A 144,179-nucleotide genomic window follows, 5' to 3' on the forward strand; every position below is an offset into this window, starting at 1 on the left:
TATTATTCTAGGACTTTGTATATTATTCTAGGACTTCATATATGATTCTAAGACTCAGTAACTTGTATTTTTTTGGACTTCGTGTATTATTCTAGGACTCAGTAACTTGTATAATATTCTAGGACTCAATAACTTCTATATTATTCTAGGACTTTGTATATTATTCTAGGACTCAGTAACTTCTATATTATTCTGGGACTCAGTAACTTCTATATTATTCTAAAACTCAGTAACTCGTATATTATTCTAGGGCTTCGTATATTATTATAGGACTTCGTATATTAGTCTAGGACTCAGTAACTTCTATATTATTCTATCACTTTTTATTTTATTCTAGGACTCAGTATCTTGTATATTATTCTAGGATTCAGTAACTTGTATATTATTCTAGGGCTTCGTATATTATTCTAAGACTCAGTAACTCATATCACATTCTAGGACTCTGTAACTTGTATATTCTTCTAGGACTTCATATAGTATTCTAGCACTTAGTAACTCCAATATTATTCTACGACTTTGTATATTACCCTAGCTGTCACGATCAGGTTTCGGGCTTGAAGATCAATTGATATATCAGTTGCAGGAAAACCACCGAACAGCAGGATAGGTGCACAGGCAGTCTCTCTGGCAGATGACACAGGCTCACCTGAGGTGCGGATTCTAAGTAGTAGCCGGTGTTCACCAGAGCTCCTGATGGTGGAGATGGATTTAGCTGCATGCTAGTACCAGGTCGCATTACTCAGGTTTACCCTACCAGGGTGTGAGCAAGCTTGATTCCAGTAGCGGATGAGCAGATAAGGATTAAACAGCAGCTTGGTCAGTAAACAAGCCAAAAGGTCGGTAACGAGTAGTTGCAGGTTGGGATTAGGCAGTAGAGTTGTCAAGGAACAAGCCAAAGGTCAATCAGTTCTAGGACTCCTTAACTCCTATATTAGTCTGGGACTTTGTATATTATTCTAGGACTCAGTAACTCATATATTTTTCTTGGACTTCGTATATTATTATAGGACTCGGTAACCTCTATATTATTCTAGAACATTGCATATTATTCTAGGACTTCATATATTATTCTAGGACTCAGTAACTTGTATATTATTCTAGGACTGTTTTTTTTTCTAGGACTTCGTATATTATTCTAGGAGTCAGTAACTCCTATATTATACTCGGACTCAGTAACGTGTACATTATTCTAGGACTTTGTATTTAATTCAAAGAGTAAGTAACTCGGATATTATTCCTGGACTCAGTAAATCGTACATTTTTTCTAGGACACAGTAATTCTTATATTATTACAGGATTTTGTATATTATTCTAAGACTCAATAACAAGTATATTAGTCTAGGACTCAGTAACTCATATATTATTCTGGGACTTTGCATATTATTCTAGAACTCAGTAAATCATATATTATTCTAGGACTTTGTATATTATTATAGGACTCAGTAACTTGTATATTATTCTAGGACTTTGTATTTTATTCTAGGACTCAGTATCTTGTATATTATTCTACGATTCAGTAACTTGTATATTATTCTAGGGCTTCGTATATTATTCTAAGACTCAGTAACTCATATAACATTCTAGGACTCTGTAACTTATATATTCTTCTAGGACTTCATATAGTATTCTAGGACTCAGTAACTCCAATATTATTCTATGACTTTGTATATTACCCTAGCTGTCACGATCAGGTGTCGGGCTTGAAGATCAATTGATATAGCAGTTGCAGGAAAACCACCGAACAGCAGGATAGGTGCACAGGCAGTCTCTCTGGCAGATGACACAGGCTCACCTGAGGTGCGGATTCTAAGTAGTAGCCGGTGTTTACCAGAGCTCCTTATGGTGGAGATGGATTTAGCTGCATGCTAGTACCAGGTCGTATTACTCAGGTTTACCCTACCAGGGTGTGAGCAAGCTTGATTCCAGTAGCGGATGAGCAGATAAGGATTAAACAGCAGCTTGGTCAGTAAACAAGCCAAAAGGTCGGTAACGAGTAGTTGCAGGTTGGGATTAGGCAGTAGAGTTGTCAAGGAACAAGCCAAGGGTCAATCAGTTCTAGGACTCCTTAACTCCTATATTATTCTGGGACTTTGTATATTATTCTAGGACTCAGTAACTCGTATATTATTCTAGGATTCAGTAACTCTTATATTATTGTAGGACTTTGTATATTATTCTAAAACTCAGTCACTCATATATTATTCTTGGACTTCGTATATTATTATAGGACTCGGTAACTTCTATATTATTCTAGAACATTGCATATTATTCTAGGACTTCATATATTATTCTAGGACTCAGTAACATGTATATTATTCTAGGACTGTTTTTTTTTCTAGGACTTCGTATATTATTCTAGGAGTCAGTAACTCCTATATTATACTCGGACTCAGTAACGTGTACATTATTCTAGGACTTTGTATTTAATTCAAAGAGTAAGTAACTCGGATATTTTTCCTGGACTCAGTAAATCGTAAATTTTTTCTAGGACACAGTAATTCTTATATTATTACAGGACTTTGTATATTATTCTAAGACTCAATAACAAGTATATTAGTCTAGGACTCAGTAACTCATATATTATTCTGGGACTTTGCATATTATTCTAGAACTCAGTAAATCGTATATTATTCTAGGACTTTGTATATTATTCTAGGACTCAGTAACTTGTATATTATTCTAGGACTTTGTATTTTATTCTAGGACTCGGTATCTTGTATATTATTCTAGGATTCAGTAACTTGTATATTATTCTAGGGCTTCGTATATTATTCTAAGACTCAGTAACTCATATAACATTCTAGGACTCTGTAACTTATATATTCTTCTAGGACTTCATATAGTATTCTAGGACTCAGTAACTCCAATATTATTCTACGACTTTGTATATTACCCTAGCTGTCACGATCAGGTGTCGGGCTTGAAGATCAATTGATATAGCAGTTGCAGGAAAACCACCGAACAGCAGGATAGGTGCACAGGCAGTCTCTCTGGCAGATGACACAGGCTCACCTGAGGTGCGGATTCTAAGTAGTAGCCGGTGTTCACCAGAGCTCCTGATGGTGGAGATGGATTTAGCTGCATGCTAGTACCAGGTCGTATTACTCAGGTTTACCCTACCAGGGTGTGAGCAAGCTTGATTCCAGTAGCGGATGAGCAGATAAGGATTAAACAGCAGCTTGGTCAGTAAACAAGCCAAAAGGTCGGTAACGAGTAGTTGCAGGTTGGGATTAGGCAGTAGAGTTGTCAAGGAACAAGCCAAGGGTCAATCAGTTCTAGGACTCCTTAACTCTTATATTATTCTGGGACTTTGTATATTATTCTAGGACTCAGTAACTCGTATATTATTCTAGGATTCAGTAACTCTTATATTATTGTAGGACTTTGTATATTATTCTAAAACTCAGAAACTCATATATTATTCTTGGACTTCGTATATTATTCTAGGACTCGGTAACTTCTATATTATTCTAGAACATTGCATATTATTCTAGGACTTCATATATTATTCTAGGACTCAGTAACTTGTATATTATTCTAGGACTGTTTCTTTTTCTAGGACTTCGTATATTATTCTAGGAATCAGTAACTCCTATATTATACTCGGACTCAGTAACGTGTACATTATTCTAGGACTTTGTATTTAATTCAAAGACTAAGTAACTCGGATATTATTCCTGGACTCAGTAAATCGTACATTTTTTCTAGGACACAGTAATTCTTATATTATTACAGGACTTTGTATATTATTCTAAGACTCAATAACAAGTATATTAGTCTAGGACTCAGTAACTCATATATTATTCTGGGACTTTGTATATTATTCTAAAACTCAGTAACTCATATATTATTCTTGGACTTCGAATATTATTATAGGACTTGGTAACTTCTATATTATTCTAGAACATTGCATATTATTCTAGGACTTCATATATTATTCTAGGACTCAGTAACTTGTATATTATTCTAGGACTGTTTTTTTTCTAGGACTTCGTATATTATTCTAGGAGTCAGTAACTCCTATATTATACTCGGACTCAGTAACGTGTACATTATTCTAGGACTTTGTATTTAATTCAAAGACTAAGTAACTCGGATATTATTCCTGGACTCAGTAAATCGTACATTTTATCTAGGACACAGTAATTCTTATATTATTACAGGACTTTGTATATTATTCTAACACTCAATAACAAGTATATTAGTCTAGGACTCAGTAACTCATATATTATTCTGGGACTTTGCATATTATTCTAGAACTCAGTAAATCGTATATTATTCTAGGACTTTGTATATTATTCTAGGACTCAGTAACTTGTATATTATTCTAGGACTTTGTATTTTATTCTAGGACTCAGTATCTTGTATATTATTCTAGGATTCAGTAACTTGTATATTATTCTAGGGCTTTGTATATTATTCTAAGACTCAGTAACTCATATAACATTCTAGGACTCTGTAACTTATATATTCTTCTAGGACTTCATATAGTATTCTAGGACTCAGTAACTCCAATATTATTCTACGACTTTGTATATTACTCTAGCTGTCACGATCAGGTGTCGGGCTTGAAGATCAATTGATATAGCAGTTGCAGGAAAACCACCGAACAGCAGGATAGGTGCACAGGCAGTCTCTCTGGCAGATGACACAGGCTCACCTGAGGTGCGGATTCTAAGTAGTAGCCGGTGTTTACCAGAGCTCCTGATGGTGGAGATGGATTTAGCTGCATGCTAGTACCAGGTCGTATTACTCAGGTTTACCCTACCAGGGTGTGAGCAAGCTTGATTCCAGTAGCGGATGAGCAGATAAGGATTAAACAGCAGCTTGGTCAGTAAACAAGCCAAAAGGTCGGTAACGAGTAGTTGCAGGTTGGGATTAGGCAGTAGAGTTGTCAAGGAACAAGCCAAGGGTCAATCAGTTCTAGGACTCCTTAACTCCTATATTATTCTGGGACTTTGTATATTATTCTAGGACTCAGTAACTCGTATATTATTCTAGGATTCAGTAACTCTTATATTATTGTAGGACTTTGTATATTATTCTAAAACTCAGTAACTCATATATTATTCTTGGACTTCGTATATTATTATAGGACTCGGTAACTTCTATATTATTCTAGAACAATGCATATTATTCTAGGACTTCATATAATATTCTAGGACTCAGTAACTTGTATATTATTCTAGGACTGTTTTTTTTTTCTAGGACTTCATATATTATTCTAGGAGTCAGTAACTCCTATATTATACTCGGACTCAGTAACGTGTACATTATTCTAGGACTTTGTATTTAATTCAAAGACTAAGTAACTCGGATATTATTCCTGGACTCAGTAAATCGTACATTTTTTCTAGGACACAGTAATTCTTATATTATTACAGGACTTTGTATATTATTCTAAGACTCAATAACAAGTATATTAGTCTAGGACTCAGTAACTCATATATTATTCTGGGACTTTGCATATTATTCTAGAACTCAGTAAATTATATATTATTCTAGGACTTTGTATATTATTCTAGGACTCAGTAACTTGTATATTATTCTAGGACTTTGTATTTTATTCTAGGACTCAGTATCTTGTATATTATTCTAGGATTCAGTAACTTGTATATTATTCTAGGGCTTCGTATATTATTCTAAGACTCAGTAACTCATATAACATTCTAGGACTCTGTAACTTATATATTCTTCTAGGACTTCATATAGTATTCTAGGACTCAGTAACTCCAATATTATTCTACGACTTTGTATATTACCCTAGCTGTCACGATCAGGTGTCGGGCTTGAAGATCAATTGATATAGCAGTTGCAGGAAAACCACCGAACAGCAGGATAGGTGCACAGGCAGTCTCTCTGGCAGATGACACAGGCTCACCTGAGGTGCGGATTCTAAGTAGTAGCCGGTGTTTACCAGAGCTCCTTATGGTGGAGATGGATTTAGCTGCATGCTAGTACCAGATCGTATTACTCAGGTTTACCCTACCAGGGTGTGAGCAAGCTTGATTCCAGTAGCGGATGAGCAGATAAGGATTAAACAGCAGCTTGGTCAGTAAACAAGCCAAAAGGTCGGTAACGAGTAGTTGCAGGTTGGGATTAGGCAGTAGAGTTGTCAAGGAACAAGCCAAAGGTCAATCAGTTCTAGGACTCCTTAACTCCTATATTATTCTGGGACTTTGTATATTATTCTAGGACTCAGTAACTCGTATATTATTCTAGGATTCAGTAACTCTTATATTATTGTAGGACTTTGTATATTATTCTAAAACTCAGAAACTCATATATTATTCTTGGACTTCGTATATTATTCTAGGACTCGGTAACTTCTATATTATTCTAGAACATTGCATATTATTCTAGGACTTCATATATTATTCTAGGACTCAGTAACTTGTATATTATTCTAGGACTGTTTCTTTTTCTAGGACTTCGTATATTATTCTAGGAATCAGTAACTCCTATATTATACTCGGACTCAGTAACGTGTACATTATTCTAGGACTTTGTATTTAATTCAAAGACTAAGTAACTCGGATATTATTCCTGGACTCAGTAAATCGTACATTTTTTCTAGGACACAGTAATTCTTATATTATTACAGGACTTTGTATATTATTCTAAGACTCAATAACAGGTATATTAGTCTAGGACTCAGTAACTCATATATTATTGTAGGACTTTGTATATTATTCTAAAACTCAGTAACTCATATATTATTCTTGGACTTCGAATATTATTATAGGACTCGGTAACTTCTATATTATTCTAGAACATTGCATATTATTCTAGGACTTCATATATTATTCTAGGACTCAGTAACATGTATATTATTCTAGGACTGTTTTTTTTTCTAGGACTTCGTATATTATTCTAGGAGTCAGTAACTCCTATATTATACTCGGACTCAGTAACGTGTACATTATTCTAGGACTTTGTATTTAATTCAAAGAGTAAGTAACTCGGATATTTTTCCTGGACTCAGTAAATCGTAAATTTTTTCTAGGACACAGTAATTCTTATATTATTACAGGACTTTGTATATTATTCTAAGACTCAATAACAAGTATATTAGTCTAGGACTCAGTAACTCATATATTATTCTGGGACTTTGCATATTATTCTAGAACTCAGTAAATCGTATATTATTCTAGGACTTTGTATATTATTCTAGGACTCAGTAACTTGTATATTATTCTAGGACTTTGTATTTTATTCTAGGACTCGGTATCTTGTATATTATTCTAGGATTCAGTAACTTGTATATTATTCTAGGGCTTCGTATATTATTCTAAGACTCAGTAACTCATATAACATTCTAGGACTCTGTAACTTATATATTCTTGTAGGACTTCATATAGTATTCTAGGACTCAGTAACTCTAATATTATTCTACGACTTTGTATATTACCCTAGCTGTCACGATCAGGTGTCGGGCTTGAAGATCAATTGATATAGCAGTTGCAGGAAAACCACCGAACAGCAGGATAGGTGCACAGGCAGTCTCTCTGGCAGATGACACAGGCTCACCTGAGGTGCGGATTCTAAGTAGTAGCCGGTGTTTACCAGAGCTCCTTATGGTGGAGATGGATTTAGCTGCATGCTAGTACCAGATCGTATTACTCAGGTTTACCCTACCAGGGTGTGAGCAAGCTTGATTCCAGTAGCGGATGAGCAGATAAGGATTAAACAGCAGCTTGGTCAGTAAACAAGCCAAAAGGTCGGTAACGAGTAGTTGCAGGTTGGGATTAGGCAGTAGAGTTGTCAAGGAACAAGCCAAAGGTCAATCAGTTCTAGGACTCCTTAACTCCTATATTATTCTGGGACTTTGTATATTATTCTAGGACTCAGTAACTCGTATATTATTCTAGGATTCAGTAACTCTTATATTATTGTAGGACTTTGTATATTATTCTAAAACTCAGAAACTCATATATTATTCTTGGACTTCGTATATTATTCTAGGACTCGGTAACTTCTATATTATTCTAGAACATTGCATATTATTCTAGGACTTCATATATTATTCTAGGACTCAGTAACTTGTATATTATTCTAGGACTGTTTCTTTTTCTAGGACTTCGTATATTATTCTAGGAATCAGTAACTCCTATATTATACTCGGACTCAGTAACGTGTACATTATTCTAGGACTTTGTATTTAATTCAAAGACTAAGTAACTCGGATATTATTCCTGGACTCAGTAAATCGTACATTTTTTCTAGGACACAGTAATTCTTATATTATTACAGGACTTTGTATATTATTCTAAGACTCAATAACAAGTATATTAGTCTAGGACTCAGTAACTCATATATTATTCTGGGACTTTGCATATTATTCTAGAACTCAGTAAATTATATATTATTCTAGGACTTTGTATATTATTCTAGGACTCAGTAACTTGTATATTATTCTAGGACTTTGTATTTTATTCTAGGACTCAGTATCTTGTATAATATTCTAGGATTCAGTAACTTGTATATTATTCTAGGGCTTCGTATATTATTCTAAGACTCAGTAACTCATATAACATTCTAGGACTCTGTAACTTATATATTCTTCTAGGACTTCATATAGTATTCTAGGACTCAGTAACTCCAATATTATTCTACGACTTTGTATATTACTCTAGCTGTCACGATCAGGTGTCGGGCTTGAAGATCAATTGATATAGCAGTTGCAGGAAAACCACCGAACAGCAGGATAGGTGCACAGGCAGTCTCTCTGGCAGATGACACAGGCTCACCTGAGGTGCGGATTCTAAGTAGTAGCCGGTGTTTACCAGAGCTCCTGATGGTGGAGATGGATTTAGCTGCATGCTAGTACCAGGTCGTATTACTCAGGTTTACCCTACCAGGGTGTGAGTAAGCTTGATTCCAGTAGCGGATGAGCAGATAAGGATTAAACAGCAGCTTGGTCAGTAAACAAGCCAAAAGGTCGGTAGCGAGTAGTTGCAGGTTGGGATTAGGCAGTAGAGTTGTCAAGGAACAAGCCAAGGGTCAATCAGTTCTAGGACTCCTTAACTCCTATATTATTCTGGGACTTTGTATATTATTCTAGGACTCAGTAACTCGTATATTATTCTAGGATTCAGTAACTCTTATATTATTGTAGGACTTTGTATATTATTCTAAAACTCAGTAACTCATATATTATTCTTGGACTTCGTATATTATTATAGGACTCGGTAACTTCTATATTATTCTAGAACAATGCATATTATTCTAGGACTTCATATAATATTCTAGGACTCAGTAACTTGTATATTATTCTAGGACTGTTTTTTTTTTCTAGGACTTCATATATTATTCTAGGAGTCAGTAACTCCTATATTATACTCGGACTCAGTAACGTGTACATTATTCTAGGACTTTGTATTTAATTCAAAGACGAAGTAACTCGGATATTATTCCTGGACTCAGTAAATCGTACATTTTTTCTAGGACACAGTAATTCTTATATTATTACAGGACTTTGTATATTATTCTAAGACTCAATAACAAGTATATTAGTCTAGGACTCAGTAACTCATATATTATTCTGGGACTTTGCATATTATTCTAGAACTCAGTAAATCGTATATTATTCTAGGACTTTGTATATTATTCTAGGACTCAGTAACTTGTATATTATTCTAGGACTTTGTATTTTATTCTAGGACTCGGTATCTTGTATATTATTCTAGGATTCAGTAACTTGTATATTATTCTAGGGCTTCGTATATTATTCTAAGACTCAGTAACTCATATAACATTCTAGGACTCTGTAACTTATATATTCTTGTAGGACTTCATATAGTATTCTAGGACTCAGTAACTCTAATATTATTCTACGACTTTGTATATTACCCTAGCTGTCACGATCAGGTGTCGGGCTTGAAGATCAATTGATATAGCAGTTGCAGGAAAACCACCGAACAGCAGGATAGGTGCACAGGCAGTCTCTCTGGCAGATGACACAGGCTCACCTGAGGTGCGGATTCTAAGTAGTAGCCGGTGTTTACCAGAGCTCCTTATGGTGGAGATGGATTTAGCTGCATGCTAGTACCAGATCGTATTACTCAGGTTTACCCTACCAGGGTGTGAGCAAGCTTGATTCCAGTAGCGGATGAGCAGATAAGGATTAAACAGCAGCTTGGTCAGTAAACAAGCCAAAAGGTCGTTAACGAGTAGTTGCAGGTTGGGATTAGGCAGTAGAGTTGTCAAGGAACAAGCCAAAGGTCAATCAGTTCTAGGACTCCTTAACTCCTATATTATTCTGGGACTTTGTATATTATTCTAGGACTCAGTAACTCGTATATTATTCTAGGATTCAGTAACTCTTATATTATTGTAGGACTTTGTATATTATTCTAAAACTCAGAAACTCATATATTATTCTTGGACTTCGTATATTATTCTAGGACTCGGTAACTTCTATATTATTCTAGAACATTGCATATTATTCTAGGACTTCATATATTATTCTAGGACTCAGTAACTTGTATATTATTCTAGGACTGTTTCTTTTTCTAGGACTTCGTATATTATTCTAGGAATCAGTAACTCCTATATTATACTCGGACTCAGTAACGTGTACATTATTCTAGGACTTTGTATTTAATTCAAAGACTAAGTAACTCGGATATTATTCCTGGACTCAGTAAATCGTACATTTTTTCTAGGACACAGTAATTCTTATATTATTACAGGACTTTGTATATTATTCTAAGACTCAATAACAAGTATATTAGTCTAGGACTCAGTAACTCATATATTATTCTGGGACTTTGCATATTATTCTAGAACTCAGTAAATTATATATTATTCTAGGACTTTGTATATTATTCTAGGACTCAGTAACTTGTATATTATTCTAGGACTTTGTATTTTATTCTAGGACTCAGTATCTTGTATAATATTCTAGGATTCAGTAACTTGTATATTATTCTAGGGCTTCGTATATTATTCTAAGACTCAGTAACTCATATAACATTCTAGGACTCTGTAACTTATATATTCTTCTAGGACTTCATATAGTATTCTAGGACTCAGTAACTCCAATATTATTCTACGACTTTGTATATTACTCTAGCTGTCACGATCAGGTGTCGGGCTTGAAGATCAATTGATATAGCAGTTGCAGGAAAACCACCGAACAGCAGGATAGGTGCACAGGCAGTCTCTCTGGCAGATGACACAGGCTCACCTGAGGTGCGGATTCTAAGTAGTAGCCGGTGTTTACCAGAGCTCCTGATGGTGGAGATGGATTTAGCTGCATGCTAGTACCAGGTCGTATTACTCAGGTTTACCCTACCAGGGTGTGAGCAAGCTTGATTCCAGTAGCGGATGAGCAGATAAGGATTAAACAGCAGCTTGGTCAGTAAACAAGCCAAAAGGTCGGTAGCGAGTAGTTGCAGGTTGGGATTAGGCAGTAGAGTTGTCAAGGAACAAGCCAAGGGTCAATCAGTTCTAGGACTCCTTAACTCCTATATTATTCTGGGACTTTGTATATTATTCTAGGACTCAGTAACTCGTATATTATTCTAGGATTCAGTAACTCTTATATTATTGTAGGACTTTGTATATTATTCTAAAACTCAGTAACTCATATATTATTCTTGGACTTCGTATATTATTATAGGACTCGGTAACTTCTATATTATTCTAGAACAATGCATATTATTCTAGGACTTCATATAATATTCTAGGACTCAGTAACTTGTATATTATTCTAGGACTGTTTTTTTTTTCTAGGACTTCATATATTATTCTAGGAGTCAGTAACTCCTATATTATACTCGGACTCAGTAACGTGTACATTATTCTAGGACTTTGTATTTAATTCAAAGACGAAGTAACTCGGATATTATTCCTGGACTCAGTAAATCGTACATTTTTTCTAGGACACAGTAATTCTTATATTATTACAGGACTTTGTATATTATTCTAAGACTCAATAACAAGTATATTAGTCTAGGACTCAATAACTCATATATTATTCTGGGACTTTGCATATTATTCTAGAACTCAGTAAATTGTATATTATTCTAGGACTTTGTATATTATTCTAGGACTCAGTAACTTGTATATTATTCTAGGACTTTGTATTTTATTCTAGGACTCAGTATCTTGTATATTATTCTAGGATTCAGTAACTTGTATATTATTCTAGGGCTTCGTATATTATTCTAAGACTCAGTAACTCATATAACATTCTAGGACTCTGTAACTTATATATTCTTGTAGGACTTCATATAGTATTCTAGGACTCAGTAACTCCAATATTATTCTACGACTTTGTATATTACCCTAGCTGTCACGATCAGGTGTCGGGCTTGAAGATCAATTGATATAGCAGTTGCAGGAAAACCACCGAACAGCAGGATAGGTGCACAGGCAGTCTCTCTGGCAGATGACACAGGCTCACCTGAGGTGCGGATTCTAAGTAGTAGCCGGTGTTTACCAGAGCTCCTTATGGTGGAGATGGATTTAGCTGCATGCTAGTACCAGGTCGTATTACTCAGGTTTACCCTACCAGGGTGTGAGCAAGCTTGATTCCAGTAGCGGATGAGCAGATAAGGATTAAACAGCAGCTTGGTCAGTAAACAAGCCAAAAGGTCGGTAACGAGTAGTTGCAGGTTGGGATTAGGCAGTAGAGTTGTCAAGGAACAAGCCAAGGGTCAATCAGTTCTAGGACTCCTTAACTCCTATATTATTCTGGGACTTTGTATATTATTCTAGGACTCAGTAACTCGTATATTATTCTAGGATTCAGTAACTCTTATATTATTGTAGGACTTTGTATATTATTCTAAAACTCAGTCACTCATATATTATTCTTGGACTTCGTATATTATTATAGGACTCGGTAACTTCTATATTATTCTAGAACATTGCATATTATTCTAGGACTTCATATATTATTCTAGGACTCAGTAACATGTATATTATTCTAGGACTGTTTTTTTTTCTAGGACTTCGTATATTATTCTAGGAGTCAGTAACTCCTATATTATACTCGGACTCAGTAACGTGTACATTATTCTAGGACTTTGTATTTAATTCAAAGAGTAAGTAACTCGGATATTTTTCCTGGACTCAGTAAATCGTAAATTTTTTCTAGGACACAGTAATTCTTATATTATTACAGGACTTTGTATATTATTCTAAGACTCAATAACAAGTATATTAGTCTAGGACTCAGTAACTCATATATTATTCTGGGACTTTGCATATTATTCTAGAACTCAGTAAATCGTATATTATTCTAGGACTTTGTATATTATTCTAGGACTCAGTAACTTGTATATTATTCTAGGACTTTGTATTTTATTCTAGGACTCGGTATCTTGTATATTATTCTAGGATTCAGTAACTTGTATATTATTCTAGGGCTTCGTATATTATTCTAAGACTCAGTAACTCATATAACATTCTAGGACTCTGTAACTTATATATTCTTGTAGGACTTCATATAGTATTCTAGGACTCAGTAACTCCAATATTATTCTACGACTTTGTATATTACCCTAGCTGTCACGATCAGGTGTCGGGCTTGAAGATCAATTGATATAGCAGTTGCAGGAAAACCACCGAACAGCAGGATAGGTGCACAGGCAGTCTCTCTGGCAGATGACACAGGCTCACCTGAGGTGCGGATTCTAAGTAGTAGCCGGTGTTTACCAGAGCTCCTTATGGTGGAGATGGATTTAGCTGCATGCTAGTACCAGATCGTATTACTCAGGTTTACCCTACCAGGGTGTGAGCAAGCTTGATTCCAGTAGCGGATGAGCAGATAAGGATTAAACAGCAGCTTGGTCAGTAAACAAGCCAAAAGGTCGTTAACGAGTAGTTGCAGGTTGGGATTAGGCAGTAGAGTTGTCAAGGAACAAGCCAAAGGTCAATCAGTTCTAGGACTCCTTAACTCCTATATTATTCTGGGACTTTGTATATTATTCTAGGACTCAGTAACTCGTATATTATTCTAGGATTCAGTAACTCTTATATTATTGTAGGACTTTGTATATTATTCTAAAACTCAGAAACTCATATATTATTCTTGGACTTCGTATATTATTCTAGGACTCGGTAACTTCTATATTATTCTAGAACATTGCATATTATTCTAGGACTTCATATATTATTCTAGGACTCAGTAACTTGTATATTATTCTAGGACTGTTTCTTTTTCTAGGACTTCGTATATTATTCTAGGAATCAGTAACTCCTATATTATACTCGGACTCAGTAACGTGTACATTATTCTAGGACTTTGTATTTAATTCAAAGACTAAGTAACTCGGATATTATTCCTGGACTCAGTAAATCGTACATTTTTTCTAGGACACAGTAATTCTTATATTATTACAGGACTTTGTATATTATTCTAAGACTCAATAACAAGTATATTAGTCTAGGACTCAGTAACTCATATATTATTCTGGGACTTTGTATATTATTCTAAAACTCAGTAACTCATATATTATTCTTGGACTTCGAATATTATTATAGGACTTGGTAACTTCTATATTATTCTAGAACATTGCATATTATTCTAGGACTTCATATATTATTCTAGGACTCAGTAACTTGTATATTATTCTAGGACTGTTTTTTTTCTAGGACTTCGTATATTATTCTAGGAGTCAGTAACTCCTATATTATACTCGGACTCAGTAACGTGTACATTATTCTAGGACTTTGTATTTAATTCAAAGACTAAGTAACTCGGATATTATTCCTGGACTCAGTAAATCGTACATTTTATCTAGGACACAGTAATTCTTATATTATTACAGGACTTTGTATATTATTCTAAGACTCAATAACAAGTATATTAGTCTAGGACTCAGTAACTCATATATTATTCTGGGACTTTGCATATTATTCTAGAACTCAGTAAATCGTATATTATTCTAGGACTTTGTATATTATTCTAGGACTCAGTAACTTGTATATTATTCTAGGACTTTGTATTTTATTCTAGGACTCAGTATCTTGTATAATATTCTAGGATTCAGTAACTTGTATATTATTCTAGGGCTTCGTATATTATTCTAAGACTCAGTAACTTATATAACATTCTAGGACTCTGTAACTTATATATTCTTCTAGGACTTCATATAGTATTCTAGGACTCAGTAACTCCAATATTATTCTACGACTTTGTATATTACTCTAGCTGTCACGATCAGGTGTCGGGCTTGAAGATCAATTGATATAGCAGTTGCAGGAAAACCACCGAACAGCAGGATAGGTGCACAGGCAGTCTCTCTGGCAGATGACACAGGCTCACCTGAGGTGCGGATTCTAAGTAGTAGCCGGTGTTTACCAGAGCTCCTGATGGTGGAGATGGATTTAGCTGCATGCTAGTACCAGGTCGTATTACTCAGGTTTACCCTACCAGGGTGTGAGCAAGCTTGATTCCAGTAGCGGATGAGCAGATAAGGATTAAACAGCAGCTTGGTCAGTAAACAAGCCAAAAGGTCGGTAGCGAGTAGTTGCAGGTTGGGATTAGGCAGTAGAGTTGTCAAGGAACAAGCCAAGGGTCAATCAGTTCTAGGACTCCTTAACTCCTATATTATTCTGGGACTTTGTATATTATTCTAGGACTCAGTAACTCGTATATTATTCTAGGATTCAGTAACTCTTATATTATTGTAGGACTTTGTATATTATTCTAAAACTCAGTAACTCATATATTATTCTTGGACTTCGTATATTATTATAGGACTCGGTAACTTCTATATTATTCTAGAACAATGCATATTATTCTAGGACTTCATATAATATTCTAGGACTCAGTAACTTGTATATTATTCTAGGACTGTTTTTTTTTTCTAGGACTTCATATATTATTCTAGGAGTCAGTAACTCCTATATTATACTCGGACTCAGTAACGTGTACATTATTCTAGGACTTTGTATTTAATTCAAAGACGAAGTAACTCGGATATTATTCCTGGACTCAGTAAATCGTACATTTTTTCTAGGACACAGTAATTCTTATATTATTACAGGACTTTGTATATTATTCTAAGACTCAATAACAAGTATATTAGTCTAGGACTCAATAACTCATATATTATTCTGGGACTTTGCATATTATTCTAGAACTCAGTAAATTGTATATTATTCTAGGACTTTGTATATTATTCTAGGACTCAGTAACTTGTATATTATTCTAGGACTTTGTATTTTATTCTAGGACTCAGTATCTTGTATATTATTCTAGGATTCAGTAACTTGTATATTATTCTAGGGCTTCGTATATTATTCTAAGACTCAGTAACTCATATAACATTCTAGGACTCTGTAACTTATATATTCTTGTAGGACTTCATATAGTATTCTAGGACTCAGTAACTCCAATATTATTCTACGACTTTGTATATTACCCTAGCTGTCACGATCAGGTGTCGGGCTTGAAGATCAATTGATATAGCAGTTGCAGGAAAACCACCGAACAGCAGGATAGGTGCACAGGCAGTCTCTCTGGCAGATGACACAGGCTCACCTGAGGTGCGGATTCTAAGTAGTAGCCGGTGTTCACCAGAGCTCCTGATGGTGGAGATGGATTTAGCTGCATGCTAGTACCAGGTCGTATTACTCAGGTTTACCCTACCAGGGTGTGAGCAAGCTTGATTCCAGTAGCGGATGAGCAGATAAGGATTAAACAGCAGCTTGGTCAGTAAAGAAGCCAAAAGGTCGGTAACGAGTAGTTGCAGGTTGGGATTAGGCAGTAGAGTTGTCAAGGAACAAGCCAAGGGTCAATCAGTTCTAGGACTCCTTAACTCCTATATTATTCTAGGACTCAGTAACTCGTATATTATTCTAGGATTCAGTAACTCTAATATTATGGTAGGACTTTGTATATTATTCTAAAACTCAGTAACTTATATATTATTCTTGGACTTCGTATATTATTATAGGGCTCGGTAACTTCTATATTATTCTAGAACATTGCATATTATTCTAGGACTTCATATATTATTCTAGGACTCAGTAACTTGTATATTATTCTAGGACTGTTTTTTTTCTAGGACTTCGTATATTATTCTAGGAGTCAGTAACTCCTATATTATACTCTGACTCAGTAACGTGTACATTATTCTAGGACTTTGTGTTTAATTCAAAGACTAAGTAACTCGGATATTATTCCTGGACTCAGTAAATCGTACATTTTTTTCTAGGACACAGCAATTCTTATATTATTACAGGACTTTGTATATTATTCTAAGACTCAATAACAAGTATATTAGTCTAGGACTCAGTAACTCATATATTATTCTGGGACTTTGCATATTATTCTAGAACTCAGTAAATCATATATTATTCTAGGACTTTGTATATTATTCTAGGACTCAGTAACTTGTATATTATTCTAGGACTTTGTATTTTATTCTAGGACTCAGTATCTTGTATATTATTCTAGGATTCAGTAACTTGTATATTATTCTAGGGCTTCGTATATTATTCTAAGACTCAGTAACTCATATAACATTCTAGGACTCTGTAACTTATATATTCTTCTAGGACTTCATATAGTATTCTAGGACTCAGTAACTCCAATATTATTCTACGACTTTGTATATTACCCTAGCTGTCACGATCAGGTGTCGGGCTTGAAGATCAATTGATATAGCAGTTGCAGGAAAACCACCGAACAGCAGGATAGGTGCACAGGCAGTCTCTCTGGCAGATGACACAGGCTCACCTGAGGTGCGGATTCTAAGTAGTAGCCGGTGTTCACCAGAGCTCCTGATGGTGGAGATGGATTTAGCTGCATGCTAGTACCAGGTCGTATTACTCAGGTTTACCCTACCAGGGTGTGAGCAAGCTTGATTCCAGTAGCGGATGAGAAGATAAGGATTAAACAGCAGCTTGGTCAGTAAACAAGCCAAAAGGTCGGTAACGAGTAGTTGCAGGTTGGGATTAGGCAGTAGAGTTGTCAAGGAACAAGCCAAGGGTCAATCAGTTCTAGGACTCCTTAACTCCTATATTATTCTGGGACTTTGTATATTATTCTAGGACTCAGTAACTCGTATATTATTCTAGGATTCAGTAACTCTTATATTATTGTAGGACTTTGTATATTATTCTAAAACTCAGTAACTCATATATTATTCTTGGACTTCATATATTATTATAGGACTCGGTAACTTCTATATTATTCTAGAACATTGCATATTATTCTAGAACTTCATATATTATTCTAGGACTCAGTAACTTGTATATTATTCTAGGACTGTTTTCTTTTCTAGGACTTCGTATATTATTCTAGGAGTCAGTAACTCCTATATTATACTCGGACTCAGTAACGTGTACATTATTCTAGGACTTTGTATTTAATTCAAAGACTAAGTAACTCCGATATTATTCCTGGACTCAGTAAATCGTACATTTTTTCTAGGACACAGTAATTCTTATATTATTACAGGACGTTGTATATTATTCTAAGACTCAATAACAAGTATATTAGTCTAGGACTCAGTAACTCATATATTATTCTGGGACTTTGCATATTATTCTAGAACTCAGTAAATCGTATATTATTCTAGGACTTTGTATATTATTCTAGGACTCAGTAACTTGTATATTATTCTAGGACTTTGTATTTTATTCTAGGACTCAGTATCTTGTATATTATTCTAGGATTCAGTAACTTGTATATTATTCTAGGGCTTCGTATATTATTCTAAGACTCAGTAACTCATATAACATTCTAGGACTCTGTAACTTATATATTCTTCTAGGACTTCATATAGTATTCTAGGACTCAGTAACTCCAATATTATTCTACGACTTTGTATATTACCCTAGCTGTCACGATCAGGTGTCGGGCTTGAAGATCAATTGATATAGCAGTTGCAGGAAAACCACCGAACAGCAGGATAGGTGCACAGGCAGTCTCTCTGGCCGATGACAGAGGCTCACCTGAGGTGAGAATTCTAAGTAGTAGCCGATGTTCACCAGAGCTCCTGATGGTGGAGATGGATTTAGCTGCATGCTAGTACCAGGTCGTATTACTCAGGTTTACCCTACCAGGGTGTGAGCAAGCTTGATTCCAGTAGCGGATGAGCAGATAAGGATTAAACAGCAGCTTGGTCAGTAAACAAGCCAAAAGGTCGGTAACGAGTAGTTGCAGGTTGGGATTAGGCAGTAGAGTTGTCAAGGAACAAGCCAAGGGTCAATCAGTTCTAGGACTCCTTAACTCCTATATTATTCTGGGACTTTGTATATTATTCTAGGACTCAGTAACTCGTATATTATTCTAGGATTCAGTAACTCTTATATTATTGTAGGACTTTGTATATTATTCTAAAACTCAGTAACTCATATATTATTCTTGGACTTCGTATATTATTATAGGACTCGGTAACTTCTATATTATTCTAGAACATTGCATATTATACTAGAACTTCATATATTATTCTAGGACTCAGTAACTTGTATATTATTCTAGGACTGTTTTCTTTTCTAGGACTTCGTATATTATTCTAGGAGTCAGTAACTCCTATATTATACTCGGACTCAGTAACGTGTACATTATTCTAGGACTTTGTATTTAATTCAAAGACTAAGTAACTCGGATATTATTCCTGGACTCAGTAAATCGTACATTTTTTCTAGGACACAGTAATTCTTATATTATTACAGGACGTTGTATATTATTCTAAGACTCAATAACAAGTATATTAGTCTAGGACTCAGTAGCTCATATATTATTCTGGGACTTTGCATATTATTCTAGAACTCAGTAAATCGTATATTATTCTAGGACTTTGTATATTATTCTAGGACTCAGTAACTTGTATATTATTCTAGGACTTTGTATTTTATACTAGGACTCAGTATCTTGTATATTATTCTAGGACTTTGTATATTATTCTAGGACTCAGTAACTTCTATATTATTGTAGGACGCAGTAACGTCTACATTATTCTAAGACTCAGTAACTCGTATATTATTCTAGGGCTTCGTATATTATTATAGGACTTTGTATATTGGTCTAGGACTCAGTAACTTCTATATTATTCTATCACTTTGTATTTTATTCTGGGACTCAGTATCTTGTATATTATTCTAGGATTCAGTAACTTGTATATTATTCTAGGGCTTCGTATATTATTCTAAGACTCAGTAACTCATATAACATTCTAGGACTCTGTAACTTATATATTCTTCTAGGACTTCATATAGTATTCTAGGACTCAGTAACTCCAATATTATTCTACGACTTTGTATATTACCCTAGCTGTCACGATCAGGTGTCGGGCTTGAAGATCAATTGATATAGCAGTTGCAGGAAAACCACTGAACAGCAGGATAGGTGCACAGGCAGTCTCTCTGGCAGATGACACAGGCTCACCTGAGGTGCGGATTCTAAGTAGTAGCCGGTGTTCACCAGAGCTCCTGATGGTGGAGATGGATTTAGCTGCATGCTAGTACCAGGTCGCATTACTTAGGTTTACCCTACCAGGGTGTGAGCAAGCTTGATTCCAGTAGCGGATGAGCAGATAAGGATTAAACAGCAGCTTGGTCAGTAAACAAGCCAAAAGGTCGGTAACGAGTAGTTGCAGGTTGGGATTAGGCAGTATAGTTGTCAAGGAACAAGCCAAGGGTCAATCAGTTCTAGGACTCCTTAACTCCTATATTATTCAGGGACTTTGTATATTATTCTAGGACTCAGTAACTCGTATATTATTCTAGGATTCAGTAACTCTTATATTATTGTAGGACATTGAATATTATTCTAAAACTCAGTAACTCATATATTATTCTTGGACTTCGTATATTATTATAGGACTCGGTAACTTCTATATTATTCTAGAACATTGCATATTATTCTAGGACTTCATATATTATTCTAGGACTCAGTAACTTGTATATAATTCTAAGACAGTTTTTTTTTCTAGGACTTCGTATATTATTCTAGGAGTCAGCAACTCCTATATTATACTCGGACTCAGTAACGTGTACATTATTCTAGGACTTTGTATTTAATTCAAAGACTAAGTAACTCGGATATTATTCCTGGACTCAGTAAATCGTACATTTTTTCTAGGACACAGTAATTCTTATATTATTACAGGACTTTGTATATTATTCTAAGACTCAATAACAAGTATATTAGTCTAGGACTCAGTAGCTCATATATTATTCTGGGACTTTGCATATTATTCTAGAACTCAGTAAATCGTATATTATTCTAGGACTTTGTATATTATTCTAGGACTCAGTAACTTGTATATTATTCTAGGACTTTGTATTTTATTCTAGGACTCAGTATCTTGTATATTATTCTAGGACTTTGTATATTATTCTAGGACTCAGTAACTTCTATATTATTGTAGGACGCAGTAACGTCTACATTATTCTAAGACTCAGTAACTCGTATATTATTCTAGGGCTTCGTATATTATTATAGGACTTTGTATATTGGTCTAGGACTCAGTAACTTCTATATTATTCTATCACTTTGTATTTTATTCTGGGACTCAGTATCTTGTATATTATTCTAGGATTCAGTAACTTGTATATTATTCTAGGGCTTCGTATATTATTCTAAGACTCAGTAACTCATATAACATTCTAGGACTCTGTAACTTATATATTCTTCTAGGACTTCATATAGTATTCTAGGACTCAGTAACTCCAATATTATTCTACGACTTTGTATATTACCCTAGCTGTCACGATCAGGTGTCGGGCTTGAAGATCAATTGATATAGCAGTTGCAGGAAAACCACTGAACAGCAGGATAGGTGCACAGGCAGTCTCTCTGGCAGATGACACAGGCTCACCTGAGGTGCGGATTCTAAGTAGTAGCCGGTGTTCACCAGAGCTCCTGATGGTGGAGATGGATTTAGCTGCATGCTAGTACCAGGTCGCATTACTTAGGTTTACCCTACCAGAGTGTGAGCAAGCTTGATTCCAATAGCGGATGAGCAGATAAGGATTAAACAGCAGCTTGGTCAGTAAACAAGCCAAAAGGTCGGTAACGAGTAGTTGCAGGTTGGGATTAGGCAGTAGAGTTGTCAAGGAACAAGCCAAGGGTCAATCAGTTCTAGGACTCCTTAACTCCTATATTATTCTGGGACTTTGTATATTATTCTAGGACTCAGTAACTCGTATATTATTCTAGGATTCAGTAACTCTTATATTATTGTAGGACTTTGTATATTATTCTAAAACTCAGTAACTCATATATTATTCTTGGACTTCGTATATTATTATAGGACTCGGTAACTTCTATATTATTCTAGAACATTGCATATTATTCTAGGACTTCATATATTATTCTAGGACTCAGTAACTTGTATATAATTCTAAGACAGTTTTTTTTTCTAGGACTTCGTATATTATTCTAGGAGTCAGCAACTCCTATATTATACTCGGACTCAGTAACGTGTACATTATTCTAGGACTTTGTATTTAATTCAAAGACTAAGTAACTCGGATATTATTCCTGGACTCAGTAAATCGTACATTTTTTCTAGGACACAGTAATTCTTATATTATTACAGGACTTTGTATATTATTCTAAGACTCAATAACAAGTATATTAGTCTAGGACTCAGTAGCTCATATATTATTCTGGGACTTTGCATATTATTCTAGAACTCAGTAAATCGTATATTATTCTTGGACTTTGTATATTATTCTAGGACTCAGTAACTTGTATATTATTCTAGGACTTTGTATTTTATTCTAGGACTCAGTAACTTGTATATTATTCTAGGACTTTGTATATTATTCTAGGACTCAGTAACTTCTATATTATTGTAGGACGCAGTAACGTCTACATTATTCTAAGACTCAGTAACTCGTATATTATTCTAGGGCTTCGTATATTATTATAGGACTTTGTATATTGGTCTAGGACTCAGTAACTTCTATATTATTCTATCACTTTGTATTTTATTCTGGGACTCAGTATCTTGTATATTATTCTAGGTTTCAGTAACTTGTATATTATTCTAGGGCTTCGTATATTATTCTAAGACTCAGTAACTCATATAACATTCTAGGACTCTGTAACTTATATATTCTTCTAGGACTTCATATAGTATTCTAGGACTCAGTAACTCCAATATTATTCTACGACTTTGTATATTACCCTAGCTGTCACGATCAGGTGTCGGGCTTGAAGATCAATTGATATAGCAGTTGCAGGAAAACCACTGAACAGCAGGATAGGTGCACAGGCAGTCTCTCTGGCAGATGACACAGGCTCACCTGAGGTGCGGATTCTAAGTAGTAGCCGGTGTTCACCAGAGCTCCTGATGGTGGAGATGGATTTAGCTGCATGCTAGTACCAGGTCGCATTACTTAGGTTTACCCTACCAGGGTGTGAGCAAGCTTGATTCCAGTAGCGGATGAGCAGATAAGGATTAAACAGCAGCTTGGTCAGTAAACAAGCCAAAAGGTCGGTAACGAGTAGTTGCAGGTTGGGATTAGGCAGTATAGTTGTCAAGGAACAAGCCAAGGGTCAATCAGTTCTAGGACTCCTTAACTCCTATATTATTCAGGGACTTTGTATATTATTCTAGGACTCAGTAACTCGTATATTATTCTAGGATTCAGTAACTCTTATATTATTGTAGGACATTGAATATTATTCTAAAACTCAGTAACTCATATATTATTCTTGGACTTCGTATATTATTATAGGACTCGGTAACTTCTATATTATTCTAGAACATTGCATATTATTCTAGGACTTCATATATTATTCTAGGACTCAGTAACTTGTATATAATTCTAAGACAGTTTTTTTTTCTAGGACTTCGTATATTATTCTAGGAGTCAGCAACTCCTATATTATACTCGGACTCAGTAACGTGTACATTATTCTAGGACTTTGTATTTAATTCAAAGACTAAGTAACTCGGATATTATTCCTGGACTCAGTAAATCGTACATTTTTTCTAGGACACAGTAATTCTTATATTATTACAGGACTTTGTATATTATTCTAAGACTCAATAACAAGTATATTAGTCTAGGACTCAGTAGCTCATATATTATTCTGGGACTTTGCATATTATTCTAGAACTCAGTAAATCGTATATTATTCTAGGACTTTGTATATTATTCTAGGACTCAGTAACTTGTATATTATTCTAGGACTTTGTATTTTATTCTAGGACTCAGTATCTTGTATATTATTCTAGGACTTTGTATATTATTCTAGGACTCAGTAACTTCTATATTATTGTAGGACGCAGTAACGTCTACATTATTCTAAGACTCAGTAACTCGTATATTATTCTAGGGCTTCGTATATTATTATAGGACTTTGTATATTGGTCTAGGACTCAGTAACTTCTATATTATTCTATCACTTTGTATTTTATTCTGGGACTCAGTATCTTGTATATTATTCTAGGATTCAGTAACTTGTATATTATTCTAGGGCTTCGTATATTATTCTAAGACTCAGTAACTCATATAACATTCTAGGACTCTGTAACTTATATATTCTTCTAGGACTTCATATAGTATTCTAGGACTCAGTAACTCCAATATTATTCTACGACTTTGTATATTACCCTAGCTGTCACGATCAGGTGTCGGGCTTGAAGATCAATTGATATAGCAGTTGCAGGAAAACCACTGAACAGCAGGATAGGTGCACAGGCAGTCTCTCTGGCAGATGACACAGGCTCACCTGAGGTGCGGATTCTAAGTAGTAGCCGGTGTTCACCAGAGCTCCTGATGGTGGAGATGGATTTAGCTGCATGCTAGTACCAGGTCGCATTACTTAGGTTTACCCTACCAGAGTGTGAGCAAGCTTGATTCCAATAGCGGATGAGCAGATAAGGATTAAACAGCAGCTTGGTCAGTAAACAAGCCAAAAGGTCGGTAACGAGTAGTTGCAGGTTGGGATTAGGCAGTAGAGTTGTCAAGGAACAAGCCAAGGGTCAATCAGTTCTAGGACTCCTTAACTCCTATATTATTCTGGGACTTTGTATATTATTCTAGGACTCAGTAACTCGTATATTATTCTAGGATTCAGTAACTCTTATATTATTGTAGGACTTTGTATATTATTCTAAAACTCAGTAACTCATATATTATTCTTGGACTTCGTATATTATTATAGGACTCGGTAACTTCTATATTATTCTAGAACATTGCATATTATTCTAGGACTTCATATATTATTCTAGGACTCAGTAACTTGTATATAATTCTAAGACAGTTTTTTTTTCTAGGACTTCGTATATTATTCTAGGAGTCAGCAACTCCTATATTATACTCGGACTCAGTAACGTGTACATTATTCTAGGACTTTGTATTTAATTCAAAGACTAAGTAACTCGGATATTATTCCTGGACTCAGTAAATCGTACATTTTTTCTAGGACACAGTAATTCTTATATTATTACAGGACTTTGTATATTATTCTAAGACTCAATAACAAGTATATTAGTCTAGGACTCAGTAGCTCATATATTATTCTGGGACTTTGCATATTATTCTAGAACTCAGTAAATCGTATATTATTCTTGGACTTTGTATATTATTCTAGGACTCAGTAACTTGTATATTATTCTAGGACTTTGTATTTTATTCTAGGACTCAGTAACTTGTATATTATTCTAGGACTTTGTATATTATTCTAGGACTCAGTAACTTCTATATTATTGTAGGACGCAGTAACGTCTACATTATTCTAAGACTCAGTAACTCGTATATTATTCTAGGGCTTCGTATATTATTATAGGACTTTGTATATTGGTCTAGGACTCAGTAACTTCTATATTATTCTATCACTTTGTATTTTATTCTGGGACTCAGTATCTTGTATATTATTCTAGGTTTCAGTAACTTGTATATTATTCTAGGGCTTCGTATATTATTCTAAGACTCAGTAACTCATATAACATTCTAGGACTCTGTAACTTATATATTCTTCTAGGACTTCATATAGTATTCTAGGACTCAGTAACTCCAATATTATTCTACGACTTTGTATATTACCCTAGCTGTCACGATCAGGTGTCGGGCTTGAAGATCAATTGATATAGCAGTTGCAGGAAAACCACTGAACAGCAGGATAGGTGCACAGGCCGTCTCTCTGGCAGATGACACAGGCTCACCTGAGGTGCGGATTCTAAGTAGTAGCCGGTGTTCACCAGAGCTCCTGATGGTGGAGATGGATTTAGCTGCATGCTAGTACCAGGTCGCATTACTTAGGTTTACCCTACCAGGGTGTGAGCAAGCTTGATTCCAGTAGCGGATGAGCAGATAAGGATTAAACAGCAGTTTGGTCAGTAAACAAGCCAAAAGGTCGGTAACGAGTAGTTGCAGGTTGGGATTAGGCAGTAGAGTTGTCAAGGAACAAGCCAAGGGTCAATCAGTTCTAGGACTCCTTAACTCCTATATTATTCAGGGACTTTGTATATTATTCTAGGACTCAGTAACTCGTATATTATTCTAGGATTCAGTAACTCTTATATTATTGTAGGACATTGAATATTATTCTAAAACTCAGTAACTCATATATTATTCTTGGACTTCGTATATTATTATAGGACTCGGTAACTTCTATATTATTCTAGAACATTGCATATTATTCTAGGACTTCATATATTATTCTAGGACTCAGTAACTTGTATATAATTCTAAGACAGTTTTTTTTTCTAGGACTTCGTATATTATTCTAGGAGTCAGCAACTCCTATATTATACTCGGACTCAGTAACGTGTACATTATTCTAGGACTTTGTATTTAATTCAAAGACTAAGTAACTCGGATATTATTCCTGGACTCAGTAAATCGTACATTTTTTCTAGGACACAGTAATTCTTATATTATTACAGGACTTTGTATATTATTCTAAGACTCAATAACAAGTATATTAGTCTAGGACTCAGTAGCTCATATATTATTCTGGGACTTTGCATATTATTCTAGAACTCAGTAAATCGTATATTATTCTAGGACTTTGTATATTATTCTAGGACTCAGTAACTTGTATATTATTCTAGGACTTTGTATTTTATTCTAGGACTCAGTATCTTGTATATTATTCTAGGACTTTGTATATTATTCTAGGACTCAGTAACTTCTATATTATTGTAGGACGCAGTAACGTCTACATTATTCTAAGACTCAGTAACTCGTATATTATTCTAGGGCTTCGTATATTATTATAGGACTTTGTATATTGGTCTAGGACTCAGTAACTTCTATATTATTCTATCACTTTGTATTTTATTCTGGGACTCAGTATCTTGTATATTATTCTAGGATTCAGTAACTTGTATATTATTCTAGGGCTTCGTATATTATTCTAAGACTCAGTAACTCATATAACATTCTAGGACTCTGTAACTTATATATTCTTCTAGGACTTCATATAGTATTCTAGGACTCAGTAACTCCAATATTATTCTACGACTTTGTATATTACCCTAGCTGTCACGATCAGGTGTCGGGCTTGAAGATCAATTGATATAGCAGTTGCAGGAAAACCACTGAACAGCAGGATAGGTGCACAGGCAGTCTCTCTGGCAGATGACACAGGCTCACCTGAGGTGCGGATTCTAAGTAGTAGCCGGTGTTCACCAGAGCCCCTGATGGTGGAGATGGATTTAGCTGCATGCTAGTACCAGGTCGCATTACTTAGGTTTACCCTACCAGGGTGTGAGCAAGCTTGATTCCAGTAGCGGATGAGCAGATAAGGATTAAACAGCAGCTTGGTCAGTAAACAAGCCAAAAGGTCGGTAACGAGTAGTTGGAGGTTGGGATTAGGCAGTAGAGTTGTCAAGGAACAAGCCAAGGGTCAATCAGTTCTAGGACTCCTTAACTCCTATATTATTCAGGGACTTTGTATATTATTCTAGGACTCAGTAACTCGTATATTATTCTAGGATTACGTAACTCTTATATTATTGTAGGAAATTGAATATTATTCTAAAACTCAGTAACTCATATATTATTCTTGGACTTCGTATATTATTATAGGACTCGGTAACTTCTATATTATTCTAGAACATTGCATATTATTCTAGGACTTCATATATTATTCTAGGACTCAGTAACTTGTATATAATTCTAAGACAGTTTTTTTTTTCTAGGACTTCGTATATTATTCTAGGAGTCAGCAACTCCTATATTATACTCGGACTCAGTAACGTGTACATTATTCTAGGACTTTGTATTTAATTCAAAGACTAAGTAACTCGGATATTATTCCTGGACTCAGTAAATCGTACATTTTTTCTAGGACACAGTAATTCTTATATTATTACAGGACTTTGTATAATATTCTAAGACTCAATAACAAGTATATTAGTCTAGGACTCAGTAGCTCATATATTATTCTGGGACTTTGCATATTATTCTAGAACTCAGTAAATCGTATATTATTCTAGGACTTTGTATATTATTCTAGGACTCAGTAACTTGTATATTATTCTAGGACTTTGTATTTTATTCTAGGACTCAGTATCTTGTATATTATTCTAGGATTCAGTAACTTGTATATTATTCTAGGGCTTCGTATATTATTCTAAGACTCAGTAACTCATATAACATTCTAGGACTCTGTAACTTATATATTCTTCTAGGATTTCATATAGTATTCTAGGACTCAGTAACTCCAATATTATTCTACGACTTTGTATATTACCCTAAATGTCACGATCAGGTGTCGGGATTGAAGATCAGTTGATATAGCAGTTGCAGGAAAACCACTGAAGAGCAGGATAGGTGCACAGGCAGTCTCTCTGGCATATGGCACAGGCTCACCTGAGGTGCGGATTCTAAGTAGTAGCCGGTGTTCACCAGAGCTCCTGATGGTGGAGATGGATTTAGCTGCATGCTAGTACCAGGTCGCATTACTTAGGTTTACCCTACCAGGGTGTGAGCAAGCTTGATTCCAGTAGCGGATGAGCAGATAAGGATTAAACAGCAGCTTGGTCAGTAAACAAGCCAAAAGGTCGGTAACAAGTAGTTGCAGGTTGGGATTAGGCAGTAGAGTTGTCAAGGAACAAGCCAAGGGTCAATCAGTTCTAGGACTCCTTAACTCCTATATTATTCAGGGACTTTGTATATTATTCTAGGACTCAGTAACTCGTATATTATTCTAGGATTCAGTAACTCTTATATTATTGTAGGACATTGAATATTATTCTAAAACTCAGTAACTCATATATTATTCTTGGACTTCGTATATTATTATAGGACTCGGTAACTTCTATATTATTCTAGAACATTGCATATTATTCTAGGACTTCATATATTATTCTAGGACTCAGTAACTTGTATATAATTCTAAGACAGTTTTTTTTTCTAGGACTTCGTATATTATTCTAGGAGTCAGCAACTCCTATATTATACTCGGACTCAGTAACGTGTACATTATTCTAGGACTTTTTATTTAATTCAAAGACTAAGTAACTTGGATATTATTCCTGGACTCAGTAAATCGTACATTTTTTCTAGGACACAGTAATTCTTATATTATTACAGGACTTTGTATATTATTCTAAGACTCAATAACAAGTATATTAGTCTAGGACTCAGTAGCTCATATATTATTCTGGGACTTTGCATATTATTCTAGAACTCAGTAAATCGTATATTATTCTAGGACTTTGTATATTATTCTAGGACTCAGTAACTTGTATATTATTCTAGGACTTTGTATTTTATTCTAGGACTCAGTATCTTGTATATTATTCTAGGACTTTGTATATTATTCTAGGACTCAGTAACTTCTATATTATTGTAGGACGCAGTAACGTCTACATTATTCTAAGACTCAGTAACTCGTATATTATTCTAGGGCTTCGTATATTATTATAGGACTTTGTATATTGGTCTAGGACTCAGTAACTTCTATATTATTCTATCACTTTGTATTTTATTCTGGGACTCAGTATCTTGTATATTATTCTAGGATTCAGTAACTTGTATATTATTCTAGGGCTTCGTATATTATTCTAAGACTCAGTAACTCATATAACATTCTAGGACTCTGTAACTTATATATTCTTCTAGGACTTCATATAGTATTCTAGGACTCAGTAACTCCAATATTATTCTACGACTTTGTATATTACCCTAGCTGTCACGATCAGGTGTCGGGCTTGAAGATCAATTGATATAGCAGTTGCAGGAAAACCACTGAACAGCAGGATAGGTGCACAGGCAGTCTCTCTGGCAGATGACACAGGCTCACCTGAGGTGCGGATTCTAAGTAGTAGCTGGTGTTCACCAGAGCTCCTGATGGTGGAGATGGATTTAGCTGCATGCTAGTACCAGGTCGCATTACTTAGGTTTACCCTACCAGGGTGTGAGCAAGCTTGATTCCAGTAGCGGATGAGCAGATAAGGATTAAACAGCAGCTTGGTCAGTAAACAAGCCAAAAGGTCGGTAACGAGTAGTTGCAGGTTGGGATTAGGCAGTAGAGTTGTCAAGGAACAAGCCAAGGGTCAATCAGTTCTAGGACTCCTTAACTCCTATATTATTCAGGGACTTTGTATATTATTCTAGGACTCAGTAACTCGTATATTATTCTAGGATTCAGTAACTCTTATATTATTGTAGGACATTGAATATTATTCTAAAACTCAGTAACTCATATATTATTCTTGGACTTCGTATATTATTATAGGACTCGGTAACTTCTATATTATTCTAGAACATTGCATATTATTCTAGGACTTCATATATTATTCTAGGACTCAGTAACTTGTATATAATTCTAAGACAGTTTTTTTTTCTAGGACTTCGTATATTATTCTAGGAGTCAGCAACTCCTATATTATACTCGGACTCAGTAACGTGTACATTATTCTAGGACTTTGTATTTAATTCAAAGACTAAGTAACTCGGATATTATTCCTGGACTCAGTAAATCGTACATTTTTTCTAGGACACAGTAATTCTTATATCATTACAGGACTTTGTATATTATTCTAAGACTCAATAACAAGTATATTAGTCTAGGACTCAGTAGCTCATATATTATTCTGGGACTTTGCATATTATTCTAGAACTCAGTAAATCGTATATTATTCTAGGACTTTGTATATTATTCTAGGACTCAGTAACTTCTATATTATTATAGGACTTTGTATTTTATTCTAGGACTCAGTATCTTGTATATTATTCTAGGATTCAGTAACTTGTATATTATTCTAGGGCTTCGTATATTATTCTAAGACTCAGTAACTCATATAACATTCTAGGACTCTGTAACTTATATATTCTTCTAGGATTTCATATAGTATTCTAGGACTCAGTAACTCCAATATTATTCTACGACTTTGTATATTACCCTAAATGTCACGATCAGGTGTCGGGATTGAAGATCAGTTGATATAGCAGTTGCAGGAAAACCACTGAAGAGCAGGATAGGTGCACAGGCAGTCTCTCTGGCATATGGCACAGGCTCACCTGAGGTGCGGATTCTAAGTAGTAGCCGGTGTTCACCAGAGCTCCTGATGGTGGAGATGGATTTAGCTGCATGCTAGTACCAGGTCGCATTACTTAGGTTTACCCTACCAGGGTGTGAGCAAGCTTGATTCCAGTAGCGGATGAGCAGATAAGGATTAAACAGCAGCTTGGTCAGTAAACAAGCCAAAAGGTCGGTAACAAGTAGTTGCAGGTTGGGATTAGGCAGTAGAGTTGTCAAGGAACAAGCCAAGGGTCAATCAGTTCTAGGACTCCTTAACTCCTATATTATTCAGGGACTTTGTATATTATTCTAGGACTCAGTAACTCGTATATTATTCTAGGATTCAGTAACTCTTATATTATTGTAGGACATTGAATATTATTCTAAAACTCAGTAACTCATATATTATTCTTGGACTTCGTATATTATTATAGGACTCGGTAACTTCTATATTATTCTAGAACATTGCATATTATTCTAGGACTTCATATATTATTCTAGGACTCAGTAACTTGTATATAATTCTAAGACAGTTTTTTTTTCTAGGACTTCGTATATTATTCTAGGAGTCAGCAACTCCTATATTATACTCGGACTCAGTAACGTGTACATTATTCTAGGACTTTTTATTTAATTCAAAGACTAAGTAACTTGGATATTATTCCTGGACTCAGTAAATCGTACATTTTTTCTAGGACACAGTAATTCTTATATTATTACAGGACTTTGTATATTATTCTAAGACTCAATAACAAGTATATTAGTCTAGGACTCAGTAGCTCATATATTATTCTGGGACTTTGCATATTATTCTAGAACTCAGTAAATCGTATATTATTCTAGGACTTTGTATATTATTCTAGGACTCAGTAACTTGTATATTATTCTAGGACTTTGTATTTTATTCTAGGACTCAGTATCTTGTATATTATTCTAGGACTTTGTATATTATTCTAGGACTCAGTAACTTCTATATTATTGTAGGACGCAGTAACGTCTACATTATTCTAAGACTCAGTAACTCGTATATTATTCTAGGGCTTCGTATATTATTATAGGACTTTGTATATTGGTCTAGGACTCAGTAACTTCTATATTATTCTATCACTTTGTATTTTATTCTGGGACTCAGTATCTTGTATATTATTCTAGGATTCAGTAACTTGTATATTATTCTAGGGCTTCGTATATTATTCTAAGACTCAGTAACTCATATAACATTCTAGGACTCTGTAACTTATATATTCTTCTAGGACTTCATATAGTATTCTAGGACTCAGTAACTCCAATATTATTCTACGACTTTGTATATTACCCTAGCTGTCACGATCAGGTGTCGGGCTTGAAGATCAATTGATATAGCAGTTGCAGGAAAACCACTGAACAGCAGGATAGGTGCACAGGCAGTCTCTCTGGCAGATGACACAGGCTCACCTGAGGTGCGGATTCTAAGTAGTAGCTGGTGTTCACCAGAGCTCCTGATGGTGGAGATGGATTTAGCTGCATGCTAGTACCAGGTCGCATTACTTAGGTTTACCCTACCAGGGTGTGAGCAAGCTTGATTCCAGTAGCGGATGAGCAGATAAGGATTAAACAGCAGCTTGGTCAGTAAACAAGCCAAAAGGTCGGTAACGAGTAGTTGCAGGTTGGGATTAGGCAGTAGAGTTGTCAAGGAACAAGCCAAGGGTCAATCAGTTCTAGGACTCCTTAACTCCTATATTATTCAGGGACTTTGTATATTATTCTAGGACTCAGTAACTCGTATATTATTCTAGGATTCAGTAACTCTTATATTATTGTAGGACATTGAATATTATTCTAAAACTCAGTAACTCATATATTATTCTTGGACTTCGTATATTATTATAGGACTCGGTAACTTCTATATTATTCTAGAACATTGCATATTATTCTAGGACTTCATATATTATTCTAGGACTCAGTAACTTGTATATAATTCTAAGACAGTTTTTTTTTCTAGGACTTCGTATATTATTCTAGGAGTCAGCAACTCCTATATTATACTCGGACTCAGTAACGTGTACATTATTCTAGGACTTTGTATTTAATTCAAAGACTAAGTAACTCGGATATTATTCCTGGACTCAGTAAATCGTACATTTTTTCTAGGACACAGTAATTCTTATATCATTACAGGACTTTGTATATTATTCTAAGACTCAATAACAAGTATATTAGTCTAGGACTCAGTAGCTCATATATTATTCTGGGACTTTGCATATTATTCTAGAACTCAGTAAATCGTATATTATTCTAGGACTTTGTATATTATTCTAGGACTCAGTAACTTCTATATTATTATAGGACTTTGTATTTTATTCTAGGACTCAGTATCTTGTATATTATTCTAGGACTCAGTAACTTCTATATTATTGTAGGACGCAGTAACGTCTACATTATTCTAAGACTCAGTAACTCGTATATTATTCTAGGGCTTCGTATATTATTATAGGACTTTGTATATTGGTCTAGGACTCAGTAACTTCTATATTATTCTATCACTTTGTATTTTATTCTGGGACTCAGTATCTTGTATATTATTCTAGGATTCAGTAACTTGTATATTATTCTAGGGCTTCGTATATTATTCTAAGACTCAGTAACTCATATAACATTCTAGGACTCTGTAACTTATATATTCTTCTAGGACTTCATATAGTATTCTAGGACTCAGTAACTCCAATATTATTCTACGACTTTGTATATTACCCTAGCTGTCACGATCAGGTGTCGGGCTTGAAGATCAATTGATATAGCAGTTGCAGGAAAACCACCGAACAGCAGGATAGGTGCACAGGCAGTCTCTCTGGCAGATGACACAGGCTCACCTGAGGTGCGGATTCTAAGTAGTAGCCGGTGTTCACCAGAGCTCCTGATGGTGGCGATGGATTTAGCTGCATGCTAGTACCAGGTCGTATTACTCAGGTTTACCCTACCAGGGTGTGAGCAAGCTTGATTCCAGTAGCGGATGAGCAGATAAGGATTAAACAGCAGCTTGGTCAGTAAACAAGCCAAAAGGTCGGTAACGAGTAGTTTCAGGTGGGGATTAGGCAGTAGAGTTGTCAAGGAACAAGCCAAGGGTCAATCAGTTCTAGGACTCCTTAACTCCTATATTATTCTGGGACTTTGTATATTATTCTAGGACTCAGTAACTCGTATATTATTCTAGGATTCAGTAACTCTTATATTATTGTAGGACTTTGTATATTATTCTAAAACTCAGTAACTCATATATTATTCTTGGACTTCGTATATTATTATAGGACTCGGTAACTTCTATATTATTCTAGAACATTGCATATTATTCTAGGACTTCATATATTATTCTAGGACTCAGTAACTTGTATATTATTCTAGGACAGTTTTCTTTTCTAGGACTTCGTATATTATTCTAGGAGTCAGTAACTCCTATATTATACTCGGACTCAGTAACGTGTACATTATTCTAGGACTTTGTATTTAATTCAAAGACTAAGTAACTCGGATATTATTCCTGGACTCAGTAAATCGTACATTTTTTCCAGGACACAGTAATTCTTATATTATTACAGGACTTGTTTATATTATTCTAAGACTCAATAACAAGTATATTAGTCTAGGACTCAGTAACTCATATATTATTCTGGGACTTTGCATATTATTCTAGAACTCAGTAAATCATATATTATTCTAGGACTTTGTATATTATTCTAGGACTCAGTAACTTGTATATTATTCTAGGACTTTGTATTTTATTCTAGGACTCAGTATCTTGTATATTATTCTAGGATTCAGTAACTTGTATATTATTCTAGGGCTTCGTATATTATTCTAAGACTCAGTAACTCATATAACATTCTAGGACTCTGTAACTTATATATTCTTCTAGGATTTCATATAGTATTCTAGGACTCAGTAACTCCAATATTATTCTACGACTTTGTATATTACCCTAAATGTCACGATCAGGTGTCGGGATTGAAGATCAGTTGATATAGCAGTTGCAGGAAAACCACTGAAGAGCAGGATAGGTGCACAGGCAGTCTCTCTGGCAGATGACACAGGCTCACCTGAGGTGCGGATTCTAAGTAGTAGCCGGTGTTCACCAGAGCTCCTGATGGTGGAGATGGATTTAGCTGCATGCTAGTACCAGGTCGCATTACTTAGGTTTACCCTACCAGGGTGTGAGCAAGCTTGATTCCAGTAGCGGATGAGCAGATAAGGATTAAACAGCAGCTTGGTCAGTAAACAAGCCAAAAGGTCGGTAACGAGTAGTTGGAGGTTGGGATTAGGCAGTAGAGTTGTCAAGGAACAAGCCACGGGTCAATCAGTTCTAGGACTCCTTAACTCCTATATTATTCAGGGACTTTGTATATTATTCTAGGACTCAGTAACTCGTATATTATTCTAGGATTCAGTAACTCTTATATTATTGTAGGACATTGAATATTATTCTAAAACTCAGTAACTCATATATTATTCTTGGACTTCGTATATTATTATAGGACTCGGTAACTTCTATATTATTCTAGAACATTGCATATTATTCTAGGACTTCATATATTATTCTAGGACTCAGTAACTTGTATATAATTCTAAGGCCGCGTACACACGCGCGGACTGTTTGCCCAACCTTGTTCGTCAAACAGTTTGGGCAAACAGTCCGCTCAAAATTTGCATGAGCGGACTTGCCCACACACGAGCGGACTGTTTGACGAACAAGGTTGGGCAAACAGTTCGCTCAACTTTTGAAATGAACGGACTCGCCCACGTAAGGAGGAGGCAAATCCGCCCATTTCGAGCGCGTGTACAGGTAGGCGGGGCCCGCGAAGGAGACGTCGCGGGCTCCGCCGCCTGGAATGGGCTTAAATGGGAACCCCAACGCCGAAAAAAATCGGCGTGGGGGTTCCCCCCAAGTCCACACCAGACCCTTGTCCGAGCACGCTACCCGGCCGGCCAGGAAAGGGGGGCGAGCGAGCGCGCCCCCCCTCCTGAGCCGTACCAGGCCGCGTGCCCTCAACATGGGGGGGTGCCTTGGGGAAGGGGGGGCCGCCCGGCCCCCCCACCCCAAAGCACCTTGTCCCCATGTTGATGAGGACAAGGGCCTCTTCCCGACAACCCTGGCCGTTGGTTGTCGGGGTCTGCGGGCGGGGGGCTTATCGGAATCCGGGAGCCCCCTTTAAGAAGGGGGCCCCCGGATACCGGCCCCCCACCCTATGTGAATGAGTATGGGGTACAATGTACCCCTACCCATTCACCTGTGAAATAAAGTACAAAAAAAAACACAACACATGGAAAAAGTATTTTATTGCACAGCTCCGGGGGTCTTCCGTCTTCGGGGGTCTTCTCGCCGGACTCCTCCGCTATCTGTGTGTAGCTCTTTTACTAGCGGAGGAGTCCGGCTTTCTTCCTCCCCGCCGCCGGCCTCTTCTCCCGACTTCGGGGGTCTTGTCCCCCTCTTCGGTTCTTCTGCAGGGCCACCGCGCCTTCTTGTAGCTCTTTTGCAGGCGGTGGCCCGGTCTTCTGTCGCCGCTGCCTTCCGTTCTTCTGTCGCCGCCTTCGGTTCTTCTGCCGGGCCACTGCGCCTTCTTGTAGCTCTTTTACAGGCGGTGGCCCGGTCTTCTGTCGCCGCTGTCGTCGCCGCCGCCGCCGCCTTCCGTTCTTGTTCTTCTTGTTCTTCTTCTTGTTCTTCTCCTGGAGATGTTGACTCGACGATCTCTCCGGCCGGAATGCCAGAGCCGCGCTGTGCGGTCACTTATATAGTGACAATGGGGCGGTGTCACATGGTATATGTCACATGGGTTGGTCACATGGTGACCCCGCCCCCTTACGATGTCATAGTCCCCATGTGACATCAACCCATGTGACCAACCCATGTGACATATACCATGTGACACCGCCCCATTGTCACTATATAAGTGGCAGCGGAGCGTGTCCCTGGCATTCCGGCCGGAGAGATCGTCGAGTCAACATCTCCAGGAGAAGAAGAAGAAGAACAAGAACGGAAGGCGGCGGCGGCGGCGACGGCGACAGAAGACCGGGCCACCGCCTGTAAAAGAGCTACAAGAAGGCGCGGTGGCCCGGCAGAAGAACCGAAGGCGGCGACAGAAGAACGGAAGACGGCGACAGAAGACCGGGCCACCGGACCAGGCGCGGTGGCCCGGCAGAAGAACCGAAGAGGGGGACAAGACCCCCGAAGTCGGGAGAAGAGGCCGGCGGCGGGGAGGAAGAAAGCCGGACTCCTCCGCTAGTAAAAGAGCTACACACACATAGCGGAGGAGTCCGGCGAGAAGACCCCCGAAGACGGAAGACCCCCGGAGCTGTGCAATAAAATACTTTTTCCATGTGTTGTGTTTTTTTTGTACTTTATTCCACAGGTGAATGGGTAGGGGTACATTGTACCCCATACTCATTCACATAGGGTGGGGGGCCGGTATCCGGGGGCCCCCTTCTTAAAGGGGGCTCCCGGATTCCGATAAGCCCCCCGCCCGCAGACCCCGACAACCAACGGCCAGGGTTGTCGGGAAGAGGCCCTTGTCCTCATCAACATGGGGACAAGGTGCTTTGGGGTGGGGGGGCCGCGCGGCCCCCCCTTCCCCAAGGAACCCCCCCATGTTGAGGGCACGCGGCCTGGTACGGCTCAGGAGGGGGGGCGCGCTCGCTCGCCCCCCTTTCCTGGCCGGCCGGGTAGCGTGCTCGGACAAGGGTCTGGTGTGGACTTGGGGGGAACCCCCACGCCGATTTTTTTCGGCGTTGGGGTTCCCCTTTAAGCCCATTCCAGGCGGCGGAGCCCGCGACGTCTCCCTCGCGGGCCCCGCCTACCTGTACACGCGCTCGAAATGGGCGGACTTTCCGAGCGGGAACAGTCCGCTCATTTCGAAAGTACAGCGGACAGGCCCACACACGGGCGGACTGTTCGCTCAAACACAGTTTCAGCGGACAGTTTTTCGGAATTTCCGAAAGACTTTGTCCGTCCAACTGTCCGCTGAAACTGTCCGCTGAAAGCCCACACACGAGCGGACTGTCCGCCCAAACACTGTTCAGCGGACAAGGTTGGGCGAACAGTCCGCCCGTGTGTACGCGGCCTAAGACAGTTTTTTTTTTCTAGGACTTCGTATATTATTCTAGGAGTCAGCAACTCCTATATTATACTCGGACTCAGTAACGTGTACATTATTCTAGGACTTTGTATTTAATTCAAAGACTAAGTAACTCGGATATTATTCCTGGACTCAGTAAATCGTACATTTTTTCTAGGACACAGTAATTCTTATATTATTACAGGACTTTGTATATTATTCTAAGACTCAATAACAAGTATATTAGTCTAGGACTCAGTAGCTCATATATTATTCTGGGACTTTGCATATTATTCTAGAACTCAGTAAATCGTATATTATTCTAGGACTTTGTATATTATTCTAGGACTCAGTAACTTGTATATTATTCTAGGACTTTGTATTTTATTCTAGGACTCAGTATCTTGTATATTATTCTAGGATTCAGTAACTTGTATATTATTCTAGGGCTTCGTATATTATTCTAAGACTCAGTAACTCATATAACATTCTAGGACTCTGTAACTTATATATTCTTCTAGGATTTCATATAGTATTCTAGGACTCAGTAACTCCAATATTATTCTACGACTTTGTATATTACCTTAAATGTCACGATCAGGTGTCGGGATTGAAGATCAGTTGATATAGCAGTTGCAGGAAAACCACTGAAGAGCAGGATAGGTGCACAGGCAGTCTCTCTGGCAGATGACACAGGCTCACCTGAGGTGCGGATTCTAAGTAGTAGCCGGTGTTCACCAGAGCTCCTGATGGTGGAGATGGATTTAGCTGCATGCTAGTACCAGGTCGCATTACTTAGGTTTACCCTACCAGGGTGTGAGCAAGCTTGATTCCAGTAGCGGATGAGCAGATAAGGATTAAACAGCAGCTTGGTCAGTAAACAAGCCAAAAGGTCGGTAACGAGTAGTTGCAGGTTGGGATTAGGCAGTAGAGTTGTCAAGGAACAAGCCAAGGGTCAATCAGTTCTAGGACTCCTTAACTCCTATATTATTCAGGGACTTTGTATATTATTCTAGGACTCAGTAACTCGTATATTATTCTAGGATTCAGTAACTCTTATATTATTGTAGGACATTGAATATTATTCTAAAACTCAGTAACTCATATATTATTCTTGGACTTTGTATATTATTATAGGACTCGGTAACTTCTATATTATTCTTGAACATTGCATATTATTCTAGGACTTCATATATTATTCTAGGACTCAGTAACTTGTATATAATTCTAAGGCCGCGTACACACGGGCGGACTGTTCGCCCAACCTTGTCCGCTGAACAGTGTTTGGGCGGACAGTCCGCTCGTGTGTGGGCTTTCAGCGGACAGTTTCAGCGGACAGTTGGACGGACAAAGTCTTTCGGAAATTCCGAAAAACTGTCCGCTGAAACTGTGTTTGAGCGAACAGTCCGCCCGTGTGTGGGCCTGTCCGCTGTACTTTCGAAATGAGCGGACTGTTCCCGCTCGGAAAGTCCGCCCATTTCGAGCGCGTGTACAGGTAGGCGGGGCCCGCGAAGGAGACGTCGCGGGCTCCGCCGCCTGGAATGGGCTTAAAGGGGAACCCCAACGCCGAAAAAAATCGGCGTGGGGGTTCCCCCAAAGTCCACACCAGACCCTTGTCCGAGCACGCTACCCGGCCGGCCAGGAAAGGGGGGCGAGCGAGCGCGCCCCCCCTCCTGAGCCGTACCAGGCCGCGTGCCCTCAACATGGGGGGGTACCTTGGGGAAGGGGGGGCCGCGCGGCCCCCCCACCCCAAAGCACCTTGTCCCCATGTTGATGAGGACAAGGGCCTCTTCCCGACAACCCTGGCCGTTGGTTGTCGGGGTCTGCGGGCGAGGGGCTTATCGGAATCCGGGAGCCCCCTTTAAGAAGGGGGCCCCCGGATACCGGCCCCCCACCCTATGTGAATGAGTATGGGGTACAATGTACCCCTACCCATTCACCTGTGAAATAAAGTACAAAAAAAAACACAACACAGGGAAAAAATATTTTATTGCACAGCTCCGGGGGTCTTCCGTCTTCGGGGGTCTTCTCGCCGGACTCCTCCGCTATCTGTGTGTAGCTCTTTTACTAGCGGAGGAGTCCGGCTTTCTTCCTCCCCGCCGCCGGCCTCTTCTCCCGACTTCGGGGGTCTTGTCCCCCTCTTCGGTTCTTCTGCCGGGCCACCGCGCCTTCTTGTAGCTCTTTTGCAGGCGGTGGCCCGGTCTTCTGTCGCCGCTGCCTTCCGTTCTTCTGTCGCCGCCTTCGGTTCTTCTGCCGGGCCACCGCGCCTTCTTGTAGCTCTTTTACAGGCGGTGGCCCGGTCTTCTGTCGTCGTCGCCGCCGCCGCCGCCTTCCGTTCTTGTTCTTCTTCTTGTTCTTCTTCTTCTTCTTCTCCTGGAGATGTTGACTCGACGAGCTCTCCGGCCGGAATGCCAGAGCCGCGCTGTGCGGTCACTTATATAGTGACAATGGGGCGGTGCCACATGGTATATGTCACATGGGTTGGTCACATGGTGACCCCGCCCCCTTACGATGTCATAGTCCCCATGTGACATCAACCCATGTGACCAACCCATGTGACATATACCATGTGACACCGCCCCATTGTCACTATATAAGTGACCGCACAGCGCGGCTCTGGCATTCCGGCCGGAGAGCTCGTCGAGTCAACATCTCCAGGAGAAGAAGAAGAAGAAGAACAAGAAGAAGAACAAGAACGGAAGGCGGCGGTGGCGGCGACGACGACAGAAGACCGGGCCACCGCCTGTAAAAGAGCTACAAGAAGGCGCGGTGGCCCGGCAGAAGAACCGAAGGCGGCGACAGAAGAACGGAAGGCAGCGGCGACAGAAGACCGGGCCACCGCCTGCAAAAGAGCTACAAGAAGGCGCGGTGGCCCTGCAGAAGAACCGAAGAGGGGGACAAGACCCCCGAAGTCGGGAGAAGAGGCCGGCGGCGGGGAGGAAGAAAGCCGGACTCCTCCGCTAGTAAAAGAGCTACACACAGATAGCGGAGGAGTCCGGCGAGAAGACCCCCGAAGACGGAAGACCCCCGGAGCTGTGCAATAAAATATTTTTTCCCTGTGTTGTGTTTTTTTTTGTACTTTATTTCACAGGTGAATGGGTAGGGGTACATTGTACCCCATACTCATTCACATAGGGTGGGGGGCCGGTATCCGGCGGCCCCCTTCTTAAAGGGGGCTCCCGGATTCCGATAAGCCCCCCGCCCGCAGACCCCGACAACCAACGGCCAGGGTTGTCGGGAAGAGGCCCTTGTCCTCATCAACATGGGGACAAGGTGCTTTGGGGTGGGGGGGCCGCGCGGCCCCCCCTTCCCCAAGGCACCCCCCCATGTTGAGGGCACGCGGCCTGGTACGGCTCAGGAGGGGGGGCGCGCTCGCTCGCCCCCCTTTCCTGGCCGGCCGGGTAGCGTGCTCGGACAAGGGTCTGGTGTGGACTTTGGGGGAACCCCCACGCCGATTTTTTTCGGCGTTGGGGTTCCCCTTTAAGCCCATTCCAGGCGGCGGAGCCCGCGACGTCTCCCTCGCGGGCCCCGCCTACCTGTACACGCGCTCGAAATGGGCGGATTTGCCTCCTCCTTACGTGGGCGAGTCCGTTCATTTCAAAAGTTGAGCGAACTGTTTGCCCAACCTTGTTCGTCAAACAGTCCGCTCGTGTGTGGGCAAGTCCGCTCATGCAAATTTTGAGCGGACTGTTTGCCGAAACTGTTTGACGAACAAGGTTGGGCAAACAGTCCGCGCGTGTGTACGCGGCCTAAGACAGTTTTTTTTTCTAGGACTTCGTATATTATTCTAGGAGTCAGCAACTCCTATATTATACTCGGACTCAGTAACGTGTACATTATTCTAGGACTTTGTATTTAATTCAAAGACTAAGTAACTCGGATATTATTCCTGGACTCAGTAAATCGTACATTTTTTCTAGGACACAGTAATTCTTATATCATTACAGGACTTTGTATATTATTCTAAGACTCAATAACAAGTATATTAGTCTAGGACTCAGTAGCTCATATATTATTCTGGGACTTTGCATATTATTCTAGAACTCAGTAAATCGTATATTATTCTAGGACTTTGTATATTATTCTAGGACTCAGTAACTTGTATATTATTCTAGGACTTTGTATTTTATACTAGGACTCAGTATCTTGTATATTATTCTAGGACTTTGTATATTATTCTAGGACTCAGTAACTTCTATATTATTGTAGGACGCAGTAACGTCTACATTATTCTAAGACTCAGTAACTCGTATATTATTCTAGGGCTTCGTATATTATTATAGGACTTTGTATATTGGTCTAGGACTCAGTAACTTCTATATTATTCTATCACTTTGTATTTTATTCTGGGACTCAGTATCTTGTATATTATTCTAGGATTCAGTAACTTGTATATTATTCTAGGGCTTCGTATATTATTCTAAGACTCAGTAACTCATATAACATTCTAGGACTCTGTAACTTATATATTCTTCTAGGACTTCATATAGTATTCTAGGACTCAGTAACTCCAATATTATTCTACGACTTTGTATATTACCCTAGCTGTCACGATCAGGTGTCGGGCTTGAAGATCAATTGATATAGCAGTTGCAGGAAAACCACTGAACAGCAGGATAGGTGCACAGGCAGTCTCTCTGGCAGATGACACAGGCTCACCTGAGGTGCGGATTCTAAGTAGTAGCCGGTGTTCACCAGAGCTCCTGATGGTGGAGATGGATTTAGCTGCATGCTAGTACCAGGTCGCATTACTTAGGTTTACCCTACCAGGGTGTGAGCAAGCTTGATTCCAGTAGCGGATGAGCAGATAAGGATTAAACAGCAGCTTGGTCAGTAAACAAGCCAAAAGGTCGGTAACGAGTAGTTGCAGGTTGGGATTAGGCAGTAGAGTTGTCAAGGAACAAGCCAAGGGTCAATCAGTTCTAGGACTCCTTAACTCCTATATTATTCAGGGACTTTGTATATTATTCTAGGACTCAGTAACTCGTATATTATTCTAGGATTCAGTAACTCTTATATTATTGTAGGACATTGAATATTATTCTAAAACTCAGTAACTCATATATTATTCTTGGACTTCGTATATTATTATAGGACTCGGTAACTTCTATATTATTCTAGAACATTGCATATTATTCTAGGACTTCATATATTATTCTAGGACTCAGTAACTTGTATATAATTCTAAGACAGTTTTTTTTTCTAGGACTTCGTATATTATTCTAGGAGTCAGCAACTCCTATATTATACTCGGACTCAGTAACGTGTACATTATTCTAGGACTTTGTATTTAATTCAAAGACTAAGTAACTCGGATATTATTCCTGGACTCAGTAAATCGTACATTTTTTCTAGGACACAGTAATTCTTATATTATTACAGGACTTTGTATATTATTCTAAGACTCAATAACAAGTATATTAGTCTAGGACTCAGTAGCTCATATATTATTCTGGGACTTTGCATATTATTCTAGAACTCAGTAAATCGTATATTATTCTAGGACTTTGTATATTATTCTAGGACTCAGTAACTTGTATATTATTCTAGGACTTTGTATTTTATTCTAGGACTCAGTATCTTGTATATTATTCTAGGACTTTGTATATTATTCTAGGACTCAGTAACTTCTATATTATTGTAGGACGCAGTAACGTCTACATTATTCTAAGACTCAGTAACTCGTATATTATTCTAGGGCTTCGTATATTATTATAGGACTTTGTATATTGGTCTAGGACTCAGTAACTTCTATATTATTCTATCACTTTGTATTTTATTCTGGGACTCAGTATCTTGTATATTATTCTAGGATTCAGTAACTTGTATATTATTCTAGGGCTTCGTATATTATTCTAAGACTCAGTAACTCATATAACATTCTAGGACTCTGTAACTTATATATTCTTCTAGGACTTCATATAGTATTCTAGGACTCAGTAACTCCAATATTATTCTACGACTTTGTATATTACCCTAGCTGTCACGATCAGGTGTCGGGCTTGAAGATCAATTGATATAGCAGTTGCAGGAAAACCACTGAACAGCAGGATAGGTGCACAGGCAGTCTCTCTGGCAGATGACACAGGCTCACCTGAGGTGCGGATTCTAAGTAGTAGCCGGTGTTCACCAGAGCTCCTGATGGTGGAGATGGATTTAGCTGCATGCTAGTACCAGGTCGCATTACTTAGGTTTACCCTACCAGGGTGTGAGCAAGCTTGATTCCAGTAGCGGATGAGCAGATAAGGATTAAACAGCAGCTTGGTCAGTAAACAAGCCAAAAGGTCGGTAACGAGTAGTTGCAGGTTGGGATTAGGCAGTAGAGTTGTCAAGGAACAAGCCAAGGGTCAATCAGTTCTAGGACTCCTTAACTCCTATATTATTCAGGGACTTTGTATATTATTCTAGGACTCAGTAACTCGTATATTATTCTAGGATTCAGTAACTCTTATATTATTGTAGGACATTGAATATTATTCTAAAACTCAGTAACTCATATATTATTCTTGGACTTCGTATATTATTATAGGACTCGGTAACTTCTATATTATTCTAGAACATTGCATATTATTCTAGGACTTCATATATTATTCTAGGACTCAGTAACTTGTATATAATTCTAAGACAGTTTTTTTTTCTAGGACTTCGTATATTATTCTAGGAGTCAGCAACTCCTATATTATACTCGGACTCAGTAACGTGTACATTATTCTAGGACTTTGTATTTAATTCAAAGACTAAGTAACTCGGATATTATTCCTGGACTCAGTAAATCGTACATTTTTTCTAGGACACAGTAATTCTTATATTATTACAGGACTTTGTATATTATTCTAAGACTCAATAACAAGTATATTAGTCTAGGACTCAGTAGCTCATATATTATTCTGGGACTTTGCATATTATTCTAGAACTCAGTAAATCGTATATTATTCTAGGACTTTGTATATTATTCTAGGACTCAGTAACTTGTATATTATTCTAGGACTTTGTATTTTATTCTAGGACTCAGTATCTTGTATATTATTCTAGGACTTTGTATATTATTCTAGGACTCAGTAACTTCTATATTATTGTAGGACGCAGTAACGTCTACATTATTCTAAGACTCAGTAACTCGTATATTATTCTAGGGCTTCGTATATTATTATAGGACTTTGTATATTGGTCTAGGACTCAGTAACTTCTATATTATTCTATCACTTTGTATTTTATTCTGGGACTCAGTATCTTGTATATTATTCTAGGATTCAGTAACTTGTATATTATTCTAGGGCTTCGTATATTATTCTAAGACTCAGTAACTCATATAACATTCTAGGACTCTGTAACTTATATATTCTTCTAGGACTTCATATAGTATTCTAGGACTCAGTAACTCCAATATTATTCTACGACTTTGTATATTACCCTAGCTGTCACGATCAGGTGTCGGGCTTGAAGATCAATTGATATAGCAGTTGCAGGAAAACCACTGAACAGCAGGATAGGTGCACAGGCAGTCTCTCTGGCAGATGACACAGGCTCACCTGAGGTGCGGATTCTAAGTAGTAGCCGGTGTTCACCAGAGCTCCTGATGGTGGAGATGGATTTAGCTGCATGCTAGTACCAGGTCGCATTACTTAGGTTTACCCTACCAGGGTGTGAGCAAGCTTGATTCCAGTAGCGGATGAGCAGATAAGGATTAACCACTTTCAGACCGGACCATTTTGCTGGTAAATGACCAGAGGTCTTTTTACACTTTGGCACTGCGCTGCTTTAACTGGTAATTGCGCGGTCATGCAATGTTGTACCCAAACAAAATTTGCGTCCTTTTCTTCCCACAAATAGAGCTTTCTTTTGATGGTATTTGATTGCCTCTGCGATTTTTATTTTTTGCGATATAAACGTAAAAAGACCGCAAATTTTGAAAAAAAATGATATTTTCTACTTTTTGTTATTAGAAAAATCCAATAAACTCAATTTTAGTCATACATTTAGGCCAAAATGTATTCAGCCACATGTCTTTGGTAAAAAAAAAGTCAATAATTGTATATTTATTGGTTTGCGCAAAAGTTGTCACATCTACAAACTAAGGTACGTTTTCTGGAATTTACGCAGCTTTTAGTTTACGACTGCCTATCTCATTTCTTGAGGTGCTAAAATGGCAGGGCAGTACAAAACCCCCCCAAATGACCCCATTTTGGAAAGTAGACCCCCTAAGGAAATTGATAAGAGGCATGTTGAGCCCATTGAATATTTTATTTTTTTGCCTCAAGCGATTGAATAATGACAAAAAAAAAAATTTTTTTTTTTTTTTACACAAAGTTGTCACTAAATGATATATTGCTCACACATGCTATGGGCGTATGTGAAATGACACCCCAAAATAAATTCTGCTGCTTCTCCTGAGTACGGGGATACCACATATGTGGGACTTTTTGGGAGCCTAGCCGCGTACGGGGCCCCGAAAACCAAGCACCGCCTTCAGGCTTTCTAAGGGCGTAAATTTTTGAGTTCACTTCTCACTACCTATTACAGTTTTGAAGGCCATAAAATGCCAAGATGGCACAAAACCCCCACAAATGACCCCATTTTAGAAAGTAGACACCCCAAGCTATTTGCTGAGAGGCATGTTGAGTTCATGGAATATTTTATATTTTGCCACAAGTTGCGGGAAAATTACAAACTTTTTTTTTTTTTTTTTTTTTTTCACAAAGTTGTCACTAAATGATATATTGCTCACGCATGCCATGGGCATATGTGAAATGACACCCCAAAATAAATTCTGCTGCTTCTCCTGAGTACGGGGATACCACATATGTGGGACTTTTTGGGAGCCTAGCCGCGTACGGGGCCCCGAAAACCAAGCACCGCCTTCAGGCTTTCTAAGGGCGTAATTTTTTGATTTCACTCCTCACTACCTATTACAGTTTTGAAGGCCATAAAATGCCAAGATGGCACAAAACCCCCACAAATGACCCCATTTTAGAAAGTAGACACCCCAAGCTATTTGCTGAGAGGCATGTTCAGTCCATGGAATATTTTATATTTTGCCACAAGTTGCGGGAAAATTACAAACTTTTTTTTTTTTTTATTTTTTTTCACAAAGTTGTCACTAAATGATATATTGCTCACGCATGCCATGGGCATATGTGAAATGACACCCCAAAATAAATTCTGCTGCTTCTCCTGAGTACGGGGATACCACATATGTGGGACTTTTTGGGAGCCTAGCCGCGTACGGGGCCCCGAAAACCAAGCACCGCCTTCAGGCTTTCTAAGGGCGTTACAGTTTTGAAGGCCATAAAATGCCAAGATGGCACAAACCCCCCCCAAATGACCCCATTTTGGAAAGTAGACACCCCTAAATTTAGGGGTACACTAGTGAGACTAGGTAATAAATGGCGGGTGCCCTGAAACTATAAAAAAAATAACTAACCAACCAGCGTCACCTGTAACAGTTATATGGTGATCACTGGTGAAAGGGTTAACTAGGGGGCAATTAGGGGGCTTTATGCGGTAGTATATGGGGGTCCCTGGCGCTATAAAAAGCTGCAGCGAACCTAAATACCTACCTGCCTAACTAGCGTCACCTGTGACACTAATACAGCGATCAGAAAAACGATCGCTTATTAGGCTGGGTTCACACTGGAGCGATGCGGGAACGCCACGAATGCGCGGCGGGTTCCCGCATCGCATGCCTCCCGGCGGCAGTTCACACTGCCCTATGCGAACTGCTGGGAGTATCAGTGAAATGTTACTGACACCCCCAGATCAGTTCGCATATCGCAGTGCGATCTGCAAACTCGGATCGCATGGTGTGAACACCCATGCGATCCGATTCTGCTGCGGGCCAAAAAAAGGGTCCCGTGCGAATTTGCGGCGGGTGCGGCGGGTGCGGCGAATGGCTGAACTCGAATCGCACAGAGATCGGATGTGATTTGCACTGCAGTGCGGTGCGAATCACATCCGTTCTCATAAACCGCTGCAATGTGAACCCAGCCTTAGTGACACTGGCGACGGGGGGTGATCACGGGGTTAAACCTTTATTGGGGGGGTTAGGGGGGTACATTAGAACTAAAGGGGGCTAACTCTAACTGCCCTAACAGTTATTACAGTCACAAATGACACCAATGCAAAAAAAAAAAAAAAAAAAAAAAAAAATGACATTGGTGTCACTGTGACTGGGGGGCAGGGGTAATTGGGGGGGTGATCGGGGGGTAAAGGGGGGGTGTGAGTGTGCCTGGCATGTTCTACTGTGTGTGTGAGTGTTGGTGCAACTTACTGATCCGCTCTCCTCCGTGTCGGAACGAAAAATACCGACACGGAGGAGAGAATACATCACTTCCTCTCCTGTGTTTACATTACAGGAGAGGAAGTGATGTCACCGGGGATTTCTATTCGTCGGGAGCGATCGCGAGGGGGTGGCCATGAATGAATGGCCGTCCCCTCGTCCGGGATCGCTCCCGAACGAATACCGACCGCCGCAGGCACCGGGCGGGGGCCCGATCGGGCCCCCGACCCGCGGGAGGCAAGGGACGTACATGTATGTCCTTATGCCTGCCCGTGCCATTGTACCGACGTACATCGGCGTGCGGCGGTCGGCAACTGGTTAAACAGCAGCTTGGTCAGTAAACAAGCCAAAAGGTCGGTAACGAGTAGTTGCAGGTTGGGATTAGGCAGTAGAGTTGTCAAGGAACAAGCCAAGGGTCAATCAGTTCTAGGACTCCTTAACTCCTATATTATTCAGGGACTTTGTATATTATTCTAGGACTCAGTAACTCGTATATTATTCTAGGATTCAGTAACTCTTATATTATTGTAGGACATTGAATATTATTCTAAAACTCAGTAACTCATATATTATTCTTGGACTTCGTATATTATTATAGGACTCGGTAACTTCTATATTATTCTAGAACATTGCATATTATTCTAGGACTTCATATATTATTCTAGGACTCAGTAACTTGTATATAATTCTAAGACAGTTTTTTTTTCTAGGACTTCGTATATTATTCTAGGAGTCAGCAACTCCTATATTATACTCGGACTCAGTAACGTGTACATTATTCTAGGACTTTGTATTTAATTCAAAGACTAAGTAACTCGGATATTATTCCTGGACTCAGTAAATCGTACATTTTTTCTAGGACACAGTAATTCTTATATTATTACAGGACTTTGTATATTATTCTAAGACTCAATAACAAGTATATTAGTCTAGGACTCAGTAGCTCATATATTATTCTGGGACTTTGCATATTATTCTAGAACTCAGTAAATCGTATATTATTCTAGGACTTTGTATATTATTCTAGGACTCAGTAACTTGTATATTATTCTAGGACTTTGTATTTTATTCTAGGACTCAGTATCTTGTATATTATTCTAGGACTTTGTATATTATTCTAGGACTCAGTAACTTCTATATTATTGTAGGATGCAGTAACGTCTACATTATTCTAAGACTCAGTAACTCGTATATTATTCTAGGGCTTCGTATATTATTATAGGACTTTGTATATTGGTCTAGGACTCAGTAACTTCTATATTATTCTATCACTTTGTATTTTATTCTGGGACTCAGTATCTTGTATATTATTCTAGGATTCAGTAACTTGTATATTATTCTAGGGCTTCGTATATTATTCTAAGACTCAGTAACTCATATAACATTCTAGGACTCTGTAACTTATATATTCTTCTAGGACTTCATATAGTATTCTAGGACTCAGTAACTCCAATATTATTCTACGACTTTGTATATTACCCTAGCTGTCACGATCAGGTGTCGGGCTTGAAGATCAATTGATATAGCAGTTGCAGGAAAACCACTGAACAGCAGGATAGGTGCACAGGCAGTCTCTCTGGCAGATGACACAGGCTCACCTGAGGTGCGGATTCTAAGTAGTAGCCGGTGTTCACCAGAGCTCCTGATGGTGGAGATGGATTTAGCTGCATGCTAGTACCAGGTCGCATTACTTAGGTTTACCCTACCAGAGTGTGAGCAAGCTTGATTCCAATAGCGGATGAGCAGATAAGGATTAAACAGCAGCTTGGTCAGTAAACAAGCCAAAAGGTCGGTAACGAGTAGTTGCAGGTTGGGATTAGGCAGTAGAGTTGTCAAGGAACAAGCCAAGGGTCAATCAGTTCTAGGACTCCTTAACTCCTATATTATTCTGGGACTTTGTATATTATTCTAGGACTCAGTAACTCGTATATTATTCTAGGATTCAGTAACTCTTATATTATTGTAGGACTTTGTATATTATTCTAAAACTCAGTAACTCATATATTATTCTTGGACTTCGTATATTATTATAGGACTCGGTAACTTCTATATTATTCTAGAACATTGCATATTATTCTAGGACTTCATATATTATTCTAGGACTCAGTAACTTGTATATAATTCTAAGACAGTTTTTTTTTCTAGGACTTCGTATATTATTCTAGGAGTCAGCAACTCCTATATTATACTCGGACTCAGTAACGTGTACATTATTCTAGGACTTTGTATTTAATTCAAAGACTAAGTAACTCGGATATTATTCCTGGACTCAGTAAATCGTACATTTTTTCTAGGACACAGTAATTCTTATATCATTACAGGACTTTGTATATTATTCTAAGACTCAATAACAAGTATATTAGTCTAGGACTCAGTAGCTCATATATTATTCTGGGACTTTGCATATTATTCTAGAACTCAGTAAATCGTATATTATTCTTGGACTTTGTATATTATTCTAGGACTCAGTAACTTGTATATTATTCTAGGACTTTGTATTTTATTCTAGGACTCAGTAACTTGTATATTATTCTAGGACTTTGTATATTATTCTAGGACTCAGTAACTTCTATATTATTGTAGGACGCAGTAACGTCTACATTATTCTAAGACTCAGTAACTCGTATATTATTCTAGGGCTTCGTATATTATTATAGGACTTTGTATATTGGTCTAGGACTCAGTAACTTCTATATTATTCTATCACTTTGTATTTTATTCTGGGACTCAGTATCTTGTATATTATTCTAGGTTTCAGTAACTTGTATATTATTCTAGGGCTTCGTATATTATTCTAAGACTCAGTAACTCATATAACATTCTAGGACTCTGTAACTTATATATTCTTCTAGGACTTCATATAGTATTCTAGGACTCAGTAACTCCAATATTATTCTACGACTTTGTATATTACCCTAGCTGTCACGATCAGGTGTCGGGCTTGAAGATCAATTGATATAGCAGTTGCAGGAAAACCACTGAACAGCAGGATAGGTGCACAGGCCGTCTCTCTGGCAGATGACACAGGCTCACCTGAGGTGCGGATTCTAAGTAGTAGCCGGTGTTCACCAGAGCTCCTGATGGTGGAGATGGATTTAGCTGCATGCTAGTACCAGGTCGCATTACTTAGGTTTACCCTACCAGGGTGTGAGCAAGCTTGATTCCAGTAGCGGATGAGCAGATAAGGATTAAACAGCAGTTTGGTCAGTAAACAAGCCAAAAGGTCGGTAACGAGTAGTTGCAGGTTGGGATTAGGCAGTAGAGTTGTCAAGGAACAAGCCAAGGGTCAATCAGTTCTAGGACTCCTTAACTCCTATATTATTCAGGGACTTTGTATATTATTCTAGGACTCAGTAACTCGTATATTATTCTAGGATTCAGTAACTCTTATATTATTGTAGGACATTGAATATTATTCTAAAACTCAGTAACTCATATATTATTCTTGGACTTCGTATATTATTATAGGACTCGGTAACTTCTATATTATTCTAGAACATTGCATATTATTCTAGGACTTCATATATTATTCTAGGACTCAGTAACTTGTATATAATTCTAAGACAGTTTTTTTTTCTAGGACTTCGTATATTATTCTAGGAGTCAGCAACTCCTATATTATACTCGGACTCAGTAACGTGTACATTATTCTAGGACTTTGTATTTAATTCAAAGACTAAGTAACTCGGATATTATTCCTGGACTCAGTAAATCGTACATTTTTTCTAGGACACAGTAATTCTTATATTATTACAGGACTTTGTATATTATTCTAAGACTCAATAACAAGTATATTAGTCTAGGACTCAGTAGCTCATATATTATTCTGGGACTTTGCATATTATTCTAGAACTCAGTAAATCGTATATTATTCTAGGACTTTGTATATTATTCTAGGACTCAGTAACTTGTATATTATTCTAGGACTTTGTATTTTATTCTAGGACTCAGTATCTTGTATATTATTCTAGGACTTTGTATATTATTCTAGGACTCAGTAACTTCTATATTATTGTAGGACGCAGTAACGTCTACATTATTCTAAGACTCAGTAACTCGTATATTATTCTAGGGCTTCATATATTATTATAGGACTTTGTATATTGGTCTAGGACTCAGTAACTTCTATATTATTCTATCACTTTGTATTTTATTCTGGGACTCAGTATCTTGTATATTATTCTAGGATTCAGTAACTTGTATATTATTCTAGGGCTTCGTATATTATTCTAAGACTCAGTAACTCATATAACATTCTAGGACTCTGTAACTTATATATTCTTCTAGGACTTCATATAGTATTCTAGGACTCAGTAACTCCAATATTATTCTACGACTTTGTATATTACCCTAGCTGTCACGATCAGGTGTCGGGCTTGAAGATCAATTGATATAGCAGTTGCAGGAAAACCACTGAACAGCAGGATAGGTGCACAGGCAGTCTCTCTGGCAGATGACACAGGCTCACCTGAGGTGCGGATTCTAAGTAGTAGCCGGTGTTCACCAGAGCCCCTGATGGTGGAGATGGATTTAGCTGCATGCTAGTACCAGGTCGCATTACTTAGGTTTACCCTACCAGGGTGTGAGCAAGCTTGATTCCAGTAGCGGATGAGCAGATAAGGATTAAACAGCAGCTTGGTCAGTAAACAAGCCAAAAGGTCGGTAACGAGTAGTTGGAGGTTGGGATTAGGCAGTAGAGTTGTCAAGGAACAAGCCAAGGGTCAATCAGTTCTAGGACTCCTTAACTCCTATATTATTCAGGGACTTTGTATATTATTCTAGGACTCAGTAACTCGTATATTATTCTAGGATTACGTAACTCTTATATTATTGTAGGAAATTGAATATTATTCTAAAACTCAGTAACTCATATATTATTCTTGGACTTCGTATATTATTATAGGACTCGGTAACTTCTATATTATTCTAGAACATTGCATATTATTCTAGGACTTCATATATTATTCTAGGACTCAGTAACTTGTATATAATTCTAAGACAGTTTTTTTTTTCTAGGACTTCGTATATTATTCTAGGAGTCAGCAACTCCTATATTATACTCGGACTCAGTAACGTGTACATTATTCTAGGACTTTGTATTTAATTCAAAGACTAAGTAACTCGGATATTATTCCTGGACTCAGTAAATCGTACATTTTTTCTAGGACACAGTAATTCTTATATTATTACAGGACTTTGTATAATATTCTAAGACTCAATAACAAGTATATTAGTCTAGGACTCAGTAGCTCATATATTATTCTGGGACTTTTCATATTATTCTAGAACTCAGTAAATCGTATATTATTCTAGGACTTTGTATATTATTCTAGGACTCAGTAACTTGTATATTATTCTAGGACTTTGTATTTTATTCTAGGACTCAGTATCTTGTATATTATTCTAGGATTCAGTAACTTGTATATTATTCTAGGGCTTCGTATATTATTCTAAGACTCAGTAACTCATATAACATTCTAGGACTCTGTAACTTATATATTCTTCTAGGATTTCATATAGTATTCTAGGACTCAGTAACTCCAATATTATTCTACGACTTTGTATATTACCCTAAATGTCACGATCAGGTGTCGGGATTGAAGATCAGTTGATATAGCAGTTGCAGGAAAACCACTGAAGAGCAGGATAGGTGCACAGGCAGTCTCTCTGGCATATGGCACAGGCTCACCTGAGGTGCGGATTCTAAGTAGTAGCCGGTGTTCACCAGAGCTCCTGATGGTGGAGATGGATTTAGCTGCATGCTAGTACCAGGTCGCATTACTTAGGTTTACCCTACCAGGGTGTGAGCAAGCTTGATTCCAGTAGCGGATGAGCAGATAAGGATTAAACAGCAGCTTGGTCAGTAAACAAGCCAAAAGGTCGGTAACAAGTAGTTGCAGGTTGGGATTAGGCAGTAGAGTTGTCAAGGAACAAGCCAAGGGTCAATCAGTTCTAGGACTCCTTAACTCCTATATTATTCAGGGACTTTGTATATTATTCTAGGACTCAGTAACTCGTATATTATTCTAGGATTCAGTAACTCTTATATTATTGTAGGACATTGAATATTATTCTAAAACTCAGTAACTCATATATTATTCTTGGACTTCGTATATTATTATAGGACTCGGTAACTTCTATATTATTCTAGAACATTGCATATTATTCTAGGACTTCATATATTATTCTAGGACTCAGTAACTTGTATATAATTCTAAGACAGTTTTTTTTTCTAGGACTTCGTATATTATTCTAGGAGTCAGCAACTCCTATATTATACTCGGACTCAGTAACGTGTACATTATTCTAGGACTTTGTATTTAATTCAAAGACTAAGTAACTTGGATATTATTCCTGGACTCAGTAAATCGTACATTTTTTCTAGGACACAGTAATTCTTATATTATTACAGGACTTTGTATACTATTCTAAGACTCAATAACAAGTATATTAGTCTAGGACTCAGTAGCTCATATATTATTCTGGGACTTTGCATATTATTCTAGAACTCAGTAAATCGTATATTATTCTAGGACTTTGTATATTATTCTAGGACTCAGTAACTTGTATATTATTCTAGGACTTTGTATTTTATTCTAGGACTCAGTATCTTGTATATTATTCTAGGACTTTGTATATTATTCTAGGACTCAGTAACTTCTATATTATTGTAGGACGCAGTAACGTCTACATTATTCTAAGACTCAGTAACTCGTATATTATTCTAGGGCTTCGTATATTATTATAGGACTTTGTATATTGGTCTAGGACTCAGTAACTTCTATATTATTCTATCACTTTGTATTTTATTCTGGGACTCAGTATCTTGTATATTATTCTAGGATTCAGTAACTTGTATATTATTCTAGGGCTTCGTATATTATTCTAAGACTCAGTAACTCATATAACATTCTAGGACTCTGTAACTTATATATTCTTCTAGGACTTCATATAGTATTCTAGGACTCAGTAACTCCAATATTATTCTACGACTTTGTATATTACCCTAGCTGTCACGATCAGGTGTCGGGCTTGAAGATCAATTGATATAGCAGTTGCAGGAAAACCACCGAACAGCAGGATAGGTGCACAGGCAGTCTCTCTGGCAGATGACACAGGCTCACCTGAGGTGCGGATTCTAAGTAGTAGCCGGTGTTCACCAGAGCTCCTGATGGTGGAGATGGATTTAGCTGCATGCTAGTACCAGGTCGCATTACTTAGGTTTACCCTACCAGGGTGTGAGCAAGCTTGATTCCAGTAGCGGATGAGCAGATAAGGATTAAACAGCAGCTTGGTCAGTAAACAAGCCAAAAGGTCGGTAACGAGTAGTTGCAGGTTGGGATTAGGCAGTAGAGTTGTCAAGGAACAAGCCAAGGGTCAATCAGTTCTAGGACTCCTTAACTCCTATATTATTCAGGGACTTTGTATATTATTCTAGGACTCAGTAACTCGTATATTATTCTAGGATTCAGTAACTCTTATATTATTGTAGGACATTGAATATTATTCTAAAACTCAGTAACTCATATATTATTCTTGGACTTCGTATATTATTATAGGACTCGGTAACTTCTATATTATTCTAGAACATTGCATATTATTCTAGGACTTCATATATTATTCTAGGACTCAGTAACTTGTATATAATTCTAAGACAATTTTTTTTTCTAGGACTTCGTATATTATTCTAGGAGTCAGCAACTCCTATATTATACTCGGACTCAGTAACGTGTACATTATTCTAGGACTTTGTATTTAATTCAAAGACTAAGTAACTCGGATATTATTCCTGGACTCAGTAAATCGTACATTTTTTCTAGGACACAGTAATTCTTATATCATTACAGGACTTTGTATATTATTCTAAGACTCAATAACAAGTATATTAGTCTAGGACTCAGTAGCTCATATATTATTCTGGGACTTTGCATATTATTCTAGAACTCAGTAAATCGTATATTATTCTAGGACTTTGTATATTATTCTAGGACTCAGTAACTTGTATATTATTCTAGGACTTTGTATTTTATTCTAGGACTCAGTATCTTGTATATTATTCTAGGACTTTGTATATTATTCTAGGACTCAGTAACTTCTATATTATTGTAGGACGCAGTAACGTCTACATTATTCTAAGACTCAGTAACTCGTATATTATTCTAGGGCTTCGTATATTATTATAGGACTTTGTATATTGGTCTAGGACTCAGTAACTTCTATATTATTCTATCACTTTGTATTTTATTCTGGGACTCAGTATCTTGTATATTATTCTAGGATTCAGTAACTTGTATATTATTCTAGGGCTTCGTATATTATTCTAAGACTCAGTAACTCATATAACATTCTAGGACTCTGTAACTTATATATTCTTCTAGGACTTCATATAGTATTCTAGGACTCAGTAACTCCAATATTATTCTACGACTTTGTATATTACCCTAGCTGTCACGATCAGGTGTCGGGCTTGAAGATCAATTGATATAGCAGTTGCAGGAAAACCACCGAACAGCAGGATAGGTGCACAGGCAGTCTCTCTGGCAGATGACACAGGCTCACCTGAGGTGCGGATTCTAAGTAGTAGCCGGTGTTCACCAGAGCTCCTGATGGTGGAGATGGATTTAGCTGCATGCTAGTACCAGGTCGCATTACTTAGGTTTACCCTACCAGGGTGTGAGCAAGCTTGATTCCAGTAGCGGATGAGCAGATAAGGATTAAACAGCAGCTTGGTCAGTAAACAAGCCAAAAGGTCGGTAACGAGTAGTTGCAGGTTGGGATTAGGCAGTAGAGTTGTCAAGGAACAAGCCAAGGGTCAATCAGTTCTAGGACTCCTTAACTCCTATATTATTCAGGGACTTTGTATATTATTCTAGGACTCAGTAACTCGTATATTATTCTAGGATTCAGTAACTCTTATATTATTGTAGGACATTGAATATTATTCTAAAACTCAGTAACTCATATATTATTCTTGGACTTCGTATATTATTATAGGACTCGGTAACTTCTATATTATTCTAGAACATTGCATATTATTCTAGGACTTCATATATTATTCTAGGACTCAGTAACTTGTATATAATTCTAAGACAATTTTTTTTTCTAGGACTTCGTATATTATTCTAGGAGTCAGCAACTCCTATATTATACTCGGACTCAGTAACGTGTACATTATTCTAGGACTTTGTATTTAATTCAAAGACTAAGTAACTCGGATATTATTCCTGGACTCAGTAAATCGTACATTTTTTCTAGGACACAGTAATTCTTATATCATTACAGGACTTTGTATATTATTCTAAGACTCAATAACAAGTATATTAGCCTAGGACTCAGTAGCTCATATATTATTCTGGGACATTGCATATTATTCTAGAACTCAGTAAATCGTATATTATTCTAGGACTTTGTATATTATTCTAGGACTCAGTAACTTCTATATTATTATAGGACTTTGTATTTTATTCTAGGACTCAGTATCTTGTATATTATTCTAGGACTCAGTAACTTCTATATTATTGTAGGACGCAGTAACGTCTACATTATTCTAAGACTCAGTAACTCGTATATTATTCTAGGGCTTCGTATATTATTATAGGACTTTGTATATTGGTCTAGGACTCAGTAACTTCTATATTATTCTATCACTTTGTATTTTATTCTGGGACTCAGTATCTTGTATATTATTCTAGGATTCAGTAACTTGTATATTATTCTAGGGCTTCGTATATTATTCTAAGACTCAGTAACTCATATAACATTCTAGGACTCTGTAACTTATATATTCTTCTAGGACTTCATATAGTATTCTAGGACTCAGTAACTCCAATATTATTCTACGACTTTGTATATTACCCTAGCTGTCACGATCAGGTGTCGGGCTTGAAGATCAATTGATATAGCAGTTGCAGGAAAACCACCGAACAGCAGGATAGGTGCACAGGCAGTCTCTCTGGCAGATGACACAGGCTCACCTGAGGTGCGGATTCTAAGTAGTAGCCGGTGTTCACCAGAGCTCCTGATGGTGGCGATGGATTTAGCTGCATGCTAGTACCAGGTCGTATTACTCAGGTTTACCCTACCAGGGTGTGAGCAAGCTTGATTCCAGTAGCGGATGAGCAGATAAGGATTAAACAGCAGCTTGGTCAGTAAACAAGCCAAAAGGTCGGTAACGAGTAGTTTCAGGTGGGGATTAGGCAGTAGAGTTGTCAAGGAACAAGCCAAGGGTCAATCAGTTCTAGGACTCCTTAACTCCTATATTATTCTGGGACTTTGTATATTATTCTAGGACTCAGTAACTCGTATATTATTCTAGGATTCAGTAACTCTTATATTATTGTAGGACTTTGTATATTATTCTAAAACTCATTAACTCATATATTATTCTTGGACTTCGTATATTATTATAGGACTCGGTAACTTCTATATTATTCTAGAACATTGCATATTATTCTAGGACTTCATATATTATTCTAGGACTCAGTAACTTGTATATTATTCTAGGACAGTTTTCTTTTCTAGGACTTCGTATATTATTCTAGGAGTCAGTAACTCCTATATTATACTCGGACTCAGTAACGTGTACATTATTCTAGGACTTTGTATTTAATTCAAAGACTAAGTAACTCGGATATTATTCCTGGACTCAGTAAATCGTACATTTTTTCCAGGACACAGTAATTCTTATATTATTACAGGACTTGTTTATATTATTCTAAGACTCAATAACAAGTATATTAGTCTAGGACTCAGTAACTCATATATTATTCTGGGACTTTGCATATTATTCTAGAACTCAGTAAATCATATATTATTCTAGGACTTTGTATATTATTCTAGGACTCAGTAACTTGTATATTATTCTAGGACTTTGTATTTTATTCTAGGACTCAGTATCTTGTATATTATTCTAGGATTCAGTAACTTGTATATTATTCTAGGGCTTCGTATATTATTCTAAGACTCAGTAACTCATATAACATTCTAGGACTCTGTAACTTATATATTCTTCTAGGATTTCATATAGTATTCTAGGACTCAGTAACTCCAATATTATTCTACGACTTTGTATATTACCCTAAATGTCACGATCAGGTGTCGGGATTGAAGATCAGTTGATATAGCAGTTGCAGGAAAACCACTGAAGAGCAGGATAGGTGCACAGGCAGTCTCTCTGGCAGATGACACAGGCTCACCTGAGGTGCGGATTCTAAGTAGTAGCCGGTGTTCACCAGAGCTCCTGATGGTGGAGATGGATTTAGCTGCATGCTAGTACCAGGTCGCATTACTTAGGTTTACCCTACCAGGGTGTGAGCAAGCTTGATTCCAGTAGCGGATGAGCAGATAAGGATTAAACAGCAGCTTGGTCAGTAAACAAGCCAAAAGGTCGGTAACGAGTAGTTGGAGGTTGGGATTAGGCAGTAGAGTTGTCAAGGAACAAGCCACGGGTCAATCAGTTCTAGGACTCCTTAACTCCTATATTATTCAGGGACTTTGTATATTATTCTAAGACTCAGTAACTCGTATATTATTCTAGGATTCAGTAACTCTTATATTATTGTAGGACATTGAATATTATTCTAAAACTCAGTAACTCATATATTATTCTTGGACTTCGTATATTATTATAGGACTCGGTAACTTCTATATTATTCTAGAACATTGCATATTATTCTAGGACTTCATATATTATTCTAGGACTCAGTAACTTGTATATAATTCTAAGGCCGCGTACACACGCGCGGACTGTTTGCCCAACCTTGTTCGTCAAACAGTTTGGGCAAACAGTCCGCTCAAAATTTGCATGAGCGGACTTGCCCACACACGAGCGGACTGTTTGACGAACAAGGTTGGGCAAACAGTTCGCTCAACTTTTGAAATGAACGGACTCGCCCACGTAAGGAGGAGGCAAATCCGCCCATTTCGAGCGCGTGTACAGGTAGGCGGGGCCCGCGAAGGAGACGTCGCGGGCTCCGCCGCCTGGAATGGGCTTAAATGGGAACCCCAACGCCGAAAAAAATCGGCGTGGGGGTTCCCCCCAAGTCCACACCAGACCCTTGTCCGAGCACGCTACCCGGCCGGCCAGGAAAGGGGGGCGAGCGAGCGCGCCCCCCCTCCTGAGCCGTACCAGGCCGCGTGCCCTCAACATGGGGGGGTGCCTTGGGGAAGGGGGGGCCGCCCGGCCCCCCCACCCCAAAGCACCTTGTCCCCATGTTGATGAGGACAAGGGCCTCTTCCCGACAACCCTGGCCGTTGGTTGTCGGGGTCTGCGGGCGGGGGGCTTATCGGAATCCGGGAGCCCCCTTTAAGAAGGGGGCCCCCGGATACCGGCCCCCCACCCTATGTGAATGAGTATGGGGTACAATGTACCCCTACCCATTCACCTGTGAAATAAAGTACAAAAAAAAACACAACACATGGAAAAAGTATTTTATTGCACAGCTCCGGGGGTCTTCCGTCTTCGGGGGTCTTCTCGCCGGACTCCTCCGCTATCTGTGTGTAGCTCTTTTACTAGCGGAGGAGTCCGGCTTTCTTCCTCCCCGCCGCCGGCCTCTTCTCCCGACTTCGGGGGTCTTGTCCCCCTCTTCGGTTCTTCTGCAGGGCCACCGCGCCTTCTTGTAGCTCTTTTGCAGGCGGTGGCCCGGTCTTCTGTCGCCGCTGCCTTCCGTTCTTCTGTCGCCGCCTTCGGTTCTTCTGCCGCGCCACCGCGCCTTCTTGTAGCTCTTTTACAGGCGGTGGCCCGGTCTTCTGTCGCCGCTGTCGTCGCCGCCGCCGCCGCCTTCCGTTCTTGTTCTTCTTGTTCTTCTTCTTGTTCTTCTCCTGGAGATGTTGACTCGACGATCTCTCCGGCCGGAATCTCTCTTCTCCCGACTTCGGGGGTCTTGTCCCCCTCTTCGGTTCTTCTGCCGGGCCACCGCGCCTGGTCCGGTGGCCCGGTCTTCTGTCGCCGTCTTCCGTCGCCGCCTTCGGTTCTTCTGCCGGGCCACCGCGCCTTCTTGTAGCTCTTTTACAGGCGGTGGCCCGGTCTTCTGTCGCCGCTGTCGTCGCCGCCGCCGCCGCCTTCCGTTCTTGTTCTTCTTGTTCTTCTTCTTGTTCTTCTCCTGGAGATGTTGACTCGACGATCTCTCCGGCCGGAATGCCAGAGCCGCGCTGTGCGGTCACTTATATAGTGACAATGGGGCGGTGTCACATGGTATATGTCACATGGGTTGGTCACATGGTGACCCCGCCCCCTTACGATGTCATAGTCCCCATGTGACATCAACCCATGTGACCAACCCATGTGACATATACCATGTGACACCGCCCCATTGTCACTATATAAGTGGCAGCGGAGCGTGTCCCTGGCATTCCGGCCGGAGAGATCGTCGAGTCAACATCTCCAGGAGAAGAAGAAGAAGAACAAGAACGGAAGGCGGCGGCGGCGGCGGCGGCGGCGGCGGCGACGGCGACAGAAGACCGGGCCACCGCCTGTAAAAGAGCTACAAGAAGGCGCGGTGGCCCGGCAGAAGAACCGAAGGCGGCGACAGAAGAACGGAAGACGGCGACAGAAGACCGGGCCACCGGACCAGGCGCGGTGGCCCGGCAGAAGAACCGAAGAGGGGGACAAGACCCCCGAAGTCGGGAGAAGAGGCCGGCGGCGGGGAGGAAGAAAGCCGGACTCCTCCGCTAGTAAAAGAGCTACACACAGATAGCGGAGGAGTCCGGCGAGAAGACCCCCGAAGACGGAAGACCCCCGGAGCTGTGCAATAAAATATTTTTTCCCTGTGTTGTGTTTTTTTTTGTACTTTATTTCACAGGTGAATGGGTAGGGGTACATTGTACCCCATACTCATTCACATAGGGTGGGGGGCCGGTATCCGGGGGCCCCCTTCTTAAAGGGGGCTCCCGGATTCCGATAAGCCCCTCGCCCGCAGACCCCGACAACCAACGGCCAGGGTTGTCGGGAAGAGGCCCTTGTCCTCATCAACATGGGGACAAGGTGCTTTGGGGTGGGGGGGCCGCGCGGCCCCCCCTTCCCCAAGGCACCCCCCCATGTTGAGGGCACGCGGCCTGGTACGGCTCAGGAGGGGGGGCGCGCTCGCTCGCCCCCCTTTCCTGGCCGGCCGGGTAGCGTGCTCGGACAAGGGTCTGGTGTGGACTTTGGGGGAACCCCCACGCCGATTTTTTTCGGCGTTGGGGTTCCCCTTTAAGCCCATTCCAGGCGGCGGAGCCCGCGACGTCTCCCTCGCGGGCCCCGCCTACCTGTACACGCGCTCGAAATGGGCGGACTTTCCGAGCGGGAACAGTCCGCTCATTTCGAAAGTACAGCGGACAGGCCCACACACGGGCGGACTGTTCGCTCAAACACAGTTTCAGCGGACAGTTTTTCGGAATTTCCGAAAGACTTTGTCCGTCCAACTGTCCGCTGAAACTGTCCGCTGAAAGCCCACACACGAGCGGACTGTCCGCCCAAACACTGTTCAGCGGACAAGGTTGGGCGAACAGTCCGCCCGTGTGTACGCGGCCTAAGACAGTTTTTTTTTTCTAGGACTTCGTATATTATTCTAGGAGTCAGCAACTCCTATATTATACTCGGACTCAGTAACGTGTACATTATTCTAGGACTTTGTATTTAATTCAAAGACTAAGTAACTCGGATATTATTCCTGGACTCAGTAAATCGTACATTTTTTCTAGGACACAGTAATTCTTATATTATTACAGGACTTTGTATATTATTCTAAGACTCAATAACAAGTATATTAGTCTAGGACTCAGTAGCTCATATATTATTCTGGGACTTTGCATATTATTCTAGAACTCAGTAAATCGTATATTATTCTAGGACTTTGTATATTATTCTAGGACTCAGTAACTTGTATATTATTCTAGGACTTTGTATTTTATTCTAGGACTCAGTATCTTGTATATTATTCTAGGATTCAGTAACTTGTATATTATTCTAGGGCTTCGTATATTATTCTAAGACTCAGTAACTCATATAACATTCTAGGACTCTGTAACTTATATATTCTTCTAGGATTTCATATAGTATTCTAGGACTCAGTAACTCCAATATTATTCTACGACTTTGTATATTACCCTAAATGTCACGATCAGGTGTCGGGATTGAAGATCAGTTGATATAGCAGTTGCAGGAAAACCACTGAAGAGCAGGATAGGTGCACAGGCAGTCTCTCTGGCAGATGACACAGGCTCACCTGAGGTGCGGATTCTAAGTAGTAGCCGGTGTTCACCAGAGCTCCTGATGGTGGAGATGGATTTAGCTGCATGCTAGTACCAGGTCGCATTACTTAGGTTTACCCTACCAGGGTGTGAGCAAGCTTGATTCCAGTAGCGGATGAGCAGATAAGGATTAAACAGCAGCTTGGTCAGTAAACAAGCCAAAAGGTCGGTAACGAGTAGTTGCAGGTTGGGATTAGGCAGTAGAGTTGTCAAGGAACAAGCCAAGGGTCAATCAGTTCTAGGACTCCTTAACTCCTATATTATTCAGGGACTTTGTATATTATTCTAGGACTCAGTAACTCGTATATTATTCTAGGATTCAGTAACTCTTATATTATTGTAGGACATTGAATATTATTCTAAAACTCAGTAACTCATATATTATTCTTGGACTTTGTATATTATTATAGGACTCGGTAACTTCTATATTATTCTTGAACATTGCATATTATTCTAGGACTTCATATATTATTCTAGGACTCAGTAACTTGTATATAATTCTAAGGCCGCGTACACACGGGCGGACTGTTCGCCCAACCTTGTCCGCTGAACAGTGTTTGGGCGGACAGTCCGCTCGTGTGTGGGCTTTCAGCGGACAGTTTCAGCGGACAGTTGGACGGACAAAGTCTTTCGGAAATTCCGAAAAACTGTCCGCTGAAACTGTGTTTGAGCGAACAGTCCGCCCGTGTGTGGGCCTGTCCGCTGTACTTTCGAAATGAGCGGACTGTTCCCGCTCGGAAAGTCCGCCCATTTCGAGCGCGTGTACAGGTAGGCGGGGCCCGCGAAGGAGACGTCGCGGGCTCCGCCGCCTGGAATGGGCTTAAAGGGGAACCCCAACGCCGAAAAAAATCGGCGTGGGGGTTCCCCCAAAGTCCACACCAGACCCTTGTCCGAGCACGCTACCCGGCCGGCCAGGAAAGGGGGGCGAGCGAGCGCGCCCCCCCTCCTGAGCCGTACCAGGCCGCGTGCCCTCAACATGGGGGGGTGCCTTGGGGAAGGGGGGGCCGCGCGGCCCCCCCACCCCAAAGCACCTTGTCCCCATGTTGATGAGGACAAGGGCCTCTTCCCGACAACCCTGGCCGTTGGTTGTCGGGGTCTGCGGGCGAGGGGCTTATCGGAATCCGGGAGCCCCCTTTAAGAAGGGGGCCCCCGGATACCGGCCCCCCACCCTATGTGAATGAGTATGGGGTACAATGTACCCCTACCCATTCACCTGTGAAATAAAGTACAAAAAAAAACACAACACAGGGAAAAAATATTTTATTGCACAGCTCCGGGGGTCTTCCGTCTTCGGGGGTCTTCTCGCCGGACTCCTCCGCTATCTGTGTGTAGCTCTTTTACTAGCGGAGGAGTCCGGCTTTCTTCCTCCCCGCCGCCGGCCTCTTCTCCCGACTTCGGGGGTCTTGTCCCCCTCTTCGGTTCTTCTGCCGGGCCACCGCGCCTTCTTGTAGCTCTTTTGCAGGCGGTGGCCCGGTCTTCTGTCGCCGCTGCCTTCCGTTCTTCTGTCGCCGCCTTCGGTTCTTCTGCCGGGCCACCGCGCCTTCTTGTAGCTCTTTTACAGGCGGTGGCCCGGTCTTCTGTCGTCGTCGCCGCCGCCGCCGCCTTCCGTTCTTGTTCTTCTTCTTGTTCTTCTTCTTCTTCTTCTCCTGGAGATGTTGACTCGACGAGCTCTCCGGCCGGAATGCCAGAGCCGCGCTGTGCGGTCACTTATATAGTGACAATGGGGCGGTGTCACATGGTATATGTCACATGGGTTGGTCACATGGTGACCCCGCCCCCTTACGATGTCATAGTCCCCATGTGACATCAACCCATGTGACCAACCCATGTGACATATACCATGTGACACCGCCCCATTGTCACTATATAAGTGACCGCACAGCGCGGCTCTGGCATTCCGGCCGGAGAGCTCGTCGAGTCAACATCTCCAGGAGAAGAAGAAGAAGAAGAACAAGAAGAAGAACAAGAACGGAAGGCGGCGGCGGCGGCGACGACGACAGAAGACCGGGCCACCGCCTGTAAAAGAGCTACAAGAAGGCGCGGTGGCCCGGCAGAAGAACCGAAGGCGGCGACAGAAGAACGGAAGGCAGCGGCGACAGAAGACCGGGCCACCGCCTGCAAAAGAGCTACAAGAAGGCGCGGTGGCCCTGCAGAAGAACCGAAGAGGGGGACAAGACCCCCGAAGTCGGGAGAAGAGGCCGGCGGCGGGGAGGAAGAAAGCCGGACTCCTCCGCTAGTAAAAGAGCTACACACAGATAGCGGAGGAGTCCGGCGAGAAGACCCCCGAAGACGGAAGACCCCCGGAGCTGTGCAATAAAATATTTTTTCCGTGTTGTGTTTTTTTTTGTACTTTATTTCACAGGTGAATGGGTAGGGGTACATTGTACCCCATACTCATTCACATAGGGTGGGGGGCCGGTATCCGGGGGCCCCCTTCTTAAAGGGGGCTCCCGGATTCCGATAAGCCCCCCGCCCGCAGACCCCGACAACCAACGGCCAGGGTTGTCGGGAAGAGGCCCTTGTCCTCATCAACATGGGGACAAGGTGCTTTGGGGTGGGGGGGCCGCGCGGCCCCCCCTTCCCCAAGGCACCCCCCCATGTTGAGGGCACGCAGCCTGGTACGGCTCAGGAGGGGGGGCGCGCTCGCTCGCCCCCCTTTCCTGGCCGGCCGGGTAGCGTGCTCGGACAAGGGTCTGGTGTGGACTTTGGGGGAACCCCCACGCCGATTTTTTTCGGCGTTGGGGTTCCCCTTTAAGCCCATTCCAGGCGGCGGAGCCCGCGACGTCTCCCTCGCGGGCCCCGCCTACCTGTACACGCGCTCGAAATGGGCGGATTTGCCTCCTCCTTACGTGGGCGAGTCCGTTCATTTCAAAAGTTGAGCGAACTGTTTGCCCAACCTTGTTCGTCAAACAGTCCGCTCGTGTGTGGGCAAGTCCGCTCATGCAAATTTTGAGCGGACTGTTTGCCGAAACTGTTTGACGAACAAGGTTGGGCAAACAGTCCGCGCGTGTGTACGCGGCCTAAGACAGTTTTTTTTTCTAGGACTTCGTATATTATTCTAGGAGTCAGCAACTCCTATATTATACTCGGACTCAGTAACGTGTACATTATTCTAGGACTTTGTATTTAATTCAAAGACTAAGTAACTCGGATATTATTCCTGGACTCAGTAAATCGTACATTTTTTCTAGGACACAGTAATTCTTATATCATTACAGGACTTTGTATATTATTCTAAGACTCAATAACAAGTATATTAGTCTAGGACTCAGTAGCTCATATATTATTCTGGGACTTTGCATATTATTCTAGAACTCAGTAAATCGTATATTATTCTAGGACTTTGTATATTATTCTAGGACTCAGTAACTTGTATATTATTCTAGGACTTTGTATTTTATTCTAGGACTCAGTATCTTGTATATTATTCTAGGACTTTGTATATTATTCTAGGACTCAGTAACTTCTATATTATTGTAGGACGCAGTAACGTCTACATTATTCTAAGACTCAGTAACTCGTATATTATTCTAGGGCTTCGTATATTATTATAGGACTTTGTATATTGGTCTAGGACTCAGTAACTTCTATATTATTCTATCACTTTGTATTTTATTCTGGGACTCAGTATCTTGTATATTATTCTAGGATTCAGTAACTTGTATATTATTCTAGGGCTTCGTATATTATTCTAAGACTCAGTAACTCATATAACATTCTAGGACTCTGTAACTTATATATTCTTCTAGGACTTCATATAGTATTCTAGGACTCAGTAACTCCAATATTATTCTACGACTTTGTATATTACCCTAGCTGTCACGATCAGGTATCGGGCTTGAAGATCAATTGATATAGCAGTTGCAGGAAAACCACTGAACAGCAGGATAGGTGCACAGGCAGTCTCTCTGGCAGATGACACAGGCTCACCTGAGGTGCGGATTCTAAGTAGTAGCTGGTGTTCACCAGAGCTCCTGATGGTGGAGATGGATTTAGCTGCATGCTAGTACCAGGTCGCATTACTTAGGTTTACCCTACCAGGGTGTGAGCAAGCTTGATTCCAGTAGCGGATGAGCAGATAAGGATTAAACAGCAGCTTGGTCAGTAAACAAGCCAAAAGGTCGGTAACGAGTAGTTGCAGGTTGGGATTAGGCAGTAGAGTTGTCAAGGAACAAGCCAAGGGTCAATCAGTTCTAGGACTCCTTAACTCCTATATTATTCAGGGACTTTGTATATTATTCTAGGACTCAGTAACTCGTATATTATTCTAGGATTCAGTAACTCTTATATTATTGTAGGACATTGAATATTATTCTAAAACTCAGTAACTCATATATTATTCTTGGACTTCGTATATTATTATAGGACTCGGTAACTTCTATATTATTCTAGAACATTGCATATTATTCTAGGACTTCATATATTATTCTAGGACTCAGTAACTTGTATATAATTCTAAGACAGTTTTTTTTTCTAGGACTTCGTATATTATTCTAGGAGTCAGCAACTCCTATATTATACTCGGACTCAGTAACGTGTACATTATTCTAGGACTTTGTATTTAATTCAAAGACTAAGTAACTCGGATATTATTCCTGGACTCAGTAAATCGTACATTTTTTCTAGGACACAGTAATTCTTATATTATTACAGGACTTTGTATATTATTCTAAGACTCAATAACAAGTATATTAGTCTAGGACTCAGTAGCTCATATATTATTCTGGGACTTTGCATATTATTCTAGAACTCAGTAAATCGTATATTATTCTAGGACTTTGTATATTATTCTAGGACTCAGTAACTTGTATATTATTCTAGGACTTTGTATTTTATTCTAGGACTCAGTATCTTGTTTATTATTCTAGGACTTTGTATATTATTCTAGGACTCAGTAACTTCTATATTATTGTAGGACGCAGTAACGTCTACATTATTCTAAGACTCAGTAACTCGTATATTATTCTAGGGCTTCGTATATTATTATAGGACTTTGTATATTGGTCTAGGACTCAGTAACTTCTATATTATTCTATCACTTTGTATTTTATTCTGGGACTCAGTATCTTGTATATTATTCTAGGATTCAGTAACTTGTATATTATTCTAGGGCTTCGTATATTATTCTAAGACTCAGTAACTCATATAACATTCTAGGACTCTGTAACTTATATATTCTTCTAGGACTTCATATAGTATTCTAGGACTCAGTAACTCCAATATTATTCTACGACTTTGTATATTACCCTAGCTGTCACGATCAGGTATCGGGCTTGAAGATCAATTGATATAGCAGTTGCAGGAAAACCACTGAACAGCAGGATAGGTGCACAGGCAGTCTCTCTGGCAGATGACACAGGCTCACCTGAGGTGCGGATTCTAAGTAGTAGCTGGTGTTCACCAGAGCTCCTGATGGTGGAGATGGATTTAGCTGCATGCTAGTACCAGGTCGCATTACTTAGGTTTACCCTACCAGGGTGTGAGCAAGCTTGATTCCAGTAGCGGATGAGCAGATAAGGATTAAACAGCAGCTTGGTCAGTAAACAAGCCAAAAGGTCGGTAACGAGTAGTTGCAGGTTGGGATTAGGCAGTAGAGTTGTCAAGGAACAAGCCAAGGGTCAATCAGTTCTAGGACTCCTAAACTCCTATATTATTCAGGGACTTTGTATATTATTCTAGGACTCAGTAACTCGTATATTATTCTAGGATTCAGTAACTCTTATATTATTGTAGGACATTGAATATTATTCTAAAACTCAGTAACTCATATATTATTCTTGGACTTCGTATATTATTATAGGACTCGGTAACTTCTATATTATTCTAGAACATTGCATATTATTCTAGGACTTCATATATTATTCTAGGACTCAGTAACTTGTATATAATTCTAAGACAGTTTTTTTTTCTAGGACTTCGTATATTATTCTAGGAGTCAGCAACTCCTATATTATACTCGGACTCAGTAACGTGTACATTATTCTAGGACTTTGTATTTAATTCAAAGACTAAGTAACTCGGATATTATTCCTGGACTCAGTAAATCGTACATTTTTTCTAGGACACAGTAATTCTTATATTATTACAGGACTTTGTATATTATTCTAAGACTCAATAACAAGTATATTAGTCTAGGACTCAGTAGCTCATATATTATTCTGGGACTTTGCATATTATTCTAGAACTCAGTAAATCGTATATTATTCTAGGACTTTGTATATTATTCTAGGACTCAGTAACTTCTATATTATTCTAGGACTTTGTATTTTATTCTAGGACTCAGTATCTTGTATATTATTCTAGGACTTTGTATATTATTCTAGGACTCAGTAACTTCTATATTATTGTAGGACGCAGTAACGTCTACATTATTCTAAGACTCAGTAACTCGTATATTATTCTAGGGCTTCGTATATTATTATAGGACTTTGTATATTGGTCTAGGACTCAGTAACTTCTATATTATTCTATCACTTTGTATTTTATTCTGGGACTCAGTATCTTGTATATTATTCTAGGATTCAGTAACTTGTATATTATTCTAGGGCTTCGTATATTATTCTAAGACTCAGTAACTCATATAACATTCTAGGACTCTGTAACTTATATATTCTTCTAGGACTTCATATAGTATTCTAGGACTCAGTAACTCCAATATTATTCTACGACTTTGTATATTACCCTAGCTGTCACGATCAGGTATCGGGCTTGAAGATCAATTGATATAGCAGTTGCAGGAAAACCACTGAACCGCAGGATAGGTGCACAGGCAGTCTCTCTGGCAGATGACACAGGCTCACCTGAGGTGCGGATTCTAAGTAGTAGCTGGTGTTCACCAGAGCTCCTGATGGTGGAGATGGATTTAGCTGCATGCTAGTACCAGGTCGCATTACTTAGGTTTACCCTACCAGGGTGTGAGCAAGCTTGATTCCAGTAGCGGATGAGCAGATAAGGATTAAACAGCAGCTTGGTCAGTAAACAAGCCAAAAGGTCGGTAACGAGTAGTTGCAGGTTGGGATTAGGCAGTAGAGTTGTCAAGGAACAAGCCAAGGGTCAATCAGTTCTAGGACTCCTTAACTCCTATATTATTCAGGGACTTTGTATATTATTCTAGGACTCAGTAACTCGTATATTATTCTAGGATTCAGTAACTCTTATATTATTGTAGGACATAGAATATTATTCTAAAACTCAGTAACTCATATATTATTCTTGGACTTCGTATATTATTATAGGACTCGGTAACTTCTATATTATTCTAGAACATTGCATATTATTCTAGGACTTCATATATTATTCTAGGACTCAGTAACTTGTATATAATTCTAAGACAGTTTTTTTTTCTAGGACTTCGTATATTATTCTAGGAGTCAGCAACTCCTATATTATACTCGGACTCAGTAACGTGTACATTATTCTAGGACTTTGTATTTAATTCAAAGACTAAGTAACTCGGATATTATTCCTGGACTCAGTAAATCGTACATTTTTTCTAGGACACAGTAATTCTTATATTATTACAGGACTTTGTATATTATTCTAAGACTCAATAACAAGTATATTAGTCTAGGACTCAGTAGCTCATATATTATTCTGGGACTTTGCATATTATTCTAGAACTCAGTAAATCGTATATTATTCTAGGACTTTGTATATTATTCTAGGACTCAGTAACTTGTATATTATTCTAGGACTTTGTATTTTATTCTAGGACTCAGTATCTTGTATATTATTCTAGGACTTTGTATATTATTCTAGGACTCAGTAACTTCTATATTATTGTAGGACGCAGTAACGTCTACATTATTCTAAGACTCAGTAACTCGTATATTATTCTAGGGCTTCGTATATTATTATAGGACTTTGTATATTGGTCTAGGACTCAGTAACTTCTATATTATTCTATCACTTTGTATTTTATTCTGGGACTCAGTATCTTGTATATTATTCTAGGATTCAGTAACTTGTATATTATTCTAGGGCTTCGTATATTATTCTAAGACTCAGTAACTCATATAACATTCTAGGACTCTGTAACTTATATATTCTTCTAGGACTTCATATAGTATTCTAGGACTCAGTAACTCCAATATTATTCTACGACTTTGTATATTACCCTAGCTGTCACGATCAGGTATCGGGCTTGAAGATCAATTGATATAGCAGTTGCAGGAAAACCACTGAACCGCAGGATAGGTGCACAGGCAGTCTCTCTGGCAGATGACACAGGCTCACCTGAGGTGCGGATTCTAAGTAGTAGCTGGTGTTCACCAGAGCTCCTGATGGTGGAGATGGATTTAGCTGCATGCTAGTACCAGGTCGCATTACTTAGGTTTACCCTACCAGGGTGTGAGCAAGCTTGATTCCAGTAGCGGATGAGCAGATAAGGATTAAACAGCAGCTTGGTCAGTAAACAAGCCAAAAGGTCGGTAACGAGTAGTTGCAGGTTGGGATTAGGCAGTAGAGTTGTCAAGGAACAAGCCAAGGGTCAATCAGTTCTAGGACTCCTTAACTCCTATATTATTCAGGGACTTTGTATATTATTCTAGGACTCAGTAACTCGTATATTATTCTAGGATTCAGTAACTCTTATATTATTGTAGGACATAGAATATTATTCTAAAACTCAGTAACTCATATATTATTCTTGGACTTCGTATATTATTATAGGACTCGGTAACTTCTATATTATTCTAGAACATTGCATATTATTCTAGGACTTCATATATTATTCTAGGACTCAGTAACTTGTATATAATTCTAAGACAGTTTTTTTTTCTAGGACTTCGTATATTATTCTAGGAGTCAGCAACTCCTATATTATACTCGGACTCAGTAACGTGTACATTATTCTAGGACTTTGTATTTAATTCAAAGACTAAGTAACTCGGATATTATTCCTGGACTCAGTAAATCGTACATTTTTTCTAGGACACAGTAATTCTTATATTATTACAGGACTTTGTATATTATTCTAAGACTCAATAACAAGTATATTAGTCTAGGACTCAGTAGCTCATATATTATTCTGGGACTTTGCATATTATTCTAGAACTCAGTAAATCGTATATTATTCTAGGACTTTGTATTTTATTCTAGGACTCAGTATCTTGTATATTATTCTAGGACTTTGTATATTATTCTAGGACTCAGTAACTTCTATATTATTGTAGGACGCAGTAACGTCTACATTATTATAAGACTCAGTAACTCGTATATTATTCTAGGGCTTCATATATTATTATAGGACTTTGTATATTGGTCTAGGACTCAGTAACTTCTATATTATTCTATCACTTTGTATTTTATTCTGGGACTCAGTATCTTGTATATTATTCTAGGATTCAGTAACTTGTATATTATTCTAGGGCTTCGTATATTATTCTAAGACTCAGTAACTCATATAACATTCTAGGACTCTGTAACTTATATATTCTTCTAGGACTTCATATAGTATTCTAGGACTCAGTAACTCCAATATTATTCTACGACTTTGTATATTACCCTAGCTGTCACGATCAGGTGTCGGGCTTGAAGATCAATTGATATAGCAGTTGCAGGAAAACCACTGAACAGCAGGATAGGTGCACATGCAGTCTCTCTGGCAGATGACACAGGCTCACCTGAGGTGCGGATTCTAAGTAGTAGCCGGTGTTCACCAGAGCTCCTGATGGTGGAGATGGATTTAGCTGCATGCTAGTACCAGGTCGCATTACTTAGGTTTACCCTACCAGGGTGTGAGCAAGCTTGATTCCAGTAGCGGATGAGCAGATAAGGATTAAACAGCAGCTTGGTCAGTAAACAAGCCAAAAGGTCGGTAACGAGTAGTTGCAGGTTGGGATTAGGCAGTAGAGTTGTCAAGGAACAAGCCAAGGGTCAATCAGTTCTAGGACTCCTTAACTCCTATATTATTCAGGGACTTTGTATATTATTCTAGGACTCAGTAACTCGTATATTATTCTAGGATTCAGTAACTCTTATATTATTGTAGGACATTGAATATTATTCTAAAACTCAGTAGCTCATATATTATTCTTGGACTTCGTATATTATTATAGGACTCGGTAACTTCTATATTATTCTAGAACATTGCATATTATTCTAGGACTTCATATATTATTCTAGGACTCAGTAACTTGTATATAATTCTAAGACAGTTTTTTTTTCTAGGACTTCGTATATTATTCTAGGAGTCAGCAACTCCTATATTATACTCGGACTCAGTAACGTGTACATTATTCTAGGACTTTGTATTTAATTCAAAGACTAAGTAACTCGGATATTATTCCTGGACTCAGTAAATCGTACATTTTTTCTAGGACACAGTAATTCTTATATCATTACAGGACTTTGTATATTATTCTAAGACTCAATAACAAGTATATTAGTCTAGGACTCAGTAGCTCATATATTATTCTGGGACTTTGCATATTATTCTAGAACTCAGTAAATCGTATATTATTCTAGGACTTTGTATATTATTCTAGGACTCAGTAACTTGTATATTATTCTAGGACTTTGTATTTTATTCTAGGACTCAGTATCTTGTATATTATTCTAGGACTTTGTATATTATTCTAGGACTCAGTAACTTCTATATTATTGTAGGACGCAGTAACGTCTACATTATTCTAAGACTCAGTAACTCGTATATTATTCTAGGGCTTCGTATATTATTATAGGACTTTGTATATTGGTCTAGGACTCAGTAACTTCTATATTATTCTATCACTTTGTATTTTATTCTGGGACTCAGTATCTTGTATATTATTCTAGGATTCAGTAACTTGTATATTATTCTAGGGCTTCGTATATTATTCTAAGACTCAGTAACTCATATAACATTCTAGGACTCTGTAACTTATATATTCTTCTAGGACTTCATATAGTATTCTAGGACTCAGTAACTCCAATATTATTCTACGACTTTGTATATTACCCTAGCTGTCACGATCAGGTGTCGGGCTTGAAGATCAATTGATATAGCAGTTGCAGGAAAACCACTGAACAGCAGGATAGGTGCACAGGCAGTCTCTCTGGCAGATGACACAGGCTCACCTGAGGTGCGGATTCTAAGTAGTAGCCGGTGTTCACCAGAGCTCCTGATGGTGGAGATGGATTTAGCTGCATGCTAGTACCAGGTCGCATTACTTAGGTTTACCCTACCAGGGTGTGAGCAAGCTTGATTCCAGTAGCGGATGAGCAGATAAGGATTAAACAGCAGCTTGGTCAGTAAACAAGCCAAAAGGTCGGTAACGAGTAGTTGCAGGTTGGGATTAGGCAGTAGAGTTGTCAAGGAACAAGCCAAGGGTCAATCAGTTCTAGGACTCCTTAACTCCTATATTATTCAGGGACTTTGTATATTATTCTAGGACTCAGTAACTCGTATATTATTCTAGGATTCAGTAACTCTTATATTATTGTAGGACATTGAATATTATTCTAAAACTCAGTAACTCATATATTATTCTTGGACTTCGTATATTATTATAGGACTCGGTAACTTCTATATTATTCTAGAACATTGCATATTATTCTAGGACTTCATATATTATTCTAGGACTCAGTAACTTGTATATAATTCTAAGACAGTTTTTTTTTCAAGGACTTCGTATATTATTCTAGGAGTCAGCAACTCCTATATTATACTCGGACTCAGTAACGTGTACATTATTCTAGGACTTTGTATTTAATTCAAAGACTAAGTAACTCGGATATTATTCCTGGACTCAGTAAATCGTACATTTTTTCTAGGACACAGTAATTCTTATATCATTACAGGACTTTGTATATTATTCTAAGACTCAATAACAAGTATATTAGTCTAGGACTCAGTAGCTCATATATTATTCTGGGACTTTGCATATTATTCTAGAACTCAGTAAATCGTATATTATTCTAGGACTTTGTATATTATTCTAGGACTCAGTAACTTGTATATTATTCTAGGACTTTGTATTTTATTCTAGGACTCAGTATCTTGTATATTATTCTAGGACTTTGTATATTATTCTAGGACTCAGTAACTTCTATATTATTGTAGGACGCAGTAACGTCTACATTATTCTAAGACTCAGTAACTCGTATATTATTCTAGGGCTTCGTATATTATTATAGGACTTTGTATATTGGTCTAGGACTCAGTAACTTCTATATTATTCTATCACTTTGTATTTTATTCTGGGACTCAGTATCTTGTATATTATTCTAGGATTCAGTAACTTGTATATTATTCTAGGGCTTCGTATATTATTCTAAGACTCAGTAACTCATATAACATTCTAGGACTCTGTAACTTATATATTCTTCTAGGACTTCATATAGTATTCTAGGACTCAGTAACTCCAATATTATTCTACGACTTTGTATATTACCCTAGCTGTCACGATCAGGTGTCGGGCTTGAAGATCAATTGATATAGCAGTTGCAGGAAAACCACTGAACAGCAGGATAGGTGCACAGGCAGTCTCTCTGGCAGATGACACAGGCTCACCTGAGGTGCGGATTCTAAGTAGTAGCCGGTGTTCACCAGAGCTCCTGATGGTGGAGATGGATTTAGCTGCATGCTAGTACCAGGTCGCATTACTTAGGTTTACCCTACCAGGGTGTGAGCAAGCTTGATTCCAGTAGCGGATGAGCAGATAAGGATTAAACAGCAGCTTGGTCAGTAAACAAGCCAAAAGGTCGGTAACGAGTAGTTGCAGGTTGGGATTAGGCAGTAGAGTTGTCAAGGAACAAGCCAAGGGTCAATCAGTTCTAGGACTCCTTAACTCCTATATTATTCAGGGACTTTGTATATTATTCTAGGACTCAGTAACTCGTATATTATTCTAGGATTCAGTAACTCTTATATTATTGTAGGACATTGAATATTATTCTAAAACTCAGTAACTCATATATTATTCTTGGACTTCGTATATTATTATAGGACTCGGTAACTTCTATATTATTCTAGAACATTGCATATTATTCTAGGACTTCATATATTATTCTAGGACTCAGTAACTTGTATATAATTCTAAGACAGTTTTTTTTCTAGGACTTCGTATATTATTCTAGGAGTCAGCAACTCCTATATTATACTCGGACTCAGTAACGTGTACATTATTCTAGGACTTTGTATTTAATTCAAAGACTAAGTAACTCGGATATTATTCCTGGACTCAGTAAATCGTACATTTTTTCTAGGACACAGTAATTCTTATATTATTACAGGACTTTGTATATTATTATAAGTCTCAATAACAAGTATATTAGTCTAGGACTCAGTAGCTCATATATTATTCTGGGACTTTGCATATTATTCTAGAACTCAGTAAATCGTATATTATTCTAGGACTTTGTATATTATTCTAGGACTCAGTAACTTGTATATTATTCTAGGACTTTGTATTTTATTCTAGGACTCAGTATCTTGTATATTATTCTAGGACTTTGTATATTATTCTAGGACTCAGTAACTTCTATATTATTGTAGGACGCAGTAACGTCTACATTATTCTAAGACTCAGTAACTCGTATATTATTCTAGGGCTTCGTATATTATTATAGGACTTTGTATATTGGTCTAGGACTCAGTAACTTCTATATTATTCTATCACTTTGTATTTTATTCTGGGACTCAGTATCTTGTATATTATTCTAGGATTCAGTAACTTGTATATTATTCTAGGGCTTCGTATATTATTCTAAGACTCAGTAACTCATATAACATTCTAGGACTCTGTAACTTATATATTCTTCTAGGACTTCATATAGTATTCTAGGACTCAGTAACTCCAATATTATTCTACGACTTTGTATATTACCCTAGCTGTCACGATCAGGTGTCGGGCTTGAAGATCAATTGATATAGCAGTTGCAGGAAAACCACTGAACAGCAGGATAGGTGCACAGGCAGTCTCTCTGGCAGATGACACAGGCTCACCTGAGGTGCGGATTCTAAGTAGTAGCCGGTGTTCACCAGAGCTCCTGATGGTGGAGATGGATTTAGCTGCATGCTATTACCAGGTCGCATTACTTAGGTTTACCCTACCAGGGTGTGAGCAAGCTTGATTCCAGTAGCGGATGAGCAGATAAGGATTAAACAGCAGCTTGGTCAGTAAACAAGCCAAAAGGTCGGTAACGAGTAGTTGCAGGTTGGGATTAGGCAGTAGAGTTGTCAAGGAACAAGCCAAGGGTCAATCAGTTCTAGGACTCCTTAACTCCTGTATTATTCAGGGACTTTGTATATTATTCTAGGACTCAGTAACTCGTATATTATTCTAGGATTCAGTAACTCTTATATTATTGTAGGACATTGAATATTATTCTAAAACTCAGTAACTCATATATTATTCTTGGACTTCGTATATTATTATAGGACTCGGTAACTTCTATATTATTCTAGAACATTGCATATTATTCTAGGACTTCATATATTATTCTAGGACTCAGTAACTTGTATATAATTCTAAGACAGTTTTTTTTTCTAGGACTTCGTATATTATTCTAGGAGTCAGCAACTCCTATATTATACTCGGACTCAGTAACGTGTACATTATTCTAGGACTTTGTATTTAATTCAAAGACTAAGTAACTCGGATATTATTCCTGGACTCAGTAAATCGTACATTTTTTCTAGGACACAGTAATTCTTATATTATTACAGGACTTTGTATATTATTCTAAGACTCAATAACAAGTATATTAGTCTAGGACTCAGTAGCTCATATATTATTCTGGGACTTTGCATATTATTCTAGAACTCAGTAAATCGTATATTATTCTAGGACTTTGTATATTATTCTAGGACTCAGTAACTTGTATATTATTCTAGGACTTTGTATTTTATTCTAGGACTCAGTATCTTGTATATTATTCTAGGACTTTGTATATTATTCTAGGACTCAGTAACTTCTATATTATTGTAGGACGCAGTAACGTCTACATTATTCTAAGACTCAGTAACTCGTATATTATTCTAGGGCTTCGTATATTATTATAGGACTTTGTATATTGGTCTAGGACTCAGTAACTTCTATATTATTCTATCACTTTGTATTTTATTCTGGGACTCAGTATCTTGTATATTATTCTAGGATTCAGTAACTTGTATATTATTCTAGGGCTTCGTATATTATTCTAAGACTCAGTAACTCATATAACATTCTAGGACTCTGTAACTTATATATTCTTCTAGGACTTCATATAGTATTCTAGGACTCAGTAACTCCAATATTATTCTACGACTTTGTATATTACCCTAGCTGTCACGATCAGGTGTCGGGCTTGAAGATCAATTGATATAGCAGTTGCAGGAAAACCACTGAACAGCAGGATAGGTGCACAGGCAGTCTCTCTGGCAGATGACACAGGCTCACCTGAGGTGCGGATTCTAAGTAGTAGCCGGTGTTCACCAGAGCTCCTGATGGTGGAGATGGATTTAGCTGCATGCTAGTACCAGGTCGCATTACTTAGGTTTACCCTACCAGGGTGTGAGCAAGCTTGATTCCAGTAGCGGATGAGCAGATAAGGATTAAACAGCAGCTTGGTCAGTAAACAAGCCAAAAGGTCGGTAACGAGTAGTTGCAGGTTGGGATTAGGCAGTAGAGTTGTCAAGGAACAAGCCAAGGGTCAATCAGTTCTAGGACTCCTTAACTCCTATATTATTCAGGGACTTTGTATATTATTCTAGGACTCAGTAACTCGTATATTATTCTAGGATTCAGTAACTCTTATATTATTGTAGGACATTGAATATTATTCTAAAACTCAGTAACTCATATATTATTCTTGGACTTCGTATATTATTATAGGACTCGGTAACTTCTATATTATTCTAGAACATTGCATATTATTCTAGGACTTCATATATTATTCTAGGACTCAGTAACTTGTATATAATTCTAAGACAGTTTTTTTTCTAGGACTTCGTATATTATTCTAGGAGTCAGCAACTCCTATATTATACTCGGACTCAGTAACGTGTACATTATTCTAGGACTTTGTATTTAATTCAAAGACTAAGTAACTCGGATATTATTCCTGGACTCAGTAAATCGTACATTTTTTCTAGGACACAGTAATTCTTATATTATTACAGGACTTTGTATATTATTATAAGTCTCAATAACAAGTATATTAGTCTAGGACTCAGTAGCTCATATATTATTCTGGGACTTTGCATATTATTCTAGAACTCAGTAAATCGTATATTATTCTAGGACTTTGTATATTATTCTAGGACTCAGTAACTTGTATATTATTCTAGGACTTTGTATTTTATTCTAGGACTCAGTATCTTGTATATTATTCTAGGACTTTGTATATTATTCTAGGACTCAGTAACTTCTATATTATTGTAGGACGCAGTAACGTCTACATTATTCTAAGACTCAGTAACTCGTATATTATTCTAGGGCTTCGTATATTATTATAGGACTTTGTATATTGGTCTAGGACTCAGTAACTTCTATATTATTCTATCACTTTGTATTTTATTCTGGGACTCAGTATCTTGTATATTATTCTAGGATTCAGTAACTTGTATATTATTCTAGGGCTTCGTATATTATTCTAAGACTCAGTAACTCATATAACATTCTAGGACTCTGTAACTTATATATTCTTCTAGGACTTCATATAGTATTCTAGGACTCAGTAACTCCAATATTATTCTACGACTTTGTATATTACCCTAGCTGTCACGATCAGGTGTCGGGCTTGAAGATCAATTGATATAGCAGTTGCAGGAAAACCACTGAACAGCAGGATAGGTGCACAGGCAGTCTCTCTGGCAGATGACACAGGCTCACCTGAGGTGCGGATTCTAAGTAGTAGCCGGTGTTCACCAGAGCTCCTGATGGTGGAGATGGATTTAGCTGCATGCTATTACCAGGTCGCATTACTTAGGTTTACCCTACCAGGGTGTGAGCAAGCTTGATTCCAGTAGCGGATGAGCAGATAAGGATTAAACAGCAGCTTGGTCAGTAAACAAGCCAAAAGGTCGGTAACGAGTAGTTGCAGGTTGGGATTAGGCAGTAGAGTTGTCAAGGAACAAGCCAAGGGTCAATCAGTTCTAGGACTCCTTAACTCCTGTATTATTCAGGGACTTTGTATATTATTCTAGGACTCAGTAACTCGTATATTATTCTAGGATTCAGTAACTCTTATATTATTCTAGGACATTGAATATTATTCTAAAACTCAGTAACTCATATATTATTCTTGGACTTCGTATATTATTATAGGACTCGGTAACTTCTATATTATTCTAGAACATTGCATATTATTCTAGGACTTCATATATTATTCTAGGACTCAGTAACTTGTATATAATTCTAAGACAGTTTTTTTTTCTAGGACTTCGTATATTATTCTAGGAGTCAGCAACTCCTATATTATACTCGGACTCAGTAACGTGTACATTATTCTAGGACTTTGTATTTAATTCAAAGACTAAGTAACTCGGATATTATTCCTGGACTCAGTAAATCGTACATTTTTTCTAGGACACAGTAATTCTTATATTATTACAGGACTTTGTATATTATTCTAAGACTCAATAACAAGTATATTAGTCTAGGACTCAGTAGCTCATATATTATTCTGGGACTTTGCATATTATTCTAGAACTCAGTAAATCGTATATTATTCTAGGACTTTGTATATTATTCTAGGACTCAGTAACTTGTATATTATTCTAGGACTTTGTATTTTATTCTAGGACTCAGTATCTTGTATATTATTCTAGGACTTTGTATATTATTCTAGGACTCAGTAACTTCTATATTATTGTAGGACGCAGTAACGTCTACATTATTCTAAGACTCAGTAACTCGTATATTATTCTAGGGCTTCGTATATTATTATAGGACTTTGTATATTGGTCTAGGACTCAGTAACTTCTATATTATTCTATCACTTTGTATTTTATTCTGGGACTCAGTATCTTGTATATTATTCTAGGATTCAGTAACTTGTATATTATTCTAGGGCTTCGTATATTATTCTAAGACTCAGTAACTCATATAACATTCTAGGACTCTGTAACTTATATATTCTTCTAGGACTTCATATAGTATTCTAGGACTCAGTAACTCCAATATTATTCTACGACTTTGTATATTACCCTAGCTGTCACGATCAGGTGTCGGGCTTGAAGATCAATTGATATAGCAGTTGCAGGAAAACCACTGAACAGCAGGATAGGTGCACAGGCAGTCTCTCTGGCAGATGACACAGGCTCACCTGAGGTGCGGATTCTAAGTAGTAGCCGGTGTTCACCAGAGCTCCTGATGGTGGAGATGGATTTAGCTGCATGCTATTACCAGGTCGCATTACTTAGGTTTACCCTACCAGGGTGTGAGCAAGCTTGATTCCAGTAGCGGATGAGCAGATAAGGATTAAACAGCAGCTTGGTCAGTAAACAAGCCAAAAGGTCGGTAACGAGTAGTTGCAGGTTGGGATTAGGCAGTAGAGTTGTCAAGGAACAAGCCAAGGGTCAATCAGTTCTAGGACTCCTTAACTCCTGTATTATTCAGGGACTTTGTATATTATTCTAGGACTCAGTAACTCGTATATTATTCTAGGATTCAGTAACTCTTATATTATTGTAGGACATTGAATATTATTCTAAAACTCAGTAACTCATATATTATTCTTGGACTTCGTATATTATTATAGGACTCGGTAACTTCTATATTATTCTAGAACATTGCATATTATTCTAGGACTTCATATATTATTCTAGGACTCAGTAACTTGTATATAATTCTAAGACAGTTTTTTTTCTAGGACTTCGTATATTATTCTAGGAGTCAGCAACTCCTATATTATACTCGGACTCAGTAACGTGTACATTATTCTAGGACTTTGTATTTAATTCAAAGACTAAGTAACTCGGATATTATTCCTGGACTCAGTAAATCGTACATTTTTTCTAGGACACAGTAATTCTTATATTATTACAGGACTTTGTATATTATTATAAGACTCAATAACAAGTATATTAGTCTAGGACTCAGTAGCTCATATATTATTCTGGGACTTTGCATATTATTCTAGAACTCAGTAAATCGTATATTATTCTAGGACTTTGTATATTATTCTAGGACTCAGTAACTTGTATATTATTCTAGGACTTTGTATTTTATTCTAGGACTCAGTATCTTGTATATTATTCTAGGACTTTGTATATTATTCTAGGACTCAGTAACTTCTATATTATTGTAGGACGCAGTAACGTCTACATTATTCTAAGACTCAGTAACTCGTATATTATTCTAGGGCTTCGTATATTATTATAGGACTTTGTATATTGGTCTAGGACTCAGTAACTTCTATATTATTCTATCACTTTGTATTTTATTCTGGGACTCAGTATCTTGTATATTATTCTAGGATTCAGTAACTTGTATATTATTCTAGGGCTTCGTATATTATTCTAAGACTCAGTAACTCATATAACATTCTAGGACTCTGTAACTTATATATTCTTCTAGGACTTCATATAGTATTCTAGGACTCAGTAACTCCAATATTATTCTACGACTTTGTATATTACCCTAGCTGTCACGATCAGGTGTCGGGCTTGAAGATCAGTTGATATAGCAGTTGCAGGAAAACCACTGAAGAGCAGGATAGGTGCACAGGCAGTCTCTCTGGCATATGGCACAGGCTCACCTGAGGTGCGGATTCTAAGTAGTAGCCGGTGTTCACCAGAGCTCCTGCTGGTGGAGATGGATTTAGCTGCATGCTAGTACCAGGTCGCATTACTTAGGTTTACCCTACCAGGGTGTGAGCAAGCTTGATTCCAGTAGCGGATGAGCAGATAAGGATTAAACAGCAGCTTGGTCAGTAAACAAGCCAAAAGGTCGGTAACGAGTAGTTGCAGGTTGGGATTAGGCAGTAGAGTTGTCAAGGAACAAGCCAAGGGTCAATCAGTTCTAGGACTCCTTAACTCCTATATTATTCAGGGACTTTGTATATTATTCTAGGACTCAGTAACTCGTATATTATTCTAGGATTCAGTAACTCTTATATTATTGTAGGACATTGAATATTATTCTAAAACTCAGTAACTCATATCTTATTCTTGGACTTCGTATATTATTATAGGACTCGGTAACTTCTATATTATTCTAGAACACTGCATATTATTCTAGGACTTCATATATTATTCTAGGACTCAGTAACTTGTATATAATTCTAAGACAGTTTTTTTTTCTAGGACTTCGTATATTATTCTAGGAGTCAGCAACTCCTATATTATACTCGGACTCAGTAACGTGTACATTATTCTAGGACTTTGTATTTAATTCAAAGACTAAGTAACTCGGATATTATTCCTGGACTCAGTAAATCGTACATTTTTTCTAGGACACAGTAATTCTTATATTATTACAGGACTTTGTATATTATTCTAAGACTCAATAACAAGTATATTAGTCTAGGACTCAGTAGCTCATATATTATTCTGGGACTTTGCATATTATTCTATAACTCAGTAAATTGTATATTATTCTAGGACTTTGTATATTATTCTAGGACTCAGTAACTTGTATATTATTCTAGGACTTTGTATTTTATTCTAGGACTCAGTATCTTGTATATTATTCTAGGACTTTGTATATTATTCTAGGACTCAGTAACTTCTATATTATTGTAGGACGCAGTAACGTCTACATTATTCTAAGACTCAGTAACTCGTATATTATTCTAGGGCTTCGTATATTATTATAGGACTTTGTATATTGGTCTAGGACTCAGTAACTTCTATTCTAGGAGTCAGCAACTCCTATATTATACTCGGACTCAGTAACGTGTACATTATTCTAGGACTTTGTATTTAATTCAAAGACTAAGTAACTCGGATATTATTCCTGGACTCAGTAAATCGTACATTTTTTCTAGGACACAGTAATTCTTATATTATTACAGGACTTTATATATTATTCTAAGACTCAATAACAAGTATATTAGTCTAGGACTCAGTAGCTCATATATTATTCTGGGACTTTGCATATTATTCTAGAACTCAGTAAATCGTATATTATTCTAGGACTTTGTATATTATTCTAGGACTCAGTAACTTGTATATTATTCTAGGACTTTGTATTTTATTCTAGGACTCAGTATCTTGTATATTATTCTAGGACTTTGTATATTATTCTAGGACTCAGTAACTTCTATATTATTGTAGGACGCAGTAACGTCTACATTATTCTAAGACTCAGTAACTCGTATATTATTCTAGGGCTTCGTATATTATTATAGGACTTTGTATATTGGTCTAGGACTCAGTAACTTCTATATTATTCTATCACTTTGTATTTTATTCTGGGACTCAGTATCTTGTATATTATTCTAGGATTCAGTAACTTGTATATTATTCTAGGGCTTCGTATATTATTCTAAGACTCAGTAACTCATATAACATTCTAGGACTCTGTAACTTATATATTCTTCTAGGACTTCATATAGTATTCTAGGACTCAGTAACTCCAATATTATTCTACGACTTTGTATATTACCCTAGCTGTCACGATCAGGTGTCGGGCTTGAAGATCAATTGATATAGCAGTTGCAGGAAAACCACTGAACAGCAGGATAGGTGCACAGGCAGTCTCTCTGGCAGATGACACAGGCTCACCTGAGGTGCGGATTCTAAGTAGTAGCCGGTGTTCACCAGAGCTCCTGATGGTGGAGATGGATTTAGCTGCATGCTAGTACCAGGTCGCATTACTTAGGTTTACCCTACCAGGGTGTGAGCAAGCTTGATTCCAGTAGCGGATGAGCAGATAAGGATTAAACAGCAGCTTGGTCAGTAAACAAGCCAAAAGGTCGGTAACGAGTAGTTGCAGGTTGGGATTAGGCAGTAGAGTTGTCAAGGAACAAGCCAAGGGTCAATCAGTTCTAGGACTCCTTAACTCCTATATTATTCAGGGACTTTGTATATTATTCTAGGACTCAGTAACTCGTATATTATTCTAGGATTCAGTAACTCTTATATTATTGTAGGACATTGAATATTATTCTAAAACTCAGTAACTCATATATTATTCTTGGACTTCGTATATTATTATAGGACTCGGTAACTTCTATATTATTCTAGAACATTGCATATTATTCTAGGACTTCATATGTTATTCTAGGACTCAGTAACTTGTATATAATTCTAAGACAGTTTTTTTTTTCTAGGACTTCGTATATTATTCTAGGAGTCAGCAACTCCTATATTATACTCGGACTCAGTAACGTGTACATTATTCTAGGACTTTGTATTTAATTCAAAGACTAAGTAACTCGGATATTATTCCTGGACTCAGTAAATCGTACATTTTTTCTAGGACACAGTAATTCTTATATTATTACAGGACTTTGTATATTATTCTAAGACTCAATAACAAGTATATTAGTCTAGGACTCAGTAGCTCATATATTATTCTGGGACTTTGCATATTATTCTAGAACTCAGTAAATCGTATATTATTCTAGGACTTTGTATATTATTCTAGGACTCAGTAACTTGTATATTATTCTAGGACTTTGTATTTTATTCTAGGACTCAGTATCTTGTATATTATTCTAGGACTTTGTATATTATTCTAGGACTCAGTAACTTCTATATTATTGTAGGACGCAGTAACGTCTACATTATTCTAAGACTCAGTAACTCGTATATTATTCTAGGGCTTCGTATATTATTATAGGACTTTGTATATTGGTCTAGGACTCAGTAACTTCTATATTATTCTATCACTTTGTATTTTATTCTGGGACTCAGTATCTTGTATATTATTCTAGGATTCAGTAACTTGTATATTATTCTAGGGCTTCGTATATTATTCTAAGACTCAGTAACTCATATAACATTCTAGGACTCTGTAACTTATATATTCTTCTAGGACTTCATATAGTATTCTAGGACTCAGTAACTCCAATATTATTCTACGACTTTGTATATTACCCTAGCTGTCACGATCAGGTGTCGGGCTTGAAGATCAATTGATATAGCAGTTGCAGGAAAACCACTGAACAGCAGGATAGGTGCACAGGCAGTCTCTCTGGCAGATGACACAGGCTCACCTGAGGTGCGGATTCTAAGTAGTAGCCGGTGTTCACCAGAGCTCCTGATGGTGGAGATGGATTTAGCTGCATGCTAGTACCAGGTCGCATTACTTAGGTTTACCCTACCAGGGTGTGAGCAAGCTTGATTCCAGTAGCGGATGAGCAGATAAGGATTAAACAGCAGCTTGGTCAGTAAACAAGCCAAAAGGTCGGTAACGAGTAGTTGCAGGTTGGGATTAGGCAGTAGAGTTGTCAAGGAACAAGCCAAGGGTCAATCAGTTCTAGGACTCCTTAACTCCTATATTATTCAGGGACTTTGTATATTATTCTAGGACTCAGTAACTCGTATATTATTCTAGGATTCAGTAACTCTTATATTATTGTAGGACATTGAATATTATTCTAAAACTCAGTAACTCATATATTATTCTTGGACTTCGTATATTATTATAGGACTCGGTAACTTCTATATTATTCTAGAACATTGCATATTATTCTAGGACTTCATATATTATTCTAGGACTCAGTAACTTGTATATAATTCTAAGACAGTTTTTTTTTTCTAGGACTTCGTATATTATTCTAGGAGTCAGCAACTCCTATATTATACTCGGACTCAGTAACGTGTACATTATTCTAGGACTTTGTATTTAATTCAAAGACTAAGTAACTCGGATATTATTCCTGGACTCAGTAAATCGTACATTTTTTCTAGGACACAGTAATTCTTATATTATTACAGGACTTTGTATATTATTCTAAGACTCAATAACAAGTATATTAGTCTAGGACTCAGTAGCTCATATATTATTCTGGGACTTTGCATATTATTCTAGAACTCAGTAAATCGTATATTATTCTAGGACTTTGTATATTATTCTAGGACTCAGTAACTTGTATATTATTCTAGGACTTTGTATTTTATTCTAGGACTCAGTATCTTGTATATTATTCTAGGACTTTGTATATTATTCTAGGACTCAGTAACTTCTATATTATTGTAGGACGCAGTAACGTCTACATTATTCTAAGACTCAGTAACTCGTATATTATTCTAGGGCTTCGTATATTATTATAGGACTTTGTATATTGGTCTAGGACTCAGTAACTTCTATATTATTCTATCACTTTGTATTTTATTCTGGGACTCAGTATCTTGTATATTATTCTAGGATTCAGTAACTTGTATATTATTCTAGGGCTTCGTATATTATTCTAAGACTCAGTAACTCATATAACATTCTAGGACTCTGTAACTTATATATTCTTCTAGGACTTCATATAGTATTCTAGGACTCAGTAACTCCAATATTATTCTACGACTTTGTATATTACCCTAGCTGTCACGATCAGGTGTCGGGCTTGAAGATCAATTGATATAGCAGTTGCAGGAAAACCACTGAACAGCAGGATAGGTGCACAGGCAGTCTCTCTGGCAGATGACACAGGCTCACCTGAGGTGCGGATTCTAAGTAGTAGCCGGTGTTCACCAGAGCTCCTGATGGTGGAGATGGATTTAGCTGCATGCTAGTACCAGGTCGCATTACTTAGGTTTACCCTACCAGGGTGTGAGCAAGCTTGATTCCAGTAGCGGATGAGCAGATAAGGATTAAACAGCAGCTTGGTCAGTAAACAAGCCAAAAGGTCGGTAACGAGTAGTTGCAGGTTGGGATTAGGCAGTAGAGTTGTCAAGGAACAAGCCAAGGGTCAATCAGTTCTAGGACTCCTTAACTCCTATATTATTCAGGGACTTTGTATATTATTCTAGGACTCAGTAACTCGTATATTATTCTAGGATTCAGTAACTCTTATATTATTGTAGGACATTGAATATTATTCTAAAACTCAGTAACTCATATTTTATTCTTGGACTACGTATATTATTATAGGACTCGGTAACTTCTATATTATTCTAGAACATTGCATATTATTCTAGGACTTCATATATTATTCTAGGACTCAGTAACTTGTATATAATTCTAAGACAGTTTTTTTTTCTAGGACTTCGTATATTATTCTAGGAGTCAGCAACTCCTATATTATACTCGGACTCAGTAACGTGTACATTATTCTAGGACTTTGTATTTAATTCAAAGACTAAGTAACTCGGATATTATTCCTGGACTCAGTAAATCGTACATTTTTTCTAGGACACAGTAATTCTTATATTATTACAGGACTTTGTATATTATTCTAAGACTCAATAACAAGTATATTAGTCTAGGACTCAGTAGCTCATATATTATTCTGGGACTTTGCATATTATTCTAGAACTCAGTAAATCGTATATTATTCTAGGACTTTGTATATTATTCTAGGACTCAGTAACTTGTATATTATTCTAGGACTTTGTATTTTATTCTAGGACTCAGTATCTTGTATATTATTCTAGGACTTTGTATATTATTCTAGGACTCAGTAACTTCTATATTATTGTAGGACGCAGTAACGTCTACATTATTCTAAGACTCAGTAACTCGTATATTATTCTAGGGCTTCGTATATTATTATAGGACTTTGTATATTGGTCTAGGACTCAGTAACTTCTATATTATTCTATCACTTTGTATTTTATTCTGGGACTCAGTATCTTGTATATTATTCTAGGATTCAGTAACTTGTATATTATTCTAGGGCTTCGTATATTATTCTAAGACTCAGTAACTCATATAACATTCTAGGACTCTGTAACTTATATATTCTTCTAGGACTTCATATAGTATTCTAGGACTCAGTAACTCCAATATTATTCTACGACTTTGTATATTACCCTAGCTGTCACGATCAGGTGTCGGGCTTGAAGATCAATTGATATAGCAGTTGCAGGAAAACCACTGAACAGCAGGATAGGTGCACAGGCAGTCTCTCTGGCAGATGACACAGGCTCACCTGAGGTGCGGATTCTAAGTAGTAGCCGGTGTTCACCAGAGCTCCTGATGGTGGAGATGGATTTAGCTGCATGCTAGTACCAGGTCGCATTACTTAGGTTTACCCTACCAGGGTGTGAGCAAGCTTGATTCCAGTAGCGGATGAGCAGATAAGGATTAAACAGCAGCTTGGTCAGTAAACAAGCCAAAAGGTCGGTAACGAGTAGTTGCAGGTTGGGATTAGGCAGTAGAGTTGTCAAGGAACAAGCCAAGGGTCAATCAGTTCTAGGACTCCTTAACTCCTATATTATTCAGGGACTTTGTATATTATTCTAGGACTCAGTAACTCGTATATTATTCTAGGATTCAGTAACTCTTATATTATTGTAGGACATTGAATATTATTCTAAAACTCAGTAACTCATATATTATTCTTGGACTTCGTATATTATTATAGGACTCGGTAACTTCTATATTATTCTAGAACATTGCATATTATTCTAGGACTTCATATATTATTCTAGGACTCAGTAACTTGTATATAATTCTAAGACAGTTTTTTTTTTCTAGGACTTCGTATATTATTCTAGGAGTCAGCAACTCCTATATTATACTCGGACTCAGTAACGTGTACATTATTCTAGGACTTTGTATTTAATTCAAAGACTAAGTAACTCGGATATTATTCCTGGACTCAGTAAATCGTACATTTTTTCTAGGACACAGTAATTCTTATATTATTACAGGACTTTGTATATTATTCTAAGACTCAATAACAAGTATATTAGTCTAGGACTCAGTAGCTCATATATTATTCTGGGACTTTGCATATTATTCTAGAACTCAGTAAATCGTATATTATTCTAGGACTTTGTATATTATTCTAGGACTCAGTAACTTGTATATTATTCTAGGACTTTGTATTTTATTCTAGGACTCAGTATCTTGTATATTATTCTAGGACTTTGTATATTATTCTAGGACTCAGTAACTTCTATATTATTGTAGGACGCAGTAACGTCTACATTATTCTAAGACTCAGTAACTCGTATATTATTCTAGGGCTTCGTATATTATTATAGGACTTTGTATATTGGTCTAGGACTCAGTAACTTCTATATTATTCTATCACTTTGTATTTTATTCTGGGACTCAGTATCTTGTATATTATTCTAGGATTCAGTAACTTGTATATTATTCTAGGGCTTCGTATATTATTCTAAGACTCAGTAACTCATATAACATTCTAGGACTCTGTAACTTATATATTCTTCTAGGACTTCATATAGTATTCTAGGACTCAGTAACTCCAATATTATTCTACGACTTTGTATATTACCCTAGCTGTCACGATCAGGTGTCGGGCTTGAAGATCAATTGATATAGCAGTTGCAGGAAAACGACTGAACAGCAGGATAGGTGCACAGGCAGTCTCTCTGGCAGATGACACAGGCTCACCTGAGGTGCGGATTCTAAGTAGTAGCCGGTGTTCACCAGAGATCCTGATGGTGGAGATGGATTTAGCTGCATGCTAGTACCAGGTCGCATTACTTAGGTTTACCCTACCAGGGTGTGAGCAAGCTTGATTCCAGTAGCGGATGAGCAGATAAGGATTAAACAGCAGCTTGGTCAGTAAACAAGCCAAAAGGTCGGTAACGAGTAGTTGCAGGTTGGGATTAGGCAGTAGAGTTGTCAAGGAACAAGCCAAGGGTCAATCAGTTCTAGGACTCCTTAACTCCTATATTATTCAGGGACTTTGTATATTATTCTAGGACTCAGTAACTCGTATATTATTCTAGGATTCAGTAACTCTTATATTATTGTAGGACATTGAATATTATTCTAAAACTCAGTAACTCATATATTATTCTTGGACTTCGTATATTATTATAGGACTCGGTAACTTCTATATTATTCTAGAACATTGCATATTATTCTAGGACTTCATATATTATTCTAGGACTCAGTAACTTGTATATAATTCTAAGACAGTTTTTTTTTCTAGGACTTCGTATATTATTCTAGGAGTCAGCAACTCCTATATTATACTCGGACTCAGTAACGTGTACATTATTTTAGGACTTTGTATTTAATTCAAAGACTAAGTAACTCGGATATTATTCCTGGACTCAGTAAATCGTACATTTTTTCTAGGACACAGTAATTCTTATATTATTACAGGACTTTGTATATTATTCTAAGACTCAATAACAAGTATATTAGTCTAGGACTCAGTAGCTCATATATTATTCTGGGACTTTGCATATTATTCTAGAACTCAGTAAATCGTATATTATTCTAGGACTTTGTATATTATTCTAGGACTCAGTAACTTGTATATTATTCTAGGACTTTGTATTTTATTCTAGGACTCAGTATCTTGTATATTATTCTAGGACTTTGTATATTATTCTAGGACTCAGTAACTTCTATATTATTGTAGGACGCAGTAACGTCTACATTATTCTAAGACTCAGTAACTCGTATATTATTCTAGGGCTTCGTATATTATTATAGGACTTTGTATATTGGTCTAGGACTCAGTAACTTCTATATTATTCTATCACTTTGTATTTTATTCTGGGACTCAGTATCTTGTATATTATTCTAGGATTCAGTAACTTGTATATTATTCTAGGGCTTCGTATATTATTCTAAGACTCAGTAACTCATATAACATTCTAGGACTCTGTAACTTATATATTCTTTTAGGACTTCATATAGTATTCTAGGACTCAGTAACTCCAATATTATTCTACGACTTTGTATATTACCCTAGCTGTCACGATCAGGTGTCGGGCTTGAAGATCAATTGATATAGCAGTTGCAGGAAAACGACTGAACAGCAGGATAGGTGCACAGGCAGTCTCTCTGGCAGATGACACAGGCTCACCTGAGGTGCGGATTCTAAGTAGTAGCCGGTGTTCACCAGAGCTCCTGATGGTGGAGATGGATTTAGCTGCATGCTAGTACCAGGTCGCATTACTTAGGTTTACCCTACCAGGGTGTGAGCAAGCTTGATTCCAGTAGCGGATGAGCAGATAAGGATTAAACAGCAGCTTGGTCAGTAAACAAGCCAAAAGGTCGGTAACGAGTAGTTGCAGGTTGGGATTAGGCAGTAGAGTTGTCAAGGAACAAGCCAAGGGTCAATCAGTTCTAGGACTCCTTAACTCCTATATTATTCAGGGACTTTGTATATTATTCTAGGACTCAGTAACTCGTATATTATTCTAGGATTCAGTAACTCTTATATTATTGTAGGACATTGAATATTATTCTAAAACTCAGTAACTCATATATTATTCTTGGACTTCGTATATTATTATAGGACTCGGTAACTTCTATATTATTCTAGAACATTGCATATTATTCTAGGACTTCATATATTATTCTAGGACTCAGTAACTTGTATATAATTCTAAGACAGTTTTTTTTTCTAGGACTTCGTATATTATTCTAGGAGTCAGCAACTCCTATATTATACTCGGACTCAGTAACGTGTACATTATTCTAGGACTTTGTATTTAATTCAAAGACTAAGTAACTCGGATATTATTCCTGGACTCAGTAAATCGTACATTTTTTCTAGGACACAGTAATTCTTATATTATTACAGGACTTTGTATATTATTCTAAGACTCAATAACAAGTATATTAGTCTAGGACTCAGTAGCTCATATATTATTCTGGGACTTTGCATATTATTCTAGAACTCAGTAAATCGTATATTATTCTAGGACTTTGTATATTATTCTAGGACTCAGTAACTTCTATATTATTCTAGGACTTTGTATTTTATTCTAGGACTCAGTATCTTGTATATTATTCTAGGACTTTGTATATTATTCTAGGACTCAGTAACTTCTATATTATTGTAGGACGCAGTAACGTCTACATTATTCTAAGACTCAGTAACTCGTATAATATTCTAGGGCTTCGTATATTATTATAGGACTTTGTATATTGGTCTAGGACTCAGTAACTTCTATATTATTCTATCACTTTGTATTTTATTCTGGGACTCAGTATCTTGTATATTATTCTAGGATTCAGTAACTTGTATATTATTCTAGGGCTTCGTATATTATTCTAAGACTCAGTAACTCATATAACATTCTAGGACTCTGTAACTTATATATTCTTCTAGGACTTCATATAGTATTCTAGGACTCAGTAACTCCAATATTATTCTACGACTTTGTATATTACCCTAGCTGTCACGATCAGGTGTCGGGCTTGAAGATCAATTGATATAGCAGTTGCAGGAAAACCACTGAACAGCAGGATAGGTGCACAGGCAGTCTCTCTGGCAGATGACACAGGCTCACCTGAGGTGCGGATTCTAAGTAGTAGCCGGTGTTCACCAGAGCTCCTGATGGTGGAGATGGATTTAGCTGCATGCTAGTACCAGGTCGCATTACTTAGGTTTACCCTACCAGGGTGTGAGCAAGCTTGATTCCAGTAGCGGATGAGCAGATAAGGATTAAACAGCAGCTTGGTCAGTAAACAAGCCAAAAGGTCGGTAACGAGTAGTTGCAGGTTGGGATTAGGCAGTAGAGTTGTCAAGGAACAAGCCAAGGGTCAATCAGTTCTAGGACTCCTTAACTCCTATATTATTCAGGGACTTTGTATATTATTCTAGGACTCAGTAACTCGTATATTATTCTAGGATTCAGTAACTCTTATATTATTGTAGGACATTGAATATTATTCTAAAACTCAGTAACTCATATATTATTCTTGGACTTCGTATATTATTATAGGACTCGGTAACTTCTATATTATTCTAGAACATTGCATATTATTCTAGGACTTCATATATTATTCTAGGACTCAGTAACTTGTATATAATTCTAAGACAGTTTTTTTTTCTAGGACTTCGTATATTATTCTAGGAGTCAGCAACTCCTATATTATACTCGGACTCAGTAACGTGTACATTATTCTAGGACTTTGTATTTAATTCAAAGACTAAGTAACTCGGATATTATTCCTGGACTCAGTAAATCGTACATTTTTTCTAGGACACAGTAATTCTTATATTATTACAGGACTTTGTATATTATTCTAAGACTCAATAACAAGTATATTAGTCTAGGACTCAGTAGCTCATATATTATTCTGGGACTTTGCATATTATTCTAGAACTCAGTAAATCGTATATTATTCTAGGACTTTGTATATTATTCTAGGACTCAGTAACTTCTATATTATTCTAGGACTTTGTATTTTATTCTAGGACTCAGTATCTTGTATATTATTCTAGGACTTTGTATATTATTCTAGGACTCAGTAACTTCTATATTATTGTAGGACGCAGTAACGTCTACATTATTCTAAGACTCAGTAACTCGTATAATATTCTAGGGCTTCGTATATTATTATAGGACTTTGTATATTGGTCTAGGACTCAGTAACTTCTATATTATTCTATCACTTTGTATTTTATTCTGGGACTCAGTATCTTGTATATTATTCTAGGATTCAGTAACTTGTATATTATTCTAGGGCTTCGTATATTATTCTAAGACTCAGTAACTCATATAACATTCTAGGACTCTGTAACTTATATATTCTTCTAGGACTTCATATAGTATTCTAGGACTCAGTAACTCCAATATTATTCTACGACTTTGTATATTACCCTAGCTGTCACGATCAGGTGTCGGGCTTGAAGATCAATTGATATAGCAGTTGCAGGAAAACCACTGAACAGCAGGATAGGTGCACAGGCAGTCTCTCTGGCAGATGACACAGGCTCACCTGAGGTGCGGATTCTAAGTAGTAGCCGGTGTTCACCAGAGCTCCTGATGGTGGAGATGGATTTAGCTGCATGCTAGTACCAGGTCGCATTACTTAGGTTTACCCTACCAGGGTGTGAGCAAGCTTGATTCCAGTAGCGGATGAGCAGATAAGGATTAAACAGCAGCTTGGTCAGTAAACAAGCCAAAAGGTCGGTAACGAGTAGTTGCAGGTTGGGATTAGGCAGTAGAGTTGTCAAGGAACAAGCCAAGGGTCAATCAGTTCTAGGACTCCTTAACTCCTATATTATTCAGGGACTTTGTATATTATTCTAGGACTCAGTAACTCGTATATTATTCTAGGATTCAGTAACTCTTATATTAGTGTAGGACATTGAATATTATTCTAAAACTCAGTAACTCATATATTATTCTTGGACTTCGTATATTATTATAGGACTCGGTAACTTCTATATTATTCTAGAACATTGCATATTATTCTAGGACTTCATATATTATTCTAGGACTCAGTAACTTGTATATAATTCTAAGACAGTTTTTTTTTCTAGGACTTCGTATATTATTCTAGGAGTCAGCAACTCCTATATTATACTCGGACTCAGTAACGTGTACATTATTCTAGGACTTTGTATTTAATTCAAAGACTAAGTAACTCGGATATTATTCCTGGACTCAGTAAATCGTACATTTTTTCTAGGACACAGTAATTCTTATATTATTACAGGACTTTGTATATTATTCTAAGACTCAATAACAAGTATATTAGTCTAGGACTCAGTAGCTCATATATTATTCTGGGACTTTGCATATTATTCTAGAACTCAGTAAATCGTATATTATTCTAGGACTTTGTATATTATTCTAGGACTCAGTAACTTGTATATTATTCTAGGACTTTGTATTTTATTCTAGGACTCAGTATCTTGTATATTATTCTAGGACTTTGTATATTATTCTAGGACTCAGTAACTTCTATATTATTGTAGGACGCAGTAACGTCTACATTATTCTAAGACTCAGTAACTCGTATATTATTCTAGGGCTTCGTATATTATTATAGGACTTTGTATATTGGTCTAGGACTCAGTAACTTCTATATTATTCTATCACTTTGTATTTTATTCTGGGACTCAGTATCTTGTATATTATTCTAGGATTCAGTAACTTGTATATTATTCTAGGGCTTCGTATATTATTCTAAGACTCAGTAACTCATATAACATTCTAGGACTCTGTAACTTATATATTCTTCTAGGACTTCATATAGTATTCTAGGACTCAGTAACTCCAATATTATTCTACGACTTTGTATATTACCCTAGCTGTCACGATCAGGTGTCGGGCTTGAAGATCAATTGATATAGCAGTTGCAGGAAAACCACTGAACAGCAGGATAGGTGCACAGGCAGTCTCTCTGGCAGATGACACAGGCTCACCTGAGGTGCGGATTCTAAGTAGTAGCCGGTGTTCACCAGAGCTCCTGATGGTGGAGATGGATTTAGCTGCATGCTAGTACCAGGTCGCATTACTTAGGTTTACCCTACCAGGGTGTGAGCAAGCTTGATTCCAGTAGCGGATGAGCAGATAAGGATTAAACAGCAGCTTGGTCAGTAAACAAGCCAAAAGGTCGGTAACGAGTAGTTGCAGGTTGGGATTAGGTAGTAGAGTTGTCAAGGAACAAGCCAAGGGTCAATCAGTTCTAGGACTCCTTAACTCCTATATTATTCAGGGACTTTGTATATTATTCTAGGACTCAGTAACTCGTATATTATTCTAGGATTCAGTAACTCTTATATTATTCTAGGACATTGAATATTATTCTAAAACTCAGTAACTCATATATTATTCTTGGACTTCGTATATTATTATAGGACTCGGTAACTTCTATATTATTCTAGAACATTGCATATTATTCTAGGACTTCATATATTATTCTAGGACTCAGTAACTTGTATATAATTCTAAGACAGTTTTTTTTTCTAGGACTTCGTATATTATTCTAGGAGTCAGCAACTCCTATATTATACTCGGACTCAGTAACGTGTACATTATTCTAGGACTTTGTATTTAATTCAAAGACTAAGTAACTCGGATATTATTCCTGGACTCAGTAAATCGTAAATTTTTTCTAGGACACAGTAATTCTTATATTATTACAGGACTTTGTATATTATTCTAAGACTCAATAACAAGTATATTAGTCTAGGACTCAGTAGCTCATATATTATTCTGGGACTTTGCATATTATTCTAGAACTCAGTAAATCGTATATTATTCTAGGACTTTGTATATTATTCTAGGACTCAGTAACTTGTATATTATTCTAGGACGTTGTATTTTATTCTAGGACTCAGTATCTTGTATATTATTCTAGGACTTTGTATATTATTCTAGGACTCAGTAACTTCTATATTATTGTAGGACGCAGTAACGTCTACATTATTCTAAGACTCAGTAACTCGTATATTATTCTAGGGCTTCGTATATTATTATAGGACTTTGTATATTGGTCTAGGACTCAGTAACTTCTATATTATTCTATCACTTTGTATTTTATTCTGGGACTCAGTATCTTGTATATTATTCTAGGATTCAGTAACTTGTATATTATTCTAGGGCTTCGTATATTATTCTAAGACTCAGTAACTCATATAACATTCTAGGACTCTGTAACTTATATATTCTTCTAGGACTTCATATAGTATTCTAGGACTCAGTAACTCCAATATTATTCTACGACTTTGTATATTACCCTAGCTGTCACGATCAGGTGTCGGGCTTGAAGATCAATTGATATAGCAGTTGCAGGAAAACCACTGAACAGCAGGATAGGTGCACAGGCAGTCTCTCTGGCAGATGACACAGGCTCACCTGAGGTGCGGATTCTAAGTAGTAGCCGGTGTTCACCAGAGCTCCTGATGGTGGAGATGGATTTAGCTGCATGCTAGTACCAGGTCGCATTACTTAGGTTTACCCTACCAGGGTGTGAGCAAGCTTGATTCCAGTAGCGGATGAGCAGATAAGGATTAAACAGCAGCTTGGTCAGTAAACAAGCCAAAAGGTCGGTAACGAGTAGTTGCAGGTTGGGATTAGGTAGTAGAGTTGTCAAGGAACAAGCCAAGGGTCAATCAGTTCTAGGACTCCTTAACTCCTATATTATTCAGGGACTTTGTATATTATTCTAGGACTCAGTAACTCGTATATTATTCTAGGATTCAGTAACTCTTATATTATTCTAGGACATTGAATATTATTCTAAAACTCAGTAACTCATATATTATTCTTGGACTTCGTATATTATTATAGGACTCGGTAACTTCTATATTATTCTAGAACATTGCATATTATTCTAGGACTTCATATATTATTCTAGGACTCAGTAACTTGTATATAATTCTAAGACAGTTTTTTTTTCTAGGACTTCGTATATTATTCTAGGAGTCAGCAACTCCTATATTATACTCGGACTCAGTAACGTGTACATTATTCTAGGACTTTGTATTTAATTCAAAGACTAAGTAACTCGGATATTATTCCTGGACTCAGTAAATCGTAAATTTTTTCTAGGACACAGTAATTCTTATATTATTACAGGACTTTGTATATTATTCTAAGACTCAATAACAAGTATATTAGTCTAGGACTCAGTAGCTCATATATTATTCTGGGACTTTGCATATTATTCTAGAACTCAGTAAATCGTATATTATTCTAGGACTTTGTATATTATTCTAGGACTCAGTAACTTGTATATTATTCTAGGACGTTGTATTTTATTCTAGGACTCAGTATCTTGTATATTATTCTAGGACTTTGTATATTATTCTAGGACTCAGTAACTTCTATATTATTGTAGGACGCAGTAACGTCTACATTATTCTAAGACTCAGTAACTCGTATATTATTCTAGGGCTTCGTATATTATTATAGGACTTTGTATATTGGTCTAGGACTCAGTAACTTCTATATTATTCTATCACTTTGTATTTTATTCTGGGACTCAGTATCTTGTATATTATTCTAGGATTCAGTAACTTGTATATTATTCTAGGGCTTCGTATATTATTCTAAGACTCAGTAACTCATATAACATTCTAGGACTCTGTAACTTATATATTCTTCTAGGACTTCATATAGTATTCTAGGACTCAGTAACTCCAATATTATTCTACGACTTTGTATATTACCCTAGCTGTCACGATCAGGTGTCGGGCTTGAAGATCAATTGATATAGCAGTTGCAGGAAAACCACTGAACAGCAGGATAGGTGCACAGGCAGTCTCTCTGGCAGATGACACAGGCTCACCTGAGGTGCGGATTCTAAGTAGTAGCCGGTGTTCACCAGAGCTCCTGATGGTGGAGATGGATTTAGCTGCATGCTAGTACCAGGTCGCATTACTTAGGTTTACCCTACCAGGGTGTGAGCAAGCTTGATTCCAGTAGCGGATGAGCAGATAAGGATTAAACAGCAGCTTGGTCAGTAAACAAGCCAAAAGGTCGGTAACGAGTAGTTGCAGGTTGGGATTAGGTAGTAGAGTTGTCAAGGAACAAGCCAAGGGTCAATCAGTTCTAGGACTCCTTAACTCCTATATTATTCAGGGACTTTGTATATTATTCTAGGACTCAGTAACTCGTATATTATTCTAGGATTCAGTAACTCTTATATTATTGTAGGACATTGAATATTATTCTAAAACTCAGTAACTCATATATTATTCTTGGACTTCGTATATTATTATAGGACTCGGTAACTTCTATATTATTCTAGAACATTGCATATTATTCTAGGACTTCATATATTATTCTAGGACTCAGTAACTTGTATATAATTCTAAGACAGTTTTTTTTTCTAGGACTTCGTATATTATTCTAGGAGTCAGCAACTCCTATATTATACTCGGACTCAGTAACGTGTACATTATTCTAGGACTTTGTATTTAATTCAAAGACTAAGTAACTCGGATATTATTCCTGGACTCAGTAAATCGTACATTTTTTCTAGGACACAGTAATTCTTATATTATTACAGGACTTTGTATATTATTCTAAGACTCAATAACAAGTATATTAGTCTAGGACTCAGTAGCTCATATATTATTCTGGGACTTTGCATATTATTCTAGAACTCAGTAAATCGTATATTATTCTAGGACTTTGTATATTATTCTAGGACTCAGTAACTTGTATATTATTCTAGGACTTTGTATTTTATTCTAGGACTCAGTATCTTGTATATTATTCTAGGACTTTGTATATTATTCTAGGACTCAGTAACTTCTATATTATTGTAGGACGCAGTAACGTCTACATTATTCTAAGACTCAGTAACTCGTATATTATTCTAGGGCTTCGTATATTATTATAGGACTTTGTATATTGGTCTAGGACTCAGTAACTTCTATATTATTCTATCACTTTGTATTTTATTCTGGGACTCAGTATCTTGTATATTATTCTAGGATTCAGTAACTTGTATATTATTCTAGGGCTTCGTATATTATTCTAAGACTCAGTAACTCATATAACATTCTAGGACTCTGTAACGTATATATTCTTCTAGGACTTCATATAGTATTCTAGGACTCAGTAACTCCAATATTATTCTACGACTTTGTATATTACCCTAGCTGTCACGATCAGGTGTCGGGCTTGAAGATCAATTGATATAGCAGTTGCAGGAAAACCACTGAACAGCAGGATAGGTGCACAGGCAGTCTCTCTGGCAGATGACACAGGCTCACCTGAGGTGCGGATTCTAAGTAGTAGCCGGTGTTCACCAGAGCTCCTGATGGTGGAGATGGATTTAGCTGCATGCTAGTACCAGGTCGCATTACTTAGGTTTACCCTACCAGGGTGTGAGCAAGCTTGATTCCAGTAGCGGATGAGCAGATAAGGATTAAACAGCAGCTTGGTCAGTAAACAAGCCAAAAGGTCGGTAACGAGTAGTTGCAGGTTGGGATTAGGTAGTAGAGTTGTCAAGGAACAAGCCAAGGGTCAATCAGTTCTAGGACTCCTTAACTCCTATATTATTCAGGGACTTTGTATATTATTCTAGGACTCAGTAACTCGTATATTATTCTAGGATTCAGTAACTCTTATATTATTGTAGGACATTGAATATTATTCTAAAACTCAGTAACTCATATATTATTCTTGGACTTCGTATATTATTATAGGACTCGGTAACTTCTATATTATTCTAGAACATTGCATATTATTCTAGGACTTCATATATTATTCTAGGACTCAGTAACTTGTATATAATTCTAAGACAGTTTTTTTTTTCTAGGACTTCGTATATTATTCTAGGAGTCAGCAACTCCTATATTATACTCGGACTCAGTAACGTGTACATTATTCTAGGACTTTGTATTTAATTCAAAGACTAAGTAACTCGGATATTATTCCTGGACTCAGTAAATCGTACATTTTTTCTAGGACACAGTAATTCTTATATTATTACAGGACTTTGTATATTATTCTAAGACTCAATAACAAGTATATTAGTCTAGGACTCAGTAGCTCATATATTATTCTGGGACTTTGCATATTATTCTAGAACTCTGTAAATCGTATATTATTCTAGGACTTTGTATATTATTCTAGGACTCAGTAACTTGTATATTATTCTAGGACTTTGTATTTTATTCTAGGACTCAGTATCTTGTATATTATTCTAGGACTTTGTATATTATTCTAGGACTCAGTAACTTCTATATTATTGTAGGACGCAGTAACGTCTACATTATTCTAAGACTCAGTAACTCGTATATTATTCTAGGGCTTCGTATATTATTATAGGACTTTGTATATTGGTCTAGGACTCAGTAACTTCTATATTATTCTATCACTTTGTATTTTATTCTGGGACTCAGTATCTTGTATATTATTCTAGGATTCAGTAACTTGTATATTATTCTAGGGCTTCGTATATTATTCTAAGACTCAGTAACTCATATAACATTCTAGGACTCTGTAACTTATATATTCTTCTAGGACTTCATATAGTATTCTAGGACTCAGTAACTCCAATATTATTCTACGACTTTGTATATTACCCTAGCTGTCACGATCAGGTGTCGGGCTTGAAGATCAATTGATATAGCAGTTGCAGGAAAACCACTGAACAGCAGGATAGGTGCACAGGCAGTCTCTCTGGCAGATGACACAGGCTCACCTGAGGTGCGGATTCTAAGTAGTAGCCGGTGTTCACCAGAGCTCCTGATGGTGGAGATGGATTTAGCTGCATGCTAGTACCAGGTCGCATTACTTAGGTTTACCCTACCAGGGTGTGAGCAAGCTTGATTCCAGTAGCGGATGAGCAGATAAGGATTAAACAGCAGCTTGGTCAGTAAACAAGCCAAAAGGTCGGTAACGAGTAGTTGCAGGTTGGGATTAGGCAGTAGAGTTGTCAAGGAACAAGCCAAGGGTCAATCAGTTCTAGGACTCCTTAACTCCTATATTATTCAGGGACTTTGTATATTATTCTAGGACTCAGTAACTCGTATATTATTCTAGGATTCAGTAACTCTTATATTATTGTAGGACATTGAATATTATTCTAAAACTCAGTAACTCATATATTATTCTTGGACTTCGTATATTATTATAGGACTCGGTAACTTCTATATTATTCTAGAACATTGCATATTATTCTAGGACTTCATATATTATTCTAGGACTCAGTAACTTGTATATAATTCTAAGACAGTTTTTTTTTCTAGGACTTCGTATATTATTCTAGGAGTCAGCAACTCCTATATTATACTCGGACTCAGTAACGTGTACATTATTCTAGGACTTTGTATTTAATTCAAAGACTAAGTAACTCGGATATTATTCCTGGACTCAGTAAATCGTACATTTTTTCTAGGACACAGTAATTCTTATATTATTACAGGACTTTGTATATTATTCTAAGACTCAATAACAAGTATATTAGTCTAGGACTCAGTAGCTCATATATTATTCTGGGACTTTGCATATTATTCTAGAACTCAGTAAATCGTATATTATTCTAGGACTTTGTATATTATTCTAGGACTCAGTAACTTGTATATTATTCTAGGACTTTGTATTTTATTCTAGGACTCAGTATCTTGTATATTATTCTAGGACTTTGTATATTATTCTAGGACTCAGTAACTTCTATATTATTGTAGGACGCAGTAACGTCTACATTATTCTAAGACTCAGTAACTCGTATATTATTCTAGGGCTTCGTATATTATTATAGGACTTTGTATATTGGTCTAGGACTCAGTAACTTCTATATTATTCTATCACTTTGTATTTTATTCTGGGACTCAGTATCTTGTATATTATTCTAGGATTCAGTAACTTGTATATTATTCTAGGGCTTCGTATATTATTCTAAGACTCAGTAACTCATATAACATTCTAGGACTCTGTAACTTATATATTCTTCTAGGACTTCATATAGTATTCTAGGACTCAGTAACTCCAATATTATTCTACGACTTTGTATATTACCCTAGCTGTCACGATCAGGTGTCGGGCTTGAAGATCAATTGATATAGCAGTTGCAGGAAAACCACTGAACAGCAGGATAGGTGCACAGGCAGTCTCTCTGGCAGATGACACAGGCTCACCTGAGGTGCGGATTCTAAGTAGTAGCCGGTGTTCACCAGAGCTCCTGATGGTGGAGATGGATTTAGCTGCATGCTAGTACCAGGTCGCATTACTTAGGTTTACCCTACCAGGGTGTGAGCAAGCTTGATTCCAGTAGCGGATGAGCAGATAAGGATTAAACAGCAGCTTGGTCAGTAAACAAGCCAAAAGGTCGGTAACGAGTAGTTGCAGGTTGGGATTAGGTAGTAGAGTTGTCAAGGAACAAGCCAAGGGTCAATCAGTTCTAGGACTCCTTAACTCCTATATTATTCAGGGACTTTGTATATTATTCTAGGACTCAGTAACTCATATATTATTCTAGGATTCAGTAACTCTTATATTATTCTAGGACATTGAATATTATTCTAAAACTCAGTAACTCATATATTATTCTTGGACTTCGTATATTATTATAGGACTCGGTAACTTCTATATTATTCTAGAACATTGCATATTATTCTAGGACTTCATATATTATTCTAGGACTCAGTAACTTGTATATAATTCTAAGACAGTTTTTTTTTCTAGGACTTCGTATATTATTCTAGGAGTCAGCAACTCCTATATTATACTCGGACTCAGTAACGTGTACATTATTCTAGGACTTTGTATTTAATTCAAAGACTAAGTAACTCGGATATTATTCCTGGACTCAGTAAATCGTACATTTTTTCTAGGACACAGTAATTCTTATATTATTACAGGACTTTGTATATTATTCTAAGACTCAATAACAAGTATATTAGTCTAGGACTCAGTAGCTCATATATTATTCTGGGACTTTGCATATTATTCTAGAACTCGGTAAATCGTATATTATTCTAGGACTTTGTATATTATTCTAGGACTCAGTAACTTGTATATTATTCTAGGACTTTGTATTTTATTCTAGGACTCAGTATCTTGTATATTATTCTAGGACTTTGTATATTATTCTAGGACTCAGTAACTTCTATATTATTGTAGGACGCAGTAACGTCTACATTATTCTAAGACTCAGTAACTCGTATATTATTCTAGGGCTTCGTATATTATTATAGGACTTTGTATATTGGTCTAGGACTCAGTAACTTCTATATTATTCTATCACTTTGTATTTTATTCTGGGACTCAGTATCTTGTATATTATTCTAGGATTCAGTAACTTGTATATTATTCTAGGGCTTCGTATATTATTCTAAGACTCAGTAACTCATATAACATTCTAGGACTCTGTAACGTATATATTCTTCTAGGACTTCATATAGTATTCTAGGACTCAGTAACTCCAATATTATTCTACGACTTTGTATATTACCCTAGCTGTCACGATCAGGTGTCGGGCTTGAAGATCAATTGATATAGCAGTTGCAGGAAAACCACTGAACAGCAGGATAGGTGCACAGGCAGTCTCTCTGGCAGATGACACAGGCTCACCTGAGGTGCGGATTCTAAGTAGTAGCCGGTGTTCACCAGAGCTCCTGATGGTGGAGATGGATTTAGCTGCATGCTAGTACCAGGTCGCATTACTTAGGTTTACCCTACCAGGGTGTGAGCAAGCTTGATTCCAGTAGCGGATGAGCAGATAAGGATTAAACAGCAGCTTGGTCAGTAAACAAGCCAAAAGGTCGGTAACGAGTAGTTGCAGGTTGGGATTAGGTAGTAGAGTTGTCAAGGAACAAGCCAAGGGTCAATCAGTTCTAGGACTCCTTAACTCCTATATTATTCAGGGACTTTGTATATTATTCTAGGACTCAGTAACTCGTATATTATTCTAGGATTCAGTAACTCTTATATTATTGTAGGACATTGAATATTATTCTAAAACTCAGTAACTCATATATTATTCTTGGACTTCGTATATTATTATAGGACTCGGTAACTTCTATATTATTCTAGAACATTGCATATTATTCTAGGACTTCATATATTATTCTAGGACTCAGTAACTTGTATATAATTCTAAGACAGTTTTTTTTTTCTAGGACTTCGTATATTATTCTAGGAGTCAGCAACTCCTATATTATACTCGGACTCAGTAACGTGTACATTATTCTAGGACTTTGTATTTAATTCAAAGACTAAGTAACTCGGATATTATTCCTGGACTCAGTAAATCGTACATTTTTTCTAGGACACAGTAATTCTTATATTATTACAGGACTTTGTATATTATTCTAAGACTCAATAACAAGTATATTAGTCTAGGACTCAGTAGCTCATATATTATTCTGGGACTTTGCATATTATTCTAGAACTCTGTAAATCGTATATTATTCTAGGACTTTGTATATTATTCTAGGACTCAGTAACTTGTATATTATTCTAGGACTTTGTATTTTATTCTAGGACTCAGTATCTTGTATATTATTCTAGGACTTTGTATATTATTCTAGGACTCAGTAACTTCTATATTATTGTAGGACGCAGTAACGTCTACATTATTCTAAGACTCAGTAACTCGTATATTATTCTAGGGCTTCGTATATTATTATAGGACTTTGTATATTGGTCTAGGACTCAGTAACTTCTATATTATTCTATCACTTTGTATTTTATTCTGGGACTCAGTATCTTGTATATTATTCTAGGATTCAGTAACTTGTATATTATTCTAGGGCTTCGTATATTATTCTAAGACTCAGTAACTCATATAACATTCTAGGACTCTGTAACTTATATATTCTTCTAGGACTTCATATAGTATTCTAGGACTCAGTAACTCCAATATTATTCTACGACTTTGTATATTACCCTAGCTGTCACGATCAGGTGTCGGGCTTGAAGATCAATTGATATAGCAGTTGCAGGAAAACCACTGAACAGCAGGATAGGTGCACAGGCAGTCTCTCTGGCAGATGACACAGGCTCACCTGAGGTGCGGATTCTAAGTAGTAGCCGGTGTTCACCAGAGCTCCTGATGGTGGAGATGGATTTAGCTGCATGCTAGTACCAGGTCGCATTACTTAGGTTTACCCTACCAGGGTGTGAGCAAGCTTGATTCCAGTAGCGGATGAGCAGATAAGGATTAAACAGCAGCTTGGTCAGTAAACAAGCCAAAAGGTCGGTAACGAGTAGTTGCAGGTTGGGATTAGGCAGTAGAGTTGTCAAGGAACAAGCCAAGGGTCAATCAGTTCTAGGACTCCTTAACTCCTATATTATTCAGGGACTTTGTATATTATTCTAGGACTCAGTAACTCGTATATTATTCTAGGATTCAGTAACTCTTATATTATTGTAGGACATTGAATATTATTCTAAAACTCAGTAACTCATATATTATTCTTGGACTTCGCATATTATTATAGGACTCGGTAACTTCTATATTATTCTAGAACATTGCATATTATTCTAGGACTTCATATATTATTCTAGGACTCAGTAACTTGTATATAATTCTAAGACAGTTTTTTTTTCTAGGACTTCGTATATTATTCTAGGAGTCAGCAACTCCTATATTATACTCGGACTCAGTAACGTGTACATTATTCTAGGACTTTGTATTTAATTCAAAGACTAAGTAACTCGGATATTATTCCTGGACTCAGTAAATCGTACATTTTTTCTAGGACACAGTAATTCTTATATTATTACAGGACTTTGTATATTATTCTAAGACTCAATAACAAGTATATTAGTCTAGGACTCAGTAGCTCATATATTATTCTGGGACTTTGCATATTATTCTAGAACTCAGTAAATCGTATATTATTCTAGGACTTTGTATATTATTCTAGGACTCAGTAACTTCTATATTATTCTAGGACTTTGTATTTTATTCTAGGACTCAGTATCTTGTATATTATTCTAGGACTTTGTATATTATTCTAGGACTCAGTAACTTCTATATTATTGTAGGACGCAGTAACGTCTACATTATTCTAAGACTGAGTAACTCGTATATTATTCTAGGGCTTCGTATATTATTATAGGACTTTGTATATTGGTCTAGGACTCAGTAACTTCTATATTATTCTATCACTTTGTAATTTATTCTGGGACTCAGTATCTTGTATATTATTCTAGGATTCAGTAACTTGTATATTATTCTAGGGCTTCGTATATTATTCTAAGACTCAGTAACTCATATAACATTCTAGGACTCTGTAACCTATATATTCTTCTAGGACTTCATATAGTATTCTAGGACTCAGTAACTCCAATATTATTCTACGACTTTGTATATTACCCTAGCTGTCACGATCAGGTGTCGGGCTTGAAGATCAATTGATATAGCAGTTGCAGGAAAACCACTGAACAGCAGGATAGGTGCACAGGCAGTCTCTCTGGCAGATGACACAGGCTCACCTGAGGTGCGGATTCTAAGTAGTAGCCGGTGTTCACCAGAGCTCCTGATGGTGGAGATGGATTTAGCTGCATGCTAGTACCAGGTCGCATTACTTAGGTTTACCCTACCAGGGTGTGAGCAAGCTTGATTCCAGTAGCGGATGAGCAGATAAGGATTAAACAGCAGCTTGGTCAGTAAACAAGCCAAAAGGTCGGTAACGAGTAGTTGCAGGTTGGGATTAGGCAGTAGAGTTGTCAAGGAACAAGCCAAGGGTCAATCAGTTCTAGGACTCCTTAACTCCTATATTATTCAGGGACTTTGTATATTATTCTAGGACACAGTAACTCGTATATTATTCTAGGATTCAGTAACTCTTATATTATTGTAGGACATTGAATATTATTCTAAAACTCAGTAACTCATATATTATTCTTGGACTTCGTATATTATTATAGGACTCGGTAACTTCTATATTATTCTAGAACATTGCATATTATTCTAGGACTTCATATATTATTCTAGGACTCAGTAACTTGTATATAATTCTAAGACAGTTTTTTTTTTTCTAGGACTTCGTATATTATTCTAGGAGTCAGCAACTCCTATATTATACTCGGACTCAGTAACGTGTACATTATTCTAGGACTTTGTATTTAATTCAAAGACTAAGTAACTCGGATATTATTCCTGGACTCAGTAAATCGTACATTTTTTCTAGGACACAGTAATTCTTATATTATTACAGGACTTTGTATATTATTCTAAGACTCAATAACAAGTATATTAGTCTAGGACTCAGTAGCTCATATATTATTCTGGGACTTTGCATATTATTCTAGAACTCTGTAAATCGTATATTATTCTAGGACTTTGTATATTATTCTAGGACTCAGTAACTTGTATATTATTCTAGGACTTTGTATTTTATTCTAGGACTCAGTATCTTGTATATTATTCTAGGACTTTGTATATTATTCTAGGACTCAGTAACTTCTATATTATTGTAGGACGCAGTAACGTCTACATTATTCTAAGACTCAGTAACTCGTATATTATTCTAGGGCTTCGTATATTATTATAGGACTTTGTATATTGGTCTAGGACTCAGTAACTTCTATATTATTCTATCACTTTGTATTTTATTCTGGGACTCAGTATCTTGTATATTATTCTAGGATTCAGTAACTTGTATATTATTCTAGGGCTTCGTATATTATTCTAAGACTCAGTAACTCATATAACATTCTAGGACTCTGTAACTTATATATTCTTCTAGGACTTCATATAGTATTCTAGGACTCAGTAACTCCAATATTATTCTACGACTTTGTATATTACCCTAGCTGTCACGATCAGGTGTCGGGCTTGAAGATCAATTGATATAGCAGTTGCAGGAAAACCACTGAACAGCAGGATAGGTGCACAGGCAGTCTCTCTGGCAGATGACACAGGCTCACCTGAGGTGCGGATTCTAAGTAGTAGCCGGTGTTCACCAGAGCTCCTGATGGTGGAGATGGATTTAGCTGCATGCTAGTACCAGGTCGCATTACTTAGGTTTACCCTACCAGGGTGTGAGCAAGCTTGATTCCAGTAGCGGATGAGCAGATAAGGATTAAACAGCAGCTTGGTCAGTAAACAAGCCAAAAGGTCGGTAACGAGTAGTTGCAGGTTGGGATTAGGCAGTAGAGTTGTCAAGGAACAAGCCAAGGGTCAATCAGTTCTAGGACTCCTTAACTCCTATATTATTCAGGGACTTTGTATATTATTCTAGGACTCAGTAACTCGTATATTATTCTAGGATTCAGTAACTCTTATATTATTGTAGGACATTGAATATTATTCTAAAACTCAGTAACTCATATATTATTCTTGGACTTCGTATATTATTATAGGACTCGGTAACTTCTATATTATTCTAGAACATTGCATATTATTCTAGGACTTCATATATTATTCTAGGACTCAGTAACTTGTATATAATTCTAAGACAGTTTTTTTTTCTAGGACTTCGTATATTATTCTAGGAGTCAGCAACTCCTATATTATACTCGGACTCAGTAACGTGTACATTATTCTAGGACTTTGTATTTAATTCAAAGACTAAGTAACTCGGATATTATTCCTGGACTCAGTAAATCGTACATTTTTTCTAGGACACAGTAATTCTTATATTATTACAGGACTTTGTATATTATTCTAAGACTCAATAACAAGTATATTAGTCTAGGACTCAGTAGCTCATATATTATTCTGGGACTTTGCATATTATTCTAGAACTCAGTAAATCGTATATTATTCTAGGACTTTGTATATTATTCTAGGACTCAGTAACTTCTATATTATTCTAGGACTTTGTATTTTATTCTAGGACTCAGTATCTTGTATATTATTCTAGGACTTTGTATATTATTCTAGGACTCAGTAACTTCTATATTATTGTAGGACGCAGTAACGTCTACATTATTCTAAGACTGAGTAACTCGTATATTATTCTAGGGCTTCGTATATTATTATAGGACTTTGTATATTGGTCTAGGACTCAGTAACTTCTATATTATTCTATCACTTTGTAATTTATTCTGGGACTCAGTATCTTGTATATTATTCTAGGATTCAGTAACTTGTATATTATTCTAGGGCTTCGTATATTATTCTAAGACTCAGTAACTCATATAACATTCTAGGACTCTGTAACCTATATATTCTTCTAGGACTTCATATAGTATTCTAGGACTCAGTAACTCCAATATTATTCTACGACTTTGTATATTACCCTAGCTGTCACGATCAGGTGTCGGGCTTGAAGATCAATTGATATAGCAGTTGCAGGAAAACCACTGAACAGCAGGATAGGTGCACAGGCAGTCTCTCTGGCAGATGACACAGGCTCACCTGAGGTGCGGATTCTAAGTAGTAGCCGGTGTTCACCAGAGCTCCTGATGGTGGAGATGGATTTAGCTGCATGCTAGTACCAGGTCGCATTACTTAGGTTTACCCTACCAGGGTGTGAGCAAGCTTGATTCCAGTAGCGGATGAGCAGATAAGGATTAAACAGCAGCTTGGTCAGTAAACAAGCCAAAAGGTCGGTAACGAGTAGTTGCAGGTTGGGATTAGGCAGTAGAGTTGTCAAGGAACAAGCCAAGGGTCAATCAGTTCTAGGACTCCTTAACTCCTATATTATTCAGGGACTTTGTATATTATTCTAGGACACAGTAACTCGTATATTATTCTAGGATTCAGTAACTCTTATATTATTGTAGGACATTGAATATTATTCTAAAACTCAGTAACTCATATATTATTCTTGGACTTCGTATATTATTATAGGACTCGGTAACTTCTATATTATTCTAGAACATTGCATATTATTCTAGGACTTCATATATTATTCTAGGACTCAGTAACTTGTATATAATTCTAAGACAGTTTTTTTTTCTAGGACTTCGTATATTATTCTAGGAGTCAGCAACTCCTATATTATACTCGGACTCAGTAACGTGTACATTATTCTAGGACTTTGTATTTAATTCAAAGACTAAGTAACTCGGATATTATTCCTGGACTCAGTAAATCGTACATTTTTTCTAGGACACAGTAATTCTTATATTATTACAGGACTTTGTATATTATTCTAAGACTCAATAACAAGTATATTAGTCTAGGACTCAGTAGCTCATATATTATTCTGGGACTTTGCATATTATTCTAGAACTCAGTAAATCGTATATTATTCTAGGACTTTGTATATTATTCTAGGACTCAGTAACTTCTATATTATTCTAGGACTTTGTATTTTATTCTAGGACTCAGTATCTTGTATATTATTCTAGGACTTTGTATATTATTCTAGGACTCAGTAACTTCTATATTATTGTAGGACGCAGTAACGTCTACATTATTCTAAGACTCAGTAACTCGTATATTATTCTAGGGCTTCGTATATTATTATAGGACTTTGTATATTGGTCTAGGACTCAGTAACTTCTATATTATTCTATCACTTTGTATTTTATTCTGGGACTCAGTATCTTGTATATTATTCTAGGATTCAGTAACTTGTATATTATTCTAGGGCTTCGTATATTATTCTAAGACTCAGTAACTCATATAACATTCTAGGACTCTGTAACTTATATATTCTTCTAGGACTTCATATAGTATTCTAGGACTCAGTAACTCCAATATTATTCTACGACTTTGTATATTACCCTAGCTGTCACGATCAGGTGTCGGGCTTGAAGATCAATTGATATAGCAGTTGCAGGAAAACCACTGAACAGCAGGATAGGTGCACAGGCAGTCTCTCTGGCAGATGACACAGGCTCACCTGAGGTGCGGATTCTAAGTAGTAGCCGGTGTTCACCAGAGCTCCTGATGGTGGAGATGGATTTAGCTGCATGCTAGTACCAGGTCGCATTACTTAGGTTTACCCTACCAGGGTGTGAGCAAGCTTGATTCCAGTAGCGGATGAGCAGATAAGGATTAAACAGCAGCTTGGTCAGTAAACAAGCCAAAAGGTCGGTAACGAGTAGTTGCAGGTTGGGATTAGGCAGTAGAGTTGTCAAGGAACAAGCCAAGGGTCAATCAGTTCTAGGACTCCTTAACTCCTATATTATTCAGGGACTTTGTATATTATTCTAGGACTCAGTAACTCGTATATTATTCTAGGATTCAGTAACTCTTATATTATTGTAGGACATTGAATATTATTCTAAAACTCAGTAACTCATATATTATTCTTGGACTTCGTATATTATTATAGGACTCGGTAACTTCTATATTATTCTAGAACATTGCATATTATTCTAGGACTTCATATATTATTCTAGGACTCAGTAACTTGTATATAATTCTAAGACAGTTTTTTTTTTTCTAGGACTTCGTATATTATTCTAGGAGTCAGCAACTCCTATATTATACTCGGACTCAGTAACGTGTACATTATTCTAGGACTTTGTATTTAATTCAAAGACTAAGTAACTCGGATATTATTCCTGGACTCAGTAAATCGTACATTTTTTCTAGGACACTGTAATTCCTATATTATTACAGGACTTTGTATATTATTCTAAGACTCAATAACAAGTATATTAGTCTAGGACTCAGTAGCTCATATATTATTCTGGGACTTTGCATATTATTCTAGAACTCAGTAAATCGTATATTATTCTAGGACTTTGTATTTTATTCTAGGACTCAGTATCTTGTATATTATTCTAGGACTTTGTATATTATTCTAGGACTCAGTAACTTCTATATTATTGTAGGACGCAGTAACGTCTACATTATTCTAAGACTCAGTAACTCGTATATTATTCTAGGGCTTCGTATATTATTATAGGACTTTGTATATTGGTCTAGGACTCAGTAACTTCTATATTATTCTATCACTTTGTAATTTATTCTGGGACTCAGTATCTTGTATATTATTCTAGGATTCAGTAACTTGTATATTATTCTAGGGCTTCGTATATTATTCTAAGACTCAGTAACTCATATAACATTCTAGGACTCTGTAACTTATATATTCTTCTAGGACTTCATATAGTATTCTAGGACTCAGTAACTCCAATATTATTCTACGACTTTGTATATTACCCTAGCTGTCACGATCAGGTGTCGGGCTTGAAGATCAATTGATATAGCAGTTGCAGGAAAACCACTGAACAGCAGGATAGGTGCACAGGCAGTCTCTCTGGCAGATGACACAGGCTCACCTGAGGTGCGGATTCTAAGTAGTAGCCGGTGTTCACCAGAGCTCCTGATGGTGGAGATGGATTTAGCTGCATGCTAGTACCAGGTCGCATTACTTAGGTTTACCCTACCAGGGTGTGAGCAAGCTTGATTCCAGTAGCGGATGAGCAGATAAGGATTAAACAGCAGCTTGGTCAGTAAACAAGCCAAAAGGTCGGTAACGAGTAGTTGCAGGTTGGGATTAGGCAGTAGAGTTGTCAAGGAACAAGCCAAGGGTCAATCAGTTCTAGGACTCCTTAACTCCTATATTATTCAGTGACTTTGTATATTATTCTAGGACTCAGTAACTCGTATATTATTCTAGGATTCAGTAACTCTTATATTATTGTAGGACATTGAATATTATTCTAAAACTCAGTAACTCATATATTATTCTTGGACTTCGTATATTATTATAGGACTCGGTAACTTCTATATTATTCTAGAACATTGCATATTATTCTAGGACTTCATATATTATTCTAGGACTCAGTAACTTGTATATAATTCTAAGACAGTTTTTTTTTCTAGGACTCCGTATATTATTCTAGGAGTCAGCAACTCCTATATTATACTCGGACTCAGTAACGTGTACATTATTCTAGGACTTTGTATTTAATTCAAAGACTAAGTAACTCGGATATTATTCCTGGACTCAGTAAATCGTACATTTTTTCTAGGACACAGTAATTCTTATATTATTACAGGACTTTGTATATTATTCTAAGACTCAATAACAAGTATATTAGTCTAGGACTCAGTAGCTCATATATTATTCTGGGACTTTGCATATTATTCTAGAACTCAGTAAATCGTATATTATTCTAGGACTTTGTATATTATTCTAGGACTCAGTAACTTCTATATTATTCTAGGACTTTGTATTTTATTCTAGGACTCAGTATCTTGTATATTATTCTAGGACTTTGTATATTATTCTAGGACTCAGTAACTTCTATATTATTGTGGGACGCAGTAACGTCTACATTATTCTAAGACTCAGTAACTCGTATATATTATTCTAGGGCTTCGTATATTATTATAGGACTTTGTATATTGGTCTAGGACTCAGTAACTTCTATATTATTCTATCACTTTGTATTTTATTCTGGGACTCAGTATCTTGTATATTATTCTAGGATTCAGTAACTTGTATATTATTCTAGGGCTTCGTATATTATTCTAAGACTCAGTAACTCATATAACATTCTAGGACTCTGTAACTTATATATTCTTCTAGGACTTCATATAGTATTCTAGGACTCAGTAACTCCAATATTATTCTACGACTTTGTATATTACCCTAGCTGTCACGATCAGGTGTCGGGCTTGAAGATCAATTGATATAGCAGTTGCAGGAAAACCACTGAACAGCAGGATAGGTGCACAGGCAGTCTCTCTGGCAGATGACACAGGCTCACCTGAGGTGCGGATTCTAAGTAGTAGCCGGTGTTCACCAGAGCTCCTGATGGTGGAGATGGATTTAGCTGCATGCTAGTACCAGGTCGCATTACTTAGGTTTACCCTACCAGGGTGTGAGCAAGCTTGATTCCAGTAGCGGATGAGCAGATAAGGATTAAACAGCAGCTTGGTCAGTAAACAAGCCAAAAGGTCGGTAACGAGTAGTTGCAGGTTGGGATTAGGCAGTAGAGTTGTCAAGGAACAAGCCAAGGGTCAATCAGTTCTAGGACTCCTTAACTCCTATATTATTCAGGGACTTTGTATATTATTCTAGGACTCAGTAACTCGTATATTATTCTAGGATTCAGTAACTCTTATATTATTGTAGGACATTGAATATTATTCTAAAACTCAGTAACTCATATATTATTCTTGGACTTCGTATATTATTATAGGACTCGGTAACTTCTATATTATTCTAGAACATTGCATATTATTCTAGGACTTCATATATTATTCTAGGACTCAGTAACTTGTATATAATTCTAAGACAGTTTTTTTTCTAGGACTTCGTATATTATTCTAGGAGTCAGCAACTCCTATATTATACTCGGACTCAGTAACGTGTACATTATTCTAGGACTTTGTATTTAATTCAAAGACTAAGTAACTCGGATATTATTCCTGGACTCAGTAAATCGTACATTTTTTCTAGGACACTGTAATTCCTATATTATTACAGGACTTTGTATATTATTCTAAGACTCAATAACAAGTATATTAGTCTAGGACTCAGTAGCTCATATATTATTCTGGGACTTTGCATATTATTCTAGAACTCAGTAAATCGTATATTATTCTAGGACTTTGTATTTTATTCTAGGACTCAGTATCTTGTATATTATTCTAGGACTTTGTATATTATTCTAGGACTCAGTAACTTCTATATTATTGTAGGACGCAGTAACGTCTACATTATTCTAAGACTCAGTAACTCGTATATTATTCTAGGGCTTCGTATATTATTATAGGACTTTGTATATTGGTCTAGGACTCAGTAACTTCTATATTATTCTATCACTTTGTAATTTATTCTGGGACTCAGTATCTTGTATATTATTCTAGGATTCAGTAACTTGTATATTATTCTAGGGCTTCGTATATTATTCTAAGACTCAGTAACTCATATAACATTCTAGGACTCTGTAACTTATATATTCTTCTAGGACTTCATATAGTATTCTAGGACTCAGTAACTCCAATATTATTCTACGACTTTGTATATTACCCTAGCTGTCACGATCAGGTGTCGGGCTTGAAGATCAATTGATATAGCAGTTGCAGGAAAACCACTGAACAGCAGGATAGGTGCACAGGCAGTCTCTCTGGCAGATGACACAGGCTCACCTGAGGTGCGGATTCTAAGTAGTAGCCGGTGTTCACCAGAGCTCCTGATGGTGGAGATGGATTTAGCTGCATGCTAGTACCAGGTCGCATTACTTAGGTTTACCCTACCAGGGTGTGAGCAAGCTTGATTCCAGTAGCGGATGAGCAGATAAGGATTAAACAGCAGCTTGGTCAGTAAACAAGCCAAAAGGTCGGTAACGAGTAGTTGCAGGTTGGGATTAGGCAGTAGAGTTGTCAAGGAACAAGCCAAGGGTCAATCAGTTCTAGGACTCCTTAACTCCTATATTATTCAGGGACTTTGTATATTATTCTAGGACTCAGTAACTCGTATATTATTCTAGGATTCAGTAACTCTTATATTATTGTAGGACATTGAATATTATTCTAAAACTCAGTAACTCATATATTATTCTTGGACTTCGTATATTATTATAGGACTCGGTAACTTCTATATTATTCTAGAACATTGCATATTATTCTAGGACTTCATATATTATTCTAGGACTCAGTAACTTGTATATAATTCTAAGACAGTTTTTTTTTCTAGGACTTCGTATATTATTCTAGGAGTCAGCAACTCCTATATTATACTCGGACTCAGTAACGTGTACATTATTCTAGGACTTTGTATTTAATTCAAAGACTAAGTAACTCGGATATTATTCCTGGACTCAGTAAATCGTACATTTTTTCTAGGACACAGTAATTCTTATATTATTACAGGACTTTGTATATTATTCTAAGACTCAATAACAAGTATATTAGTCTAGGACTCAGTAGCTCATATATTATTCTGGGACTTTGCATATTATTCTAGAACTCAGTAAATCGTATATTATTCTAGGACTTTGTATATTATTCTAGGACTCAGTAACTTCTATATTATTCTAGGACTTTGTATTTTATTCTAGGACTCAGTATCTTGTATATTATTCTAGGACTTTGTATATTATTCTAGGACTCAGTAACTTCTATATTATTGTGGGACGCAGTAACGTCTACATTATTCTAAGACTCAGTAACTCGTATATATTATTCTAGGGCTTCGTATATTATTATAGGACTTTGTATATTGGTCTAGGACTCAGTAACTTCTATATTATTCTATCACTTTGTATTTTATTCTGGGACTCAGTATCTTGTATATTATTCTAGGATTCAGTAACTTGTATATTATTCTAGGGCTTCGTATATTATTCTAAGACTCAGTAACTCATATAACATTCTAGGACTCTGTAACTTATATATTCTTCTAGGACTTCATATAGTATTCTAGGACTCAGTAACTCCAATATTATTCTACGACTTTGTATATTACCCTAGCTGTCACGATCAGGTGTCGGGCTTGAAGATCAATTGATATAGCAGTTGCAGGAAAACCACTGAACAGCAGGATAGGTGCACAGGCAGTCTCTCTGGCAGATGACACAGGCTCACCTGAGGTGCGGATTGTAAGTAGTAGCCGGTGTTCACCAGAGCTCCTGATGGTGGAGATGGATTTAGCTGCATGCTAGTACCAGGTCGCATTACTTAGGTTTACCCTACCAGGGTGTGAGCAAGCTTGATTCCAGTAGCGGATGAGCAGATAAGGATTGAACAGCAGCTTGGTCAGTAAACAAGCCAAAAGGTCGGTAACGAGTAGTTGCAGGTTGGGATTAGGCAGTAGAGTTGTCAAGGAACAAGCCAAGGGTCAATCAGTTCTAGGACTCCTTAACTCCTATATTATTCAGGGACTTTGTATATTATTCTAGGACTCAGTAACTCGTATATTATTCTAGGATTCAGTAACTCTTATATTATTGTAGGACATTGAATATTATTCTAAAACTCAGTAACTCATATATTATTCTTGGACTTCGTATATTATTATAGGACTCGGTAACTTCTATATTATTCTAGAACATTGCATATTATTCTAGGACTTCATATATTATTCTAGGACTCAGTAACTTGTATATAATTCTAAGACAGTTTTTTTTCTAGGACTTCGTATATTATTCTAGGAGTCAGCAACTCCTATATTATACTCGGACTCAGTAACGTGTACATTATTCTAGGACTTTGTATTTAATTCAAAGACTAAGTAACTCGGATATTATTCCTGGACTCAGTAAATCGTACATTTTTTCTAGGACACAGTAATTCTTATATTATTACAGGACTTTGTATATTATTCTAAGACTCAATAACAAGTATATTAGTCTAGGACTCAGTAGCTCATATATTATTCTGGGACTTTGCATATTATTCTAGAACTCAGTAAATCGTATATTATTCTAGGACTTTGTATTTTATTCTAGGACTCAGTATCTTGTATATTATTCTAGGACTTTGTATATTATTCTAGGACTCAGTAACTTCTATATTATTGTAGGACGCAGTAACGTCTACATTATTCTAAGACTCAGTAACTCGTATATTATTCTAGGGCTTCGTATATTATTATAGGACTTTGTATATTGGTCTAGGACTCAGTAACTTCTATATTATTCTATCACTTTGTAATTTATTCTGGGACTCAGTATCTTGTATATTATTCTAGGATTCAGTAACTTGTATATTATTCTAGGGCTTCGTATATTATTCTAAGACTCAGTAACTCATATAACATTCTAGGACTCTGTAACTTATATATTCTTCTAGGACTTCATATAGTATTCTAGGACTCAGTAACTCCAATATTATTCTACGACTTTGTATATTACCCTAGCTGTCACGATCAGGTGTCGGGCTTGAAGATCAATTGATATAGCAGTTGCAGGAAAACCACTGAACAGCAGGATAGGTGCACAGGCAGTCTCTCTGGCAGATGACACAGGCTCACCTGAGGTGCGGATTCTAAGTAGTAGCCGGTGTTCACCAGAGCTCCTGATGGTGGAGATGGATTTAGCTGCATGCTAGTACCAGGTCGCATTACTTAGGTTTACCCTACCAGGGTGTGAGCAAGCTTGATTCCAGTAGCGGATGAGCAGATAAGGATTAAACAGCAGCTTGGTCAGTAAACAAGCCAAAAGGTCGGTAACGAGTAGTTGCAGGTTGGGATTAGGCAGTAGAGTTGTCAAGGAACAAGCCAAGGGTCAATCAGTTCTAGGACTCCTTAACTCCTATATTATTCAGGGACTTTGTATATTATTCTAGGACTCAGTAACTCGTATATTATTCTAGGATTCAGTAACTCTTATATTATTGTAGGACATTGAATATTATTCTAAAACTCAGTAACTCATATATTATTCTTGGACTTCGTATATTATTATAGGACTCGGTAACTTCTATATTATTCTAGAACATTGCATATTATTCTAGGACTTCATATATTATTCTAGGACTCAGTAACTTGTATATAATTCTAAGACAGTTTTTTTTTCTAGGACTTCGTATATTATTCTAGGAGTCAGCAACTCCTATATTATACTCGGACTCAGTAACGTGTACATTATTCTAGGACTTTGTATTTAATTCAAAGACTAAGTAACTCGGATATTATTCCTGGACTCAGTAAATCGTACATTTTTTCTAGGACACAGTAATTCTTATATTATTACAGGACTTTGTATATTATTCTAAGACTCAATAACAAGTATATTAGTCTAGGACTCAGTAGCTCATATATTATTCTGGGACTTTGCATATTATTCTAGAACTCAGTAAATCGTATATTATTCTAGGACTTTGTATATTATTCTAGGACTCAGTAACTTCTATATTATTCTAGGACTTTGTATTTTATTCTAGGACTCAGTATCTTGTATATTATTCTAGGACTTTGTATATTATTCTAGGACTCAGTAACTTCTATATTATTGTGGGACGCAGTAACGTCTACATTATTCTAAGACTCAGTAACTCGTATATATTATTCTAGGGCTTCGTATATTATTATAGGACTTTGTATATTGGTCTAGGACTCAGTAACTTCTATATTATTCTATCACTTTGTATTTTATTCTGGGACTCAGTATCTTGTATATTATTCTAGGATTCAGTAACTTGTATATTATTCTAGGGCTTCGTATATTATTCTAAGACTCAGTAACTCATATAACATTCTAGGACTCTGTAACTTATATATTCTTCTAGGACTTCATATAGTATTCTAGGACTCAGTAACTCCAATATTATTCTACGACTTTGTATATTACCCTAGCTGTCACGATCAGGTGTCGGGCTTGAAGATCAATTGATATAGCAGTTGCAGGAAAACCACTGAACAGCAGGATAGGTGCACAGGCAGTCTCTCTGGCAGATGACACAGGCTCACCTGAGGTGCGGATTGTAAGTAGTAGCCGGTGTTCACCAGAGCTCCTGATGGTGGAGATGGATTTAGCTGCATGCTAGTACCAGGTCGCATTACTTAGGTTTACCCTACCAGGGTGTGAGCAAGCTTGATTCCAGTAGCGGATGAGCAGATAAGGATTGAACAGCAGCTTGGTCAGTAAACAAGCCAAAAGGTCGGTAACGAGTAGTTGCAGGTTGGGATTAGGCAGTAGAGTTGTCAAGGAACAAGCCAAGGGTCAATCAGTTCTAGGACTCCTTAACTCCTATATTATTCAGGGACTTTGTATATTATTCTAGGACTCAGTAACTCGTATATTATTCTAGGATTCAGTAACTCTTATATTATTGTAGGACATTGAATATTATTCTAAAACTCAGTAACTCATATATTATTCTTGGACTTCGTATATTATTATAGGACTCGGTAACTTCTATATTATTCTAGAACATTGCATATTATTCTAGGACTTCATATATTATTCTAGGACTCAGTAACTTGTATATAATTCTAAGACAGTTTTTTTTCTAGGACTTCGTATATTATTCTAGGAGTCAGCAACTCCTATATTATACTCGGACTCAGTAACGTGTACATTATTCTAGGACTTTGTATTTAATTCAAAGACTAAGTAACTCGGATATTATTCCTGGACTCAGTAAATCGTACATTTTTTCTAGGACACAGTAATTCTTATATTATTACAGGACTTTGTATATTATTCTAAGACTCAATAACAAGTATATTAGTCTAGGACTCAGTAGCTCATATATTATTCTGGGACTTTGCATATTATTCTAGAACTCAGTAAATCGTATATTATTCTAGGACTTTGTATATTATTCTAGGACTCAGTAACTTGTATATTATTCTAGGACTTTGTATTTTATTCTAGGACTCAGTATCTTGTATATTATTCTAGGACTTTGTATATTATTCTAGGACTCAGTAACTTCTATATTATTGTAGGACGCAGTAACGTCTACATTATTCTAAGACTTAGTAACTCGTATATTATTCTAGGGCTTCGTATATTCTTATAGGACTTTGTATATTGGTCTAGGACTCAGTAACTTCTATATTATTCTATCACTTTGTATTTTATTCTGGGACTCAGTATCTTGTATATTATTCTAGGATTCAGTAACTTGTATATTATTCTAGGGCTTCGTATATTATTCTAAGACTCAGTAACTCATATAACATTCTAGGACTCTGTAACTTATATATTCTTCTAGGACTTCATATAGTATTCTAGGACTCAGTAACTCCAATATTATTCTACGACTTTGTATATTACCCTAGCTGTCACGATCAGGTGTCGGGCTTGAAGATCAATTGATATAGCAGTTGCAGGAAAACCACTGAACAGCAGGATAGGTGCACAGGCAGTCTCTCTGGCAGATGACACAGGCTCACCTGAGGTGCGGATTCTAAGTAGTAGCCGGTGTTCACCAGAGCTCCTGATGGTGGAGATGGATTTAGCTGCATGCTAGTACCAGGTCGCATTACTTAGGTTTACCCTACCAGGGTGTGAGCAAGCTTGATTCCAGTAGCGGATGAGCAGATAAGGATTAAACAGCAGCTTGGTCAGTAAACAAGCCAAAAGGTCGGTAACGAGTAGTTGCAGGTTGGGATTAGGCAGTAGAGTTGTCAAGGAACAAGCCAAGGGTCAATCAGTTCTAGGACTCCTTAACTCCTATATTATTCAGGGACTTTGTATATTATTCTAGGACTCAGTAACTCGTATATTATTCTAGGATTCAGTAACTCTTATATTATTGTAGGACATTGAATATTATTCTAAAACTCAGTAACTCATATATTATTCTTGGACTTCGTATATTATTATAGGACTCGGTAACTTCTATATTATTCTAGAACATTGCATATTATTCTAGGACTTCATATATTATTCTAGGACTCAGTAACTTGTATATAATTCTAAGACAGTTTTTTTTTCTAGGACTTCGTATATTATTCTAGGAGTCAGCAACTCCTATATTATACTCGGACTCAGTAACGTGTACATTATTCTAGGACTTTGTATTTAATTCAAAGACTAAGTAACTCGGATATTATTCCTGGACTCAGTAAATCGTACATTTTTTCTAGGACACAGTAATTCTTATATTATTACAGGACTTTGTATATTATTCTAAGACTCAATAACAAGTATATTAGTCTAGGACTCAGTAGCTCATATATTATTCTGGGACTTTGCATATTATTCTAGAACTCAGTAAATCGTATATTATTCTAGGACTTTGTATATTATTCTAGGACTCAGTAACTTGTATATTATTCTAGGACTTTGTATTTTATTCTAGGACTCAGTATCTTGTATATTATTCTAGGACTTTGTATATTATTCTAGGACTCAGTAACTTCTATATTATTGTAGGACGCAGTAACGTCTACATTATTCTAAGACTCAGTAACTCGTATAATATTCTAGGGCTTCGTATATTATTATAGGACTTTGTATATTGGTCTAGGACTCAGTAACTTCTATATTATTCTATCACTTTGTATTGTATTCTGGGACTCAGTATCTTGTATATTATTCTAGGATTCAGTAACTTGTATATTATTCTAGGGCTTCGTATATTATTCTAAGACTCAGTAACTCATATAACATTCTAGGACTCTGTAACTTATATATTCTTCTAGGACTTCATATAGTATTCTAGGACTCAGTAACTCCAATATTATTCTACGACTTTGTATATTACCCTAGCTGTCACGATCAGGTGTCGGGCTTGAAGATCAATTGATATAGCAGTTGCAGGAAAACCACTGAACAGCAGGATAGGTGCACAGGCAGTCTCTCTGGCAGATGACACAGGCTCACCTGAGGTGCGGATTCTAAGTAGTAGCCGGTGTTCACCAGAGCTCCTGATGGTGGAGATGGATTTAGCTGCATGCTAGTACCAGGTCGCATTACTTAGGTTTACCCTACCAGGGTGTGAGCAAGCTTGATTCCAGTAGCGGATGAGCAGATAAGGATTAAACAGCAGCTTGGTCAGTAAACAAGCCAAAAGGTCGGTAACGAGTAGTTGCAGGTTGGGATTAGGCAGTAGAGTTGTCAAGGAACAAGCCATGGGTCAATCAGTTCTAGGACTCCTTAACTCCTATATTATTCAGGGACTTTGTATATTATTCTAGGACTCAGTAACTCGTATATTATTCTAGGATTCAGTAACTCTTATATTATTGTAGGACATTGAATATTATTCTAAAACTCAGTAACTCATATATTATTCTTGGACTTCGTATATTATTATAGGACTCGGTAACTTCTATATTATTCTAGAACATTGCATATTATTCTAGGACTTCATATATTATTCTAGGACTCAGTAACTTGTATATAATTCTAAGACAGTTTTTTTTTCTAGGACTTCGTATATTATTCTAGGAGTCAGCAACTCCTATATTATACTCGGACTCAGTAACGTGTACATTATTCTAGGACTTTGTATTTAATTCAAAGACTAAGTAACTCGGATATTATTCCTGGACTCAGTAAATCGTACATTTTTTCTAGGACACAGTAATTCTTATATTATTACAGGACTTTGTATATTATTCTAAGACTCAATAACAAGTATATTAGTCTAGGACTCAGTAGCTCATATATTATTCTGGGACTTTGCATATTATTCTAGAACTCAGTAAATCGTATATTATTCTAGGACTTTGTATATTATTCTAGGACTCAGTAACTTGTATATTATTCTAGGACTTTGTATTTTATTCTAGGACTCAGTATCTTGTATATTATTCTAGGACTTTGTATATTATTCTAGGACTCAGTAACTTCTATATTATTGTAGGACGCAGTAACGTCTACATTATTCTAAGACTCAGTAACTCGTATATTATTCTAGGGCTTCGTATATTATTATAGGACTTTGTATATTGGTCTAGGACTCAGTAACTTCTATATTATTCTATCACTTTGTATTTTATTCTGGGACTCAGTATCTTGTATATTATTCTAGGATTCAGTAACTTGTATATTATTCTAGGGCTTCGTATATTATTCTAAGACTCAGTAACTCATATAACATTCTAGGACTCTGTAACTTATATATTCTTCTAGGACTTCATATAGTATTCTAGGACTCAGTAACTCCAATATTATTCTACGACTTTGTATATTACCCTAGCTGTCACGATCAGGTGTCGGGCTTGAAGATCAATTGATATAGCAGTTGCAGGAAAACCACTGAACAGCAGGATAGGTGCACAGGCAGTCTCTCTGGCAGATGACACAGGCTCACCTGAGGTGCGGATTCTAAGTAGTAGCCGGTGTTCACCAGAGCTCCTGATGGTGGAGATGGATTTAGCTGCATGCTAGTACCAGGTCGCATTACTTAGGTTTACCCTACCAGGGTGTGAGCAAGCTTGATTCCAATAGCGGATGAGCAGATAAGGATTAAACAGCAGCTTGGTCAGTAAACAAGCCAAAAGGTCGGTAACGAGTAGTTGCAGGTTGGGATTAGGCAGTAGAGTTGTCAAGGAACAAGCCAAGGGTCAATCAGTTCTAGGACTCCTTAACTCCTATATTATTCAGGGACTTTGTATATTATTCTAGGACTCAGTAACTCGTATATTATTCTAGGATTCAGTAACTCTTATATTATTGTAGGACATTGAATATTATTCTAAAACTCAGTAACTCATATATTATTCTTGTACTTTGTATATTATTATAGGACTCGGTAACTTCTATATTATTCTAGAACATTGCATATTATTCTAGGACTTCATATATTATTCTAGGACTCAGTAACTTGTATATAATTCTAAGACAGTTTTTTTTTCTAGGACTTCGTATATTATTCTAGGAGTCAGCAACTCCTATATTATACTCGGACTCAGTAACGTGTACATTATTCTAGGACTTTGTATTTAATTCAAAGACTAAGTAACTCGGATATTATTCCTGGACTCAGTAAATCGTACATTTTTTCTAGGACACAGTAATTCTTATATTATTACAGGACTTTGTATATTATTCTAAGACTCAATAACAAGTATATTAGTCTAGGACTCAGTAGCTCATATATTATTCTGGGACTTTGCATATTATTCTAGAACTCAGTAAATCGTATATTATTCTAGGACTTTGTATATTATTCTAGGACTCAGTAACTTGTATATTATTCTAGGACTTTGTATTTTATTCTAGGACTCAGTATCTTGTATATTATTCTAGGACTTTGTATATTATTCTAGGGCTCAGTAACTTCTATATTATTGTAGGACGCAGTAACGTCTACATTATTCTAAGATTCAGTAACTCGTATATTATTCTAGGGCTTCGTATATTATTATAGGACTTTGTATATTGGTCTAGGACTCAGTAACTTCTATATTATTCTATCACTTTGTATTTTATTCTGGGACTCAGTATCTTGTATATTATTCTAGGATTCAGTAACTTGTATATTATTCTAGGGCTTCGTATATTATTCTAAGACTCAGTAACTCATATAACATTCTAGGACTCTGTAACTTATATATTCTTCTAGGACTTCATATAGTATTCTAGGACTCAGTAACTCCAATATTATTCTACGACTTTGTATATTACCCTAGCTGTCACGATCAGGTGTCGGGCTTGAAGATCAATTGATATAGCAGTTGCAGGAAAACCACTGAACAGCAGGATAGGTGCACAGGCAGTCTCTCTGGCAGATGACACAGGCTCACCTGAGGTGCGGATTCTAAGTAGTAGCCGGTGTTCACCAGAGCTCCTGATGGTGGAGATGGATTTAGCTGCATGCTAGTACCAGGTCGCATTACTTAAGTTTACCCTACCAGGGTGTGAGCAAGCTTGATTCCAGTAGCGGATGAGCAGATAAGGATTAAACAGCAGCTTGGTCAGTAAACAAGCCAAAAGGTCGGTAACGAGTAGTTGCAGGTTGGGATTAGGCAGTAGAGTTGTCAAGGAACAAGCCAAGGGTCAATCAGTTCTAGGACTCCTTAACTCCTATATTATTCAGGGACTTTGTATATTATTCTAGGACTCAGTAACTCGTATATTATTCTAGGATTCAGTAACTCTTATATTATTGTAGGACATTGAATATTATTCTAAAACTCAGTAACTCATATATTATTCTTGTACTTTGTATATTATTATAGGACTCGGTAACTTCTATATTATTCTAGAACATTGCATATTATTCTAGGACTTCATATATTATTCTAGGACTCAGTAACTTGTATATAATTCTAAGACAGTTTTTTTTTCTAGGACTTCGTATATTATTCTAGGAGTCAGCAACTCCTATATTATACTCGGACTCAGTAACGTGTACAATATTCTAGGACTTTGTATTTAATTCAAAGACTAAGTAACTCAGATATTATTCCTGGACTCAGTAAATCGTACATTTTTTCTAGGACACAGTAATTCTTATATTATTACAGGACTTTGTATATTATTCTAAGACTCAATAACAAGTATATTAGTCTAGGACTCAGTAGCTCATATATTATTCTGGGACTTTGCATATTATTCTAGAACTCAGTAAATCGTATATTATTCTAGGACTTTGTATATTATTCTAGGACTCAGTAACTTGTATATTATTCTAGGACTTTGTATTTTATTCTAGGACTCAGTATCTTGTATATTATTCTAGGACTTTGTATATTATTCTAGGGCTCAGTAACTTCTATATTATTGTAGGACGCAGTAACGTCTACATTATTCTAAGATTCAGTAACTCGTATATTATTCTAGGGCTTCGTATATTATTATAGGACTTTGTATATTGGTCTAGGACTCAGTAACTTCTATATTATTCTATCACTTTGTATTTTATTCTGGGACTCAGTATCTTGTATATTATTCTAGGATTCAGTAACTTGTATATTATTCTAGGGCTTCGTATATTATTCTAAGACTCAGTAACTCATATAACATTCTAGGACTCTGTAACTTATATATTCTTCTAGGACTTCATATAGTATTCTAGGACTCAGTAACTCCAATATTATTCTACGACTTTGTATATTACCCTAGCTGTCACGATCAGGTGTCGGGCTTGAAGATCAATTGATATAGCAGTTGCAGGAAAACCACTGAACAGCAGGATAGGTGCACAGGCAGTCTCTCTGGCAGATGACACAGGCTCACCTGAGGTGCGGATTCTAAGTAGTAGCCGGTGTTCACCAGAGCTCCTGATGGTGGAGATGGATTTAGCTGCATGCTAGTACCAGGTCGCATTACTTAAGTTTACCCTACCAGGGTGTGAGCAAGCTTGATTCCAGTAGCGGATGAGCAGATAAGGATTAAACAGCAGCTTGGTCAGTAAACAAGCCAAAAGGTCGGTAACGAGTAGTTGCAGGTTGGGATTAGGCAGTAGAGTTGTCAAGGAACAAGCCAAGGGTCAATCAGTTCTAGGACTCCTTAACTCCTATATTATTCTGGGACTTTGTATATTATTCTAGGACTCAGTAACTCGTATATTATTCTAGGATTCAGTAACTCTTATATTATTGTAGGACTTTGTATATTATTCTAAAACTCAGTAACTCATATATTATTCTTGGACTTCGAATATTATTATAGGACTCGGTAACTTCTATATTATTCTATAACATTGCATATTATTCTAGGACTTCATATATTATTCTAGGACTCAGTAACTTGTATATTATTCTAGGACTGTTTTTTTTTTCTAGGACTTCGTATATTATTCTAGGAGTCAGTAACTCCTATATTATACTCGGACTCAGTAACGTGTACATTATTCTAGGACTTTGTATTTAATTCAAAGACTAAGTAACTCGGATATTATTCCTGGACTCAGTAAATCGTACATTTTTTCTAGGACACAGTAATTCTTATATTATTACAGGACTTTGTATATTATTCTAAGACTCAATAACAAGTATATTAGTCTAGGACTCAGTAGCTCATATATTATTCTGGGACTTTGCATATTATTCTAGAACTCAGTAAATCGTATATTATTCTAGGACTTTGTATATTATTCTAGGACTCAGTAACTTGTATATTATTCTAGGACTTTGTATTTTATTCTAGGACTCAGTATCTTGTATATTATTCTAGGACTTTGTATATTATTCTAGGACTCAGTAACTTCTATATTATTGTAGGACGCAGTAACGTCTACATTATTCTAAGACTCAGTAACTCGGATATTATTCTAGGGCTTCGTATATTATTATAGGACTTTGTATATTGGTCTAGGACTCAGTAACTTCTATATTATTCTATCACTTTGTATTTTATTCTGGGACTCAGTATCTTGTATATTATTCTAGGATTCAGTAACTTGTATATTATTCTAGGGCTTCGTATATTATTCTAAGACTCAGTAACTCATATAACATTCTAGGACTCTGTAACTTATATATTCTTCTAGGACTTCATATAGTATTCTAGGACTCAGTAACTCCAATATTATTCTACGACTTTGTATATTACCCTAGCTGTCACGATCAGGTGTCGGGCTTGAAGATCAATTGATATAGCAGTTGCAGGAAAACCACTGAACAGCAGGATAGGTGCACAGGCAGTCTCTCTGGCAGATGACACAGGCTCACCTGAGGTGCGGATTCTAAGTAGTAGCCGGTGTTCACCAGAGCTCCTGATGGTGGAGATGGATTTAGCTGCATGCTAGTACCAGGTCGCATTACTTAGGTTTACCCTACCAGGGTGTGAGCAAGCTTGATTCCAGTAGCGGATGAGCAGATAAGGATTAAACAGCAGCTTGGTCAGTAAACAAGCCAAAAGGTCGGTAACGAGTAGTTGCAGGTTGGGATTAGGCAGTAGAGTTGTCAAGGAACAAGCCAAGGGTCAATCAGTTCTAGGACTCCTTAACTCCTATATTATTCTGGGACTTTGTATATTATTCTAGGACTCAGTAACTCGTATATTATTCTAGGATTCAGTAACTCTTATATTATTGTAGGACTTTGTATATTATTCTAAAACTCAGTAACTCATATATTATTCTTGGACTTCGAATATTATTATAGGACTCGGTAACTTCTATATTATTCTAGAACATTGCATATTATTCTAGGACTTCATATATTATTCTAGGACTCAGTAACTTGTATATTATTCTAGGACTGTTTTTTTTTCTAGGACTTCGTATATTATTCTAGGAGTCAGTAACTCCTATATTATACTCGGACTCAGTAACGTGTACATTATTCTAGGACTTTGTATTTAATTCAAAGACTAAGTAACTCGGATATTATTCCTGGACTCAGTAAATCGTACATTTTTTCTAGGACACAGTAATTCTTATATTATTACAGGACTTTGTATATTATTCTAAGACTCAATAACAAGTATATTAGTCTAGGACTCAGTAGCTCATATATTATTCTGGGACTTTGCATATTATTCTAGAACTCAGTAAATCGTATATTATTCTAGGACTTTGTATATTATTCTAGGACTCAGTAACTTGTATATTATTCTAGGACTTTGTATTTTATTCTAGGACTCAGTATCTTGTATATTATTCTAGGACTTTGTATATTATTCTAGGACTCAGTAACTTCTATATTATTGTAGGACGCAGTAACGTCTACATTATTCTAAGACTCAGTAACTCGTATATTATTCTAGGGCTTCGTATATTATTATAGGACTTTGTATATTGGTCTAGGACTCAGTAACTTCTATATTATTCTATCACTTTGTATTTTATTCTGGGACTCAGTATCTTGTATATTATTCTAGGATTCAGTAACTTGTATATTATTCTAGGGCTTCGTATATTATTCTAAGACTCAGTAACTCATATAACATTCTAGGACTCTGTAACTTATATATTCTTCTAGGACTTCATATAGTATTCTAGGACTCAGTAACTCCAATATTATTCTACGACTTTGTATATTACCCTAGCTGTCACGATCAGGTGTCGGGCTTGAAGATCAATTGATATAGCAGTTGCAGGAAAACCACTGAACAGCAGGATAGGTGCACAGGCAGTCTCTCTGGCAGATGACACAGGCTCACCTGAGGTGCGGATTCTAAGTAGTAGCCGGTGTTCACCAGAGCTCCTGATGGTGGAGATGGATTTAGCTGCATGCTAGTACCAGGTCGCATTACTTAGGTTTACCCTACCAGGGTGTGAGCAAGCTTGATTCCAGTAGCGGATGAGCAGATAAGGATTAAACAGCAGCTTGGTCAGTAAACAAGCCAAAAGGTCGGTAACGAGTAGTTGCAGGTTGGGATTAGGCAGTAGAGTTGTCAAGGAACAAGCCAAGGGTCAATCAGTTGTAGGACTCCTTAACTCATATATTATTCAGGGACTTTGTATATTATTCTAGGACTCAGTAACTCGTATATTATTCTTGGATTCAGTAACTCTTATATTATTGTAGGACATTGAATATTATTCTAAAACTCAGTAACTCATATATTATTCTTGGACTTTGTATATTATTATAGGACTCGGTAACTTCTATATTATTCTATCACTTTGTATTTTATTCTGGGACTCAGTATCTTGTATATTATTCTAGGATTCAGTAACTTGTATATTATTCTAGGGCTTCGTATATTATTCTAAGACTCAGTAACTCATATAACATTCTAGGACTCTGTAACTTATATATTCTTCTAGGACTTCATATAGTATTCTAGGACTCAGTAACTCCAATATTATTCTACGACTTTGTATATTACCCTAGCTGTCACGATCAGGTGTCGGGCTTGAAGATCAATTGATATAGCAGTTGCAGGAAAACCACTGAACAGCAGGATAGGTGCACAGGCAGTCTCTCTGGCAGATGACACAGGCTCACCTGAGGTGCGGATTCTAAGTAGTAGCCGGTGTTCACCAGAGCTCCTGATGGTGGAGATGGATTTAGCTGCATGCTAGTACCAGGTCGCATTACTTAGGTTTACCCTACCAGGGTGTGAGCAAGCTTGATTCCAGTAGCGGATGAGCAGATAAGGATTAAACAGCAGCTTGGTCAGTAAACAAGCCAAAAGGTCGGTAACGAGTAGTTGCAGGTTGGGATTAGGCAGTAGAGTTGTCAAGGAACAAGCCAAGGGTCAATCAGTTCTAGGACTCCTTAACTCCTATATTATTCTGGGACTTTGTATATTATTCTAGGACTCAGTAACTCGTATATTATTCTAGGATTCAGTAACTCTTATATTATTGTAGGACTTTGTATATTATTCTAAAACTCAGTAACTCATATATTATTCTTGGACTTCGAATATTATTATAGGACTCGGTAACTTCTATATTATTCTAGAACATTGCATATTATTCTAGGACTTCATATATTATTCTAGGACTCAGTAACTTGTATATTATTCTAGGACTGTTTTTTTTTCTAGGACTTCGTATATTATTCTAGGAGTCAGTAACTCCTATATTATACTCGGACTCAGTAACGTGTACATTATTCTAGGACTTTGTATTTAATTCAAAGACTAAGTAACTCGGATATTATTCCTGGACTCAGTAAATCGTACATTTTTTCTAGGACACAGTAATTCTTATATTATTACAGGACTTTGTATATTATTCTAAGACTCAATAACAAGTATATTAGTCTAGGACTCAGTAGCTCATATATTATTCTGGGACTTTGCATATTATTCTAGAACTCAGTAAATCGTATATTATTCTAGGACTTTGTATATTATTCTAGGACTCAGTAACTTGTATATTATTCTAGGACTTTGTATTTTATTCTAGGACTCAGTATCTTGTATATTATTCTAGGACTTTGTATATTATTCTAGGACTCAGTAACTTCTATATTATTGTAGGACGCAGTAACGTCTACATTATTCTAAGACTCAGTAACTCGTATATTATTCTAGGGCTTCGTATATTATTATAGGACTTTGTATATTGGTCTAGGACTCAGTAACTTCTATATTATTCTATCACTTTGTATTTTATTCTGGGACTCAGTATCTTGTATATTATTCTAGGATTCAGTAACTTGTATATTATTCTAGGGCTTCGTATATTATTCTAAGACTCAGTAACTCATATAACATTCTAGGACTCTGTAACTTATATATTCTTCTAGGACTTCATATAGTATTCTAGGACTCAGTAACTCCAATATTATTCTACGACTTTGTATATTACCCTAGCTGTCACGATCAGGTGTCGGGCTTGAAGATCAATTGATATAGCAGTTGCAGGAAAACCACTGAACAGCAGGATAGGTGCACAGGCAGTCTCTCTGGCAGATGACACAGGCTCACCTGAGGTGCGGATTCTAAGTAGTAGCCGGTGTTCACCAGAGCTCCTGATGGTGGAGATGGATTTAGCTGCATGCTAGTACCAGGTCGCATTACTTAGGTTTACCCTACCAGGGTGTGAGCAAGCTTGATTCCAGTAGCGGATGAGCAGATAAGGATTAAACAGCAGCTTGGTCAGTAAACAAGCCAAAAGGTCGGTAACGAGTAGTTGCAGGTTGGGATTAGGCAGTAGAGTTGTCAAGGAACAAGCCAAGGGTCAATCAGTTGTAGGACTCCTTAACTCATATATTATTCAGGGACTTTGTATATTATTCTAGGACTCAGTAACTCGTATATTATTCTTGGATTCAGTAACTCTTATATTATTGTAGGACATTGAATATTATTCTAAAACTCAGTAACTCATATATTATTCTTGGACTTTGTATATTATTATAGGACTCGGTAACTTCTATATTATTCTAGAACATTGCATATTATTCTAAGACTTCATATATTATTCTAGGACTCAGTAACTTGTATATAATTCTAAGACAGTTTTTTTTTCTAGGACTTCGTATATTATTCTAGGAGTCAGCAACTCCTATATTATACTCGGACTCAGTAACGTGTACATTATTCTAGGACTTTGTATTTAATTCAAAGACTAAGTAACTCGGATATTATTCCTGGACTCAGTAAATTGTACATTTTTTCTAGGACACAGTAATTCTTATATTATTACAGGACTTTGTATATTATTCTAAGACTCAATAACAAGTATATTAGTCTAGGACTCAGTAGCTCATATATTATTCTGGGACTTTGCATATTATTCTAGAACTCAGTAAATCGTATATTATTCTAGGACTTTGTATATTATTCTAGGACTCAGTAACTTGTATATTATTCTAGGACTTTGTATTTTATTCTAGCACTCAGTATCTGGTATATTATTCTAGGACTTTGTATATTATTCTAGGACTCAGTAACTTCTATATTATTGTAGGACGCAGTAACGTCTACATTATTCTAAGACTCAGTAACTCGTATATTATTCTAGGGCTTCGTATATTATTATAGGACTTTGTATATTGGTCTAGGACTCAGTAACTTCTATATTATTCTATCACTTTGTATTTTATTCTGGGACTCAGTATCTTGTATATTATTCTAGGATTCAGTAACTTGTATATTATTCTAGGGCTTCGTATATTATTCTAAGACTCAGTAACTCATATAACATTCTAGGACTCTGTAACTTATATATTCTTCTAGGACTTCATATAGTATTCTAGGACTCAGTAACTCCAATATTATTCTACGACTTTGTATATTACCCTAGCTGTCACGATCAGGTGTCGGGCTTGAAGATCAATTGATATAGCAGTTGCAGGAAAACCACTGAACAGCAGGATAGGTGCACAGGCAGTCTCTCTGGCAGATGACACAGGCTCACCTGAGGTGCGGATTCTAAGTAGTAGCCGGTGTTCACCAGAGCTCCTGATGGTGGAGATGGATTTAGCTGCATGCTAGTACCAGGTCGCATTACTTAGGTTTACCCTACCAGGGTGTGAGCAAGCTTGATTCCAGTAGCGGATGAGCAGATAAGGATTAAACAGCAGCTTGGTCAGTAAACAAGCCGAAAGGTCGGTAACGAGTAGTTGCAGGTTGGGATTAGGCAGTAGAGTTGTCAAGGAACAAGCCAAGGGTCAATCAGTTCTAGGACTCCTTAACTCCTATATTATTCAGGGACTTTGTATATTATTCTAGGACTCAGTAACTCGTATATTATTCTAGGATTCAGTAACTCTTATATTATTGTAGGACATTGAATATTATTCTAAAACTCAGTAACTCATATATTATTCTTGGACTTCGTATATTATTATACGACTCGGTAACTTCTATATTATTCTAGAACATTGCATATTATTCTAGGACTTCATATATTATTCTAGGACTCAGTAACTTGTATATAATTCTAAGACAGTTTTTTTTTCTAGGACTTCGTATATTATTCTAGGAGTCAGCAACTCCTATATTATACTCGGACTCAGTAACATGTACATTATTCTAGGACTTTGTATTTAATTCAAAGACTAAGTAACTCGGATATTATTCCTGGACTCAGTAAATCGTACATTTTTTCTAGGACACAGTAATTCTTATATTATTACAGGACTTTGTATATTATTCTAAGACTCAATAACAAGTATATTAGTCTAGGACTCAGTAGCTCATATATTATTCTGGGACTTTGCATATTATTCTAGAACTCAGTAAATCGTATATTATTCTAGGACTTTGTATATTATTCTAGGACTCAGTAACTTGTATATTATTCTAGGACTTTGTATTTTATTCTAGGACTCAGTATCTTGTATATTATTCTAGGACTTTGTATATTATTCTAGGACTCAGTAACTTCTATATTATTGTAGGACGCAGTAACGTCTACATTATTCTAAGACTCAGTAACTCGTATATTATTCTAGGGCTTCGTATATTATTATAGGACTTTGTATATTGGTCTAGGACTCAGTAACTTCTATATTATTCTATCACTTTGTATTTTATTCTGGGACTCAGTATCTTGTATATTATTCTAGGATTCAGTAACTTGTATATTATTCTAGGGCTTCGTATATTATTCTAAGACTCAGTAACTCATATAACATTCTAGGACTCTGTAACTTATATATTCTTCTAGGACTTCATATAGTATTCTAGGACTCAGTAACTCCAATATTATTCTACGACTTTGTATATTACCCTAGCTGTCACGATCAGGTGTCGGGCTTGAAGATCAATTGATATAGCAGTTGCAGGAAAACCACTGAACAGCAGGATAGGTGCACAGGCAGTCTCTCTGGCAGATGACACAGGCTCACCTGAGGTGCGGATTCTAAGTAGTAGCCGGTGTTCACCAGAGCTCCTGATGGTGGAGATGGATTTAGCTGCATGCTAGTATCAGGTCGCATTACTTAGGTTTACCCTACCAGGGTGTGAGCAAGCTTGATTCCAGTAGCGGATGAGCAGATAAGGATTAAACAGCAGCTTGGTCAGTAAACAAGCCAAAAGGTCGGTAACGAGTAGTTGCAGGTTGGGATTAGGCAGTAGAGTTGTCAAGGAACAAGCCAAGGGTCAATCAGTTCTAGGACTCCTTAACTCCTATATTATTCAGGGACTTTGTATATTATTCTAGGACTCAGTAACTCGTATATTATTCTAGGATTCAGTAACTCTTATATTATTGTAGGACATTGAATATTATTCTAAAACTCAGTAACTCATATATTATTCTTGGACTTTGTATAATATTATAGGACTCGGTAACTTCTATATTATTCTAGAACATTGCATATTATTCTAGGACTTCATATATTATTCTAGGACTCAGTAACTTGTATATAATTCTAAGACAGTTTTTTTTTCTAGGACTTCGTATATTATTCTAGGAGTCAGCAACTCCTATATTATACTCGGACTCAGTAACGTGTACATTATTCTAGGACTTTGTATTTAATTCAAAGACTAAGTAACTCGGATATTATTCCTGGACTCAGTAAATCGTACATTTTTTCTAGGACACAGTAATTCTTATATTATTACAGGACTTTGTATATTATTCTAAGACTCAATAACAAGTATATTAGTCTAGGACTCAGTAGCTCATATATTATTCTGGGACTTTGCATATTATTCTAGAACTCAGTAAATCGTATATTATTCTAGGACTTTGTATATTATTCTAGGACTCAGTAACTTGTATATTATTCTAGGACTTTGTATTTTATTCTAGGACTCAGTATCTTGTATATTATTCTAGGACTTTGTATATTATTCTAGGACTCAGTAACTTCTATATCATTGTAGGACGCAGTAACGTCTACATTATTCTAAGACTCAGTAACTCGTATATTATTCTAGGGCTTCGTATATTATTATAGGACTTTGTATATTGGTCTAGGACTCAGTAACTTCTATATTATTCTATCACTTTGTATTTTATTCTGGGACTCAGTATCTTGTATATTATTCTAGGATTCAGTAACTTGTATATTATTCTAGGGCTTCGTATATTATTCTAAGACTCAGTAACTCATATAACATTCTAGGACTCTGTAACTTATATATTCTTCTAGGACTTCATATAGTATTCTAGGACTCAGTAACTCCAATATTATTCTACGACTTTGTATATTACCCTAGCTGTCACGATCAGGTGTCGGGCTTGAAGATCAATTGATATAGCAGTTGCAGGAAAACCACTGAACAGCAGGATAGGTGCACAGGCAGTCTCTCTGGCAGATGACACAGGCTCACCTGAGGTGCGGATTCTAAGTAGTAGCCGGTGTTCACCAGAGCTCCTGATGGTGGAGATGGATTTAGCTGCATGCTAGTACCAGGTCGCATTACTTAGGTTTACCCTACCAGGGTGTGAGCAAGCTTGATTCCAATAGCGGATGAGCAGATAAGGATTAAACAGCAGCTTGGTCAGTAAACAAGCCAAAAGGTCGGTAACGAGTAGTTGCAGGTTGGGATTAGGCAGTAGAGTTGTCAAGGAACAAGCCAAGGGTCAATCAGTTCTAGGACTCCTTAACTCCTATATTATTCAGGGACTTTGTATATTATTCTAGGACTCAGTAACTCGTATATTATTCTAGGATTCAGTAACTCTTATATTATTGTAGGACATTGAATATTATTCTAAAACTCAGTAACTCATATATTATTCTTGGACTTTGTATATTATTATAGGACTCGGTAACTTCTATATTATTCTAGAACATTGCATATTATTCTAGGACTTCATATATTATTCTAGGACTCAGTAACTTGTATATAATTCTAAGACAGTTTTTTTTTCTAGGACTTCGTATATTATTCTAGGAGTCAGCAACTCCTATATTATACTCGGACTCAGTAACGTGTACATTATTCTAGGACTTTGTATTTAATTCAAAGACTAAGTAACTCGGATATTATTCCTGGACTCAGTAAATCGTACATTTTTTCTAGGACACAGTAATTCTTATATTATTACAGGACTTTGTATATTATTCTAAGACTCAATAACAAGTATATTAGTCTAGGACTCAGTAGCTCATATATTATTCTGGGACTTTGCATATTATTCTAGAACTCAGTAAATCGTATATTATTCTAGGACTTTGTATATTATTCTAGGACTCAGTAACTTGTATATTATTCTAGGACTTTGTATTTTATTCTAGGACTCAGTATCTTGTATATTATTCTAGGACTTTGTATATTATTCTAGGACTCAGTAACTTCTATATTATTGTAGGACGCAGTAACGTCTACATTATTCTAAGATTCAGTAACTCGTATATTATTCTAGGGCTTCGTATATTATTATAGGACTTTGTATATTGGTCTAGGACTCAGTAACTTCTATATTATTCTATCACTTTGTATTTTATTCTGGGACTCAGTATCTTGTATATTATTCTAGGATTCAGTAACTTGTATATTATTCTAGGGCTTCGTATATTATTCTAAGACTCAGTAACTCATATAACATTCTAGGACTCTGTAACTTATATATTCTTCTAGGACTTCATATAGTATTCTAGGACTCAGTAACTCCAATATTATTCTACGACTTTGTATATTACCCTAGCTGTCACGATCAGGTGTCGGGCTTGAAGATCAATTGATATAGCAGTTGCAGGAAAACCACTGAACAGCAGGATAGGTGCACAGGCAGTCTCTCTGGCAGATGACACAGGCTCACCTGAGGTGCGGATTCTAAGTAGTAGCCGGTGTTCACCAGAGCTCCTGATGGTGGAGATGGATTTAGCTGCATGCTAGTACCAGGTCGCATTACTTAGGTTTACCCTACCAGGGTGTGAGCAAGCTTGATTCCAGTAGCGGATGAGCAGATAAGGATTAAACAGCAGCTTGGTCAGTAAACAAGCCAAAAGGTCGGTAACGAGTAGTTGCAGGTTGGGATTAGGCAGTAGAGTTGTCAAGGAACAAGCCAAGGGTCAATCAGTTCTAGGACTCCTTAACTCCTATATTATTCAGGGACTTTGTATATTATTCTAGGACTCAGTAACTCGTATATTATTCTAGGATTCAGTAACTCTTATATTATTGTAGGACATTGAATATTATTCTAAAACTCAGTAACTCATATATTATTCTTGGACTTTGTATATTATTATAGGACTCGGTAACTTCTATATTATTCTAGAACATTGCATATTATTCTAGGACTTCATATATTATTCTAGGACTCAGTAACTTGTATATAATTCTAAGACAGTTTTTTTTTCTAGGACTTCGTATATTATTCTAGGAGTCAGCAACTCCTATATTATACTCGGACTCAGTAACCTGTACATTATTCTAGGACTTTGTATTTAATTCAAAGACTAAGTAACTCGGATATTATTCCTGGACTCAGTAAATCGTACATTTTTTCTAGGACACAGTAATTCTTATATTATTACAGGACTTTGTATATTATTCTAAGACTCAATAACAAGTATATTAGTCTAGGACTCAGTAGCTCATATATTATTCTGGGACTTTGCATATTATTCTAGAACTCAGTAAATCGTATATTATTCTAGGACTTTGTATATTATTCTAGGACTCAGTAACTTGTATATTATTCTAGGACTTTGTATTTTATTCTAGCACTCAGTATCTTGTATATTATTCTAGGACTTTGTATATTATTCTAGGACTCAGTAACTTCTATATTATTGTAGGACGCAGTAACGTCTACATTATTCTAAGACTCAGTAACTCGTATATTATTCTAGGGCTTCGTATATTATTATAGGACTTTGTATATTGGTCTAGGACTCAGTAACTTCTATATTATTCTATCACTTTGTATTTTATTCTGGGACTCAGTATCTTGTATATTATTCTAGGATTCAGTAACTTGTATATTATTCTAGGGCTTCGTATATTATTCTAAGACTCAGTAACTCATATAACATTCTAGGACTCTGTAACTTATATATTCTTCTAGGACTTCATATAGTATTCTAGGACTCAGTAACTCCAATATTATTCTACGACTTTGTATATTACCCTAGCTGTCACGATCAGGTGTCGGGCTTGAAGATCAATTGATATAGCAGTTGCAGGAAAACCACTGAACAGCAGGATAGGTGCACAGGCAGTCTCTCTGGCAGATGACACAGGCTCACCTGAGGTGCGGATTCTAAGTAGTAGCCGGTGTTCACCAGAGCTCCTGATGGTGGAGATGGATTTAGCTGCATGCTAGTACCAGGTCGCATTACTTAGGTTTACCCTACCAGGGTGTGAGCAAGCTTGATTCCAGTAGCGGATGAGCAGATAAGGATTAAACAGCAGCTTGGTCAGTAAACAAGCCAAAAGGTCGGTAACGAGTAGTTGCAGGTTGGGATTAGGCAGTAGAGTTGTCAAGGAACAAGCCAAGGGTCAATCAGTTCTAGGACTCCTTAACTCCTATATTATTCAGGGACTTTGTATATTATTCTAGGACTCAGTAACTCGTATATTATTCTAGGATTCAGTAACTCTTATATTATTGTAGGACATTGAATATTATTCTAAAACTCAGTAACTCATATATTATTCTTGGACTTCGTATATTATTATAGGACTCGGTAACTTCTATATTATTCTAGAACATTGCATATTATTCTAGGACTTCATATATTATTCTAGGACTCAGTAACTTGTATATAATTCTAAGACAGTTTTTTTTTCTAGGACTTCGTATATTATTCTAGGAGTCAGCAACTCCTATATTATACTCGGACTCAGTAACATGTACATTATTCTAGGACTTTGTATTTAATTCAAAGACTAAGTAACTCGGATATTATTCCTGGACTCAGTAAATCGTACATTTTTTCTAGGACACAGTAATTCTTATATTATTACAGGACTTTGTATATTATTCTAAGACTCAATAACAAGTATATTAGTCTAGGACTCAGTAGCTCATATATTATTCTGGGACTTTGCATATTATTCTAGAACTCAGTAAATCGTATATTATTCTAGGACTTTGTATATTATTCTAGGACTCAGTAACTTGTATATTATTCTAGGACTTTGTATTTTATTCTAGGACTCAGTATCTTGTATATTATTCTAGGACTTTGTATATTATTCTAGGACTCAGTAACTTCTATATTATTGTAGGACGCAGTAACGTCTACATTATTCTAAGACTCAGTAACTCGTATATTATTCTAGGGCTTCGTATATTATTATAGGACTTTGTATATTGGTCTAGGACTCAGTAACTTCTATATTATTCTATCACTTTGTATTTTATTCTGGGACTCAGTATCTTGTATATTATTCTAGGATTCAGTAACTTGTATATTATTCTAGGGCTTCGTATATTATTCTAAGACTCAGTAACTCATATAACATTCTAGGACTCTGTAACTTATATATTCTTCTAGGACTTCATATAGTATTCTAGGACTCAGTAACTCCAATATTATTCTACGACTTTGTATATTACCCTAGCTGTCACGATCAGGTGTCGGGCTTGAAGATCAATTGATATAGCAGTTGCAGGAAAACCACTGAACAGCAGGATAGGTGCACAGGCAGTCTCTCTGGCAGATGACACAGGCTCACCTGAGGTGCGGATTCTAAGTAGTAGCCGGTGTTCACCAGAGCTCCTGATGGTGGAGATGGATTTAGCTGCATGCTAGTACCAGGTCACATTACTTAGGTTTACCCTACCAGGGTGTGAGCAAGCTTGATTCCAGTAGCGGATGAGCAGATAAGGATTAAACAGCAGCTTGGTCAGTAAACAAGCCAAAAGGTCGGTAACGAGTAGTTGCAGGTTGGGATTAGGCAGTAGAGTTGTCAAGGAACAAGCCAAGGGTCAATCAGTTCTAGGACTCCTTAACTCCTATATTATTCAGGGACTTTGTATATTATTCTAGGACTCAGTAACTCGTATATTATTCTAGGATTCAGTAACTCTTATATTATTGTAGGACATTGAATATTATTCTAAAACTCAGTAACTCATATATTATTCTTGGACTTTGTATATTATTATAGGACTCGGTAACTTCTATATTATTCTAGAACATTGCATATTATTCTAGGACTTCATATATTATTCTAGGACTCAGTAACTTGTATATAATTCTAAGACAGTTTTTTTTTCTAGGACTTCGTATATTATTCTAGGAGTCAGCAACTCCTATATTATACTCGGACTCAGTAACGTGTACATTATTCTAGGACTTTGTATTTAATTCAAAGACTAAGTAACTCGGATATTATTCCTGGACTCAGTAAATCGTACATTTTTTCTAGGACACAGTAATTCTTATATTATTACAGGACTTTGTATATTATTCTAAGACTCAATAACAAGTATATTAGTCTAGGACTCAGTAGCTCATATATTATTCTGGGACTTTGCATATTATTCTAGAACTCAGTAAATCGTATATTATTCTAGGACTTTGTATATTATTCTAGGACTCAGTAACTTGTATATTATTCTAGGACTTTGTATTTTATTCTAGCACTCAGTATCTTGTATATTATTCTAGGACTTTGTATATTATTCTAGGACTCAGTAACTTCTATATTATTGTAGGACGCAGTAACGTCTACATTATTCTAAGACTCAGTAACTCGTATATTATTCTAGGGCTTCGTATATTATTATAGGACTTTGTATATTGGTCTAGGACTCAGTAACTTCTATATTATTCTATCACTTTGTATTTTATTCTGGGACTCAGTATCTTGTATATTATTCTAGGATTCAGTAACTTGTATATTATTCTAGGGCTTCGTATATTATTCTAAGACTCAGTAACTCATATAACATTCTAGGACTCTGTAACTTATATATTCTTCTAGGACTTCATATAGTATTCTAGGACTCAGTAACTCCAATATTATTCTACGACTTTGTATATTACCCTAGCTGTCACGATCAGGTGTCGGGCTTGAAGATCAATTGATATAGCAGTTGCAGGAAAACCACTGAACAGCATGATAGGTGCACAGGCAGTCTCTCTGGCAGATGACACAGGCTCACCTGAGGTGCGGATTCTAAGTAGTAGCCGGTGTTCACCAGAGCTCCTGATGGTGGAGATGGATTTAGCTGCATGCTAGTATCAGGTCGCATTACTTAGGTTTACCCTACCAGGGTGTGAGCAAGCTTGATTCCAGTAGCGGATGAGCAGATAAGGATTAAACAGCAGCTTGGTCAGTAAACAAGCCAAAAGGTCGGTAACGAGTAGTTGCAGGTTGGGATTAGGCAGTAGAGTTGTCAAGGAACAAGCCAAGGGTCAATCAGTTCTAGGACTCCTTAACTCCTATATTATTCAGGGACTTTGTATATTATTCTAGGACTCAGTAACTCGTATATTATTCTAGGATTCAGTAACTCTTATATTATTGTAGGACATTGAATATTATTCTAAAACTCAGTAACTCATATATTATTCTTGGACTTTGTATATTATTATAGGACTCGGTAACTTCTATATTATTCTAGAACATTGCATATTATTCTAGGACTTCATA

Source organism: Lithobates pipiens, unplaced genomic scaffold (genome assembly GCF_037356315.1).
Source record: "Lithobates pipiens isolate NorthernLeopardFrog02 unplaced genomic scaffold, aLitPip1_a1.2 Scaffold_72, whole genome shotgun sequence".
Lineage (NCBI taxonomy): Eukaryota > Metazoa > Chordata > Amphibia > Anura > Ranidae > Lithobates > Lithobates pipiens.